The sequence below is a fragment of the Homarus americanus genome, unplaced genomic scaffold (assembly GCF_018991925.1).
Source record: "Homarus americanus isolate GMGI-L3 unplaced genomic scaffold, GMGI_Hamer_2.0 scaffold52806, whole genome shotgun sequence".
NCBI lineage: Eukaryota > Metazoa > Arthropoda > Malacostraca > Decapoda > Nephropidae > Homarus > Homarus americanus.
In genome coordinates, this window is record NW_024720773.1 from 5,971,343 (window position 1) to 6,115,521 (window position 144,179).

Sequence of the window (144,179 nt, forward strand, 5' to 3'; positions counted from 1 at the left end):
TCATCCAAGGAATCTTAGAAACTTAACTATGGAATCAGTAGTTTAGACAATTCTAGGACACCTTTCTTCGGGTTTTCTGTCGGGAAATAAGTATTTTTCAAGTATTTTAACCGTTAAAATTATCAATAATATTTCTTAGTGGGCAGGGCTATGAAGTAAAGGGAAAATGTCTGGTAAAACATTGAAAATAACACCAAACAAACTAATATTGTGGGTAATTGTATCGGTTAAAATACTCGAAAAATTTAATTTTCGGACGGAAACAAAATAAATTATTTTTTTTTCTCCCTATATAAGACTCTACATAAGCAAGTCTTGGCAACTAATATATGTTAGCCATATAGTTTTTTGTGTGTGTGCTTTGAGGTGTGTTTTAGTGAAATTTAACTCATTTTGGGGGCAATTTAGCGAAAAAAAAATTTTTGCAGTAGTTCACACAACTCTTAAAAAGTCAAAACTATGCTCATCTAGTGTATTTTTGTGTGTGTTGATTGATTTTGACCTTGATTTCCGTCAGAAATTGCCTATTTTTTTTTAGTTATCACGGGTTTTGGGTGGGGCGTTTTCTGAGTCATGGTCAAGCGAATGCAAAATACACCAAAACACTCTAGAAAAACATAAAAACCGAACCTTTTTGGGGGATGACCTAACTTGGCCTAACCTACCCTACACTCGTTCTTACACTTAGGACACTTTACTGAGGTCGGGAGAACACCATGAGAACTAAAAATTGCTATAGCTTGTTCGGTTCTTTAACCCAAAATGCACAATCAACTCCATTTAATTGAAGTGACACCCATTGCAGACTTCCATGGTTGGAAATGAATTTGAATTTCAAAATATGAGACCCAAGATCACATTCGAATCTGATTGGGCAAAAAATACCGTGAATTAAACCACAATTCATTTTAATTGGTGGCAAAAAAAATGCTTTTGATTGGCTGCGTGATGTATACGGGAACATATGTGCATGATGATTTATGAAGGAAACACGCAGAGTGGGAGGGCGGGTAGGGGGATAATGGCAGAAGATTAATGGAAGAAAATAGAGAAAGATTTAGCATGTGCTATCTCTGTTATTATACGTTTGTGACGGTTATGTAATGGAAGAAAATTATCTTAAAATTAGATGTCTTTTTCGAATATGATAATACATTTGGGGTAGGAAAGTTGTGTGAACTACTGCAAAAATGCCGAAACGAAGGTCAGATTTGAATAAAATGCCTAAATACTGTACTGTATATAAAAAAAACCCAGCCTATTCTCATCACGATTACAACTTCCAAATCATTGTTGAAACCTAACCTAACCTAAGTTAACCAAATCAAACCTAACCTAACCATACCAGACCTGACCTAACCTAAAAAAATATTGCCACAGCCATTAAACAAATATTGATGTGGGATAAACACCAAACAAACTTTCAAAAACCTTACCTAACCTTTCCTACCTTGTAAAAAATGTTAAGAATCACTTTAGGCTTTATGGATCCCACTTTATCTGAACACCGAAAACACCAACACACAGAAAACCAAAAATAGCACCATCTCTACTAAACATGAAAACTAAGTAAACTTTAATAGTTTGAGGATTTTTAAAAGTTAGGACATGTTAGGTCAGGTTTTCAAAATTTAGTTTTCTGTATTTTTTAGTATTAAAATACAGGAAAAATATAAATTTCACGTGAAAATACTAAAGTAGAAAATTGTCTAGGAATTGTCTAAACTGCTAATTCCAATGGTTAAATTCCTAAAATTCCAGGGATGATCAAAACTAAACATTTACCGGCGTTTATATTACTTTTATGTACTTTTACTTATATCCTCTTAGCCACTGATCAGCTCATTAGCCACTTGGGCGATCGATCACATCTCTGTTGCATGCTGTTGGCAAGTACTGGGCATGCACTGGCTCCTGCATATATCTGAACCTGATCCATTGCTGGTCAAGTCTGCTCTTGAAAGAGCTCACACACAGTACCGTCACAATACTCTGACAGATTGTTCCAAGAGTTCACAATTCTCACTCCAAAAAAGTTTGCCCTCACAGTTTTCTGGACTGGTGGCTTCTTCATATTTAACCACATTTGTTGTTTGGATGATAGTAACTTTAAAAGCGATACAACAACTTTTCTTTTATCTTCTTTTTTCCTCTGTGTACTGTACAATCATAAATCACATATAGTGGGCAGAGCATGGAAGTTGACAGGTATTATAGAGTAAAAAAGGGCGAAAAAATGATCATATGGCATTAATTTCATGTCAACGTGCATTGTATGCAAAGAAATGTTAATGGTGGAGCAGACGGTTAGCACCAAAAGGACTATGGAGTTGCACCAAATTTTCAGATGTTGTTTGGATGATACTGTAAAGATTTCTTTTACTTTTAACCTCTTCACCACTGATCGGCTCGTTAGCTGCTTGGGCGATCGGTCATGTCTCTGTGACACACTGTTGGCAATTACTGGCCATGCACCGGCTCCTGAATGTACCTGAACCTGCTCCAGTGTTGGTCAAGTCTGGTCTTGAAAGAGCTCACACTCGTTGTCGTCACAACACTCTCTGGCAGATTGTTCCAAGAGTTCACAACTCTCACTCCGAAAAAGTTTGCCCTCACAGTTTTCTGGACCTGCGGCTTCTTCAATCTTGAGCTGTGACCCCTTGTGGGGCAAGTGTCCGCCAGCTCCAAGTAAGGACACTCGACTGAGTAGTGCCCCTTGAGATGCTTATATATCTCAGTTAGGTCGCCCCTTGCCCGTCTATAGTATAAGGTAGACAAGTTCAGGCGCTCCAATCTCTCAGGGTAGTTGAGGTGCCGAAGTGCAGGCACCAGTCTGGTGGCCCTCCTTTGAACATTTTCAACCAGCTGACAGTCCCTAGCATATCTCGGGGACCAGATGGGGTGACAGATGGGGGGGCACCCCCTTACATCCTTGTGTAAGGTGAAGCTCAGAAGCATTTACAGTGCCCAACAGGGAAGCATGCAATGTTCATGCTTGCCTTTATGTCTCAGGAGTTAAGGGCGTAGAAGCCTGAAGAGTCAATGGTTTATGTCTAAGCAAGTAATTGGAATCTCCAACAACTTGTCCCTGAATATGGATTCGCAACTTTCGATTTACAGCAGGTACCTATTTTGCTGCTAGGTGAACAGGGACCAAGGGAGGCTGGGAAGTGTCTGAACAACTTTCCACCGGCCCGAGAATTGAACCCGTGACATGTCGCTTGCGAGGCAAGAGCGGTATGGTTCTACCCACTGGCCCCCCCCTAAAGCACAATTAATTATTTAATAATATTTATTTACTGAGCCAATAAGCCGAGAAGGTTGGACAACTACAGCTGGCTGCCTCCCACTGGGAAGCTTGCCCCCAACCAGTGACGTCACAACCAATCACAGAGCTTTTTGCAGTCATGTGACTTTTTAGCAACCTTAACCCTTATATTTGACACTTTTTGGCCCAATTTATTTAAAAATATCATTACCATAGTGAATTTAAGCGTTTTCTTTACCCATTGACCTGCCGTCTTACGAAAAAAATCCGACCGTCAACTCGTCCATTCTCCAGGCTTGGTTAACTTTAAAATAAACATTGGCTCAATTATCTTTTGTTTTAAATTTTATAGGCTTCATATTCCTGGGTTTTGTGTTTATAGCCAGAGCAAATTCCTTTTTTTCGGTTTTCATGCATTTGGTTCTTGAACCTATTCTATATATAAAGGATGAAATTCATGTACTGTACAGTGCTACTTAATCTGATTGAAGGTGAAAAAATTTCCTATGTGGAAAATGTTCAAAGGAGGGTCACCAGACTGGTGCCTGTTCTACGGAACCTCAGCTACTCGGAGATTAGAGCGTCTGCAACTGCCTACTACAGGTGGGCAAGGGGGCGACCTAATCCAAGTGGATAAACATCGCAGAGGGCACTACTCGGTCGAATGTACATACCTGGAGTTGGCGGACTCCCATCCCACAAGGGGTCACAGCTCAAGGATGAAGAAGCGACATGTCCAGTAAACAGTGGGGACAAACTTTTTCGGAGTGAGAGTTATGAACTCTTGGAACGATATGTTAGGGAGTGTTGTGACGGCACCGAGTGTGAGCTCTTTCAAGGCCAGATTTGGCCAACACTGGAGCAGGTTCCGATATATTCAGGAGCCAGTTCATGCCCAGTACATGCCAACAGTGAGTAATAGAGACATGACCGTCCGCCTAAGCGGCTAACGAGCCGATCAGTGGTGAAGAGGATAAAGGTGAAAGTAAAAAGTAATACCTCCACAAGTGCTAGATTTAGCATGAAAATACTAAACATGGTCACCCTGATTGCTCTCTTGTGCAGATAAATTACCTACCTGGTTTTGTACAAACACATACAAAAAGAAGAGAATCTATAAATGCTCCTGTAGGGGTATCGAGATATTAATGTTGTCTAGCACTCAGGATGGATGGAAACTCTAATGTGGTTTTCTTGTATATTATAAGTTATATGATAGACAGTCTGGTGCTGGAGGTGTTGCTTGTTCAGGAAGATGGGCAGAATGAGAGTTGGTTGGTGAGGAAGCTCAGAGAAGGACAGCTGGTGGGTCGCCATGCTCGCTGGCGGGAGCGAGGACCGCCAGGCAGGCGAGGAGAAGCGAAGGCAGCCAGGCAGCGGCGGAGGAGGAGGTGTTGCTTGTTCAAGAAGAATGGAGGTGTTGCTTGTTCAGGAAGATGGGCAGAATGAGAGTTGGTTGGTGAGGAAGCTCAGAGAAGGACAGCTGGTGGGTCGCCATGCTCGCTGGCGGGAGCGAGGACCGCCAGGCAGGCGAGGAGAAGCGAAGGCAGCCAGGCAGCGGCGGAGGAGGAGGTGTTGCTTGTTCAAGAAGAATGGTCAGAATCAATCTCAATGGAGAGACAGAGCTTATATACCCATCAGCAGCCGCCAGTCCTCTATGAATCATGTTGGGAAAACCCAGAAAGTCGCCGGTGACTAGTTCCGTTGCTAAGATACGGTAACATCTGGTTGGTTGCTAGGGAAGGCGGTAGCAGGTGGTGGCTGTGGCTACGCAGTTGTAGGGGAGACGTCCACTACACTCCTCTATCAGTTAAATAAGGTAAGCTACTTTATAATAAGGTCCAATTTAACTTAAGAAAGGTTTGGTCAGGTTACCAAAGGTTTGACTTTTTGTGTGTGTATGTGTATGCAGTACTGTATGTACATTTTTACCCCACAATTTCACTCGTCTTCAAACCCCAGCCCACTATGTGCAACCATCGTCATTGCTAGTGGGTCATGTATCCATAAAAATACATTGGTGTAAAAAACTAAGTTCATATTCTTTTAAATCACCATCAAAAATATGAGAAAAAACATTTGTTTTTCTCTGATTACATCCTCTCCCAAATCTTTACTGAATCTGACCTTCATTTCTGGCAGAAATAAATAGTTATGGAGAGATGACCCACCCAAACTACCTACGATTTTGATTGCACAATACAGTACGCTGGTACAGTACATTACGTATAGTATATGATTTAGGATTGATTGCTGGTGTTTTCAGAGTACTGTATTAGCTCTTGGACTATCTGAAACTGATGGATCAATAAAACAATACAGTATACGTACTTAGAGTACAGTAAAGTACAACTTTCTGTGGTTAATAATATAGAAACTCGCTCTCTTCTCTTACTGTACCTTCATGTATTTTGTTATTGTTTTAGCTTTAAATTGTTTGGTAACATTACTGGTGTACTGACATCTGGTAACTTGTTTCAATCCATAAGTGCCCTCTTGGCTGTGAAGTTGATTAAGCTTACCTTAATTGTAAAATGGAATTTCAGGACTAATCTGTTCTATATTTTATGAAACCACTAGGAACTTTGGCAAAGATGGCAAGTGGCAGTAAGGTGGTGGAGGAAACTGACTCGGGAGATATTTTTCTGGTGGAGAAAGTCGTGGATATTAAATGGATAGAAGATGTAAGTATAGTACCTGTTTATCCCAACAGTACCGACATGGTACAGTATGTACAGTACAGTTAAATAGTATTGTACTTTTGTGTTTATGCTCATTCCATAGAAAGTTGTTTGGTAACTTGAGTTTTATAAGTGCAAAATAAACTTTTTCAGTGTCATGGCCAAAAAAATAAGGGAGGTGGGTTGAATTTTTTCACGTGAATGGGATCATATTTGTGTGTCTGTGTGATGATTCAGGTTTTTGTGGCAGTATATAGTACTACTGTAATAAGAAAAATTAAGAGTATGATTGTAAATGTTCATGGATAAGTGTGGTGTTCTGTAGTTGTAGTTTGTTTCTTTATCTTGTTTTCTGAGAGGTTGTATGTGTTTACATCAACAGAGTGGATATGAAATTGTTAATTATTTGAGTTTACAGTATTCAAATGTGGTGGCTGAAACTGGTTTAGGTAATGACAGTAGTTTGAAGTTAGTCCTGTTCACGTGGAGTGAAGTCTGGTGGAATCGCAATAAACCCTCAATATACTGGACTACAGTATAGTCTTCATTTACGCGGTCAATTAAACCTGTGGAGGTCCGCGTAAAACGAGAAACGCGTAAACGAAATAATAGAACATATGGGATTAATTGAAATAGAGACTGGGCCGACCCTCAAACTCCACTTTTTCCGACACATTACATACGTTGTAGTAAAAATAGTATCTTAATTTTATGATGGTATGCACACACAAACATAATAAAGAGAAATATCATTAAGAGAATAATATACTGTACCAGGTAAAAGAAAAATCAAGGTTTAACACTTACGTTAGTAGAAGAGATGGGTCAGCATACAGGTAGTTCTGCTATAACGCGATAATTGTGTTCTTGTAAAATATCGTGTTATAGAAAATCGCGTAATAGAAATAACAGGGCTTATGGAGAAAATAGGGTTAGGTGCAGATTACTCGAAATCGAAAAAATTTAGGAGTTAGCCTAACACAAAGGATAGCACAGTCTAAATAAATGTTACATTCATATCTAATAATGAAATCATACAGTAAATGTAACACTTTACCTTGAAAAAATATGAATGTAACGTGATGGGGGAGAAGGGTGATTTTGAGGTTGATAACATCGAGCTTCTTTTCAAGTGTTATATCCTTTCTTTTACGATAATCACCAGGAATTCTATCACAAGAACGCTTCTTGGAGATGTTCTTCTTTACCATAATCACAGTTAATACCACAAAATTGGAGAAATAGTAAGCAAAAATCGCGTTATAGCAAACAGGCGTTCGCGTTATACAAATATTGTTCCGAATTCATAAATCGTGTTAGAGCAAATTCGCGTTATCAAAACACTTGTTATAGCAGAACTCACTGTACGGGGATGGGGGCTGGTTCCGAGGCAGAGGGCAGATTAGTGGCCCTTAGGTGAATCACTATCAGTATCCACCACAGATATCAAGGCCTCCCTGACAAACCCCTCAAAGTCACTATCACTGACTTGGGCTGGCTGTGGTGGGTTGCGGGCGAAGAAGTCGGTGATGTTACGCTGATGGCTAGCGTTGATGTGTTCGTGATACATCTTGATGTACTGCTCCATACTTTGGTTTAGATGGTTATTGAAGACTTCATATCGGTGATTGAGAGGGTCTTTGGAAAGGATGAGCTTGAGTTTCTCGACAAACTCGATGGCATCCTTTACATCACCATGTGTTAACTTATGTTCTCTTGCTGCTGCACCACCTGCCTCCTCACTGACGTCATCGTCTTCCAACATCTCGTCGACAGTCACCTCAGGATCCCTGATTACCTCCATGATGTCGTCATTGGTGGTCTCGGAGAAGCCTGCAGCTGTAACAATCTGTGCAGCTTCTCTTGCAAGGTCCACTGCCACTGCAACAGACTGAACCTCACCAGTCACAGGTTGCCTCTGCCTCCCACCTGGTATACCTTGCATACACATGCCGCCATGCGTGACGAATCATTGCCACAGACAGCTGCTCCCCATGCCTCCACCAAGAAATCAACAGCTTTCTTGACATTAAACTTTTCCAAAACTGTTTAACTTGCACTTCATGCTCCGCCAACTCTTGTTCTGGATCCTCGACGCTCTCGCTATCTGTGCCACTCGGAAGGTTACGCAACTCATCCTTGGTGTTGGTGTAGTCGTTCAGGAGCTTAAACTTCTTTGCAGAGAATGCAGCCTTGACGTTGCATATCAACTCCTGGTCCATGGGCTGGATTAATGACGTAGTGTTGGGAGGAAGGAAGACCACTTTTACACTGGGGTGATGATCCAACAGTAGGGGCGAGTGTCCTGGTGCGTTGTCAAGGAGCAACAAAATGTTAAATGGAACATTATGTTGCTCGCAGAATTTCTTAACGTCGGGAACGAAACAGTCGTCAAACCAGGAGAGGGACAGACCAGTGAACATCCACGCCTTACGTGCAGTTAGCCAGTGGACCACCCCTGAGAAGCCCTGAACTACCTAACCCAAGCTGCCCCAAGCCCAAGAAGGTGCGATGTGCCTTAAGCTATGAGGTAAAGTACAAGATCGTCCACGAGTTAGAAAAAGGCACGAGACAGGTGGATCTGACCAGACAATATGAACGAGATGTTGGAAGATGATGACTTCAGTGAACAGTGAGGTGGAACAGAACAACAAGAGCAGAAACTAACACATGCTGATGTGAAGGAGGTCATCGAGTTAGCTGAGAAAATGAAGCTCATCCTTGCCAAAGACCCAGTCAATCATCTCTTCAAAGTGTCTAATAACCTTCTGTTGCAATCCCTGGAGCTCTATGTTCGGCTGTATCGCGACCACATCAATGCTAGCCGTCAACAAAACATCACCGAATTCTTCACCCGCCAACCACCACAGCCAGCCCAAGTCAGTGATAGTGAGGATGTGGACTTTGAGGGGTTTGACGAGGAGGCCCTGCTAGCCTCTGTGGTGGATAGAGAGACAGGTGAGGGCCAATAATCTACCCTCTGCCTCGGAACCAGCCCCCCATCCCCGTGTGCCCAGCCATCTCTTCTACTAACGTAAGTGTTAAAAAACCTAATATTATTGATATTTCTCATATATATTGTGTGTGCATACCATCATAAAATTAAGATATTATTTTTACTACAATGTACAGTATTGTGTCGGCGATAGCCCAAAAAATGGGTAGTTTGGCAGTCGGCCCAGTCTTTATTTCAATTAATCCCATAGGTTCTGTTATTTTATTTACGTGTTTCGCTTTATACGCAAACCTCCATGGGTTTAATTAACCGCGTAAAACCAGACTATACTGTGTATATAATAACAGAAAAAAGACATAGAAAAAAAAAAAATATATATATATATTCCTCTTACACATATGTATGTATATTTATTAATCCGTTAAAGACAAAGAAAAATAATACAAATCTAATGGATTCCCCCCCCCCTTCTCCTTACATCACCACCAACATTCACCACCACACAGCTTCAAACTCACCACAGTATTATGCACAACATATGTAAGCAAGTACTGTATTTTTCATGCAAAGGGTGGTAGACTTCTGGAACAATCTACCAGCCGAAACCATGGAGATTAGAACAATAAAGTACGCCCACCTCTCGTTTTACGCGGGTGTTACTTTCTTGAAAACCAGCGCTTAATTTAAAAATGCGTAAATTAATTTAATTTTCCCATAAGAATACATGTAATTGGTACAGGTTAGGGGAACCATCATATACCACACAGGGTACGAACAATGCTCTCGCTTAAACCAAGCACACGGCCAACCTCCGACACGCTCTCCTCTCTGAAGGCGGGTGATCACATTTAATTTCACATCCATTGCGATTGATTTTCGTGCCTTTTTAGCTTTAGGCGCCCCAGAGGAGGCAGGTGGATGTTTTCCAGACATGCTCAATGGGGAAAACAGCGTTTAACACTAAAAAGATACGTGATAAACAAACAATGCAAATGAGAGCACAGAGAAGTAGTGTTGGTGTGAACCGAGAAAGCGATACGTGGGAAGCTTGCTGGACGTCCTCTCAGTTGTTGTACAGAATACTTAATTTTCTTCATCATTATTAGTGACAATCTTTATTATTACATTATTTTAATTAATATTTTTTTAACAACGATATTTAATAGTAATAACTTACAAGCACCTCACCAGGCATCACACGCGACTCCACTGCCAGGCTGACCAGGCAAATACGCGCAGCAAATTTAAAATGTCTTGAGTGTTATTTAAAAAATAGGTGCGCATAAATTAGCTTTTGGTATTAATTGAACAATCGTGTTATTCCAAAAACGCTTAAATCAAACCCGCGTGAAACGCTTGTTACCTGTACTGGACTTCACCATTGAGCTTGCATACTCTCAGTCCAGTATTGTAAATTTGGTGTTAATTTAATTGATTTAGAATAGCTCCTCCCCGACTTACGACCTACTCAACTTACGACCACTCGCACTTACGACCTGCCTCAGTTGTACCAAAATTTTGTCAAATTACGTATTTTTGAGTCCCAACCTCGGTACACAGAGAAAATTTTTGTTTGTAATTCACTTTAAAATGGCTGGCAAGCTTAAAAGTGAGTTTTGTGGTGTTGAGAAGAAAAAGAGACTCCCATTTTAGATTTTCTATGTATTATATAAGCATTTTCGACTAACGACCTGGATTTGGCTCCCTAACCCCGTCATAAGTCGGGGAGGAGCTGTACTGGCATTCTGATTGTGCAGATGTCCAGTAATTTGACCTACTGTACTGTTGTAGAGCATCCAGATTAAACATTTTAAAAATAATAGTTACCCAGTAAGGTGATTAGCCTATTGAAATTGGGCTGCACATAGAGTACAGTCTTATAATTTGCAGAGATGACCATTCTATAGAGAAAATACCTGACAACAATTTAAAACAAAGTGCCTTGTCCTGGCAACAACCTTTGCTGGATACTGCTTGGATAAGGGAACAGTGTTGGAAAGTTTTGGGACTGAGATTTATAACTTTTAGCCACCAACCCTCTGAGGTACAGCTGCTCAGCAACATAGAAGTTTTATTTTGTTTCCACCTCCTTTTACCTAAGTAACATTAAATATACAAGTGAGTGAGAGACCCATGATGGAAATTGACCTTGTACTGTCTGTAAGAAAGGTGTCTCCAGCAACTCCATAATGTGCAATGAGTGTGGAAGGTAAGTAGACAAGAGGTGTAATAGGGTAGATGGCAGACTGTGAGATGCTGCTAACATGAAGTGTTCTGTATGTGCAGGTAACCATGTGCGCACACAAGGCTGGAGAAACTCAACATTGGTGATATGTCCTTCGACTGTCAATGAATTCTGTTATCTGAGTGACATGTTGCAGTGCTAGTGGTTGTGCTTAAGCCTGCTCAGTGTTAGAGTCAAAAGTGGCTGGAGGAAGTTTAGGGAGCTGCTGCCTTTATTGACAGCAAGAGGACCTTCCCTCCCTGTGAAAGGAAGAATGTATGCAGCGTGTGATGTTGTATGGCAATGATACATGGGCAGTTTAAGAGGTTGACAAGCAGGTTTGAGCAAACTGAAATGAGATGAGGTGGATACATAATGTGACACTGAAAGGCAGGAGGCCTTATTAGCTGGGTATTGAGAGTAGTACAGTATTGCTGAAGTTCTGTCAAGAGGCAGGTCGAGATAATTTGGGCATGTGGTGAGAATTAATGAAACCAGTTGGGTTAAGAGGTACACGAGCCTAAATGTAGAGGGGAGGAGAGCTAGGTTTAGGCCAAGAATGACATGGGGGAGAAGTTATAGGAAAGGACATTAGAGTTAAGGACCTAACAAGAGAGACTGCAAGAAACCATGGAGAGCTGCTATCAGGTAATTGTTGCCAGCCCACACGAACATGGAAAATGGCTATAAAGCATTGATGACAGTGATAATGGAGTGTCCTTGGACTGTTGGCAGGCCATAATAAATTGGGAATTGATTCTTGGGTTCTATCGTAATGTTTAGTTGGTTTAAGGTTTGGTAATGGAAATCCATTCTAGTCAGAGGGGTGAGGGAAGGCTTATCAAGATGCTGTAGGACTAAGCTCTAAGCCTTTTGTGGTAATATTTTGTTTCAATGACTTCTCTGAGACATATGTTAATTTTCATTATTCTGCCAATCATCTAGGTCATGGGTTAGCTGGGTTGTGCTCTGTAGATTCAGTGGGTAAATACACAAATCTCCTTGCTCTGATTGTACTATGAAATGAAATACAACACAGGAGCTGCTTTTGTTAATCTAAGGATAGATATTATATTTTTAGTTTTTCCTATGTCATTACAATGACAGCTGTATTCTTTATTTTCTCTGCAAAATATACTTTTTGTGCTTACAGGACACAGGCCGCGAAGTGGAGTATTACAGAGTACGATGGAAGAATTATAACCCTGCTGATGATACCTGGGAACCTCGGGCCAATTTCCTTCATGAAAGCATAAATGTTGTACATCGGTTTAATGACAAGTTTCGCAAGTTGCAGAAAGAGGTAATTTATATTTTTTATTATGAACCTGATCATGGGACCCTACAGCCCATCAGTGGGTCTCATGTCTGGACTGCTTAAGATACAGTAGGGTTATGTTTATATAGACCTCGCATTTTTACCTCTGGTTAATATGGCGTTACATTTTCATAAACATTTAATAAACTTAAAATTCACTTCCTGTGTAAACCCAAAAATAGTTACACAGGTATTTCACTTGATATGTTGAATACACATTCTTCATAAATAGTACAGTATATAGTACAATAATAATGAGTAACCCTGGAATGTTATAATATATGGTGCAGGGGGTCCCTGAGTTAGACAGTTATGTTCCAGGACCCTGTTCATAGTCACTTTGTTTGTAACTTGAAATTAAAATAATTTTACAATACGATATTAATATAACCTATCTCTACTTGTAAAATAATAACAAATAACATAAATAATGCATGTAAAGAATATATCCTGTAATGTATTTTTTTTTATTACGTTGACTTCTGAAGCTACCCGAGATGAAAGTTCCCTATAATCCCAGAGAGGATGACCAAAGATGGGTGCAGTAGGAGAGCAGATCACCAGTAGCTCTCGTCTGCTGAAAGCTTTACTGGTGAACTGACCAAAGGTGATGGAGAAATTGAGAGTTTAAGATAGTTTAAAAAATCTTGAAGAGGGATGAAGTAAAGGCAATGGTGCGATAGAGGGATTAGAATGGTCACCCTTCTTTGGGATGGACTGAACTGAGGCATGGTTCCAAGAATTAGGAAAAGTTTGGGTTTTGAGGCAAAGGCAAAAGAGGCAAACAAGCACAAGGGCCAGAATTTTAGCACATTCCCTCAGTACACGAGGGGGTATTCTGTCCAGTCCATGCGCCTTACTCACATCCAAATTGGATAACACCAGCAACCCTACGAGTGGAGATTATAGTTAAGTAGGTTCAGTAGGAGGAGGGATAGAGTTGGAATTGTCTAAGGTGGAGAATAAGGAGAGTTGGCCATAGAGTTATCAGATCAGAAGAGGAGTCAAATAGGGAGTGCACAAGTTATCAAAGATATTTTTGGTTAAGGACCAGAAGGATTTACTAGAAGAAGAGTTAGTCAGGTCAGCGGTCTTTCTTTTTATAAAATTCCGTTAGCTTAAAAAACTGACTAGACTGTAGTTACTTGTGTTTCATGCACATGTATGTTAGGGAGGGTGGGTTGATTTGAACACTATACCAAACAAAGTTTGCAGATCAACCTTAGCATGTATAAAGGTAATGGAAAGTAGATCTTAGTCTCCCGTTAAGGGCGATAATTTTATAGTACTGTACAGTACTTATTTAGTGGTTGACTTGTGTTTCATGGAGAATAATCTGATCATCTTTAACCAGTGCTTAGAACCAACTCATATTAAGATTACTTGTCTGTTCTATTTCTAATGCTCTTGCCATATTTCAGAGGAGGGAACGTACACGCTTTACCTTCCTTTTATGTGGAACCTAGATAAATTTTATGACAGTACATCAAACTCTTGTTCTTTTGCAGTATACTGCTATGTGTCATCAAACAGGAAAGAGGGTCGTCAAATCAAATCTCCGTAAAGTAAACATACTCAGTGAAGAAATTGAAAATATTTTAAAGAAGAAAACGACTAAGATTAAAGGCAATGTATGTTAATTAATGATGTGATTATTTTAGGATTCATATTACAGTATACATTATATAATTATGCTGTTAATAATGGTAGTGGTTTAATTTTGGCAATGAACTGAAATTGTTGAACCATTGTGAGAAGGTGAACCAAGCAACTAAATTATTGTGCCTTATAATAAGGTCGTTCAGATATCTAGACGGTCTGTCCCTCGTAACAATCTTCAAACGCGAGGTGCTTCCCCCGCCTGAAATACTGTTACCCCATCTCGTCCCCGAGATATACTCGGGACTGTCAGTTGATTGAAAATGTCCAAAGGAGGGCCACCAGACTGGTGCCTGCACTTCGGCACCTCAACTACCCTGAGAGATTACAGCGCCTGCAATTGCCTGGCTTGTACTTCAGGAGCCAGTGCATGTCCAGTACTTGCCAACAGTGCGTAACAGAACGTAACCGATCGCCCAAGCAGCTAATGATCCGTTCAGTGGTGAAGAGGATAAAAGTAAAAGTAACATACTTAACTCGTTTCTCACTAATGATTTTTTTTAAATTTTTGTATTTCTTTATAGTTCTTTATTATTATTATTATTATTACAGTATTAGTGTTGTTATTATTATCATTATTATTTTATTTTTAATTTTGTATTTTATTATAAATTCTATGTACTATTAATTATTATTTTTATTATTGTATTACTATTACATTTTTGCCCCCAGGCCTCGATGTGGGTCAGTGACCTGTGCCCAGGTGGGTTAATCCAAGTAAAAAAGAAAAAGAAAAAAGATGGATTGCTCAACGACAATGTATGTAAGTGCGTATATGTGAAAACGTATCGGCATTTCTCTACATAAAAATATGAAAGCAACACTTATTACTGATCATATATATGTTAAATAATACTTACAAATGTAAAAATAAAATTCTACTCACCAATAGTGGTAAAGTCAAAACCTAAGGACAGCCAATGAATGTTGTTGTGCTAGTTTTTACTGAAATGACGAAGTCATCAGGTTCAACTCTGGCTGAAGCTGTAGCTTTCCATAAAGATGTCATAGCCGTTGCTGGAACTGTTACTGAACCTGTAGTTGTTGTTGAAGCTGCTGCTGATGCTGAATTTGATGGTGTAGCTGTACCTGAAGTTGATGGTGTAGCTGTACCTGAAGTTGGTGGTTTAGGCCTTCGATTAATTAAGCTGTCGAGAGAACCTTGCACAGCCGCTTTCTTTTCTCATTATACATCTTTATGTAGAGGTCATATGCATTTTTCATGTCCCTGTTAATTTTAATGCTCCGTTCTGTTAATGGACCCACTTTAGAAAATTTGCTCGTTGCTTGCTCCATGTAATATCCACTGACCCTCTCGTCTTTTTCATATAGTTTTAACACATCTAGTGTCTCGGCTAAGCTTATTCACTCTCTTTTAGCTTTTGAACCAGCACTACCATCACTTTGCTGTCTTGCTCATGTTGAATAAGGCTGCAGAAATGCCATACGAAACCAGAGGAAGTTTTTCTCCTTTTCCTTTTCGGATGAGTGAAAACAAAAGGCCCGCCAAGCTGCGACTGCTTATACTAGTGATGCTGGTGTCACCACTCACAAGCTCAGCAGCCTCCGCACACAAGGCGTGTTCTTTTTTTATTTGTATAATACATATTGGGATTTAGTTTTTATATGAAAATGTAATTGTACTTTATTTTTTATTCTAGTTTTGTCATAAATATGAAGAAATTAACGGTGTAAATTGAATTGGGTCCTAAATTAACCAGGGTCTCAAATATAAATCGTCGTTATCGGAGGCTTTCCTGTACCATGATGCCAGATATACAGTCTGGATATATATACAGTGCTGGATAAATAGTCCCATACATTGTACATCTAAAACTCTAGTTCAGTGATGTATTTGAGACCACAAACAAGATCATTCACAATTTTATCCTTTATTAATGACCTGAAGAGTTGCCCCAGAAAGTTTCAGGTTGGTTAAATGGGGGGGGGGTCAAATCTTGAGGTGATCCACAAATAAAATTGCAAAGGATCTTCTTCACGGTCACGACTACATAACTACTCAAGATATACACATTTAAAATACTGAAAAATTTTGGGGCTGATTTTCTCCCATTAAATGGCACCTTCTTACCATATGGTGATCTGTCCTTCAGAGGCCCAGGGTGAAGGTGAAGGAGACCTAAGCCCGTATAATTAAACATCATCTTCCCTTGAAGAGGGTTGTCGTGTTCCAACCCGAATTTTTAACTAAATGAATCCTGAGGGACACCGCAGTACAGTACTTAATAGGGTGGTGTGGCTGGAAAATTATTTTATAATATTGGAATTAGTTAATTTTACCACCGCACCACCCCCGTTAAGTACTGTACAGTGGTGACCTTCAGGAATCGTGTACTGTAGTTTAAAACTCGGGTTGAAACAAGACAACCCTCTTCAAGGGAAGATGTTGTTTAATAATACAGGCGTAAATCTTTTTATATAAAGTTTAGATTTTGTCCTTTTATAATCTAAAATTTTCTTTCTTTTTACTGATATTTATTTGATGTATCATATTTCTTATTACAGACTTGTACGTCATATTTTGTGAAATGGGTAGGATTTAAGCAACCCTCTTGGGAAAGTGAATTTAAATTGATTCATGCCTCAGACAAGGTTGAATCCTTTTTACACAAGGGTCATGTGCAGAATTCAAGGCAGCAGTCAGAGTGCGCTGGTGCGGGTACGTCAGCATCATCAGTTCCTGACCCTGAGAGGTAAATGGAGATCTAAAATTAGATGTTTTGGTGTAAGGGGGAGGGGACAAGTTTGGTTGTAGTAATTTTTTCTTTCCTTCTTATTGTTGTTAGATCTTTTTTCTATATTTATTAATAGCTGTTTAAGACAGGTTTTTCTAGTTATCTTTTCTTGTGTATGTATATATTAATAATTTTATTTTCAAAGTCTTTCTGTCTAAGTATCCATCTTATATTTTCTAATTTAATATTTTTCAATACTTTATTTTGTCTGTCATATATACTATTGTATTTTCTAGATTTAATATCTTTTCTTTCTCTCAATTTATTATCGTGCCTTAGTTATATTCTATACCATGGATTAGTCTGGGAAAACCATGTCATTCTTCCATAACACTTTTTATACTTACAACGGTAGCCTGCCACCACCCAGACTATTATTAAAATATAACACGCCTCATTTAACTGTGAGGTAGCGTGATAGACTCGAGCTCATAGGCACGTGAATTACAATACTGTACAGTAGTTATTTTCTGAGAACCAAATAAGGAGTGATCAAGATGTTAATTAAATACACTCAGACAATACTGGACCACTTAGGTCTTACCTTACAATTCATAAAATAGATCTTCAATTACTTATTCCATCATTAAACAACTGTTATATTATTTCTTTGACAAATAAGATGATTATTTTACACGCTCAGATAGGACTGGACCCTTAGGTCTTACTTTTATAAGTAGCAAAATAGATCTTCAATTCTTGGTTACAACATTAAACACTCGTTATATTATTTCATTGTCAATATAGATGGTTATGACACACTTGACACTATCCCAAATTAACATATTATTTATAACATGTTATTTTGGAATGAACAACATGGCACTTTTACTAGAACTCAGTTGGTAGTACGTATAAATGATGTACTCACAACCCACATAAGTGTTATTACTGGTAATATCAATATTTATGGGTCAATACTCAACATGAAATAACTATATTTCTGCTAGTTATCCCCAATCAGGTACAACAATAATAGGTAGGACTCAGTTGGTAGTACATGCGAATGATGTACTGTACTCAACCCACATAACAAACGTTATTACTGGTAATATCAATATTTATGGGTTTCACTACTCATCATGGGACAACTACAGTATATTTCTGCTAGTTATTCCCAAACATGTACAACAATAATACTTTGGCCCATATAACTGTGAGGAGTGCACTAGGGACTCAATAAAGAAGGCATAGCTACATATGTTGTGGGCTATTTAGTGTTGTATGAATCGTCTGATTTTATGTTAATTAACATGTACAATCGTGGTCATTACATTGGTATAATCATGACAGCCTTGATTACTACAGTATTTGAGTGGCAGTTTAAAAAAAAAAGTGGCAGGTTCTGCAAGTCGGAATGTAACATAATGCCCATTTAACATTGATTCTTAAATTTGTTGTTTCATCATTATAATAATATAAAATAAACCCCAAGTACAGGTATATGTAATTATTAAGGACTAAAATGGAGGACCACCTGTCTGAAAATGCTGATTGTCTGTATCTTCCAGCAAATGTACTAAATGAAAAAAAAAATACAAATAAAAAATAAAAAATAAATAATTATACAGACACCAAAAATACAGTATCATATTTTATGGCATGTAAGATGCATCCCCCATTTTAGCAGGGAGTATTTAGGAAAAAACGTTTGTATGTAGTTTCCTCCTGTAGCCATAGTTTTCTTAAAATAATATATACAGCTACTCCCCGACTTAGGACGGGGTTAGGGACCCAAATCCAGGTCGTAAGTCGGAAATGCAAAAAATAATATAGAAAATTTAAAATGAAATACAGTACAGTAAAAGAAATCAATACTGTAGTGAAGAATGGATACAGTGTTACTTTGCACTTACCTTTAATGTAGTCAGCTGAATGCACAAGGGGCCCCCATAATTTTCTATTTACAGGTATACATGGAGACTATATTAATGGATGAAGCAGAGGAGGAGACAGGGCTGGGTGGGTCATCAATGTCACTTTCTTCAGACAGATTTATGTACAGGGGAAACTTGCTAGTTGTAGGTATTGGATTATCTTTAGGGAGTAAAGAGGCAGCACTGGTGGGGCGTGAGGAGATAGCAATGGGGGAACTTCTTAAAATAGATGTCCAATTTAGACTGCACAGTTTGCATCTCTTGGTGACCTGTGCATCAAATAATGTACAGTATATTCACAAATGTCTCAGAATTTGAAGTTTTACCAATTATGAAAATTTTAATATAGTACTGTATACTGTGGTCCCTCGGTTAACGAACGGTTCGATTAACGAAATTTCGGTTAACGAATTACTTCCCATAAGGATCTTCAATTCGGTTAATGAACAAAACTTCGATTAACGAAATCCTTACGAACATCACGTTTTGTGTGGGGATCAGCTGATAGGCTAGTCTGCCAATTCTGTAATCTGTTTTATGTTTACATTTGTTTCCAGTGATTAAATATCAAGAAAGTTGTGCTTTAATATATTTGCATTTTTTTATTAAAATTATTAGTCATTTTAAAATTTAGTTAACATATTGATAATATATGCAGTACAGGGAACTAGTTTTTTGTGCACCCATCAGACGCTTGACTCGGCCAACAGGCGTCAGTTGGGCTCTGTTGACAGTGGAGTGAACATCTGTTTTGTTGGTGCCTTGAATATTTTGCATTTTTCATTGAAATTATTGGTCATTCTGAAATTTAGTTAACCTATTGACAATATATAGTGCAGTGCAATGCGTGCGTGACAGAGACGTGACCGATCGCCCGGGCGGCTAGCGAGCCGATCTTTTGGTGAAGAATATGAATGAAAAGAGACGTGACCGATCGCCCAAGCGGCTAACAAGCCGATCAGTGGCGAAGAGGATAAAAAAAGTAAATAAAATAATCTTGACTTACACCTAGTGAACTTAAAATTTTATGGGTGAAATGACTGCATTAAGCATGGGTCCCCTGAAAGGTGATTTCTCCTCCATCCCCACTTCCTTCTCTTCTCCTTTCTCCTCCACCCCCACTTCTAATCATCAACAACCAGGAACCTTCTACATACACGCCTCAAAGTAAGTGTACTTTAATGTTTTTTTTTTTTTTTACTATGTATGTACTTTTCGGTGAGTTGGAACCATTTACCCAATATCCCATTGAAACAATGGATTCTGTTTACAAAATTTTTGGTTAACAAACGGCCCTCTGGAACGAATTATGTTTGTTCACCGAGGGACCACTGTATTGTATCGTAATATTTAAGTGTCGTATTTCAAAATTTTACCGAATACTGCATTACAAATTTTTTTATAAATAATTTATAACCACAAAACATGAATTATGAACAATTTCGAATTAGAGTGGTACAAATTAAGGGGCTTGATTGATTATGAAGTGTTTCAAATGAAGGCCAAGGTAAGAGGAAAGTCCAAATTGGATTGACATTTCCTTAAATCTTGTTTCCTACCATAAAAATAAGGAAATTATTAAAAAAAAATTCTGTACGTTATTAGCCATTATGTGGTTTTAAATTTTGGTTTTTTTATTAAGGAAATAGGAAAATAAGAATATGCGGGTACAGATATGAACTGTGGTTATTTGCATCATTTATTTTAATGTTTCTAGTTTCACAGTGAAAATTAAAATCTTGGGCTTATCATCCACTTGATACACTTATACTATTCATTGCTTAGCTTAAATAATTTAAGTTTTAGAACACTTGCATTAGTGTTCATTAGTCGTCACTGATTAAGCCTCGATCAGTAGTTGTAGATTTTTTCTCTTGTAACCTAATATTATGGTTATTTTGAATAATGTAGTGAAGTGGCTAGCTTTCAGTTTATGCTTGCCTCCTGAATCTGGTTGTGGGCATTTGGGGAGCCCTTACAACACATTTTAAGCATGGGGGATACAAAGTACTTTAGTTGATATTTAAGAACTATTATGTCTTGAAATTTATTCAGTTAGTGGAATTAATTCTTGAAAGAATATTTAACTTTCATTTGAATAATTTTAAACCCAAGCCATCAGAAGAAACAAAAAGCTAACCAAGATGTGGAGGAAGACAAGAGCACGATGATGCGTACAGATCCGTGCTCAAGAGTCAGATCAAGGAGAGCTAACACTGAGGTAAGTAATATAATTGTATTATACAGGTGTCCCCCATGTTATGGAAACTCGGGTTGCGAAAATTCACCCATACAGAATTTTTAAATTACGACCACTAAATTTGGGATACGGCCCATAAATTCGACCTTATGGGAATGGAGTAAATTTTCAAAATTTTCAATACAAAATTTTTTATATTGTACTGTATAAAAACAAAAAAAAAGAAGATATTTGGTGTGGGTTTCTTGGTGTTCGCCACCACCAATCGTGGGTACATGGCATCAACACCTTTGGACTGAGTTTGCTTATATCTCCCAGCTCTGGAATTTAACACTTACAGTATGTTCGTATCGTATTATATACTGTACGTATCTTATTTAAGACTGTCCAGTGTATTACCCTTATTCAAGATGAGTGGAAAGAGGCCATCTGATGCAAGTGAAGGCGGTGGTGCTAAAATACCCCATAAAGAAATTACACTGTAGGCAAACCCCGTTATTCATAGCCTCGGTATTCGTAACCCTGTTTATCCGCAATCAATTTATTGCTACCCATTTCCACTATTTGCAATGGTTGCCCCGTTTATTCGCAAATTCTTAGGAGCAAAAATTTTTGAACCGTTCGCCTGAACTGTAGCATAGGACAGCGTGTGTACATATTCCTTCGCCATATGCTCCCGCTCTCCTCAGTCTCACACGTGCTGGCGTGTGTTTTGTGTTATCTTGCAGTTGTGTTTTGTGTGATCTCACAATGCCTAAGCGACCAGCTACTGAAACTCCCAGCAATGTTGCTAAGAGATCACTTGTGGCAGTTATGTTGGATGTGAAATTGGATATCACAAAAAGACATGAACATGGAGAAGGAACGTCGGTGATTGGGCGCGTGCACGGCTTGACTCACTCTACGGTGCATTCTATAGTTAAAAGCGCCGACAAGGTCAAGGAGATGGCCGGGTCTGCAACGCCACTGACGGCTACGAAGGTGACAAGGTTCCGTGATGCTGAGATGGAGAGTATGGAGCGGATGTTGAGCATGTGGATTGACAACCAGACCCAGCGCCTTAAAACACCTTTATCGTAACGCACGATTCAACAGAAGGCAGTGGAGAACAACAGCTTTCAGTGCAAATTGACAGTGATAATGAGAGTGAGGTGGCTGACGACCCTGGCAGTGATGATGAGAATGAGGTGGCTGACGACCCTGGCAGTGAGGAGAGTGAGGTGGCTGATGACCCCAGTAAACCTTCACCCTCTCCCCTAATGCCAACTTCAGCAAGCAAGCAACACCGCACATCAGAGGTAAATTAACAGTCTACGTTTAAAACTTACCTCGCACACCTACACATAAACATTCAAACATTCACACACTCAAACATGTAAAGTACCCCTGTATACTGTACAGTACAGTGAGTTCTGCTATAACGCGTGTTTTGATAACGCGAATTTGCTCTAACGCGATTTATGAATTCGGAACAATATTTGTATAACGCGATCGCTTGTTTGCTATAACGCGATTTTTGCTTACTATTTCTCCAATTTTGTGGTATTAACTGTGAATATGGTAAAGAAGAATATCTCCAAAAAGCATTCTGATGATAGAATTCCCGGCGATTATCGTAAAAGAAAGGATATAACACTTGAAGAGAAGCTTGATGTTATCAACCTCAAAATCACCCTTCTCCCCCATCAAGTTACATTCATATTTTTTCAAGGTAAAGTGTTAAATTTACTGTATGATTTCATTATTAGATATGAATGTAACATTTATTTAGACTGTGCTATCCTTTGTGTTAGGCTAACTACTAAATTTTTTCGATTTCGAGTAATCTGCACCTAACCCTATTTTCTCCATAAGCCCTGTTATTTCTATTACGCGATTTTCTATAACACGATATTTTACAAGAACACAATTATCGCGTTATAGCAGAACTACCTGTATGCCTAATAAACTCGGTGTTTGTTATTAATGTTTTATTTGATAATATGCCCGTTTCTTTATTTATTTCATGTTTGTCATGGTTTTGGGGTGGTTCCGTGGTAGTAGGAGTGGATTATATTATATAAAGATAATAATATGTAGTATTTCTTATTTCTTACCGTAGAGTCCGATACCTTCACACTGATTACTTACAGGAGATTATGGCGTATCTACGTAGAAGTTCACTCCACCACTCGACATTCCATGATTTATACTTGATAAATGATGATTTAATGAATTTATTTAATTTTCAACATCCATCTAAGTTATTGGTTATACTATGTCATAACCAATCAGTCATTACCTTTAGTAATAATAAGATAGGATCACAGATACGGGCAGATAATTGCACTTACATTTATTTGTCAAGCTTCCATACAATGATTTACAATTTGCATGGATATATGATTTACTCACGTTCACGTTGTAATAAAATTAATCTTCTAAAACGGAATTTTCAACTTGGGGACACATGTGGTTACTCTACTATGGGTGTGACTTAACAGAGCCTTAATTCTTCAAGTGATACATTTACTGCCAGCCTGGATTGCTTTTGTTGCAACCAGGCTTCATCACAAGAACTTCTTCCCACGGCCATAACAACAAAAAGGTACTCTTGGGTTACCACACATAGTCTCGCGTCACTGACAGTCACTGTGGACGGTTGTCGCGGCAAGTAGAACTGGTAAGCGTGACTTGAATTAACCATTAGGTGCAATAGACCAGCCTGGATTGCTTTTGTCGCAACCAGGCATCCACACGTGATATTTCCACGGGGATAACAAACCTATGGTTAACACGCTTAGTCTCGTGTCGACGACGGTTCACAGGACGGAGTGCGGTGGAGGACTCGGTGTGGTGTCCCGCCCCCCCTTCAGGAGGGAGAGAATGGAGACGACGTCCTAACTAACCCATGGCTCAGGGGATACGACTTAAAATGAGGTTTTTGGGTGTGAAGCGATGAACAGTACAACACTGTTTCACTGCCCACCCCCCTAAAGGCTGGCTAACATACTAATGGAAAAATACATGTCCCAGTTATGCCTCGCCGGGCGTCTTATCTCTGGTAAAATAAACTTGAGTTGGTTGCGTGGGTAAGCCTAACGCAACCCATGACAATGTTCTATATGTATCGAGTAAAACAAGTGTTAAAATCTGACGGCCGTGACCACCGCGATGCCTGTATTCCCCCATTTACATTATTTCTTATGGGAGAAATTGTTCCGCTATTCGCAACGAGTTTCATGCCCGTAACTTTTGCGATAAGTGAGGCAGCCCTGTACTGTACATTGAATAAAACACTTGATGTTTTATGGTGTTTGATCCCAATAATTCCCATTGCACCACCTCACCTCACGCAGCACTCAGCATTGTTTATGGAGAGTCCGATTCAAGCGTTTTATGGATTGTATATACAGGAATTATCATGTCATAAAATAATCAATGTACTGTATTTGTTTAAAAAGTTTTATTTTCATTCATAAGTGTGCTTATATTATTGTACAGTACTTCTTTTTGGTGAAAATTTTCTTCAGGAACGCATCTCCAATTATATAATGGAAGTCAATTGGAAAATGAGGTTCACTCTACAGTCAATTTTTCAAGGATGCATCCCTTCCATAACCTGGGGGATTTCTATATACTGTATTGGTACTGTACATAATTTTACAAGTTGGGTAAGTGAAGACAGTCAAATAATAAGTGCAACAGTGTCAGCTAAGCTTTTTCCTTGCATACTGATGACTTAGCATACAGTGTGCTGTATCCAGTGACTCAACTTCATATTTTTTCAGTTTGGTTCACTTCATGTTATCACTAAAGTAAGATGCCAGTTTGTCTTATTTCTGTCTTTTACAGGATTTATTTGTACCCAACTAGTTATTTGGGGACCACATCAGTGCATTTGCAAGTAAATTGGTCTTAGCATAAGGGACCTATGATATCAGCTACAGAGGAGGCATCACCTTAGGTCAATTTTATTTAGTTATGTTGTGTGGAGTGTGAGTGTGGTTTTTTTTAGTGAGGTCCAGGACTTGTCTTATGATGGTTGTGGAGAGCAGAATCATAATTTGAGGAAAACCATGTCTATCCTTGAACTTAAAGCATGATCCTCCATAGTGTCAACAGTTTTATAATTATGATATACCATTCTTGTATGTGATTTTCATGGTTAGATCATATATAGACTTTAAAATCTTTATTTCCTCAAACTGAGGTATCCCATTTGTGTATGAGAGGACCTCCAAGGTCCCCTAGGGGCCTTTTGAAACAAGGTGACAAGAAAATTGTGTTTGGAAGTATTCACCTCTTACTTCAACTTTCAGTTCCTGTATGTCCAGCTGTTGGGCATATTGGGAGCCTTTCAAAGATCGGACTACTTGTTAACCGTGGTTGGGTTGTTCACTAGAGGCAGTTGGGTTGTTGTAGATGTACTTCAGGAAAAACTTGTTTAGTCTATTAACACCTGGTTCACCAGTGTTTATTTCACTTATTGTTAGCTCCATGCCATTTCCTTAGGTAACACATCCATGTGAGGGATTCACAAGAGAATTCATTCCCAACTTCTTTTTTGCTCCCATTTTGTCACTAATTTTGTTTTCTTGAACTCGGAAATAGTTTGGGGGACTTCTCCCTATGGTATAGTGTCTTAGTGTGGCATATTACCTTCTGCAGATGATTTCCAGAGAAGGATAATTTTACTCCAGCTGTGAGTTTGGGTTGTGATCCAGCCTATACTGTACCATGTATAATCTAGTCGTGATGACTGTTGCTTGAACCCTTAGTTGTGTAGGAATGCAAATTGTTATGCAATGAGTTGGTGTCTGCCAGTCTCAATCACTACATTCATCAAACATACCATACATGGACTTAATTGTATTAAATTAGCTAATCCCAGGATAGGATTAAACTTCCTGTTTTTTCCAATTTCCTTGGTACTAGAGTGAGAAGTGATGCTCTGTCCATGGTCAAGGAATGAATTCTGCTTTCTTCTGATTTTTTTTCCCTCTCCTGGTCCAGTGGCCATTGCGTTATTGTGTGATTCTCCCCCACCCCCCCAACTGAACATCTCTGAAACGATGGATGTGTTATCTCAAGCAGTGTTATAATTTGTTACGAAGAATTGTTTTGTTGATGCTATTTTGGGACCAGCTCACAGTGGTTACAAAGTGAGTTAACTTATAGTATGAATTATTTATTCAGTGAATAAAAATTTAATTAGTGGTTTGTTAAGAGTATCACCTTGAAGAGATGTCACTGGTGACCACCATTTACCACTCCATACAACCTTGGCAAGACTGGCTGAAAGACCTGTTATGCATTCACCTCTCATTGCTTGGTGTTTCTACTTTAGACATATTAAGCTATAGTCCTTCATTGATTCACTTGAAACAAAGATGGCATAGTAGTACATGGGACATAGCTTGTTTAAGTAAAAGGACAACAAGACAACAAGTTGTACAGTATTTGATGTGTTATAATAAGAATTTTTTGATCAGTTGCAGTTTGCCCGTGTGTCTTCTTAGAAGAATGAAAATCCTGTAAGCAATTACTCGACCCAAAAACTAACAAAAAATTTAATGTATTTCAGAATAAATTACCCATAGTTGACAGTCTTCCGAAGTACGATGCAAGTAGAATGGAAGTGGAGTTTAAGAAGCAAATAAATTTGTCTCTAAAGTTATCAAAGGAAGAATTTTGCACGGCAGTAAATAACGGTATGTTGGTAATTAATTCTCCATATACTAACTGCTCTATGTATTAATGTCCTGAAACAAATTGACAGTGGAAAAACCTTGAAAGATAATCGTCTATAAATCATGAGACGGTAACTTATTTGCCAATTTGATTTAGTTTACCTGATCATTTTCAATACAATAGATCCTTGATATTCTTTAGGGTTGACCTATAAAATAGGGACAAATACTGAAATGACTTTCAGTGCAGAATTTGCCCTCTTAAAAATGATTGGAATAAGGTGGGGTTACATAACTATTTGTTTGTAATATGGTCTGTGTGATGAAAGGGGGGAATATTCTATCATAAGAAATAATGTATTAAGGGGGTTAACATCCCAGATTGTTCCCACTTAATCCAACGACATCCAAACAAAGAATAAACAAGTCAGTACCTTTAAATTACTGTACAAATTTTAATGCACACTGAACATTATCTGACCCTCTGCCTCATTATTTTTTCACTGAAAGTTAAGTAGCCAATTTAGCTCTTTGTTTGACTTTGCCCTATTTCTTAATTGTGGAAGGAACAGTGGTAGGAGGCTGTCTTAGCCTGCGGGTGATGTTAGCTGAATATTCACCGCTAATCTCTCGAAACTTTGTAACTTTAACTCAAATGCTCTACTTTTTCTATCCCTTTTACACTTATGTTCACTTGTTCACTCTTTGCATTTAACACATGCTATTGTAGGATAAAATGCACACAAATCACGAATAAAGTGTTTACAGAACAAAGACCAAACTAAACACTGATGTTGGTGTGTAACTATACACAGGAGGTTCACATTTTATAAAAAACTATTAATGTACAGCTATATCATAAAACTTATTTTCAGTGCAAATCCACCAGATAGTAATATAAATTCTTACACCCCATATTGGGTAATATGGGTGTTTATTCATCTTGGACACGTAATGTGCAGACATAACGAGCTTAGATAAGCTTCACTGTAATTTTCCTTCCTTGCATATTTTATTTAAAAAAAAAAAAAAACCCTCACAAGCCGGAGGCGTAGTGCAAATCTCACCCCATCTAGGCCGATGATGCTACATGCATTATCCAATTGTATTTTTTTATTTCTTAGTTGAGTATTTTGAATTTGATGCTGCATCACTCCTCCCACTCTGTGAGACACTGCAGCCAATGGACAAACAACAGTGGCCGGAACCTAATCACTCCTGGGAGACGCATTCTCCCCGTACCTGTCTTAAACTCGCCGCCCCCCCCAACTTGGCCCTCTGAGACAGACATGTCTGATGCATTGTCAGCATTTTAGGGTATTTCTCAGATTCTTTGTGATTTCCTGTTGCATGTATATTAGTGATGGAAGGTGGACACACTGTTGCAGGATTACAGTGGTAGTGACAGTGATGTAGTTGACTCACCTGCTGTTGAAAATTTTGAAAGTGACAATGGTAATAGCAGCAAAACAGATTGGCCACTTGGACAATGTGTTTGTAAACAATTCCATCACCACCACCGTGAAAGTACTGTATCCCAAACCATACCCCATCACAAGTGGATGGTGGGAAATCTGAATTGGAACTCGGTTGTCTTTGAATGAGTACAATACAGTTAGTCAACCCTCACTTTACGCAGTTAATGTAACCCACAGGGTACCGCGGAAAGTGAGAAACGCGTAAAGTGAATAACATAACATATGGGATTAAATGAAATAGAGACCAGCTGACCCCCAAACTCCACTTTTTCCAACACAATACCTATGTTCTAGTAAAAATAACATCTTAATTTTATGATGGTACATGCACACAATTAATACTTAAGAGAAATAGAGAAATACAGTCGCCAAGTTAATGTCCATTCAAATAATGGACTCAACTCCCTCCCCCTCTTCTCACACTACACTCGCTGGCTCTTCCCTCTGAGAAATTTTGGGGGAAAACCAGGTATAGTAATAAATAATACCTCAAACTAAAGTTAGGATAATATAATTGACATTGCTGGATTCCTTGTAAGACCAGGAATATTTTGAATACAAATGTCATATATTTTGCACAAAAGATAACATATTTACTCAGAGTAAACATTATATCTAAAATTTGTATGTCTAATGCAAAATCTATGATGTTTATATTCAAAATGATCATCAAATTGTAAGAATTCCAGCAATGTAAATTATATTCTGGCCGGGTAATTTGTATGAATTTTATGAGCTAAAACAAATATCTTCAGTTAATAAAAAAAAAATATTCTTCACACCATGGTGCCAGGTGGTCGGTCGCCGGTCCCTCCCTCCTTCCCACCCCCCACCAAGCCTCCCTACCAGATGAATGTGTGGGAATACCAGACTGTTTACCTTTTTAGTAATAAATAATAAGTCAGACTAAAGTTAGGATAATATAATTGACATTGCTGGATTCCTTGTAAGACCAGGAATATTTTGAATATAAATGTCATATATTTTGCACAAAAGATACCATATTTACTCAGAGTAAACATTATATCTAAAATTTGTATGTCTAATGCAAAATCTATGATGTTTATATTCAAAATGATCATCAAATTGTAAGAATTCCAGCAATGTAAATTATATTCTGGCCGGATAATTTGTATGAATTTTATGAGCTAAATAAAAAAATTTTACTTCACCCGTGTAAAGACCCCGCGGAATGTGAGCATCCTGGGTTCTGGCAGGGCACCGTGTAAACGTGGAAACGCAGAATGTGGGACCGCGTAAAGTGAGGGTTGACTGTATTTGAAAATGATTTGTAATGGGTTTTTTCAAAAATTTTGGTTGAACGAATTACAGATAAACGAGGTTCTCCTGTATTCAGTATATAATTTTATATAATACTTTCATGAATGTATATACAGTACATACTTCACTTTAACGAGTTCCACAATAACGACAGTTATGAAATGCGACTTCTCAACACATTAACGATATATAGTGGTCCCTCGATTAACGAAATTTCGGTTAACGAATTACCTCCCATAAGGATCTTCAATTCGGTTAACGAACAAAACTTCAAGTAACTAAATCCTTACGAACAACACGTTTTGTTGTAAGCATTGGCTAATGGGCTTAGTCTGCCAATTCAGTAATCTGTTCTATGTTTACATTTGTTTCCAGTGGGGTAAATATCAAGAAAGTTATGCTTTAATATTTTTTCATTTTTTATATTAAAATTATTAGTCATTTTAAAATTTCGTTAACATATTGATAATATATGCAGTACAGGGAACTAGTTTTTTGTGCGCCCATCAGCAGTTTGACTCGGCCAACAGGCGTCAGTCTGGCTTTGTTGACAGTGGAGTGAACATCTATTTTGTTGGTGTCTTGAATATTTTTACATTTAAATTATTGGTCATTCTGAAATTTAGTTAACATATTGATAATATATAGCGCAGTGCAGTGTTGCTTTAAATAAAATAATCTTGAACTACACCTAGTGAACTTTAAATTTTATGGGTGAAATGATGGCATCAAGCATGGGTCCCCTGAAAGGTGATTTCTCCTCCATCCCCACTTCCTTCTCTCCCACTTCTAATTCCCATCATCATCATCATCAACCACCAGGAACCTTCTACATACACACCTCAAAGTAAGTGTACTTTACTGCATTTTTTTTTACTTTGTATGTACTTTTCGGTAAGCTGGAACCAATTACCCAATATCCCATTGAAACAATGGATTCTGTTAACGAAATTTTTGGTTAACGAATGACCCTGTGGAACAAATTGTGTTCGTTAACCGAGGGACCACTGTATTTCAACACAATAACGACAGTCATGAAATGCGACATCTCAACACATTAACGATACATTTCAACACAATAACGATTAGTAGTGCAAGTTGATAGTAATTCTGGGCGGCCATCTTGATGACGTCAGCGAGCAGGGCGGTTTGTTTTGATCATTGTGTGTCAACAGGCATGGTGTAACCTACTAACTTACCTGTGAGTCGACATTCAAGAGGGAGATGACGGCACTATTGATGATAATGTTCAAGATTTACCTGTGTGTGTGTGTGTGTGATGTTAGATGATTCATCACTAGACTTCACAGGCTTTGAGACTGAAGGATCAGTTGGTGGTGGTGCTGGGGAAGCAACGCAGTGTAAGAGTGTGGGGACGGGGGCAGGGGGCCACTTAACACCACTCACCTGCCTCGAATGGCAGCAAACAGTCTCATTAAGCAGTTTAGTGAGTGTCTAAAGGTTAGTTATTAACTCTACATGTGGTATTAATGTGTGTGTGAATAAGTGGTTGTAATTTTTTGTGGGGTTTATAGGAGGTGAAAGTGTCTGAGGGCTGGTACCAATTGACCCATTTAGCATGTAAACTATACTCGACAGATTAACAGTTTTCACTGTAACAACCGTTTTCGTGGTACCAATTAGTCGTTGAAGTGAAGTACAGACTATTTATTGTACCTGTTGGTGACTTGTTGCTCCGTAGCTCTGTTGGGATGTGCCCCCAACTACATGCTCCTCTAAGTCACTCCATTCCTTCATTTTTATTATTTTATCAACGTGCATATTATGCAGTGTGGAGTGTGTCTGTCTGCAACTCATGTACAATATTTTTATACAGATGACTACGGGAGGGTAATGGCTTGTTTGAGTAGTGGTGATCTTCCTGATGTGGATTTCCAGTTACTCTTCCTTGCAGCTGCCAGACGTGGTCAGAGAGATATAGCTTTACTGTTGGCAACATGTGTTCCTGATCTCTCGGTTCAAGATGAATGGGGAGAAACTGCACTGACCATGGCAGCAAGACGTGTAAGTTCATTCAGATATTGTAATGTACAGTATTAGGTCAGGAATACTTTTTATGGTTCAGTCTTCTCAGCGCTCCTTATTTTAATTTTGCTTGATCACCTAAACAGTCTTCTTATGCTTTCAGGGTGATATCTGGTTTGCATATCATCTTCTAGTTCTGGGTGTTCCAGTGCATGAACAAAACAATGAGAAACAATCTGCAAGGGATGTTGCAGCTAAATATCATCAAAAGCACTTCCTTGTATTTTGGGAGATGTATAAACAAAAGGGTGACCCATATTTACAAATAAAGTACGGAGATAAATAATACTGTATGTATTAGTCACGAGCATTGATAAATTGCACTTTTTGCTTATAATGTATCAGCGGTTTATTTTGAAAATACATTTTCATTTAAATTACACGTCTCCACACATCGTATATTAATAATAATGATTACAGTAAACCATCTCAATAACAGACTTATCAATACTGTACTAGATATTCCCAATAATGAGCATCTTTTTCATCCATATATTTAGTAACTTTATCTACTATTGACCAGACTCGGCACTTCAAATTATACAATATTTACAAGACCATGTGTCAAATAATGCGCTGGTCTTACATAGTGTTAAACATTTTAATATTACCTTCAAGCACTATTAATATATTTTATAATTTATCATTTTCAATACAAACCCATAATATAATAGATTTATGCATATTATGGGTCTGTACATTTTGATAAAAATAATTCATAAAATATATTAGTAGTTTTGTACATTAATAAAATGTTATTCTAGGAAATATTGTGTTTAACCTATGATCAGTGTGTTATTTGCTATCATTCTGTAAACATTATCTCAAAATTTTTTGTGCATTTTATCCCAATATCTCTGTTACTCTGTCAGCTTTATGCCATTCTAGCAAAAGGAAAGTACAAGTACTGAACCCCCATAAAGGAAAGTCAGATTTCTAAATACATGTACTTTAAAATATTCAATACCAATTATAAGATGTGCATTTTGATGGTAGGGAAAAAGTAACTTTCCCAATAAAAGAATCCTCTAAATTATGGAGAGGGCTTATACAAATAAGTTTAGTAATGAGAGGGTTTACTGTAGTAGTTTACTTTTTGGTAATTTCATTACTGCTTTGTGATACAGTAGTCTTATAACTGTGTAGAGAATTGGTTGTTATGGTATGCAACAATCAGCCCAGGTCAACTTTACACATTTTTTTAAGTTGTATATCACAAAAGTATGAATCGGGTAAAAAAAAAATTAGCAGTGAAAAAATGGTTTTAGAACTTAAATACCCTCTCATACATTAAAAATAGATACAAATTGTAGTAGTCACAAATTGTATATAAAACATGAGATATTCAAGGAGAGAGGAAAAATACTGAGAAATATAAACTGTTTATTGGACTCCGCTACATAAGACATCTGTAGGCACCCCCAGTGCCTACAGATTAGCCATCATACTGAGAATCAGGAAAGACATTGCATTAACATAGAGTACGTAATAGCGTGTATGCCGAGTTTTAATTGGCTGTGACTTAGTGTTTATCTTTAATTATGGTTTAATTTTCTATTCATTAAATCTTGTATATTGTAACATAGTTTGTTGTTCTTTATTATTACAACTTTGCAGGTGTATTGTAGAACATTCCATGTGCAAATTAAAATGTACTGTTCAAAAAGATGAAACTGTATGCCAAAGTTAGTCGCAAACATTTCTACACATTTGCTTCTTTCTCTTTTATCATTGCTTGTGTACAGTACAGTACTTTATATTAACTCAAATGGGTTAAGAAAACTACTTTATTTAGAAAATTTTGTCACTTCTCTTTAAAGAAACACTTTCAAAGTTTAAGTGGTCAACGTGTGAGTATGAAGATAGGGTTTGGTAATAATTTAACTTCTTTGAAGTTGTTAATTGTAATTCTTGCCTGTGTGATGTTGATAAATTTTACTGAGATAGTTTTAATGGTAGAAAACTGTAAGGAGATAATGGCTTAAGACCATTTTTAAGAGTTTTATAAAAAAGAAAGAAAAAAGGGTAATTTGTTTTGGGTATTACAGTATTAATTTTTTCGTTGTTACCGACTCGGAATTAAGCATCCATTACTATACTTTATTTTATTGTCCTTGCCACTGATCGGCCTGTTAGCCACTTAGGAGGTCAGTCAGTCACACCTCTGTTATACACTGTTGGGAAGTACTGGGCATGCACTGACTCCAGAACAAACTAAATATTTTGACAAGTACAATACTCACATCTTTCACTAATTTTTATGAAGAAATAAATTTTGGAGTTGTCAATATGTTCTTTATTTACTTTGAATATGATTCATTTGGACAGCCGGTTTCTATGGCAGTAAAAGAAACACAGACTCAAGAGAGAAATTTATTGCAAAGAACTTTGTCAAAGGAATGAACAAAGTGTGTATACCATGCACTTGTAAAGATCCTGCATTCAAGTTCATTCTACCATTAGTCAGTTCTAACTCGTCACCACAATGTGAGCCCAGACCATGCTTCCTGCCTTGGTGTTAATGTTTGGGTTTAAAGTGATTTATGCTGCTTTTATTGTCTTGTTTTCCTGTCTGTCTTTGGGAAGTATGCTGGCCTCCTTCCACCTCGGCAGATGTCCTGTGATGTTTGACGTCAGCCATATGCTCCCTTCTAGTAACCAGTCCCCCTACCCATCTCACCATAGTAAGACTTCCCACATGAGCCACATAGTATTCTGTAAACCATGTTGTCCTCCTTTGGTGCACAGGATACCATGTGGCTCATGTGAGAAGTCTTGTTATGGCGAGATTAATGCATGGTATACACATCCTATGCAATAATATTCTGAGTGTTTCCTTTGTTACCATATACAGTGACCTTAAATTTATTTTTATTTTTTTCCAACACAACCTAACAGTTGTATGTACTGGATTATTTTATTCATAAAACAATTTTACGATACAGTATCGGGTTACTGCAGGCTTTCAAAGTTAGTAAAAAACATCTGTATAAATTCTGCTTTTATTCATGATAATTGTGTACCAGTCATAGCATGTAGCCTACATTACATAGAAAATAATAAAAATTAAACTTAAGAAATCCTGACTAATCCTAACTGAGAAGGCTGAACGATTTTAGTAACTAACACTGGAAAAAAATCGATTGAATTTAGTATATCATTTAGAGGGTAATGACATTGGGGTTATCATAAATGTGCTTCAGGAGCCCATCCCAGGTAGTATGACAAGTGTGGCACGGCATTGCCATGACGAAGCCGACACGGACGCTACAACAAATGTTACAAATATACAGTGACCCATTACTACGGTGTCCGCACCAACGATCGGAGGTTCGGCAGCGACATTTCCGGGATACGTGAGCGCTTAGTACGGCCGACGGTCAGATGGGGTGTAACTGCAGCAATAAGGAGGGGGAGGGAATTAGTTCTAACTTGTTCCCTCCTGCAGAATGTAAGTTCCAAGAAAATAAACAAATATAAAAACTGCTTGACATGCCTATGAAAACTAGAAATACGTACCCTCATGAATGTGAGAACTGACAATATTATTAGATTCCTAAACAAAAAAAATAATTAAAATGGACTGTTATCTACATTGTACTCACCTCCGCATTGATGGAGGTGGAAATGGAGGTCTGCAACAGAAATTATACATATAATAGATTGCAAATGTCTTATTATGGTTAGTAAATCACCCTACCTATAATTCTACCTAGCATACACTATTTAACAAATTTAATCGGTCAATTAAATCTAAAACATTATTTCTATAATGTGTACAGTAACTGGAGAAAGTAAAATAATTTAAGAAACTCGGAGGCAGCATGATGGGAAACAAATATTAAGAAGACTATGAAAATCGGTAACTAAACACTGTAGCTTTACATTTTGGAGTGTCCAGCACCCCTGGGTTAAAATTCATGGGCAATCATACTGCATGCTGAAGTAACACCAAGAGTCCAGAAAAAAAAAAATGTATATATATCGCTTTTAACACTGTCAGGTGTGGCCCAGACATCCAAGGCTGCAAAAAAAAAAAACAAAGAAATGGCATGGAATCAGGAGCTGAAGCGGGCCTACTTTAAAATTTCCAGCATCAAACCAGAGCCGAGTTAAATAAATAAATTTTCCACACCATACTAATGTCTTATTAATTTTTGGATAAAAAAAATACTTTTCTCTCGGAATTTGAATTTCATGGATTTGTTTAACCGAGTACTTCCAGGTTAACGCACAAAAAATCAACTCGGAAAATCATAGCTGGCGAGAAATTATCATTGAAAATTTTCATAAAATTTTCCAAGGGTCACTAGGACCACTAATTACTCCGCTATCAAATTCTGGACCATATATTCTTTATCAGCACCTTCAGGAACACTACTTATGCTGAGATTTTTAACAATTCCAGTGATCAAGATTTTTGGCAGAAAGGGCAATCTGAAATAATACGCGCAGAGATTTCCGGGTGTGGAGACAAATTTCCCCTCCCTGCAATTTTTCCAGATACTGTAGAGTAAACCCTTGATTTAATGGACTAGTTGGGGGATGGCCGGTCCGTTAATGCTGAAAGTCCATTATATCCGGATCTGGAATAATAACGGACTTGGTCCATTATGTACCATCATAGTGCAAAGTGACTACGATTCGTTTACCAAGCTCGAGGGGCAGTTCACTTGCATGGTTAAGCACAGTTGTGTTCCCTCCCCTTTCCAGGAGAAAAAATTTATATAAGGAGCATCTAACACAACTACAGTAAACCTTCAATTTGAAATTTCATATAACTGCATGGATATGGTCTCGGAATTTATTATAAAATGACTCGAAAATGCCGAGTTATATAAATTGATCTGGGAAAATCTTGGCATATTTGGCCGTGTGGGTAATGACCGCTGCACTCCACGTTTGGTCAGTCTGATGTTTATTATTGTTGTGGTTGGGTGCACGCTGACTCACTCCACCCAGTACATAGATGCAGAAAGGGCGGGTGCTGGAGCACCCCAATATTTTAGGTATAATGTACTACACATTGCATCGCAGAGTATCTACTAGAATTAATATTTAGCACTCCTTGGAAAAATTTGGTTCCTGCGGTACTAACTCATTAACAACCAACAACCTCCCCCATTCATGTCAAGTCACTGTATGCAGAACATCTCCACTATTAAGGCAACTTCAATGTTATAGACTATTTAATTTACAGTTCAATTAGTTTTTATTCAAATTCCAACTATCTGAATCTTCCAGGTATCCCAACTTTGTCCCCTTTGGTAAAAATTCTAATTTAGTCCAACAATCCAAATGCAACTGAAGTCATTTAATCATGTGTCTGACACCGGTAGTGCTATAACCACTTAAAAAAAAAACTGATGTGATAAACACTAAAATTGATATATAGCATATCATAAAATACAATAACACGTATTTTACGTACAAAAAATAGCTCATTCTGCAATGAAACCAGTCGAGTTAACCAGCTGAATACAAGTAAGATGTGACTGGCTTGGGTGATTCAGTCACGCAATTCAGCACATTGAGTTGCCTTCACATACATTCACCTCAAACACACACACACACACACACACACACCCCCTACCTATCTATGCTCTTATTTTTCTTATTTTATAGTTTTATATTATATTTTCTTTAGAATAGCTACTTTAGAATATTTTAATATTTACTCTTTTGCTCTGTATTACAGAAAATGGTTTTACTAGGTGTGTACTATAATATCCTGAGTGATATAATTTACATGTTTATTTACATCCTCAGACTTTAATTATACACAGAGAAAACAATTATTTTTGCTAAAATTTATTCTTTATTTTGTATGTGACCAAATTACAATAGCGTACATAAGTGTCGCACTGTTTATGTAATATTTCCCCTCCATCACCTACCATGACCCTAAGTTAACTACCATGCCTCTAGCCTACTACAATGCTTCATTCTTCACCTGCAGTGCTGGTAAGTGTTACTTTTTTTACATTTAATAATTACATGTACAATCAAAGACAAAAGTCGTGTCGTGGTTTTGTCCGAAGATTAAATATAACTCGTGAAACATTATGAGAGCCCTACCACAAGACAGAGCGCACCAAAAGTTTAGCCCTTCGGCATATGTTTTCACCAAATTTCACGACACGACTTTTGTCTTTCATTGTACACATATATGGGTTGATAATTTTTTATTGTTGTATTTTTGTAGGAAGGGGAAGTGGCCTGATAGGTTGGAATTTGGGATAACTCGGCAAGGCCAGAGCCCCATATGTGCCGAGTTATCGAGGGTTTACTGTACTGTATATGCAAGGGTTGTTCATCAATACCACTATCATTCTATTCCTGGTTGTTTAATGGCTAACTATAACACCTTTCAGGCATATAACTCAATAAATGTCTCTGTCAAGGGTGTGAAGTGGTGGTGTTAATGTCTTGGCTGGTTGGGTTGCATGTCCCCAATTTCCCTGCTTACAAATATTTATGGCACTCGATACACTTGGGAATTTGGGTATTTATTTTAAATACAAGCATATACAGTCAATCCTCGACTATGACGGGGTTAGGGACCAACGACCAGGTCGTAAGTCGAAAAGGTGAAAATAATACAGTGGTCCCTCGGTTAACGAGATTTCGGTTATGGAGTTACCTTCCATAAGATTCTTAACTTCGGTTAACGAGCAACGAGTTTCTTACGAGCCGACAACATGTTTTCGCTTGCATTTGGCGGTCCACCAGCTGTAGTATTAATCCGCCAATACAGTAATCGGTTCTAGGGCTCATATTCCTTACCATTTTAGTAAATATCAAGAAGTTTATACTATTCAATAATTTTAAAAGTTTAATATTAAATTTTTTAGTCATTTTAACAATTATTGAACATAATTGAAGGTAAGGAAACTAGTTTTATGCTCGCCATCCAGCCTGTCAACACACCAAACAGGCGCCAGTCTCTGTCTTTTCAGTGGAGGTAACATCTTGCTTGAGACTCTCTTCAACTAAATGCTTTTTTCTGTGTTTGCAAGCAAATTATTGGTCATTTTGAAATTTATTTTACATATTGACAATATATAATGCAGTGCAGTGTTGATTTAAAGAAAATAATCTTGAATTACACCAACAGAACTAAAATTTTATGGGTGAAATGGCGCCATGGGGTGACTTCTCTTCCACCTCAATGCCTTCTCCTCTCCCTTCTTCTCCACCCCCATTCTAATTCCCGTCATCATCATCATCCAGGAGCCTTCTACATACACACCTCAAAGTAGGTGTACTTTTCTACCTTTTTTGTTGAATTTAGGTAATTTTCGGTGAGCTGGAACCAATTACCCAAAAAACCCATTAAAACAATGGTTTCGGTTAACGAGTTTTTCGGTTAACGATCAACTTTCTGGAACGGATTGTGCTCGTTAACCGAGGGACCACTGTACATAGAAAATCTAAAATGGGTGTCTCTTTTTCTTCTCAGCACCACGAGAACTCCCATTTTACGCTTGCCAGCCATTTTAAAGGGAATTACAAACGAAAACTTTTTTAGCACACAGCGCGATCACTAACGTCGGGACTCGAAAATACGTAATTTTAAAAATATTTTATACGACTGCGGTGGTCGTATGTCCGGGTGGTCGAAAGTCAAGGAGTACCTGTATTGTTTTCATGCTTGTATGTTTTAAAATACCAAAATTCAGTAGCTGCATCAAGTGCCATAAATATTTATGTAGTATGAGCAAAATAATTTTTTGTATACAAAGTTGCAGCATTTTTTTATTTTGCATCAGTGGGGTCTCATTTTAACCGGCCGATTGGTTGAAATGTATAGTTAAAGCATACACGGAAAGCCATGGGTAGTGATCTTTCGCTTATTTAGGCTAATTCGACAAAAAGGGAGCTCTGAGTCACTCAAATTACTGAAAAATCCGGTGCTTGAGAGATGATGAGTGCTGGCAACGTTGATTCAACAAGTTTTGTTTAATATTAAATGTACTAGAGGGAATATTTTCTTAAGAACATGACAAATTTATCGAGTCAAATCATACATACACAATAGTACACTACAAGATGAAAGTAGAGTAGCCTAGACCCACATACGACACTGGACAGTGAAACATTGAGTGCGGCTGCTAACATCGCTTCCACCCCTCGCCCGCCAATTCCTGCGTGTACGGTGGGGGGAAATTTTAATATTAATTATCTTCCAAACGCAGTTAATGGGTGTCTGATGTGGTTAAATAGTACAGCAGTGTCAGTTTGAATTAATAAAGCACTGTAAAACCCTGGCTTGGATAAATGATCGGGAGTAAAATTATCACCTACTTTACTGTATATTGTACTCGCCAACAGATGTTGTCATCATGAGAGTGTAGGCAGGCCAAATGGTGGTATGATGATACAGGATGGCCTGCTTTGTCCTGTACCATCTACTGTGGCAACTTGGTGTCCGGGGTTTTTTCTGTATGCAAACGCAGTCTACTCTGCTATGCATGGTACCGTACATATGGAATTCACACTGACAAAAGAATGTTAATTTACAGTAAAAGTACACTGTAATCACTGTTTATGTCTTAACACTACTTTAACATAGTATTCTTGGCTGGCTTATGTCTTGGTATAGTAATGGACAGTACAGTACTGCACAACACAGATTGTATACAAATAGAGCAGTGAGCAAGGGAACAACCATGTAAAATTGCGGCAGACTAAAAATTAAGCACATTATGATACTATGGCTAGAGGGCATTAGCTGGGAGATGCATCAGCCATTCACAGGCATCCTATGAAGTCACATGACAGTCCAGTATTAGCCAATCACAGCGCGTGAGCCTGCAGCCAAAGTTACCCAAGCAGCTAGCCCACCTACGTGATATAGTGATTTTAATGTGTTAAATAGCATTGCTTGTGTGGATTTCTGATGCACAGACGTGTACCAGCACGATATTCCTGCGTAAACTGGGACCCCACTCTATATATACATACATCAATTTCCCCATTAACACCATTTCATTATAACGTTGTTGAAAAAAAAAATTATGAAAATGATAAATGTACCAAAATTTAAAAAATTCAGTATGAAGACACTCAGCACCTGATTGTGATAACAGCTAGCTGTGTAAGCAACCAGCGTGGGCGCCATATTTGTTTGTTATTGTTAGGTGGTTGGTTGATGCTATTCCAACATTTACTTAAAATCCAGTTATAAATTTATTTGAGCCCTAGAACAATGAGTGCCTAATATGCAATGTGCACCACTTCAGTTTGTAGTCACAGAAAGAGGAAAAGTGTTACATTAGAAGTTAAATTAGATGTGGTAAAGAGATTTGAAGGACAATGAGCTGTGGGCGTAGCAAGTGCTGTCGGTTTGCAGCCTACAACTGTAGATATGAACAAATTGTGGAAATACAGAAAATATCGAATCGTACTAAAAGTTTTACTTCATTATCTGCTACAAAGTTAACTTGTAACAGAAGTGGCATTATGGAAAATATGGAAAGAATGCTGAACATGTGGATTGAGAATCAACATCAACAAAACTTTCCATGTTTGTTGCTCTCCATACATGCGAAAGCTTAAGTTTATTTGAAACTTTAAAACAAGAAGGTGATAGTGCTGAAAGTGAAACATTTGTGGCAAGTCGTGGTTTTCAGGAACCTTACAATGAAGTTAATGACGAAATTGGTGTACTGTATATACTGTACAGTAGTTACTAACCCAACTAAGCTACTAGGTATGGTTTGTATGAAGCCCTATAAAATTGAAGTAGGTTAAAATAATCAATATTTATGAAATTAATGTCTATGCCTTACTCACCCACGCAAAGATGGAGGGGGTGGCGGGAAGCTGCAATACAAAACAAGACTGTGATAATTATGATAAAATAACCCCATTTTGAAACTCACACCAAGTCTTGTACTGGCAAAGTGGTTAGCCCTGGTGACATTAATATCTCATCTAGAAAGTATTTAGACAAAAGTTGTTATATAGCAATAGCTCAAATTTCCATCATCATCGTCACTGTCTTATGGCAAGACAGTGTCATTTAAAATTAGTTGGTTCCCTAGTGGTTATTACCATGGACTGGCATCTTGCTAATGTTAACCCCCTGTGTATTGGTCCCCCCTCTCACCTGAATAAAATCATCTGGCCTCAGCCAATTAATATATCAAAAGTGGCATCCCTGTAGTGAAGAAGTTTGACCTCACAAAGGCACAACAGCTGGTGTGCCGAGTATTATGGCTAAAACGTTTTCTTGTATTTTTTTGAGGATCCCATTTTTAAGCACTAATTTAGACCTCTAAAAATCAGCAAAGATTACTTTGTTGCCTTGTATACATAAGATATTATACAAAATATATAGCTTTTCCTACATAAGCAAATAAAATATATTGAACACAGAATTACACTCACCAGAAATTGTAGATCTGTAAGGAACTGTAGGTTGATCAGATAGACAGGTCAGTGCACTATTTATAGCATGAGACATGAGCTCTCTCTCTCTCTCTCTCTCTCTCTCTCTCTCTCTCTCTCTCCATGTTACATGCAAAATAAAGCAAGTCTAGTCTATTTTTTTAGGTTTCTGAATATGTTTCAGGAGGGTGAATATGCACGCATACTATGTGGCCCAATTACAATATAGTACAGTAGTTACAGCATAGTTAATAAGCACTCCAATTACAATGCAGTTTAAATTTAACTGTACAGTATAAATTATATGATGCCATTAAAAGTTTTGGCTGTATAAATTCCAATGTGCCAAATTCTGTATGCAATATAGCATAACTAACCAAAGTTTATATCCTTTGGCATAATTTTCATGAGCAGTGAGTACGTAATCACAAAAAAAACAGATGCCTGACAGTGACTGAAGGTTAGTTTAGGTTAGGTTTATAAAAATTAGATGCCCATTACAGTGACTGATGGTTTGATTAGGAAAGAGATGTTAGGTTAGGTTGATGTTAATTTTGGTGGGCAAACTATAAAAGGTCTTACAATGGCTTATTCTAATCAATGTGTCTGCTCTTCAAAAAGCTTAATTTTTTAAAATATCGTTCACAGACTCTTGAGAAATCCACACGTCTTTTAACTTGACAATTGCCCAAAATTAATTCAATAATGTTCTTTGGGACAATATGAGGCTTAGATCATGGTCTCAGCTGTTATATCTTCATAAAAAATCAAATGCAATAAAAAACAAGAGAACCACAAATGGCAGACTGTAATCCTGAAATCATTAAGAATCAATTTATACACCATCATGTACACTCGCAACAAAACGTATCGGTGCATACTGTAGTGTGAACAATTTGAGACCAGTGACGATAGGTATTGGGAAAGGCGAGTTGTTCCAGCCGTATGTTGGCAGCCCTGGTCAAGTGAAACAAACCGTTATAAATAAGGTCGGGAAGTGATAAATGGACAGTATGAAATATGAGGAGCTCCCTGTTAACAAAATTATTTGTGATACTTGTGAATATTGTCACATTCATTTATGCTACCAAATAAACCACTCAACCTGGTCGTCCTGAGGGGTGGTGCAGCGTGGACGGCCGCTCCGAGACCTGTCGTCTGTAGCGCCAGTTTCGAGGTATTGCCGAATCCATCGTGCAGCGGTGTTCCTGCAGACGCCGACCCGCCGGCTAATATCTGTGATGTCGAACCCTTCGTTATGAAGGGCAATAATAGCTCCTCGTGTTCCCTCTGAGGTTTCCGTATCGTCTGGCATGTGTAGATCTCTACTGCTTCATATTGCCTCTGTTTTATACCCACGTTCACCGAGACCGAATCCTCGCTCATTATTCAGTTGACACAAAGCAACAATCCGAAAAGGGGAAACAAACACACTGATTGTCAGCCATATGGCAACACCTAGTGGAGGGGGTTATGAGAATACACTTACCAACCTTCCCGACATATCACAGTGTATACGTATCATTTCGGAAGTCGTCTATCTCACCCTGCACCGATACTTTTTGGTACGAGTGTACATTGTGCATGGATACTTAAGATATGATTCAGCGACCAGAGCTCTAGTTCCAGCAACTATGACCTTCACCTTTGATCCAGTACAGGTATACCCCGAAAACCAATTGCCTGTTAACTCACTGCTTCACATAACCAACACTTACATTTAGGGAAAATACCCCGGCCAGTTTCATTGATGCCCCAGAGATCCGATGATTAGGAGAAGGGCAGCAGAACTGTTTTGATTTTGCCACCAGAGGGCTGTGTGCACTGCCCTGACTCAGAGTCGTAGATGAGAGAGTTCAGCCAACCAGACACCATGTTTTTATGGAGATGATGAAGAAATTTGCTCTTGTACTGTAGAGGATGATGATGATGAAGTTGTTTATTCAGTAAAATTGTCATTCACGTTTACAATTATGTAAGCATCTTTCCAAACTCAGTGGTAGAGAACCCGAGAAGACTTCCCACCTGCTGAGTAACAATATGGCGCCCAGTTGGCCGAACTCTATCTATGGCTCTGCCCGGACTTATTCCCACCATCTTTGCTCTTGTTTACACTTAATATGTGTCTCTGACTTCAGGTTTTTTGTCATTTCCAACTTCATGTGTTACGCAATCATGCCTAAATGCCCAAGTGTTAGTTCCTTTTGTGCTGGGCAGCTTAATGTAATGTGATAAGGCATAATAAAAGTGGTGATGGACCAGCAAAGATTTGTAGAGACTTGTAATTGCCACCCTAGACCATCTTTACCATTCTCAACACAGGTAAATAATATTCTAGATTTATGCTCTACATTGCTTATTTATGGCTTATTATACTTGCTTTATATGTCTGCTTTATTTTCTTGCTTGACAGTGAGCAGTTCAGAGATACATCTTGGGCAGATGGGAGTTTTTGGAAGGTGACTGGTCCCTAAACCCCTGAATTTTTCTGTTCTTATAGGGTTAATTGCTTCAATAACTGTCGATTCATTAAACAACGACTTTTCCCACTCCCTATATGCGTCGGTTATCAGGATACACCTGTAATCCTAAAAATAATAGGGGCCTCCAGCCTCCCTCTCCTTAGGTACAACAGGTACCTGTGCATATCAGGTTCGTCAGTGCATGAAACCCAGGGTTACAAATGTTGAAACAATCAACTTGACTTCTCAGTAACCCCAAATTCAATACATCATGGCTAATTGTATGGATAAGTTCATCATGCTGCCTCTCACGACGTCTGATAAACTGCGTTCATCACATTGTTTCTCACTTGATGTTAGGTTTCTCAAGAACCATCCAATTACAGTGGGGTATGCTATAACGAATGGATTCTACTACGAATATTCCTATAACGAACGGTTTTACCTATAAAATTGAGAATGCTATAACGAACAAAACTCCTACAACGAATTTTTTTTTTTTTTTTACTAATTTATTGTTTTTTTATGACAAGTATTAATGATATTCTTTATTTCAGGGGTTTAGATGCATATTTATGCACTTTTTTACACTTTTTACAATTTTATATTATATTTTTCAGTGTTAAGTGGTTGTATTCGGGGGCCTGAAACGGATTAATCCTATAACGAACAAGGTTCTAGAACCAATTAGATTCGTTATAGCATACCCCACTCTACATTTTTGGCCAATGTGAGAAACACTGCAACGAGATGTGTCCATACGACCCCTTGGTCAATTTAATAAAGACCTTGTTCTACATAAAGTAAAACACCTGTGTAATACAGGGGTATTGTGTTCACTGGTATGTGAAGGATATATGAGCAATAGGGGTTGGGTGTAAACGGGACGGCCTAGTATGGGCCAATAGGCCCGTTGCAGTTTCCTCCATTCTTATGTGGAAACTGTTTTTAGTTTAAATATCAAATGTCAACTCATATGCTACACCATACCATTATATATTACAGTATGCTTTATGCTGTAGTATAAAAACAAAAGAACAACTACAGGGAGAACTAACCGAGATGGTTGTGGATATCGTCCATGTTGCGGGTAATCGGGATAAGGAAGTACAGGTGGTAAGCGTGGTTCATACATGTCCTGAAAAAATAATAATAATAATAATTACTGGCAAATTAAAAACTGAAAATTTTAGTAATTTTTATACTTTGTTATTATGATGAAAAGATCATTCACCAAATATTTGCTGCAATATCATTAAACATGACTTACCATTTTGAAGCCATGGGCATGAAGAAAGTTATCTGGAAGACTCTACCAAGCGGAAAACCCACTGGCAAAGCCTGGTTGTCCAAGGCACTTGAATAGTTTAGTGACAAGTTGTAAAGGTCAAAGGTCAGTGAAGATTATTGCTAAGCCATCCCCCCAGTCACTGAACAAAGAATGAATTCATGCTTTGAATGCTTTGCCCAAAGGCTAATTCAAAAGCCTATAATATAAGGCTTCAGGTTCACCAGTATGGAACCTACTTTGAGAGTTCATCTATGTCTTCATATCCTACACAATTGTTTCAACCCTGATTTTTTTCCTTTGATAATGAAAACCATTATATCTTCTTTAAAATTTGAGATTTTGTGCTCCATTCCTCCATTTTCAGCCTATGGGGTATCGCTTCAAACAAAGTGGTAAACCTCTATTTGCGATGGGATTAGGTTCCTGAAAACCCCATCACAGGTCGAAATATCATAAATCAAGTTCATTATAACATGAGGTTCAATGGGTATAGGTTCCTGGCCAGTCGGCCACCCATATGTATCACCGTGAAAAAATCTTAGAATACTACTAGCACTACAACACCCACCACATCATTAAGAACAAGTCTGGTAATCATCACATGTCTCCTTCAAGGCTAAGGAGACTCTTAAGGTGGAGTGGAGACACGAACCCGAGTCCCACACAGACACCAGGGAGTGTGAAGAGTGGGAACTGGTGATGTAGCCTTTGTTCTAGCCTTAAAGATGGTGAGCAAAACACTTGCCAGACATTTTCAAAATTACACTTTTCACTTCACTTCAGTCACAAAACATGATAATAATCATGAGGCAATGTAATATTTTTTCTTTTAATTATTATTTTTGTTTATTCCTCACATTCACTGGTACAGTACACGCGTGACACAGTTCATCCGGCCAGTCACCAAGCTGACTCAAGGACATGTCTGGTCGCTGCCTGTATGCCATGATGTCACATAGGGGGTAGGGAGAGTGAGGCTGGCCACAGTCAATGCCTCAATACAGACTGTCACTTCCCACACACACACCAAAGCTCTTCATTTTATAATTTTACAGAATACTGTATACGTACAGTACTATAAAACTCTAAAATGTTATATTGTACAGTGAGTTCTGCTATAACGCGTGTTTTGATAACGCGAATTTGCTCTAACGCGATTTATGAATTCGGAACAATATTTGTATAACGCGAACGCTTGTTTGCTATAACGCTATTTTTGCTTACTATTTCTCCAATTTTGTGGTATTAACTGTGATTATGGTAAAGAAGAATATCTCCAAAAAGCGTTCTGATGATAGAATTCCCGGTGATTATCGTAAAAGAAAGGATATAACACTTGAAGAGAAGCTCGATGTTATCAACCTCAAAATCACCCTTCTCCCCCATCAAGTTACATTCTTATTTTTTCAAGGTAAAGTGTTACATTTACTGTATGATTTCATTATTTGATATGAATGTAACATTTATTTAGACTGTGCTATCCTTTGTGTTAGGCTAACTACTAAATTTTTTCGATTTCGAGTAATCTGCACCTAACCCTATTTTCTCCATAAGCCCTGTTATTTCTATTACGCGATTTTCTATAACACGATATTTTACAAGAACACAATTATCGCGTTATAGCAGAACTACCTGTACTGTACTGTATACAGTACAATATTTCCTTTATTTATACGCCACATTATAATATTGTAATAATGCACACTTGAAGCACACAATCCCCAGTTTTTCCCACTTCCCTCCCGAATTTTTCCCAGGAAGTCGAAGGAAGCTAAATCCAAAATTGCAGATTGTTAAACAACAACAAGTGTTAAAAATTTTAATTCGCCCAGTAAAAATCGCTAAACAATGATACCTCTATAATGGCCTTTTTTCACACTGATTTAGTTAGTGCTCTCTTCTCCAAGAAGGCGTTTGGAGCACTAAGCGAGGTGTTACTGTACTGTATAACTAATACAAAAAATTATTATATATTCTCATCATCTATCTTATACAATAAACAGACAAATAATACTGACCCTGTCTCGTATCATGCGGTCTCTGACATATCTGTGAGGAGGTGGTGGTGGATAAGGTTCATATCGAACAGGTCCAAAGCTGAAGCCCTGGTCTGAGTATCCACCTCCAGCCTGTCTGCCACGTGAAGTTGACTTTTGCACTGTCAGACGCATACCATGCAGCTCATGCCCATCCAATTCTCGAATTGCTTTCTGGGCCTGAGCATCATCATCCATATGCTACAAATTTAAAAATTATTAAATAACTTGAGTCAATACCAGTAAGGCAAATACATTCAGTGAAACAAAGAGGCTAATGCTTACTGACTAGTTCCTCTAGTTTTTAAACTATCAATTATTTGCTGTAAGAATAAACTGGAGCATTTTAATTTTACATCATCAATTAAGAGCTTAACAAAATTTGATATTTATTACCAATAACATATGTCTCCCACTCCCCATGCCATCGACAAAGATCATTCAATACTGGCAGATAGTAGTACACTGGCTAAATTATGACCCACAAATCCTAGTCACATGGCCTTTGAGAAAAGGCCACTCTGGCATCTCTAAATTTTCTATATTAAAAAAAAAAAAAATGAAATAATGAAAGACCCTTCAGCCACTGTGGGCCAAAAAATTATGTAAGGTATGGGGGACCATACACGAAGACCGGGACATTTAACCATGAGTGGGCGTCACCATCACCCGTGTGCCGTATGCACACATACAAAACCAGATCACCCTGAGCTTGTGTGTCACATTTTCATGTTGCTATAAAATTATACATCATTGATCATATAGAATTTATTGTGTGTGTGTGTGTGCATGCATGTGTACACATTAAGAACGTCAAGGCAAAGATATCAAGGTAATAATTATCAGCTCACTCATGTGGATATGCTACCCCCACTCGCCCCGGGCTTTTAGTTAGCCGCGTTGCCAACAGATGGCGTTGATCAGATCTCAGTGGCTCACGTTTTTTTTATCGATAATGGTAGGCGCTTTCCTGTCTTTCTTATATAGTCTTTGGTTTGGGTGGAATCAAGCAAATAAAAATGCTTTAGTCATCCAGATTGACAGACAAAGGCAACATGGCTCATGGCAATAACTCTTCAGCCCCAGAAGCTGACAGGTACTAAGCTACATATGAGATTTCTATTCTGTAAAAGGCACACCCAGGGGCTGTTGGGATCTAGAAAATATACATGGCACCAGTTAAAATATACTACAACATGGTAGTGAAGGAAACACGACTAGGAGATGGAGCTTTATTCCTGACGTTTCTTCACAAGCATTTTTCCTTTGAAAAAGTCTTGTGAAGAACATCAGGAATGAAGCTCCATCTCTTAGTCGTGTTTCCTTCACTACCATCTGTCCACAATGATCAACGTTCATTCAATATCAGTTAAAATCACGACAAGATGGCAATTACATATACTGTAATTAAATCACAAAAATATGATAATGACCAAGAATATGTGGTATTCCAAGATACTTACAACAAATGCATAGTTGGTAAGAATGCCGACCTCTACCACCTTGCCATACTTTTCAAAGAGACTCTTCAGCTCCTCACGTCCACAATTCCTGTGAACGTTGCCAATAAAAATTTTCGGTGTTTGGTTGCCACCTTTCCTAGTACCAGTGGAGGCCTCGGCAACAATTGGCTGGAATGAATGTCAAGCAATAATTTCTAAAAAAAAAAAAAAAATAGCTTTTAAAAGATACCTGGATAATTATAACTTGTTTAGTTTGTTAAATAGTTTTAATTACCTCAATAACATAGTCATAACAAAGTTATTATCTTCAACTAATGCAGAAGAGGAATCTGTTAGTTCATTGTAGCAAATCACACTCCCATGACAGGCAAAAACATTGTACACATTAGTTTGGCAGTGTTGTAGGCACAGAGGGGAGGTAAATATGTGAATGCTGTATCAAAATTTCTCCAGTGATGAAAAGATGTCATCAGTTAGATTTTCAAAATAGGTAGCTACCCTTTGTGTCTGTAATCAACCAAAACCTTTGTAGAGATGTTAAATTTAAAGTAGGCTAGATAATCTTATTTGGCTACAGGATGAGGGATAGAGTTGCTTGCACTGGAAGGTTATTCTTCAGATTACAGTATTGCTTCAGCTGCTGTTAGATTAAGGCCTCCCAGGTACTTTGGTAGTCACTTGTTGTTCTAAATAGGTTTAAGTCACAAAAATAGAGTGAAGTAAACATAAAGGAAGACAAATTGATGATGAAAGATAATATGAAAAAGAATGAATTCGTACCTTTCCACGAAGCATATGACAATTTACTGCTTTGATTGCTGCAAGGCCCTCTTCTTTCTTTTCCATGTGGACAAAACCATAGTTTTTCACAACATCTGCCTCCACCACAGTACCATAAACTTCAAAAACTTCTCGGAGGTCTAAGCTTGTAGTGTGGTCACTGAGGTTCCCAACAAATATCTTGAAGGAATCTCCCTTTGTGGAAGTCTTGATTTCAATGTAGAAAAGTATATTTTTAGTAACATACAGGATAAAATGTCACATACAGTAAAACTTGGCACCATATTTACAGTACAGAGTACTGTACACAAATAATGTTTTAAATATCCGAGTCTCCATCCACTGAGAAATATAGTTACTTTTATCAACCAGCCTAATAGAATAAAAGGAAACACTAATAAGGGTTCAGTGTATAAGAATGAAATCCCAGGTCAAGTAAGAAGTACACAAATGAGTCTGCACCAATAAGGTTGATGGAACCCCAAAAAGAGGTTTAGGTGTTTTAAGAAAGTAAGGATGCACAATGACGCATGAGAAGATGGCTTGTATCAGACATCAACCCACTCAACCATAGGGTTATGCATACAGTACTGTAGTAGTCTAATTTGAATAAAAATGAAAATTCTCTCCCCTTATTTTAAGAGATTGAGATCAATACAGTAAGCATAGTTGGCATTCTAGCCCACAAAAGATGACTTGGTGTCACAATATCGTACATTATCAAGTACCGAGATTAGACTACTGTATGTGATGCTAATTGGATAAAAGGTAACTGAAAACTCAAAAGTTATCTCATGCAGGGGTGTGATAAAAATTAAAATCGGAAGCACATGGAGTCTGCGTTATTCACATACAGGTCCCTGACTTATGAACGTCCACCGATACGAATGGGGTTAAACTTGAAATTTACAGTGTTTTACTTACCTGATGACTTACTTTTTACTTTCATTTACTGTATTTTGTCATATTTCTAATTTTTGTTTTAAATTAAGTGATTTTAGATGCATACAAGGACTTAAGCAATGATATAGTAGGATTTTAAACATTGTTTTGTAAGTACTGTATGCACATAGCATGTGTTCCGACTTACGTACAAATTTGACTTACGAACGTCCTGAGGAACATAACCCGGGGACCCCCTGTACCCATTACTTGCTTATAAGTATAGCAGTTTTTACCACCCAAAAATTTTAATTCGTATGCCAAAATCCGACCTTTGACATTTTGATAAAAAAGCCTGATTTTCTCGTATATCTCTTGTATAATACAACCCTGGCTTTTGAGAAATACTAGGTATAATCCTAGACATATTTTGTAACAAGTTATGAAATTCTCACCAACACATTTTGACCTTCATCACCATAAAAATCTTTTTCTATAACTATAATACACTTGGTAGGTTTGTGAGAAAAGATGTCAGTTGTGTCGCATCTTACGTGTGGGTCACATTCCGAAAAGGGTACATACAGTAAAGCCAAGGATGCGTACGGTCAAAATTACCCTTGAAAATTCCTTAAACACCCATGAAGTACATGGTTATAAATACCTGGCAATAGCGAGTCTGGCGACTCGGCTGGTTGGGCCTATTTCAGTTTAAATGCGCACCACCAAAATGTGCCAAAAAAAAAAAAAATTATCAGTCAAAAACATAAAAGGAATTAATCAAAATGTGTGTAGAAGCAAGTACTGAGGGTGGGAGGAAGAGAGCTTCAGCTGGCGTTTCCTCACTCTGCTACGCTCTCACCGCCTCCTACTAAATGACAACGCAGGATTTTTTGTATTTATTTATTTTTTTTAATCATTCCTCATTTACTGGTACAGTATATATTGTTGTATCCAGCTCTCGACACAGTTCAGGCAGTCACCCAGCTCAGCCGACTCACAGACGTGTGGGGGCCACCGTGGTGTGGGTGTATGCCATGATGTCAAATGACGTATTTAAAGCCCAGTGACCCACTGTTTCATAACACACTTACGTCTCACATATTCTCTTTATTTATATTATTCTCTAGTTTTATATTATATTTTACATATTTCTTAGCCACATTAGAATATTGTAATGATTTTTTCACAACTTTTACAGTTTCATTACAAGGAGCAATATACGAGGCGGCTGGGCTGGCAAGTCGGTCACATACTGTAGTTTATAGTCAAGGCCTTGGCTAGAACCACCTCCATACACGTTCACTTCTCACACAGTATAAACCCTTGTTAACTCGGCATTCGATATCTCGTAATTTCATATAATTCGTCACAGACATGATCTCGGAATATAATATAAAATAATTCTGGAAATGCCGAGTTATATAAATTGATCTGGGAAAATCTTGGCATATTTGGCCGTGTGGGTGACGCCCGCCGCACTCCAAGTTTGGTCAGTCTGATGTTTATTATTGTTGTGGTTGGGTGCACGCTGACTCACTCCACCCAGTACATAGATGCAGAAAGGGCGGGTGCTGGAGCACCCTAATATTTTAGGTATAATGTACTACACATTGCACCACAGAGTATCTACTAGAATTAATATTTAGCACTCCTTGGTAAAATTTGGTTCCTGCGGTCTAACTCATTAACAACCAACAACCTCCCCCATTCATGTCAAGTCACTGTATGCAGAACATCTCCACTATTAAGGTAACTCCAATGTTATAGACTATTTAATTTACAGTTCAATTAATTTTTATTCAAATTCCAACTATCTGAATCTTCCAGGTATCCCAACTTTGTCCCCTTTGGTAAAAATTCTAATTTAGTCCAACAATCCAAATGCAACTGAAGTCATTTAATCATGTGTCTGACACCGGTAGTGCTATAACCACTTTTTAAACAAAAATTGCTGTGATAACCACTAAAATTATTACACAGCATACCATTAAATATAAGAGCACATATTTTATGTACAAAAAATAACTCTTTCCACACTCAAACCTTATCTAAGCGATGCCACAGTATGTGTGTGTGTGTGTCTGCTGTGATGCCACATGGGAGGGAGGGAAGCAGGTGAATCAGCCACGCAGTACAGTGCACTGCCTTCACATACATTCACCTTATGCAGCACACACACACCTACCTATCTATGCTCTTATTTTTCTTATTTTATAGTTTTATATTATATTTTCTTTAGAATAGCAACTTTAGAATATTTTAATATTTACTCTTTTGCTCTCTATTACAGGTGTGTACTATAATATCCTGAGTGATATAAGTTACATGTTTATTTACATCCTCAGACTTTAATTATACATAGAGAAAGCAATTATTTTTGCTAAAATTTATTCTTTATTTTGTATGTGACCAAATTATTGTAGTACTACATATGGGCCACAGTGTTTAATGTTTACGTTTCATTCTCTCCATCACCTCCTCCGCCACCTGTGTTACATACCATTCACCTGCGTCACCTTCCATGCGTCTGTGTCGCCTACTACAATGATTCATTCTTCGCCTGCAGTGCTGGTAAGTGTAAATCTTTGATAATTAGTAATTACATGTACACGTATATGGGCCAATAATTTTTTAGTTATATTTTTTGTAGGGAGGGGGAAGTGCCTTGATATTTTCTTTATTTCTAAGCCACATAAGAGTTTTGTAATGATTTTTTGACAACTTTTATAATTTCATTAAAAGCAACAATAGACATGGCGAGTAGGCTGGTGAGTCAAAGACGTAGTTATAGCCCATCACCTACTCACACACGTTCACGTCTCACATATACACATCCATACTCTTCATTTTTCTTATTTTACAGTTTTATATTTTCTTTATTTCTAAGCCACATCGTTTATATAGAGTAGAATAATTGTAAAATAAATACATTTTTCTGAGGCGCATGGCGGGAGTAAGCTGGCTGACATGCCAGTCGGCTGTGGCCTGCGAGATGGTAAAGCATGTTGCCGTTGTTACATATAATTAAACTATAAAAGTTGTGGAAAAATAATTTCAATAATCTAATGTGACTTAGAAATAAAGAAAATATAATTTAAAACTATAAAATGAGAATTATGAAGAGCATGGGTGTGTACTCTGTGTGGGAGGTGATTGTAAGTGTGGAAGCAGTGGACAGTTTGTTAATAGGGCATCTGGCAACTAGGCTGGTTAGGCTTATTTCAGTTTAAATGTGCACCACACAACCACCTCTGCTGTAAATTTACTTTATCCTGTTTACCACTGATTGTTAAGTTGATTTCAGCCAAGGATATTTAGGAAAAATAATGAAAGCCTAAAAATGGAAAAATTATACAAGATAGTGCACACATTGCATCGCAGCTCAGCTGGGATGTGCTGCCTCTGCCGACTGACCCTTAGCAACTGTTGCAAAAGGTCAGTCGGCAGAGGCACAAAACCTAAACCCCCTCCCCTGCTCAGTACACATGGTAACTGAGGAGAGAGGCGCGGGTGGAAGTATCTCACTGCATCGTACTTTTTTCCCTAAGCCAAGCACCTAAAGTTGAATTCATGTAAGTTATATACGCATACGATGTGACACGACTGCATTGGTCAACATATACACCTATCCTATATTATGGTGCATAACTTTGTACCAGAGGACATTTTGCTTCACCAATTGGGTAGGGAGGAAAACCATATTTAAGAAAAATTGGGAGGAAAAGATAAATTAGGAAGCTGAGCTCTCTTACTTGGATGGGGACTAGAATCATAGCATGAACCATGAAAAATAATATATCAAATAATTAACAGCACTAAAATTTTCAAGCTTTTGGTAGAGTTTTACAAACAACATCATAATACTGTATAACAACTACTGAACATTACAACAACTGTCAACAAAATAGTAGACATTACCACACTGCCACTCACTGCAGAAGAACTTGTGCTCTGTTGGTCACCATGACCCTTCCTCTCAGTAGTGGAAGCCTTTACATCCATTACCTGAAACCAACTGCGCATTAATCACTTCTAGAAATACACCAATTGAATGAAATGTTACTCATCGTGCAAATAGTAAATGTAAGTAAACATTATACACCTACAGGTAGTTCTGCTATAACGCGATAATTGTGTTCTTGTAAAATATCGTGTTATAGAAAATCGCGTAATAGAAATAACAGGGCTTATGGAGAAAATAGGGTTAGGTGCAGATTACTCGAAATCGAAAAAATTTAGTAGTTAGCCTAACACAAAGGATAGCACAGTCTAAATAAATGTTACATTCATATCTAATAATGAAATCATACAGTAAATGTAACACTTTACTTGATGGGGGAGAAGGGTGATTTTGAGGTTGATAAAATCGAGCTTCTCTTCAAGTGTTATATCCTTTCTTTTACGATCATCACCGGGAATTCTATCACCAGAACGCTTCTTGTTGATATTCTTCATTACTATATTCACAGTTAATACCACAAAATTGGAGAAGTAGTAAGCAAAAATCGCGTTATAGCAAACAAGCGTTCGCGTTATACAAATATCGTTCCTAATTCATAAATCGCGTTAGAGCAAATTCGCGTTATCAAAACACGCGTTATAGCAGAACTCACTGTACATACAATTTCGATTGAGTGAAAATTATCTAACAGTAAAAAAAAAAGAAAACAGTAACAAGAATATACAATAAGATCAAGAAAAGTTTAGAAAGGATCAGGTGATCCATCCCCTACCATGATACGATTATACAGTGATATCTCCGTTAGCCGGAACAATTGGTGCAGAGCACTTCCGGGAATGAGAGATTCCGGGAAATGAGACGACTCTCTCAAAGCTGGAAAAAATCTCTCATCCCGGAATTTTCCGGGTAACGGAAAAATGTTCTCGGAAGTTCCAGAAATTGCCCATTACATCATCTCTCGAACACAGAAAAATATCCCTCATTCCCGGAATTTTTCGAGTAACGGAAAAATTTTCTCACAATTTCCAGAAAATGTGCCTGATTTTCATCTCTCAAACCCGGAAAAAACTCCCCCATCCCCGGAATTTTCTGGGTACCAGGAAAATTTTCTCAGAATTTTCCGGAAAATGTGCCCCCGGAAAATCATTTCCAAAGCCATAATTTTCCGGCTTTGGGAACGATTTTCCGAGAAAATTTCAATTCCGACTATCAGAGAGTTCCGAGATTGAGGGATTCCGGCTAACGAGATATTACTGTAGTGGCGCTGAGATAATTCGTGGATTAGGTACTGTACCAGAAGACATCGTGAATTATCAAATTGAGAATTATAGTTAAAAGATTTAAATGGAAATAATTAACCTAGTAAAACCAAGAAATACTGATAGTAAATTTGATTGATAACATTTTGGAACTGCTCCCCTTATATGCTATCAAACAGCTTTACACTAGAGTTCACAGAACTGTTTGCACATATAGAAAGCATGCCACCATCAACTGAGTCAACCAGTAGCATAATACCAAGACACTGTTCGTGTCACACAATATAAAACCCAAAGGCTTACCTTTCCATGAAGCATGTAGCCATCCAAGGCATCAATGGCAGACCGGCATTCCTCTTCTGTCTCCATGTGCACAAACCCATAGTTTTTCACTATGTCTGCCTCAACTACAGTTCCATGAGCTTCAAAGAGTTGTCGAATTTCTGAGCGAGTTGTATAGTCACTCAGATTTCCCACAAATATTTTATGAGTATTTCTCTGTACAGGTGTACTTGTTGCAGTCTAAAAATAAAGAGAAAAGATATACGACTAGTGTGAGATTTGTTATACGAAATAATTTGACTGCCCTTTGACTTTGATCTTAGATTTATTTTGTCCAATTTCATCGGTTCTTCCTTGACCAACACTCAATCTACCAGCCAAATTTTATTTACCATAAATTAATATGGATACTCATTTTTAGATTATATTTTTCATAAATTAAAAACATACCCTAATGTCCAAATCAGATTTTCCCAATACAAACTCTTCTTTACACTAAGCCAACACAATTATTCAGTGTTTGTGTACTACACTTCCATCTCACTGTGAAGTTTTAACATAACACATACAATCCATGGCTACAAAGTATTTAACATCAACAGTTTGGAATATGGAATAGCGCAGATATAAAAAGCATTTGTGAAAATGAAAGATGCATCTGGCAGTGATAATCAGGGTTTGCTCATGTGGTTTGGGAATATATTAAAAGAATGGGAAGTGAAAGATGGTTAAAGATCAATGGCGTGTACAGTAATCTCCATCAGCCAGAATAATTGGTGCAGAGTGGTTCTAGGTTTGAGAAATTTCTAGATACAGTGACCCCTCTGTTAACGAACTCAATCCGTTCCAGAAGGTCGTTAATTAACCGAAAAGTTCGTTAACCGAAACCATTGTTTCAATGGGTTTTTGGGTAATTGGTTCCAGCTCACCGAAAATTTCCTAACTTCAACAAAAATGGTAGAAAAGTTCACTTACTTTGAGGTGTGTATGTAGAAGGCTCCTGGATGATGATGATGATGATGATGATGGGATTTAGAATGGGGGTGGAGGAGAAGGAAGAAGAGAAGGCATTGGGGTGGAAGAGAAGTCACCCCATGGTGCCATTTCACCCATAAAATTTTAGCTCTCTTGGTGTAATTCAAGATTATTTTCTTTAAATCAACACTGCACTGCATTATATATTGTCAATATGTATATATTTCAAAATGACCAATACTTTGCTTGGAAACACAGAAAAAAAGCATTTAGTTGAAGAGAGTCTCAAGCAAGATGTTACCTCCAGTGAAAACAGAGAGAGACTAACTCCTGTTTGCTGTGTTAAGAGGCTGGATGCCGCGCATTAAACTAGTCACTTTACCTTCAATTATGTTCAATAATTGTTAAAATGACTAAAAAATTGAATATTAAACTTTTAAAATTATTGAATAGTATAAATTTCTTGATATTTACTAAAATAGTAAGGAATTTAAGCCCTAGAACCGATTAATGTATTGGCGGACTGATACTAAAGCTGGTTGCCCGGTCAGTGCAAGCGAAAACATGTTGAGGCCGGTTCGTAAGAACTTCGTTAACCAAATTTTTTTTCATTAACCGAATTGAAGATCCTTATGGAAGGCAGTTCGTTAATCGAAATTACGTTAACCGAGGTGTTCGTTAAACGAGGGGTCACTGTATAGAGATGAATTTTCTCATCTCCGGAATTTTCCAGGTACCGGCACAATAAATGTTTCCGCGTTGGACTGCAGTCGGACAGACTAAAAAAATTTTGTATTTATGCAAACACTACTGTACACATACAATATTTTGTAAATAAAAAAATATACCACTGTATACACTAAAGTGACTAGACTGTACAGTACTCGTCAGCAGATGCTGTTGTCTTGAGCTTGTGATGCAAGCAGGACAAATGGTGTTATGATGATACAGGAAGGCCTGCCTTTGTCCTGCACCATTTACTGTAACCGGTGTTACTAACTGTCACTCTCCTCTACCTCCACGAAAGAGGGAGTGTATACACAATGTTTACTATACATACACTTGCCTACAGGAGGCATACACTGTCCACTCTGCTATGTAAAGTACTTTCACACTTACTGACTGTACAGTACAGTACAGTATATGTAACAGTAATCACTTTTAATGTCTTAATACTGTTTTAATGGTAATCTTGGCTGATTATATGCTGGTACAGTAATGTACAACATAGATCATATGCAAAACTGCAGTGAGCGAGCAAACAAGCTTGTACAATGGCAGCAGACAATGAACTAAGAGTATCATGATGCTACAGTTTGGGAAAAAAGGCTGTAAGATACATCAGCCAATCATAGGCATCCCATGCAGTCACATGACAGTACAGAAAACCCTTGCACTTCCGGACCTCTCAGATACGGATTTAGGTTCGTCCAGGTGAGGTCTGGATGTGGCAAATTCATATCCGGTCTCTCTTTCTCAGTCTGTATGCCACGTTTACTCCCCCGCTGCTAAAATGGATCCTGTTTAAAAAGTAATACACAAATAAAAATTATTAATGTTGTTATTATTACTGTGTTATCATTACTGTAATATTATTTAATACAATTACAGTAAGTCCTTGCTCAACATCGTCCCGCTTAACGATGTTTTGGTACTACGTCGCTGAACTTTAGAGACCATAAATTTGTTTAACGTCCCGGTGATCCGATACTACAGTACATCGTTTTGCTTTGTCACATCCTATTTTCTACTGTGCATCACCCGCTCTTGTCTGGCCGCGCTACGCTCTCTTGGCTCGGTGCGCTGCCCTCACTCGCGGAACGTCACAGCGTCTCCAAGCGACGCCAAGCCAGTCTCTGTTACGACTTCACATCATTCGTGTGTGCTTAAGTGTTTTTGCTCTAAAACTGTACTCTAACTATTCGAAATAGCTTCCAAGCACCCAAGCTACTGATGCTAGTGTAGTGAAGAGGCAACATAAGACCATTACCGGATACCCTTGCTAAGAAAATGGATGTATTGACCCGATTTGAAAAAGGGGAACGTGCTGTGGACATAGCCGCTGTGCTTGGTCTAACCCCGACAACAGTGCGTACTATACGGACCAATGCTGACGAGATTAAGGTTGGTGCTGGAAGTGGTTCTTCTCTGAATGCTACTAAGGTGACTCGTACTAAAAGCAATGTGATAGAGAAGGTGGAAAAGATGTTGGCAATGTGGATGGAGGACCAGAATCAACGCAATGCCCCTGTGAACCTTATGGTTATCCAGCATAAGGCCAGATCCCTGTAAGGCAGAAGAGGGTGAAGGATCGAAGGAAGAGACCTTGACTGTCAGCCAAGGATGGTTTCAATGATTTAAGCATCGTTATAACTTCCACAATATTAAGATGACTGGTGAAGCTGCCAGTTCAGATACGGTTGTTGCCGAGACATTCCCGCCAGAATTCAAACGGATTATCCAGCAAGGAGGTTACTCACCGAAGCAAGTCTTCAATGTGGATGAGACTGGTCTCTTTTGGAAGAGGATGCCTGAGAGGACCTATATCTCCAAGGAGGAGAAAAGAGTTCCAGGTTTTAAAGCGGCAAAAGACCGCTTGATGCTGCTGCTTAGCGCGAACGCTGCCGGTGACTTCAAGCTGAAGCCTATGCTGATTTCTCGCGCTGCCAACCCACGGGCCCTGAAAGGTTACTCTAAGGATCACCTTCTTGTCATTTACAAGGCAAACAAAAAGGCATGGATAACCGGCGCTATATTTAGCCAGTGGTTAAACGTGTACGCCGTCCCTGCACTGAAGGAATACTGCGCCAACGAGAACCTTAACTTCAAAATTCTTCTGATCCTTGGCAATGCTTCAGCTCATCCTCCCAATCTCGACGATTTGCATGACAGTGTAAAAGTCGTATTCATGCCTCCCAACACGACAGCACTGATGCAGCCTATGGACCAAGGCGTCATCGCCGCATTTAAGGCGTATTATTTACGCTGTACCATGGCCCAGCTGCTCAAGGCTACAGACGGAGAAATAAACCAACTATCCGAGAATATTGGCGCGGCTTCAACATTCTTCATGCAATTGACAACATTGGCAAGGCATGGGAAAAGGTTTCAGAAAGTTGCCTGAATGGTGTGTGGCATAAACTGTGGCCCGAGTGCGTCAGCAGTTTTACGGGATTCACAGACTTAGTCCCAGCTGTGAATAGGGATATCCTCAGCTTGGCTAGACAGGCAGGCTTTGATGAGCTGGAATCAGAGGATATTGAGGACGTCCTGGCATCCCATACAGAAGAACTCGCCAACGAAGATCTGCAACAATTAACAGAACACAGTCCCGTTGAAGACGACGACGAAGAAGAACCTCAACGAACGCTAACTTCAAAGAGGTTGGCAGAATCGTTGAACATGTTCCAGCAAACAATGCAAATGCTTCTAGATGACAACCCAAACAGAGAACGTAGCTCAAAGGTTCAACGCAGCATTGAGGACAGTCTTGGTTGCTACACCAAGATCTATAAGGAGAAGAAGATGAGTAGCACCAAGCAGTCAACACTGGATTTTTTCGTCGCGGGACGGCAGGAGCTTCTTCACAACGGCCTGCAGCCGAGGAAAAGCAAACAACAACGTAGGAGGAGCAACCAGCGGCGGAGGAACCCCAGTCAGAGCAGGAAGCAGCTGCAGAGTCTCAGTGACTCACCACCCTCCTCCTCCTTCGCTCCACTACCCACCACACACTCGCTCTACCACCTCCTCCCATCGGTGAGTACCAATACAAACTCAGTACTGTAGTTCTATATACTATTCTCTATAGAAATGGCAATAATTTTCCGTATATGTAACTTTTTTCATGGGGCAAAGGGAGGCTCAGGAACGTAACTCCCGTATTTTATCTATGTCTTATAGGGAAAATTTATCTGCCAAATGTTGTTTTGCTTAACGTCGCATTTTCAGGAACGTAACCCCATCGTTAAGTGAAGACTTACTGTACTGTATATACTGTATTATTATCAACAATTATAATTGTTAATGTTATTAGCAATACAGTCCATGTTCAAAATTATGATTATCGTTAAAACGCCTTCATCACCCAGTTTATCCAGATATTTGCCACATCCGGACGCCCTCCCCCCCCTTAATTATCCAGAAGTGCGAGGATTTATTGTAGTAGCCAATTGTAGTTCACATACACACTTAGCCTACCCACCTACGTGCCTGGAAAGGAGAGATTTTCTCGAAATTTTCTGGAAATGCAGTGATGCAATCTCGGAAATTCATTCGAATACCCAGAATTTATCGGATACTATTGGAGAGTTCCAGAAATCGAAGATTCCAGCTAACAGAGAGATTACTTGGTAGACATTCTGAAAATAATTATAATTTTCTCTTTAGTAAATAAAAACCAATCCATATTTTCATAATTTCAGTAAATTTGGTTTAAATTTGTTGTGATAATTTTCTAGAGAATGTTTGTAATTGGTAGTTACGCAATGGAAGGCATAGTGTCCATTTCCTCAGATTTTGCTATAATGTATCTCCTCTACTTACAAACTTACGTACATACGAACAAACCTGTACATATGTCCAAATTTCCATTCGGTGCGAAAGCAAGTCATTAGTTCTACCAACACGCAATAGATGGCATTCGTGTGCTACTCCCAGCATTACCAACCAAGCGACAGCCATTTTAGTTGTTGTTGTCTCATTCTTAGCATTATAGTGGTGACAGACATTTAATGAGTTATATGCCTGAAAGGTATTATAGTTTGCCACTAAGCAAGCAGGAATAGAATGATAGTCGTGGTAATACACAACTCTCACATATACAGTAGTTGTGTTAGAAGCTCATTATCTCAATATTTTTTCTCCCCGGGGGGGGGGGGGGACCCCAACCATGCAAGGGAGCCTCCCCTCAAGCACGGTAAAATGATCGTCTACTGTATTTACTTAAAGAAGAAAAGATAAACACAAACCTGTTTTGAATCATGTTCTGCTGTGCCTTGACTTTGCAATCGAGATATACAAGTTTCCTTTGTCTCTACACCCTCAGCTGTGGCATCATGCTGAGCTGACCGTACCTTGGCAAGTTCCTTTGAGAAAAAACAAACAAAAGCAAAAAACAATATTACACATAAATCACAAAATTTTACTCATAAACATGATTCTTTGTACACCATAATAACAATAATAATAATAATAATTATAATAATAAAAAAATAGTGACAATAATAATTACAATACAGTTTGACCCCTCTTATCTGACAACTTTGGGACCAGATGAAAGACAAACAATACAGTACAGTATAAACTTATGTTAAATAGATTGTCTTTGTGCTATATACTGTAATGGTACATTAGCATTTGCCACACTTTGCCTAATTCCCCATAATAATTAGAATTTTTTTGTATGCAAATTTGATACACATCATAGTGAGTAAATTGAATAAGTAAACAGGCAATATAACAGTAATGTTTAATACTGTAAATATGTAATTCAATATTGGTAAATGTGTCATAAAATTATAAATGAAAAAACATCTAAAATCCTCACATCCCAAGCCACACTCAAGTCTTAGTTGAGCAATTGTATTCATAACACTCATGATGTGTTGTCATCAACAATTATGTGTACATTTTCCATACAAAAACACTTAAAAATTCATGAAAGCTTATGAAATACCAACAAACTAAACATAAAAAGTCCTGTACAGTATATCCTCTATTTACAATAATAATAATAATTAACAGTGTAGTGTAATGGAAATAAAGTTGCCAGATGCTGAAAACATACAGAAGACATACCACAAGGTACTGTACAGGCTTTGAGGAGCTCTGGACCATAATTTGCTAAGTGCCAAAATAGAAAATCGAGTTAAATGCTCAGGTAGGCATGTAAGACATTACAATAGTCTTTTCAGAGGACTCTCACCCACATGTACATGTTTCCAATTGACTCTCTTGACTTACCCAGGGGACAGAAGAGAGGTTGGAGAGTACAATGCAATACTGTACATAACACGTTTCAGCAATGTATGGCTCTTAGCAGGTAATGGTCCAGAGCTCCCCATGTGTTATGTACGGTACTGCATATAACATACAGCAAAAGGGGAAAGGGGTGGTTGAACAAAGGTTTCTATGTAAATTTAGTACAATAAAAAGAAAATGGAGTAATATATAAGATTTCTCCAAATTACTTATAAAAGATATCTACAAAGGTTGGTATGCAGCTGTTCTTGTCTGTGCAAGACCTTTGGGTTTGATATAGTAGTGATGTCAAACAAAAATTCATGTACAAGGACCTTTAGATGGCAGAAGGGTGCAGTGGTGAGAGTGGTAAGAAAGGAGAGAGAGGGTGACTGGCTCATAAGTTCATGACAAACTTGTAGTCATGGGCAGGTCTTTATTGTATTATTTACCATGCTCTACTTTGTACCTGTTTCACTTTTTATTAACCTGAAATATATTTCTAATTCATGTATCAGAAGTTGAATTTTTTCACCAAACTTTAGCAGACTTTCTGTGGTTTGGGGATTTTTTTGGTCTGGCACCGTTCTGGTCCCAAGGGCGCCAAATTAGAGGGAGTCAACCTGTATATGCACCAGTGATAACAATAAATATCTAGAGAAAAATGATTCAATACTATTTGTTTTTATGAATTTGACTGAAAAATGCAATTACCATCACCACCACCATCTTATGTCCATTATTATGTTTACAGGGGTTAACCATAATTATCTGATAGCAGCTCTCCAAGCTATAGTCTCATTCAGCCTCTCACATTAGGTTCTTATCTCCAAAGTCATTTCTTACTAAGTCTCCCCAATCATTATTGGCCTACCCCTTCACATTCAAAATCTTACATCTCTTCATTTAATTGAACTGCACGTGTGAACCTCTGAGCAAAATCTCATTACAGTACTTGTATTGCTTTCAATATTCATTTACTCTCGTAGCTGTGAACAGGTTCTCCTATCGCTTAACATCATAAATAAAATGAATGTAAACAAATCCATTTTATGAGGCATCCGCTAGTGAACTTAAAGAGGTTTATATTAAACTGATGTCAAAATTAAATCAATGGGTGCTAAGAGTGAAGGGTGTGATTATTAACATATGCTTTTCCTACAAAACAGGTTGCCAAGCCTCCCTGAATCCACAACATGATATCGTCTTACCTCTCTTGTGGAATCCAGTTCACGTTTTGTAGCCTCATAGAGTGCTTCAAGTTTCTCTAATCTTCTTTGTAAACTCTCATTTTCTTCGAGCACTAAGCCATTTTGGGCTATCTGGTTTTCCATACTATTTATCTGATCTATCTCATGCTCCATACTGTCTGTAGTAGTTTTACTAAATTTTAAATACTTAGAACAGTTTCCACTACAAATAAGCCAACAGGGAATGGTTCATGATTCCTCATTCTCTGCTGCACATCTTCTCTGTAAGTCCCAAGATTTTATAGAAATCTTGTTGTACTTCAACCTGTAAGAAAAAGTAAGTCAATAAGAAAAGAACGGTGCAATTTTTGTTCCACATTTAGTAACAAGCAATTACCTTACAGACACAGGGTCCAGTGATTTAATATTTTGTAGGCTACCTGGTGAACTATCTTCAACAGAGGAAGGAAGGAAGGAGCTTAAAAATTTGCAGGAAGTTGCAGCTGTGGCTTTTAAAAAATACCGCTTTAATTCAGAATGCATTTTATCAAAATAATTACAGTTAGTGAGTATGAAACAGTCAGTGCTGTTAATGTCTTTGAAACATTTGAACTGCTCACATGAACAGATTACTGAAGCGCAACAAACAATATGACATCCTCTTCGGGTAGGTGGCACAGAGCATCTTTATTTAGCTATTAGAAAACTAGGGATAAAAGCAGAATATATACCAATACTATAAGTGCAATTCCTCCAACTATTGTGCTTATTATAGAACTAAGAAATTTGTTCTTCTATAGAGATGTTTTGTAAGGTAGCTGGTTAACTCTGCTGTTGTCCTTAACTATTAATGAACAGTATAACACAGTACCTGTACCATAATAGTTTACAATGACATGTGTTACTATGTCCCACTCTTGGAACAAATTCTATAGAAGAAAATTTGTTTCTTACATTTCATGTCAATAAAATAATGCACTTCTATCCTAGGACAGGTATATTAGGTTAGATAGGTTTGGTTAGTTTATTTTATACTGTATTGTATACGATAATTCAACATTTGCTAGCTAACTTTTATGGGTGTGACGAAACACTGTACAAGCAGTGCCCGGGTTACGACCGTCCCACTTACGAACAGGATATCACTACATTCATCGCAAAATTTTTTAATTAAAATCCCATTTTTTTACATTATTTTCATTACAGTGACCCCTCGTTTAACGAACTGCCTTCCATAAGGATCTTCAATTCGGTTAACGAACAAAAATTCGGTTAACGAATTTCTTACAAACCGACCTCAACATGTTTTCGCTTGCACTGACCGGGCAACCAGCTTTAGTATCAGTCCGCCAATACATTAATCGGTTCTAGGGCTTAAATTCCTTACTATTTTAGTAAATATCAAGAAGTTTATACATTTCAATAATTTTAAAAGTTTAATATTAACTTTTTTAGTCATTTTAACAATTATTGAACATAATTGAAGGTAAAGAAACTAGTTTCTGGAGTGCCATCCAGCCTGTTAACACACCAGACAGGCATTAGTCTCTCTCTGTTTTCAGTGGAGGTAACATCTTGCTTGAGACTCTCTTCAACTAAATGCTTTTTTCTGTGTTTCCAAGCAAATTATTGGTCATTTTGAAATATATTTTACATATTGACAATATATAATGCCGTGCAGTGTTGATTTAAAGAAAATAATCTTGAAATACACCAAGAGAACTAAAATTTTATGGATGAAATGGTGCCATGGGGTGACTTCTCTTCCACCCCAATGCCTTTTCTTCTTCCTTCTCCTCCACCCCCATTCTAATTCCCATCATCATCATCCAGGAGCCTTCTACATACACACCTCAAAGTAAGTGAACTTTTCTACCATTTTTGTTGAATTTAGGAAATTTTCGGTGAGCTGGAACCAATTACCCAAAAACCCATTGAAACAATGGTTTCGGTTAACGAACGACCTTCTGGAACGGATTGAGTTCGTTAACCGAGGGGTCACTGTACTCTATATTGTTTAACATCACTTTGTTTACAGTGTTTACATTATTTGTTATGTATGGGATATTATTGTTGTTTTGTATGGGCTGGGGTGTGCTTTAACCTAACTTATGGAATTCAAATTGTTCTGACTTACAAACAAACCAATTTATGATCAGGGTCCAGGAACGTATCCCTGTCATAAGTCAGTACTGTACAGGTATGAAATGCTGGCTAGGACAAAATTACCAAACTAATAATACAAAATTTTTTGTAAACATTTTTATTCATTGTTACATTATCAAATTAAAGATTCTAAAATTATCTATACAAAAATTTTCAAAAGTTGCTGCCAGTTTTTGTGTATGGAAGGAATGCATTAATGTTTACGAAACACTGTCTGGTACCCCTCACATAACAGTTGATAATGGCAGTGCACGAAGGCTGACGCATCCACATAGATTTGTGTTCAAGACGAAGAAATCTGTAAAGTAAAAGTAAGAAAATTTTAATTCTTCCAACAAGATTACCAGTCAAATTTTTATTACATGCACTACAGTAAATGACAAATGTTTATTTATGACTGTTGTTCTTGCCAATACAGTATATTATTGCATATGTCATAAATTCCTAATAAAAGCATCCACATAACATCCACATATATGTACTGTACATTATTACAGTTCTTGTAGGCGATTTTAATGAGATATTTATATCTCATTTGGGGAAATTTTGTTTTTCCATGTGAAATTTCAGACCGAGAATTGGTACATTATGCGGGTGAGGCAATGAGTTTCTGGTAAATACTCTTTGTCAGAAGTTGGTGGTAAATATTCGGAAAAGGACAATCACGCAACTCTACATTATAGTATATTGATTTGTTTACAGAGATAGAGCCAAAAAACCATACGGTTCACTTATTCACCAATGTTACCTGTAAGGTATTGGATTAATGAATCAAAACCCAAAATATTTATAAACAGAATAAGTTTAAGAACCTATTGCATGAAAAGAAAAAAAAGTGGGATTTGGGCAGGTCAAAAAATTAAGACAGTGAAGGCTAAAAAAAAAAAAGGCATTCAAGCCTATAATTAAGGTACTAAAACCCACAATATGAGGCTCCATCATTTATTGATAATTTAGGCAAAATCAGATTCAAAACTTATTAGTATATGACCAGACACATGTTACAACAAGCCAGAATTATCAGGGGAATAATTATGATAAATAATAAAATTACGGTATTTTTGCGTTTACACACCACACATTCCTACCACTAATCTATTATCATATTCTAATAAGACGTCTAATTATAAGATAATTTTCATCTATTACATTACCAGCGGAAATGTATAATAACGGAGATAGCATATCCAAAATTTTCTCTATTTTCTTCCATTAATCTTCCGCCATTGTCGCCTGCCTCACCTCCAACACTGCGTGTCTCCTGCGTCTCCTTCATAAATCATCACGCGCATGCATTCCCGTACACGTCACTCGGCCAATCAAAAGCGTTTTTGTTTTTGCAACCAATTAAAATTATTTGGGGTTTAATTTGTGATATATTTGGCCCAATCAAATTCGAGTTTTATTTTGGGTCTCATATTTCAAAATTCAAGTTCAGTTCCGATCATGGAAGTCTGCAATGGGCGTCACTTAAATTATATGGAGCTGATTGCGAGTTTTTGGGAAAAAAAAACGAAGAAACTATAGCATTTTTTCGATCGCATGGTGTTCTTCCAACCTCAGTAAAGTGTACTAAGAGCAAGACTGAATGGAAATATCGCAAAGACCAACATATGTGGCATTGTGTAAGAATCTCAGAATCCAACGACGAACAAGAACCAGGCCAATAAGGTAAGAAATAGGTGATTCCATCATATGGTGAGAGTCAGTTAGGTTAGGTTAGGTTTTTGTTTTTCTAGTGTTTTTTGGTGTATTTTGCCATTATTTTTTTTGGAAAACGTCCAACGAAAAAAAATCGAAAAAAATGGCTAATTTCCGCCAGAAATGAAGGTCATATTCGGTTTAAACACACAAATACACTAGAAAAATATATTTTAGTCTTTCTAACAGAGTGCGGTGAGACAGTGCAAATTAACCAAAATTTCTTTGCATACAAAGCACATAGAGATTTGATTTATATGTCATATCAGTTACTCACTGTTTTAAACCCACAATTTGCCTAATCATTCACGCCCTGTCCACTATAGGTAATTTATGATCATAGACTATCTCACACTGAGAGCACCCCTCCCTAACCTAAACTTAAATCCACTGCATAACCAAAACAATAATAATACCTACCGGGTACTTCCCATGGCCACTATAAGAGCATATTAAATTTGATTACTGTAACAGTAAAAAAAAATTCTAGCATCACCCACCTGTTCCTGCAATAAGAGACAGTGTTTAGTACTTGTGTAAAACCTGTGTTATAAACACCTAGGGTTAACTCCTGGCTATAACAACCTCAAAACTTGTCACTTTCTAGCCAGACCATCAGCCCAAGACATACAGTGTGTCAGTGAGCAAAAATACCTGTAAGTTGTTCTAGTGTCGATGATTTATGACTTTCAAAGGAGATTTTACACTTGAGTTGGGCAAATTAAGGAAAGTGTTGAAGGCTGACCCTCACCCATAACATACTACATAACCTGGATCTGTCTCCCTCCTTTACTCTCTTCTCACAAACTGTCATGAAAGCTTGACTGAATATGGTACAAATTTTGATATATTATATCTTTATTGTGAAAGTACTACACAAATATTTACTCACATGACTATGGTAAAATGTCATTCCTGGCAGTTCATCTTTGTTATCGTTTTCATGACACGTAATTAAATATATCTGATTCCTGTGCCCATGATTTTTTTCCAAATTTTTTTAATAATTTATGTCTAACAGAAGAATATTTGCATGTTAATCTCTGATAATATGACGAAGTTTATGTCGCAAAACTGCCAGGTCAATTTATAGTGGATGACAATATGTCGAATTTGTTTGGTTATTTGTAACTTTAACTGGCGAATTGCCTATTAAAATACATCCCCTTTAAATCCAAATAAAACTATTCTATGTCGTTTCGGACAATAAATCTTGTTTCTACTGAGAACTATGAAAATCAAATAAAATTCTTCGAGAAATTCATGAAATTGAAAAAAGGTGCCACTCTCTGGAATAAATCCTGACCTCAGAGGAGACTTGTGGTGGATTCAACAAGGATTAATGAACACTTGAATCCAGACTGAGCCTGTGTGCTGCTCCCCGGACACAACAACAACAACCACAGCTGGAGACTTGGGATGATTGGTGGGAGGAGGAGTAATATTTAGGTCGCCATCTTGGTGAATATGTGAATATATCCCTGGTCACCGCCTACCACAAGGGAATAACAAGAACAAATGAAAAAATGGATTCTCTGGTGGAGAGTAGCACAAGTTTAGGGGAGTATCTTGACGTATGACTGACGGTGCTGGCTGTAATTTATTGACAGGTAAATTTATGAACCGTTCGTCATATTTGCTTATTTTTTAAATAATTGCATAATTTGGTTTTGCTGTGGAAAAAATGAACGAAATCGAACAACTCTTTCTGTTGTTAACTGTCTGGTCCACCATTATCAAATGAAACACTTGATGAGAGTGACCTGACTTTTGCAGCAACCTGACAAAATTGTCCTTTGAAAGATTAAAGCTTTCTTACCTGGAAGGTATGTTATGGGTTGGTTGGCAATCACATTTTCTGTAGCTAGTCAAACTAATGATGGATGACGGTCATCAGATTGCTGTTGTTTTGTGATCTCTCTGGCCTTTAAATAATGGTCGCATACATCTTATTATAGGACTTTTTATGCCTTAGGGGATGAGGTAAGTGACAGGTGTTCCCCGTTTTCTCTTTAAAGTACAGTAGTGGTATTTAAATAGAAACTGAATTGGAGTTGGAGTGTGAAATCTTCTTTTGACTGGTGGTTCAAGGCACTTGAGTTTGCTTGAATTTTGACTGTTGGCCAGCAGCTTCTGTGGTTGTACACAACAACCACTAAATCAGTGAGAAGGGTGCCTGCTTAGTAAGCATTGTCCACATAGAAAAAGTGTCCAGTTACTAAGCATACAAGCTCTTTGGTAGTGGTGTGTTCTGTCTGGGATAGCTAGTGATGGTACATCTTACAGGCCACTCGTCTCATCCGCTCTCTTACAAAAGGGGATTTTCTACATCAGTCCTTCATTTTAATCTGTCTTAAAATGGTTGCTGTATATTATATATTTTTTTTACATGACTCCAAAATTCTTATAGATGAGCTACATAAAAAAGCAAAGTACCGTGTATCATTTATTGTTGACTGTCATGTTGCAGAAACTGTGTGTTTGGTTGTTTAGCCTGATAAGAATACTAAAGAAACCATGGAGTCTGATGAAACTTTAAAGGAAGAACTGGATAGAGTTCACCAGGAGATAGACCAGATGAGCAATGAGGAAAACCAAGCAGCTCAAAACGGTGTAGTATTAGACGAAAAAGAAAGGTTGCAAATAAGATTAGCGGAACTGGAAATATTGTACAAGAATGCTCAACAGGAACTGGAAGCCACACGAGAGGTAAGAGGAATTATTATTAAAGTTTATGGGAGTAGCTACATGTTACCTGGTGTGACAGCCTACCTGTGATTTTCATCTGATAGTTGTTTAAATGAGGGAAAAGTAGATAGAACAACCCATTCTCCCAATCACTCCTCTGACTCCCACCAATTAATACATTCATAAAACCAGCACCATCCACTTTTTTGTTTAGTTTCTTCTTAAAAGGTCATTTTGGGATATTACTGTTTGCCATGTCATAGGACTATGGTTGTTTTGCTGATGTTTAAGAGTGTTCAATTTAAACATTTGACCTCTGTGTTCCACAACTTTCCTTTGTTATGTCACCAAAATTTCATTGTTCTAAATATTTATAACCTGATGCCTTCTGTTAGGTGACTTGTATAATGCCACCAAGCTAGTGAATTGTAGACCCTGGAGACTCTTGACCTAGTGGCTTGGAACTAATCTTATCAATGGTTTACCTTCCTGTTGCAAAAATTGCTCATAAATGGAGATTAACAACATTTTCTCTTTAAAGTAGCAATATGTGATTCTAGTAGAGTGTACATAACTTACCTGTAAGCTGTCACTCCCAATCATGTTAGCTGTATTGACTTTCAGGCACTAATCTTCATCCCTCAGCCACTGCCTGCCTAGGAAATGCCTTGCCAGTATCATCTGTTTTTGGATCCAAGTTCCATTACCTCTTTCCTGTTAGCATTTGGGAAGTTTATAGTTTGGATCACACAATTCTTAGTGCCAAATTGATGGAAAGGCTAGATAATGTTGCTTTATATCCATTAATCCAACCTTCTTGTCTTTAAGGTGTTTGAGGTTTGGATATTTTTTATCCAGTTTGATCTTAACAACGTATTGGGTGTACAGTATAGGATTAATTTTGGCTTATTTTGGTCTCCTCGCCAAATTTTATCTGGATTCTCTTCTTCCTTTCTGGTTTTGAACTTGAAGTTCAGTAAAAGAAAATTTCCTATCCTTTTAGTCTAGTTTTTTTCCTAGTTAAGGGTTTAATATAGGAAAGGTCATCAGGTAGGGGAAGATTGGTGATTAGGATTAATCTTAGGTGTCCCATTTTTTCATAGGTATGTAATAGTTCATACTTTTATGTATAGTTTGTGTGGTACAGTATGCACATGTTTCACTTGCCAGAGGTAATTTTATGAATCTGCTTTGGTAGAATGTAGTCCTACTTTGACTGGGATCCAAGACTTCAATGGACCAGTATCAAGATGAGTCCAGGATTACACTTGACCTGTTTGGAAAGAGAGTCGAGGAGTATACCTGATGTATACAATGGGTCAACTCTTGTATGAGATGGCTGTCTGTCCATTCCTGGAACTTTCATATCACCTAGCAGAAAGACAATAGCCAGAAATGGAGAATTGATCTTGATACAATGTTTGCTGGCAGAGCCTGAAGCCAAGGGACTCATAAACCCTTCCACTTCCCATAGATTTGCATTTGCATATGGTTGGCAAAAACTGAATTATGTGGTTGATTGTCTTTGTCTGGATTCATTTAGATTTTCTTGGAGATTTATAGAGTGCAGTATCATTATTTTGGTGTTGTGGGTGCTGATTGGACAGTCACACATTTATTAAAACCTTCAGATCCCCAAAATCCTGAAGGAGGGTAACTACAGCCTGTTCCCATCATCTGAGGCTGGTGGTCCATACTAACACTGGAGGTCCTGTCTGAGAACTTATGGACCTCTAGTAAGTTACCTTTATTATGAGCCTCCTGGCTTTTGGACTTTTCCGGAAATAGGGATTTGGGGATCAATCCTCCATTTTTGTCTAAAGATAAGCATGTATAATACACATCTTGGCTGTTCATATACCTTTCAAAGCATTTCAAGCAAAAATCTCAATTCCCTATAACTTTGTGTGTGACACACACACACACACACACACACACACACACACACACCTAAGAGACTCTAAAATATTTAAGCAAATTCTCTTCATTTCCTTTCATCTCCCTCAAATATTTCAAGTTGCTCTCTTGCTCAAAATATGTACTGTATTACGTAAAGTTCAAACACTGTGCCTAAGTGCAAGACCACATTTACTTTTTACATAGACAATTTTTGCAGAAGTGAAGTCCCCAGTCTCTTAGTTGCCATTTACAGTGTGCAGAGGATATTTTTCTAGATGGCCCAATTCCCAGTATTGTACAGTACAAGTACAGCATAATATACATTGTCGTAAATGAGTAGCCATGATATACTGTACTGTACTGTACTGTACTGTACTGTAGTATTTCACTGAGACATCAGAATCAGTCTGTATATTATTTTTGTTTCTTTTATAAAGGCTCTGGCCAAGTTGCAGACAAATGAGTGTATGAGCACAGCTACTGGTACTGAGACAGAGAATAACCATCCTCTTGAATCTGCTGCCTCAGAAACATCAGTCAAATCACAAAATACCAAGGTTGATTTTGACATAAAGCAGGTTTGTATGTACTATATTCTACTCTGTGTCATCAAGAGCGGACTGAGCCTGTGAAGCCATACATTGGCAGGAAATTGGTGAAAGTTTGAACCATATGGTTATAATTTACTCCAATAAATAATGTCTGTAAGAACTTCTAACAATTGTGTTAGAGTAATACCCGATATTTTCAGTCAACCGCACTAATTCAGGTTAAAGGGACTGTTGTTCACATTAACTGCACTGCGGATCCAGCACAGTAACAGGTTTTTGTGAGGAAAACTCTACTTTGTAAACTCATCTCATGCCTCAAATCTTCTCAAACACGAGTGCAGAGTTACTAGCTTCATTCACTATCCACATTCCTTACACCAAGCAGAGAATTCATGGAGACAAACATTTATATCATATCTTTATCCCTTCCCAGCCATAATTGAACTTCACAAGCTCACTCTAATTGTGCATGATTGTGACAAATAGAAGCTTGACTCCACCTCTGCACAGCAACACATAAGCTGAGTCCTGTTTGTAATGTAGTGGCAGCCCAACTGTTTTATTGTTTATTATGACAATCAACATGAATCTGCCTCGTCTGAAAATCTGATGACCAGTGCCCGTCAGATACTATCATCGTTCTGACGAGTGATGCTGCAGCCACCTTCCTGATGATGACTCTGGGCTGACGTTTTACGTGTGTCAGATCATTCATCTAATCGCATTGCTGTTTGTATGTTCAATGTTAAAATTTTCAGTTTTGGAATAATTAGAGTTGATTACTACTTTTTAGTATACATCTTCAGTTCTTGTAAGTATATGCATTACTATGTTGTAATAAACATCAGCTTCAGTAGCTTGACAGCAACACCTGAGCAGTGCAACAAGACTGAGTCTGAGATGGGATTTGGCTTTTGAACATGTTTTCCAGCTTCTGTTGATTTGTTTATGATAGAATGATGTCACAATAGTACCCTTTTTGTTGAAGATGCTAAAACAAAGGTGCCCAATGCCTCTGTAGTTCTTAATATCTTGGTTCAGTATATCGTATCATTAACAAGCACTGATCAAATGACTGCCTCACATTCAGAATTTTTATCTCAAAATTATTCTTATCAAAATGGTTACAATATTTCAGCTTTTAGTGTTTATAATTATTTTAGTACATAAAACTTCAACAGAGGCATCCTTTTTTCCAGCAATTCATAGCACTTCTGTCTGATGACCGAGTTAGTTAGTCTGTGTGTGACTGGAGCCGTTGATTTTTTTTTATTCAAGGCAAAGAAGGGGGGAGGGAGGGCATAGCCATGTACAGTATTTACTGAACATACATAACTGGTACATTATGCTATACAGTGCAATACATATATTTTGACTATGCATACTTCCAGAATTTAATGCATTGTGCCTATTATATAATAATGATTTGAATTTATATGAATGCCTAATACTTAATTATAAATAAAAACAAAGTGAGTGATTGGTGAATAATTAATGTTACTGATAATGTCATAAGTGGCCCTGTGATGGATTATGTACAGTGATGTATTATGGGTGGTTGAGGCTGTGTGTACTGGGAAGGTCACAGTCCCCTGATCTGAAGCCTGTTGCATTATCCACTGGTTCAATGGGCATTTTCCGTCTGGGTAGTGTTCCAGCTGTTAAGCAAGTTGAGACATATGATATTGGTGGGCTCTGTAGGAGGGTGTTTAGTGTTCAGATCTTACAGTCCCTTCTTCCTTTTCCGTGGCCATAAAATGGTTTTTCCGACATCAGTCATTTATTTTTCACTTGATCTTTCTGCTTTTCTTTTTCTTTTTCAACTTCCTTCTTCTCTTTCTATTTTGCTTTCTTCCTATCCCCTGTTTGCTTTGCTCTGCATACTCCTAATTTTTGTCTACCACCTACTCATCATCATTTTCTCTTCTCATTATTTTCCATCTTTTATCTCTTCAGCCATCATAATGTCCTTCCTCGCCTTCCTAATCTTCATACTGGATAATTCATTGTCAATCCTCCCACCTCCTCTGCCTCTCACACTCTGACTTCTAGTTATTTATACTTCATGAGTTGTACTCCATATTAAGTCTTGAAGTATTGGATGGGCATATCCACAGGGGTAAAAGCAGTTTGAGTTCACACATAGGGGGGTACTGTAAATTATTGTGAAAATATTTAAATGGTTCTCTCATGGTGCACCTTTGGAGGCTGTTGCAAGGTGCTGGGAGGAATTTTTTTATTCTCATTCATAAATTGAAACATATCTGTGCAAGTGTTCTTCCACATCTGTAAACAATATCTGTAGTGAAATTAAATAGAAGACCTGAACTACAAACATTAAAAGTTAAAAAAATATGTGATTTATGTAAATGCTTATTTGCGTCATAAATCTTCATTAAATGTATTGGTTATAGGTCATATCCACCTCTCTGAGAATGTGAATACATTTAAAGTACCTTGAACGTCTCTTCTAGGTTTCGACACAGACGCCCGAGTGGGAAAATACTTACAAGATATTTGTGGGGAACCTCAGTAACCGTGCTTCAGGCTCAGACATCCGAAAACTCTTTGAAGCTCATGGTACAGTGGTTGAGGCAGATGTTGTCAGAAACTATGGCTTTGTGCACATGGAAAATGAAGAAGAGGGCCGGGTAGCTATTGAAGCACTAAATGGCTGTTCACTTCACGGAAAAGTAAGAATAGATACCGTGTATAGTTTTAGTCCAAATCATGCCACCTTTAACATGGAATTTTAGGATAACTTAAAAGTTAACAGTCGGTGGTACAGATGGATCTTGTTAATCCGAATTAACGCCATGCCAACCCCCACTTGAATTTTCAGAACACTTCGACTGAGAGGTGTATGGGCATCTTACATAGTAGGCAAGAAGGATTAACAGAAGAATGGAATGGAAATGGTGCAGTAAAGCCAGTGTCCATATATTAAAAGTATCTATTAATTATACTTTGTTCGTATATCCAATGTTGTGTCATATTTAGAAGTTACATAAACATTTGTGCTCTTGTACTGTACCAGATTTCTCGCTTAAAGATTTCAGTAAATAAAGCTCATTTAATAACCAAATGCAGGGAATCCCTTCATAATGTACATCCAATTGACAAACACCTGGACATATGAACAGGTTGTGAACACAGCATCATCCACTTTGTGACTAGATACTGAATTACTAAAAGTGCCTTTAATGATAATGATTTGTCACTTTGGCAACACCACAAGTTGGTAATGAAGTTAACACTTGACCACCTACCCACACCTCCTCCTCCTCCTCCTCCCTCCCCTTCCCTCTCCTTCCCTCTCCTCCTCTCTCTTTTTGTAAGGTAGTCTTGTTATTTATTTATTCTTTGGAAGTAACAACATACTCACTTGTAGGGACAAGTGTGGAAAAAGTGTGGCCATTATCCTCATTTAACATAGATTATTTTTCTGTCTTCTACTGTATAATTAGTTTATAAACAATTTTGAGAGAAAATATTTAATAGGTTTTTAAAGAGAGTAAAACCTTACAGTATGTCAATTATAATTAAACTTAAAAGAACTTGAAGCTGACTCTAAGCTATGTTCAGGCATGTACAGTATAGGTTTGGCTGCCACAAAAATGTTTCAACCCCACTTTACTGTAATGTGCTAAAATAGAAAATCTAACAGCTGAAATTCTGTTAATATGATTTATGTTTTTGACTGCTACCCATTTGGGTACAGTATTTGTTAGCCTTTTTGACATTGGTACAAAGGCAGAAATCATATATTCATAATGTAAATTAAAATAAACACCAGAACATGGATGTGGGCCAGGCAAGTCTTGTGTGTTTAGCTTAAAATAGTTTACTTGACAGCATAACTATCAATAGGTATGGTTTTCTCACATGCCCAGTTTCCTCGCAACCAGATTTTTCAAGTTGAACCTGCATTACTGGTAATCACTGCAAATGCACAATATTTTTCTAGATTTTGAGTTAAATAAGTTTTTGATGGCCACCATTTATAACATTGTGTATATGAGAATTGACTTCCAGGTTCTGAATGAACGACTTATGAAAAAAATTTGGAATGCAACGTGTTTATAACTTAGTGACTTCCTGTATTCTTGTTATTAAATCATAGCAAAAAATATAATATGGTATACAGAACAGTAATTGAAACAGATTGCATGTAAAATTAATAACTATATTTTTAAAAGGTTTGCCTACTGTTTTTTATATTGAAGTTTGCAAAGTATTGGTTCATGAACTTGCTTTCATGTAAAATTCAGAATTAAATTATTGATCTACCACCTGAAAAATGCTGAACAGAGCACAGCTAAAAGTGAAGTAACTTATCTTATTACACAACTGTTAAGTTATATTGATAATAAAATGCAGTAAGTTAGGGCCAGCAAATGGAAGGAAACAGTAAAACTGCCCAGGGTATGAGGAAATTGAAAAAAATTAATACAGTAATTTTTAGTTTAGTGAAAGTTTACCCCTTTGAGCCTGTTTAAATGCATAAATTTTGGTGGATCTGATTCAGTGATACATAAACAAATGAAGTTCATCTGTTTTGTTTAACCTCTGACTTCCTTGGAGCTGCTACCTGTGTTTTCATTTTAAACACTTTGTGCTTGAGTCGTTCAAATTTTGTTTTAAAGCCGTGTGAGTTCAATAATGTGTGTTTGGTTTCAGCCAATGGTTGTTAAGGCCTCCACTGGTGCTAGGAAGGATGATAACCAAACAACAAATATCTTAATTGGGAACCTTCCCAAGGATTCTAAACTTGAGGAGTTGAAAAGCTTATTTGGAGTAAACAGCAATATCGTAGAGTCTGACACTCTTACCAACTGTGCCTTTGTTGTAAGTACATGGTTGTCTTGATATTTGTAATTATTTTTATAAATTATGGGTCATTCATCAAGTGACTTGTGAGATTCCCACAAGCAGAACACTTCCTGTAAGTGCCTGCCATTTCTAGAGGCTGACTGAATTTTGAAACAGGAATGCTGTCATACCTGGGTCAGTGCTAAGGTTGCATAAACAGTTACTCAGCTGGTGAGTTGGTGGTTAGGGAGAGTGGAACCTCAACCATGATCTGGTAGTGCTTTGTAAAGTATATGAGTCATTGGGTCATGGCTTTAAACCCATGGTTATAGAATGTGGTCTTTGATATTCACTACCCACATTTTTTCTTGCCTCCAAGCGGTAATCTGTTTCCAGCATTCTCTGATATTCTTTATGGAACTTTAATGGTAAAGTGGGAATGGATCTCGGGTTACATAAATATACTTATTTGTCTGAGAACATTATTAAGTCAGTTGTTTTTATGGCAATTCAGTCATTTTAATTGGCTATGGAAGTGTATATAGCATTTTGGTGACTGTAGTGGATGCCCGATGACATGCTCGTTGTGGAACTGAATTTTGTGTCCTCTTAATGTTCTTCTAGCACTGTGGTATTACACACTATTTTGGACTTTCAATGTTTTAATGCTCCATTCAGGTGAGAGGTGTTCTACAGTATTTCTAATCAGGTAACCTGCTTTTCTGTTCCTTATAGAAATTCACATTTCCCCCTCCTCTCTTATCATCTCTCTTCAGCTTTCCTGGTTATATATAATGTCTTTAAATCTCAAAAGTGATGGGAAACCCTGCTGCTATACAAGGTCTAAGATTGCTTCTTATATTTATGAAACAGTCTGTTTTGTGTATGTTTGCTTATTTGGATATTAACTATGCAATATGCACAGCTACAGTTTTGTAGATAAAGAACTGAAATTTGGGGTAAATACCATATACAGGTACAGTATACATACACCCCAGAAATGTTGCAAAGGTGGAGTTTTAGAGGGTTGGCCCTAGTAGTCCTCCTCCCCCCCCTTCCCTGCCCTGTCCTGCCCCGCCCCGCCCCCAAAGGTGGAATCTTCTCATTAAAACATCTATTTTTCTGTTTCTTATGCACGGCCAAAGTTATTAAGATAAAGAACTGAAATTAGGTATGCTTAAGTACTGTATATAGCTCCAAGAAGGCTTATGGTTATCTAACTGGGGAGGTCTACCTAAACCTAAAAGTGGGCCCTCCCTTGCATGACCACAGTTTTTAGCAGAACTGAAAGTTGGTATGGCTATTTTTTTAATGTGCACTTAATTTTGGCCAAGGTCAAGCATACGTCCATTTATTAGGGATGCATCCTTTGCAATAACCGGGGTATTCCTGTATAATATATTGGTGAATTGAAAATAGCGTTACACCTATTTATCACAAACAAAAGTTCAACACTTACCATACTTGAAGCTACAAGAGGAATGAAATGCTTGATAAATTTTGAGAAGTGTGATGGGTGAGACAAGAGTCATGAGAGGTCTTCAGGGTTGAAGGTAAACATCACTTGGGTACAAGGCAGCAAGGACTAAAAAGGTCTACCTAAACCTAAAAGTGGGCCCTCCCTTGCATGACCACAGTTTTTAGCAGAACTGAAAGTTGGTATGGCTATTTTTTTAATGTGCACTTAATTTTGGCCAAGGTCAAGCATACGTCCATTTATTAGGGATGCATCCTTTGCAATAACCGGGGTATTCCTGTATAATATATTGGTGAATTGAAAATAGCGTTACACCTATTTATCACAAACAAAAGTTCAACACTTACCATACTTGAAGCTACAAGAGGAATGAAATGCTTGATAAATTTTGAGAAGTGTGATGGGTGAGACAAGAGTCATGAGAGGTCTTCAGGGTTGAAGGTAAACATCACTTGGGTACAAGGCAGCAAGGACTAAAAACAGTAAGTACACACTGCTGTAACGTCATAAACTTTAGCTCCGCCCCATCCAATGACGTCACACTACCCCTGGTGACCAGATGGTGCCCAAGGACTACGGCCTTGCCATGGTTGACTTTGATTGCTTAATTTTTTTAGAATACTTGTAAAGCTAAGGCCTTTCTGTGGCCAGGTATAACAAAATGAATGCCTTATGTTCTCATAGTCCTCCAAAAAATAAGTGATATACCAAAAAAAAAAAAGCAAAATATTACAAGGAAACACCCGGGGGGTGTCGGGCATTTCGCTGATGACATGGACGAAGCAACTAAAACTATCAGCTTATTATTAATGCAAAGATTTTCCTTTTGCCAAACATGGTAAGGTGAATGTCTGAGGGTACTCTGGACAACTGGATATTGTATACTTAAGAAAGTAGAGCAAGTTTCTCTGGGCTTCTAGGCATTAAGCTTCAGAACCATTGCCAGTGAATTAAGTGATGTAACTCTGGATTTTCTTATATTTGGGACAATATTATTGTTTTCTTTTGTCAGACGTGGCAAGAAAAATGTCTCACGGTCTTCTGGATGACCTGATATTGACTGACATTGCAGAATTAAGAAACTACAAGAAATCTTCCCTCGCGTCTTGAAACAAGCACGGTATTGACACCTGAAACCCACGTATCAATGTACAGTAAACCCCCGCTTTACGCGGTTTCATTTTACGCGTTTCCACGTTTACGCAGTACCCTGCTGAAACCGGAATGCTCAATTTCCGCGGTGTGTGTACCCTTTTACGCGGAGAGCGGCGCGAGCAGGGTGCGCACAAGGTCGCCCACTCATCAAAACATTACCGAGTTCTTCACCCGCCACCCACCACAGCAGGCCCAAGTCAGTGATAGTGATAATGATAGTGAGGATATGGACTTATATGGACTTTGAGGGGTTTGACAAAGAGGCCCTGCAAGCCTCTGTGGTGGATAGTGATGCAATTGATACAAGTGATACAGGTGAGGGCTAATAATCTGCCCTCTGCCTCGGAACCAACGCCCCCCATCCCTGTGTGCCCAGCCATCTTTTCTACTAGTGTAAGTGTTAAAAAACCTAATATTATTGATATTTCTCTTAATTATTAATTGTGTGTGCATACCATCATAAAATTAAGAAGTTATTTTTACTACAACGTAGGTATTGTCTGAAAAAGTGGAGTTTGGGGGTCGGCCCAGTCTCTATTTCAATTAATCCCATATGTTATGTTGTTCACTTACGCGGGCCGCCGTGGGTTCAATTGACCGTGTAAAGTGAGGGTTCACTGTACTTAACTTTAATTTTTTTCAAGATTATTAAATATGTTCAGAGTTCTTTTTGGCCACATATAGCAAGATGAATATCTCACCTTCTTGTAGATGCAGTACTTGGATATCGACAAACATTCCAGAATTATGGAGATACAAAAGAATTATGAACTCTTCAAACACGTTTTCGGTTAGCCTAATGTGTTTATTTTGTCTGAATGCTTGTGGGCATTTATCCATTTATCACAGGTTTTCTTTTCTCTGGGATATCTGTAATACTTGATGTGCTCTCTGCTTGGGATTTGAGCTTTGCTGGTGCACCCATATATTGCATAAATACCCATAATTGTTGACACACTGGTCCCGTGAACAGACGCGGGCACACATGGAGGTCACCAGATGATGTGTGTTTACAATAGTGTCGTCTCTGAGCTGTGCATTGTGGGTAAAACAAGTGCTTGGTGAACTATCCTTACTTCTAATGTATTTTATCTTTACAAGGCAGTCTCTTAAGAATACTGTATGCACATTCCCTTTGGAAATGCCACTTAGGATTGAAAAAAAAAACATAATTTTTAAATTTTAATTGACATGCATGGTATTTCAGAGAATTTTTTATTCATATACAGTCTCTCCTCGACTTACGACCGGCTTCTGTCCCGACGACGAGGTTGTAAGTCGAATTGGTCGTAAGTCGAAAAGGCAAAAATAATACATTGAAATTCTAAAATGAATTACAGTACAGTAAAAGTTATCAATAATGAAAAATGAATAAAGTGTTTCTGTGCACTTAGCTTTAATGTAGTCAGCTGAATGCACACGGGGCCTCAATAATTTTTTAATTAAGCATGGAGACTTCATTAATTGGATGAAGCAGAGGAGGAGACAGGGCCGTCGTATGTCCGGGTTGTCGTAAGTCGAGGAGAGACTGTACTGTTAACTAGTTGAAAAATCATTCAGGTAGGGGTAGGCACCCAAAGACTTCACCCAAGTGTTCTAATGACAATCGTCTGATTACTTAAAAGTATCCCGAGTGTTTGATTTAAAAAAATAATGGATTATGGTTCGAAGGGTCGCTTTAGGGGTACAGTACAGTATCCCCAATGTTTAAAAAAATGGTCAATAGGCAATGAGTTAACCCTCTAATTCTAATGAATGGGCCCCTGTGCAGACCCCTCTTTTTATAGTGCTTTTATTTTTTGTTTGTGTATTTTTAGTCTCACTCATATTTAACATAACGAGTTGAAATTTGGTTTGGTTATGTTATTGATGATGTCAAAAACAAACATTGGCAATGCCAGGGACCCAAGCTAGTTTAATCTACTGTAATTTCTATCTTCTCTCCCCACTTTGACTTTTTCTTTTACAAACTCTCATCTCTCAGTGGTGTCAAATGCATCTGCTGTTCTCCTAATGCACCCTTGGTGCCCAGTCTGTTTGACACTCTTACTGACAGTTAAAATAACAGAAAATTGATGCGAATGTGAAATGGTTTTAGATTATTTTACACAATTTTATATCATTTGATGTGACATACCTCACAACCCGGCAATGTGACAACACTGGAGAGCGGGTGGCCATATCCTACAAAACACAATGGATGGTGTTTGTTACTTCAAAATGTTAAACAACTATGTGTAGCTAGCTGTCTCGGAGCGGGCAAAATGCACAAAACATCAATTTACTGGCATTCTTTATTTGTGGCTAAGCCAGTGAACACAGTTGTCATCCACCTCCTATGGTCTTCTTAACCCAGTAGTAATGATGGCAACTCCATCTAAAGAATTCTCCTTATTTGTATGAATTACCCTGTACAGTACAGCCACTCCTCGACTTACGACCTACCCAACTTACGACCACCTGGACGTATGACCGCCCCAGTTGTACCAAAAAATTTTCAAATTACGTATTTTCGAGTCCCGACGTTAGTGATTGCGCTGTGTACTAACAAAATTTTCGTTTGTAATTCCATTTAAACTGGCATGCTTAAAAGTGAGAGTTTTGTGGTGCTGAGAAGAAAAAGAGACACCCATTTTAGATTTTCTATGTATTATTTTCGCATTTTCGACTTACGACCTGGAATTGGGTCCCTAACCCCGTCGTAAGTCGGGGAGAGACTGTACACTGTATATACAGTATCCGTGATTTGGGTGCCTATTGCTTTACTAAAATAGAAGGTTTGAAAACAAATAAAATGCCTCATTAGGTATATACGAGGACGTTAAACCGAAGAATGCTGTACAGTATATTGAAAATCAGGTAGGTAGAAGCTAGAGTAAAAGAGAAAGAGCAAATAACAGAGGTGTTGGATCATAGTTAAAGATTTACTGCTCTCATGATGATGTGTTTGTGGGTGACTGAGGGACATCTTTTGTATCTGGCAGCCTCCTGTTTCTTAATGCTAATGTTTTTATCTTTTGTTGCTTAGATATCAACCAAGAAGCCTGTACAGAGGAAGACCTTCAAGATATTTTTAGGGAACCTCAGTCATCGTGCCACAACCGCAGAAATCCGGCAACTTTTTGAAGCTCATGGTACAGTGGTTGAGGTGGATGTCTTGAAAAGCTTTGGTTTTGTGCACATGGCAAAAGAAGAGGAAGGGAAAGCAGCTATTATAGCACTGAATGGTTACATACTGGATGAAAGGGTAAGATTGAGTGAAATTGATTATACTGTACTCTTAATACTTTAAGGGATGAATTATTTGAAGTTAGAAGTGTATTGATTTTAATGGCTTATGGGTTCTAAGTGAGTGACTTGCAAGATCTACCACCACTAAGCTCTCATGTGATGATGATGATAATGATGACAGGACCTGCCATTGCCAGTGGGATTGTTTGTTTAAAGGCAAGAGACATGCATTATCCATGTGGACTGTTGGTACTGCGTCACAACTCCTCACCCAGTCACAACAGAATTCTGTATTTAATTTAGTGGTTGTCTCATTCTAAATGTGCTGGCAGTCAAGTAAGGAGTTAGAAAGTCTCAATCAAGTTTGTGTATCTTGAACCACAACACTGTATCTTCTGGTTTCGCACAAACTAAGAAGGCGCAATACCCTTTCCCTGTTCTAAACTCCAAAGAAAAAAAAAATCTATATTTTTAATAAAGCTTTTTAACAGAATATTTGTTCCTGCAATAATTAAAGTTAATCACTACAGTCTCTCCTTGACTTACGACATATTCAACTTACAACAACCCAGACATACGACGGCCCTGTCTCCTCCTCTGCTTCATCCAATTAATGTAGTCTCCATGCTTAATTAAAAAATTATTGAGGCCCCGTGTGCATTCAGCTGACTACATTAAAGGTAAGTGCACAGTAACACTTCATTCATTATTGATTACTTTTACTGTACTGTATTTCATTTTAGAATTTCTACGTATAGTACTATTTTCGCCTTTTCGACTTACGACCAATTCAACTTACGACCTGGTCGTCGGTACGGAACCCCGTCGTAAGTCGAGGAGAGACTGTACTCTGTAATATAACCTGCTAAAGTAAATTTGCTAAGGTAAGGGGTAGAGCTGAAAGAAAATTTGCACACATCTGAAAACTGATTACAGTAAATGCTTAACCTAAATTAATATGGTAATACAGTATGGTGTTGTTAAAAAAAAAACTGCCTAGTTTCATAAAAAAAAGATTTGGGGCTGTGAAAATTGTGATACCTGTACATCTGTTGAACATTTATTTTTTCTTTTATTTTTTTTTCTTAAGGCCATAGGATGACCAACTGTGCCTAAGTAAGTGGACACAGAATGGTGATTAATATGATAACAAGTGATGTCCAGGAAAAATAATTAATCTACTTATCTGAAAAGGTCATCACATATTTTCTTACTTATAGGGATGGTACAAATAATTTGTCACCATTGAAGTTTTGCCTCCTCAAATGGTACAGTACCAACATCTGGTCTATGGATGGCCTATTAGTTATTTCCTTTGGCCTTATAATGGAATTTCTTATTTTATTGCTTCATTTTCAGAAATATTTAAGAGATTTCATTAAACTTGGAATTTCATATGAAATAATTAAACAGATTACAATTTAAAATTGAATAATGTATGCATAGGTTATGATTTTTGGCTGTTTTAATGAGCTTTATACCTTTGATTTCAGCCAATGGTAGTTAAAGCTTCAACTGGTGCTAAGAAGGGTGGTAACCAAAGGACAAAAATCTATGTTGGCAATCTACACAAAAATACCAAACTTCTGGAACTAAAACGACTTTTTGAAATGTATGGCAATGTGGTAGAAGCTGATATCATTACCAACTATGCATTTGTTGTAAGTATAGTGCCTTGTATCTCAACACATTATAGTATGTTGTAGAATTATTTCATGCAGGTACTGTAGTGGATCATTTGGCTTTATTTGTCCATGCAAGTACCATAGTTGAAATCAAGGTACTCTTATTTCCCAATGACTGTTCATCTCACTGGCCCCATTCACACTGCAGCACCACTTGTTCCTCGTCTAGATGTTCATTAACTTCACATTGTACCGTCCATGATTGTTTTTGTGTTTTTCGATGTCTTTTCCTGTTTACCACCTCCTTTATTCCTACTTATAAATGCTCACTTAGATGACCATAATCTTTTCACAGGTATTTGTTTGTTTCTCAGTGCCAGCAGCTGATTTATTTATGATGCCTTAACCTGCACGTTAGGGCATGTTGGCTGAATGGATACAGTGCTTGCCTACAGTCTTAAGGGTTGTTGGTTTGATGCTGGGGCACTCCCAGTTCATCCAGCTGTAAATGGGTACCTAACTTTACTGTTGGGGAAGTTAAGGTAGTCTGTCCACCACAAAGCTTGACTTCTTACTAAAAGAAGAGTGTGAAGGAAATACCGATTGTCATTCGTGACAAAATGATCACTGGACTATGATGGTTATCCCCAGAATTATACTTCTGCTCATTGCCCAGATACAGTAATATCTCCGTTAGCCGGAACCCCTCTTAACCGGAAGTCTCCGATAGCCTGAATTGAAATTTTTCTCGGAAAATCGTTCCCAAAACCGGAATTTTCCAGAAAATTCCAAGAAAATTTTTCTGGTACAGTACTCAGAAAATTCCGGGGATGGGGGATTTTTTCCGGCTTTGAGAGAGTCGTCGCGTTACCAGGAAATCTCTCATTCCCGAAAGTGCTCTGCACCAATTAATCTGGCTAACAGAAATATCTCTTCTAGTACTGTATACAATATTCATGTACAGTGCTAGTTTTTATTACCAAATCTTTTTGTGGAAAAGTAGGGGGTTGATTTAAATGCAGGTGATACTTTCAAGAGGTTGAAATCCATGCAACTTGGGAGCAAAACTACAGTGTCTTGAAATTGTAAAATCATCAACTACCATAGCCTATAATTCTTTTCTGGTGCATGTCACTTAGCTTTTTGTTCCAGCAGTAATAATAATATCTTGTGTGCCTGAGACATAAACAATATTTACCATAACTCCTAGCAACCGTATCCTCTCCTTGTCCAAACATAAACATGTCATCATCGACAAAACAAACACGTGAATAACATGCAGCGCTATCACTTAGAACCTAACTTAGGAAATATCATAATTCACAAAATATAATTTATAAGATTCAGTAATAAGTTTGAGTATCAGGAATCCAAAATGCTTGGGACCAAGAGGCTTTCAGAAAATAAGTAGATTATTTAGGAAATTTTTAATATTTACTTCAGGAACCAATACACTTGTATGTATATTTAATAAATGTCCTCAATACAGTATTTGTTTTGACAAAGATCAGCCTGTGATCGGTCAGTGGTGTGGGATGTGTACACAGTTGCCTCTACAGATGGAAATAAATTTATAGTGAAATGGGAAAATGAGTTACTTAACAAAATTATGAACAAAGAAAGTGTATTGATGTTTATATACCATGACACAGCAATGGAAGTATAAGAGATTATGATGTTACCTGTATCATCTGCTTGGGTAAGCAGTCGGAGTTGCCAGCTGTACAATGTTTTCAGCCACATATTTCATGATTGGTTTCGTAATTTCACTTGTTTGAGCATAGGAGTAGTGTTAACCACAGCTTGTTCCCCTTTTTCAAATTGCCTTAACACATCTACATTCACATCTAAACTAACACTTCCTTTGTTTTTTCTGTACCTGACCACATAATGATTACTTATTCTTTGTTTTAAGTTTCTGTGCTCATATTTCATATTCTGTCATTATTTAAGGTGTGAGAGTAAGCTGCGTAGATATGTGGCGTGGTGTGGACTTGGCCTAGCATTGAGGTGGTCTGGTGGCGGGTCTGGTCGACTGAAATAAATGTCCTAAAGGAATTTTTTTGGGCTGTAGTTCCATACCCTGTATTTCACATTGAAATACTGTACATAGAACCGTATAACATGATTTGATATTTTTAGTAACATCTCTCAATAGTGGAACAATTGATGCATACCTAGAATAATACTGTTGCACTTTGTTTTCCTTATAAAATTTGAGAACAAATAAGGAAAAATCGGGCTATCTGAGTGCTTACTGGCCTGGCTGGCAAGGTGTGGGTTAATGGGTGATCAACTATTTATATCGGCTACAGCTCATCAGATGATTGTAATTACAGCACATGATGAGTACAGGTATTTAGAAAGGAAATATTTCTAGAAATTAATTTAATTTAATTAACTTTAAACAGCTATAGTTTTCATATTATGATACAGTAATCAGTAAACTGCTGATCTTAAATTTTTGTTCATGTTTTCTGTAATCGGATATCACACCCTCACTGCAGCAGATACCTGTGACTGTAAGACACGGCTTTCTCACCAATAAATATTAAATTTATTGTAAGGAATGCATTGATAAACACATTTTTTTCAGTAATCACAGTACTTTACAGTGGCCTCATGAGTTTTGCAGTTGCTTTGTTTTGGGGACCCGGCACAGAACTACTGAATCGCGGAGCTTGTGATATATGTTTGCGTGTTAAAGGTGCTTGTTGATTCTGGTGGTTGTGCCAAAGTTCCACTTTTTTGCCCTTTCCGTCCCCCAATTTCAACCATAAAACAATGCTCTAATGTGGCCTAAAAATGTATGTGTAGAGAAGTACAGTAGTTAGGTGTGGTGGCTGAGGGTGGAATGATTCAGCAAAAGTTCCCCCCTATTCAGTTCCTAGTGATACGTTTACAGAGACGAACAGCTGACCAACCAGCCAGCCAGGGAAGGAGCTGTTTATGTACTATAGAAATATTTTTTGTACAATATCTATGTGTTACTGTATGATTTATGTATTATGTACAATGTTTAATGCTTGTTACAGTCTCGTGTTACCAAACTATATTTTATATAACTGAAAACAGTCTAATGTATCACACAATAATATTTAACTTATAATTTCAGGCAGAAGGTACAAAACACATTTTATTAGTACGGGGAGCGTGAGACTTGGGAGGAAGGTGCACAGATGTTGCAAGACGGGGAATTTAGGGGTCAGCGTGAAACTCATGAGTTGCAGAACTTGAGCCGAGTGAAACTCGTGATGCCACTGTACAGTACATGGTTTGTGATGGATACTTTTTATTGAGGCTTCCTAGCACCACAGGTGATATATTCCTATTGGTTGTGGCATTCATGCCTAAGTGCCACACCAACGACTGATCACGTGCCACTTTTTATCAAAATAAAAATTGACGAATTTTATTAAGTATACTGTACTGTGTACAGGTATATGGGTTCCTGGAGTACATAACATTTCTGAAATTACTGACTGCTTGGATTCCTGATAGTCATGTGTACACTACAGGGTACTAGAATTTGGGAATTGCAAGTTTGAGATACAACTTAATGTCTTGAGGCAGATTCATCCTGCTACTGTACAGTACTGTACCATTCTATTGGCACAAGTAGGATAAAAAACCAGATATGAGATATCTGGCTTTATGATAGGCTGGATATCCATCATTCAGTTACAGTAATATCTTCATTAGCCGGAATCCCTCAAACCCGGAACTCTCCGATAGCCGGAATTTAAATTTTCTCAGAAAATCGTTCCCAAAGCTGGAATTTCCCGGAAAATTCCGGCTTTGGGAAAGATTTTTCAAGGGGCAAATTTTCCGGAAATTTCCGAGAAAATTTTCCCAATACCCGGAAAATTCCGTACAATTCCGGGGATGGGGGAGTTTATTTCCAGGTTTGAGAGATGAAAATCAGGCGCATTTTTTTTAAATTGAATTGAAATTTTTCTGTTACCTGGAAAATTACAGAGATGAGGGATATTTTTCCGGGTTCGAGAGATGATCTAAAGCAGGGGTGGGCAAAGTACGGCCCGCGGGCCACATTTGGCCCGCCAAATTATTTCTGTGGCCCGCCACTGCATTTGGCAATCATAAAAAAAAATTCTTATTAATTACAGAAAGGACAATTTTGGAAGTTGGGTGGACATAGCAGCAATACTGGTTCGTCGCTGTTAACCTGTGGCCCGCGAAGTGTGCCACCATTCATGAAGTGGCCCGCCATCGAAAATAATTGCCCACCCCTGATCTAAAGGGTAATTTTTGGAACTTCCGAGAAAATTTTTCCATTACCCGGAAAATTCCGGAAAATTCCAGGGATGGGGGATTTTTTTCCGGCTTTGAGAGAGTCGTCTCGTTACCCAGAAATCTCTCATTCCTGGAAGTGCTCTGCACCAATTGTTCCGGTTAATGGAGATATCACTGTACAGGGTATTGGTAAATTTGCCGCATGGCGCATTCCTCATAGACTCTGGTTCAAACATTCCCAGCCTTCTATACTCTTAACTCCTTCCAGTGGGGGCTTACACATACCCACCCCTCACCTCCTTACTAGAGGTAGGCTACAACTTCTTAACTTAAAGTATATCCAAACAATAAAGGAATTATGATACTACCCTTTATAGAAGAGGAGAGAGGGAGGGAGTTGTTAAGTTCATGATCAAATTTTGGTGCTGCCAGGATCACAACACTTATGCCTGGAGTTTTAAACACCCTCTTCAACGGAAAAGGGTGTTTATAACTCCGGGTGTTAATCTAGTCACAGGGTAGAAGATGCTGTGCCTACCATAGGTGTTTGAAAGTTAGGTGTTTATAACTTTGGGGAGTTCTTGCATGTAAATTTTAATGTACAGTACTATATACAGTATAACAATGGCACACTGCTGTATTTGTAGAATCATCCCCTTCAGTACACAGGGCTAGTTATGACCTTTTGACATGAAAGAACGGTTTAGTATCTTTTTTCTTCTGATAAATTTGTTTAAAACCAGTCTTTTTTTTTTCTTTTCTTTTTTCATATGAAACCGTCTACAGTCTATGTAAATTTGGTTGCTCTTTCACATGAAACCAGAAAAATTAAGAAACGATGTTGATGATGTGAACTCATGCATTACAGTGTTCAATACAGTACTGTACTGGACTATACAATCAACTTGTATTTTAACCAACAAATAACCAAATAAGAACAATAACCGTTAGATATAAAAAAGGTGGATATTTTTACACTTTGTATTGGTGAAATACAGTACAGGGTACTGTAAGAAAATTGATAAGTAATAACAAGGCTTATAGTTTGAAAGAAATGGAGTATCAAAAAAAAAATCCCAAATTGTTCACTCCTTATTTACATGTCAATATTTTTTACTTTTTTTTATTCTAATGGTTATGGTGGTTTTAGAATTATGCTAGCAGAAAAAATTTGGCTGTAAACTATTTTATAAAACAAAATTCTGTCCCCACGTTTTGTACTGTTCAGTTGAACAACATCCTGGAGTGTAATATACTATACAATAATACTGCACTGTACATTCTTTATACAGTACTGTAATATTATATCAATATAATAAAACTATTTTAAAATAATCTTACCTTTTTATGTGATAGTAGATGTTTGTGGGAGTTGCAATTGGGGGAAAGGTATGATATATGAGAAAGCAGTCTCCATACTTTTAAAAATTTAAACACATACAGTTGTACCCCACTTAACGCGGTCAATTGAACCCAGAGGGTCCCGCGTTAAGTGAACAACAGAACATATGGGATTAATTCCAATAGAAACCGGCCCGACCCCCACTCCAAAGGCACATACCTAAGTACATCTTAATTTTATGATGGTACATGCACACAATTAATACTTAAGGGAAATAGAGAAATACAGTCGCCAAGTTAATGTCCATTCAAATAATGGACTCAACTCCCTCCCCCTCTCACACTACACAGCCGGCTAACAGATGGTCGGTCGGTCCCTCCCTCCCCCCCCCCACCCCCCACCAACCGTCCCAAGGAGATGTGTGGGATAACCTCAAACTAAAGTTAGGAAAATATAATTGACATTGCTGGATTCCTTGTAAGACCAGGAATATTTTGAATATAAATGTCATATATTTTGCACAAAAGATAACATAGTTACCTTTATATTCAAAATGATCACCAAATTATAAGAATTCCAGCAATGTAAATTATATTCTGACCGGGTAATTTGTATGAATTTTATGAGCTAAAACAAATATCTTCAGTTAATAAAAAAAAAATAATCTTCACGACACTATCTGTCAATAGTACCCCACCTTGGCGGTCAGGAGTTTTTAACATTTAGTATTAAATAATACCTCAGATTAAAGTTAGGATAATATAATTGACATTGCTGGAAAGACCAGGAATATTTTGAATATAAATGTCATATATCCAAAAGATACCATAGTTACCTAGCTAAAAATTGCAAAATATATGATGTTTATATTCAAAATGATCACCAAATTATAAGAATTCCAGCAATGTAAATTATATTCTGTAATTTGTATGAATTTTATGAGCTAAAACAGGGGTAACAGATGGTCATCCCAAGGAGATGTGTGGGATAACCAGTTAGGATGACATTGCTGGATTCCTTGTAAGACCAGGAATATTTTGAATATAAATGTCATATATTTTGCACAAAAGATACCATAGTTACCTAGAGCTAAAAATTGTAAGTTTAAAGCAAAATATATGATGTTTATATTCAAAATGATCACCAAATTATAAGAATTCCAGCAATGTAAATTATATTCTGGCCTGGTAATTTGTATGAATTTTATGAGCTAAAACAGGCAGTCAGGCAGGGTGGCGGGTGGGGCAAATCTAAAAATAGCGTCTCGGACACTCACCGCGTATATGTGGAAAAAATCCGCGTTAAGTGAAAGTTCAGCTTTGGCAAGGCACCGCGTATATGCGAAAACGCGTTAAGTGAAACCGCGTTAGGCGGGGTAAAACTGTATATCAAAAATAAACATACAGTATAAACACTTGTAAATACACTCTGAAACACTTTTCATCACTTTAACACATTACCAAGACATTTATCTTATTCACATAGGGGATTTATTGTGCAAGTTACACACATGATGGTTACAAGCTTAAACAGGTGATATACCCTGTACTGTATTTATATAATCACTTATAAAAACATGACACAACACTTTGCATCACTTCCAAATGGATTAGACGTGTTTATCGTATGGACAAAGGGGCAGTATTGTGTACTTTAAATATGACCGTTGCAAGTTGGAAAATGTGAAATATCATAAAAAAATAAACACTTTACAGGTGTATATTACTGCATTATGGAGGGCATGAGATGGATGGCACAGAGTACCTTCTAGCTTGCCTGCTGACAAAAAACTTGTCTCCATAACACTGCTCTATGGACAGTTGCTATGTAACTACGTAATTGGAAATGGAGTACCATAAGAGAAGAGGCCTACAGGAATGACATACCAAAATCTCACACATCAATTAATCAGAATTACTAAGTTTATGGTGAATTATTAGGTCTTATCTGATACAAATACGAGTCAGTGCCAATTGGACTGAATTATGATTGACTCACTCGTATCATGGTGTGTGAGAGTGTTAATCTAACAGTAATAATAGTAACCAAAACTCAATTGGCTTAAGTCAGGATTTATATCAGCTTCAGACTGTCATCTGATATTTTGGACAACATCTGATATCTTCAGTAGAAGGTCCAGTATTGGGTATATCAGAAGAATACCCCCCCAATTAGTTTGATATACTGTACAATACTGAAGTTAATTTATAATTGTGGAGGATATTTTGATTTTTTAACAAATTCACAAGTTTGTGTCGCTGGGAATCTAGATTTAACTCTGTCACCACTTGCTGAGTGTACAGCGTTGCTTGGTTGGAAAATAAGATTTTAGGATGAAACCTTCATTTTTTCCCATAATTTGAGAAATTGTTTAACTAGCATAAATCATTACTTCCTGCCAGAGATGGATTATTTTTACATGTGTCAGCTTTTTCCTCATAACATGAAGATGTAATAATGTTTGCTAAACATGAATCAGAAGTAGTGACTAGAGTTAATAATCCCTTGCAATGACTTGAAACTGTTTATTAAAAATGTTATTAACACTTACTATCTGCATAATATTTTGGGCCTTGCAAATACTAAATACAGTATGCACTATGATGGTATGTTTTTATTTGCATTCTTCAGTTTTTGTCAAAATCATACTGCAGAATCATAACATAAGTCACTTTGCTTTCAGTATGTCACATTTTTGTGTATCAATGACCACCTGCAGTAATCTCATAATTTTAATCTGAATTGGCAGTCATTCCACAGGTACATTATTATATACTGTACCGAATAAAAATATATCTGAACAATGCATACAGAAAAGCTTTTGTCTCTTATGAAACCAAATTGGTGCCTCCTGTAATTAATTTGATGAGAAAAAAGTTGAGACGTGAGCTGGGAGAATTAACTTCTATTCCTTAAATTCTTGTATTTTGAATGTCATTCCTCTTTTTCTTGGGGTATTTTAGCACATGGATGATGAAGCTCAAGCCCAGCGAGCAATTCGTGAGCTAGATGGGCATGAGTTCCATGGTTTGCGCCTGAAGGTCCGAAAATCCACTTCTCATGCGAGACAGGAGGCTGGGATCAGAAACCCTGATATGTACTTTCCTAGTGGATCCAGTGGTAATTGGTTTCGGCAGTATCCCAGTGATGAACGAATTGAAGCCTCTCGATATCCTGATTGTGAACGAGGAGGACAGAGCTTTGGAAGAAAAAATGATCTGTATCCACCACTTCTTCCGCCCAGCTATGCCAGGGAGCATATGATGCATTACAGGGTCAGTTCCTAGTGATTATTTAAAAAATCAAGGTTCAGGGTAGTTAGTTGTTTCTACAGAAAAAACTGTCACTAGTCTCCTATATTACTTGAAATGGTAATGGAATTAGATTCAATTTAGAGTACTGTACAGTATAATGCTAATGAACTACCCACATCCAGTAACCTGCCTAATAGTGTATTTAAATTCTATCATAATATATATTAATGTGTTCATAAAAGTTCAATTTCATTATATTAGACTGATATTCGTATATGTACCACATTCTATTATATAATGTTTAATTTTATAATGGAATGTTATACAGTGCTGTGCATTTAATTTTGAGTGCCAGATTGTGCACACTTTCAGGGTTGGAAGCTGCAAGTGTTGACACTGTTATACAGAACTACATTAACTGTTAAGATATATACACTTCTGTACTGTATATCTTTTCTGTATATGTTGCTCAAACACAAATTTGATGAACATATTTTCACTATTGTCATTATTCTTAGTGAAGAAATAGTGATGGTATACAGTACACAAGGAGTTGATGACAAGTCTGACAAAGATGGCAGTAGAAGTACTGTTGGTGCTGGGGGTGAGGAAAAGTCCTTTAGGTTATCACCAGCCTAGGAAGGTGTTGGGTGATGGTGGTGGCAAAGAAAGGACCTTTAGGTCATCACTATCCTAGGAAGGTGTTGGGTGATGGTGGTGGCAAAGAAAGGTCCTTTAGGTCATCACTATCCTAGGAAGGTGTTGGGTGATGATGGTGGCAAAGAAAGGTCCTTTAGGTCATCACTATCCTAGGAAGGTGTTGGGTGATGGTGGTGGCAAAGAAAGGTCCTTTAGGTCATCACTATCCTAGGAAGGTGTTGGGTGATGATGGTGGCAAAGAAAGGTCCTTTAGGTCATCACTATCCTAGGAAGGTGTTGGGTGATGATGGTGGCAAAGAAAGGTCCTTTAGGTCATCACTATCCTAGGAAGGTGTTGGGTGATGATGGTGGCAAAGAAAGGTCCTTTAGGTCATCACTATCCTAGGAAGGTGTTGGGTGATGATGGTGGCAAAGAAAGGCCCTTTAGGTCATCACTATCCTAGGAAGGTGTTGGGTGATGATGGTGGCAAAGAAAGATCCTTTAGGTCATCACTATCCTAGGAAGGTGATGATGATGGCCAGGAAAGGTTCGTTGGATCATCACTAGCCACACTGTTATTATTATGGTGTTGCTTTTGTTGGAATTTAATTACAAGAGAATCCTCAGTCTGTTCTGACGGTGTTCTGGAAGTATAGATGTCCAATAATTCAACATAGAGTACTCCTGTATTAGCCATTATTGGGAGGATGAATTATGTAATATCTGCTACAGTATCTGAATTCATCCGTTATCTGTAACACCCTACCAATATGATTATTCCTGTACACTCTACTGAAATAAATAGTAATTACATAAGATACTCTACATTATCTTCATCATTATAACGGTCTCAATTGACAATTGATACATTAATTAAAAATATCATCTTTAAATTATTTTTGTTCCATCTTTATTTTGTTTTTCTTACTCAAATTTTTGTCACATAACTTTGGGCTGACAACAGAGGGTACAAAGTGATGTTAAAAAAAAAGCATTTATATGCACAAATGTCAGATTCCTAAAGACTACAGAAATTACCATATCCAGTATTGTGACTTCTCTTTGTAATCAAATGCCCCCCTTTCAGGATGACTTTGATCAGTATTATGATGAGGGTCTATATGAACGTCATTATGGTGATCATCCTACACCTCCACCACCAGTCCTAGACAATCTGTATAATCGCCGCCTTCCCCCACTTCCTCCTCATCCCGATTTCCTAAGATATGGTCGAGGCTTACCTCCACCAAGGTTGGTGTTTAATTGTTGTAGATTCTCTGATTGACAAGGGTGCAGGTCCAATGGACCTTAGGTATGTGGCAATAACCATCAGATACCCAAAGAGACCTTTTAAGGGAATTGTGTGAAGATTATCTATCAATCATGAGTGAATGAATGGGTTAAAGTGTGTGAACAGTTGATATTGTGCAAGTTCTATTTTGTGTTCATACTGGTTTAGGAAAGGGTTGCAATTACAATATAATCTGTAAAAATGGAGGCTACTCACTTTTCCCTGAAGAAAGTGATGTAATGAGGTGTGAATATTTAGTAAAAGCGTATTCAGTATACAGTACTGTACTGTTTGGTTGAGAGTTTTGGGAGGAGGTTGGTAAGTTTTTATGTTTGCATTTGTGGATGGTTGTGTTTGGATCTGTAGATGTAATTGAGTATGTGGGATTAGTGTTCTGCTATGGTGCATATTTTGTTATGGAAAGTGGGCATGTTTCACCCTGAAATTGTTGGGGTAAGTGAGATGTTGTGATGAACTGTCTTACTAGTGTAGAGGTGGTGTTATATTTCGTGAATTCTTAATTTAAAATGTTGATGGTTAATACAGGAGTATTTTTTGTTTTAGTGCAAGCTGTTACTGTTCTAAAGACTTTGTGTTACAGTAAGTCTTTTCGAGTACGTACTGTACATTGTTTCCTGCCATATTAGAAGCAACTCTTTTGTTTGTTTCATTTTCTTCTTATACAGTGGCCCCTCGGTTAACGAACTCAATCCGTTCCAGAAGGTCGTTCGTTAACCGAAACGTTCGTTAACCGAAACCATTGTTTCAATGGGTTTTTGGGTAATTGGTTCCAGCTCACCGAAAATTTCCTAAATTCAACAAAAATGGTAGAAAAGTTCACTTACTTTGAGGTGTGTATGTAGAAGGCTCCTGGATGATGATGATGATGATGGGATTTAGAATGGGGGTGGAGGAGAAGGAAGAAGAGAAGGCATTGGGGTGGAAGAGAAGTCACCCCATGGTGCCATTTCACCCATAAAATTTTAGCTCTCTGGTTTAATTCAAGATTATTTTCTTTAAATCAACGCTGCACTGCATTATATATTGTCAATATATAAAATATATTTCAAAATGACCAATAATTTGCTTGGAAACACAGAAAAAAAGCGTTTAGTTGAAGAGAGTCTCAAGCAAGATGTTACCTCCAGTGAAAACAGAGAGAGACTGACGCCTGTTTGCTGTGTTAAGAGGCTGGATGCCGCGCATTAAACTAGTCACTTTACCTTCAATTTTGTTCAATAATTGTTAAAATGACTAAAAAATTGAATATTAAACTTTTAAAATTATTGAATAGTATAAACTTCTTGATATTTACAAAAATAGTAAGGAATTTAAGCCCTAGAACCGATTAATGTATTGGCGGACTGATACTAAAGCTGGTTGCCCGGTCAGTGCAAGCGAAAACATGTTGAGGTCGGTTCGTAAGAAGTTCGTTAAGCGAATTTTTTTTCGTTAACCGAATTGAAGATCCTTATGGAAGGCAGTTCGTTAATCGAAATTACGTTAACCGAGGTGTTCGTTAAACGAGGGGTCACTGTATAGGATAGCAGCACTCTTTCCTTTATTCTTTGTTCAATATTTTATGTAAGGAAGTTCATGTGACTACATTTACAGTCCCCTTCACTAATGCATTTACAGAGGCTCGTCATATAAACATTCCACAAATCATTACATTGAGGTACAGTAATATCTCCATTAGCCGGAATCCCTCAAGCCCAGAACTCTCTGATAGCCGGAATTGAAATTTTCTAAAAAGTCGTTCCCAAAGCTGGAATTTTCTGGAAAATTTAGGCTTTGGGAATGATTTTCCAAGGGGCACATTTTCCAGAAAATTCCCAGAAAATTTTCCCGATACACAGAAAATTTCGGGGATGAGGGATTTTTTTCCAGCTTTGAGAGTCGTCTCATCACCCGGAAATCTCTCATTCCTGGAAGTGCTCTGCACCAATTGTTCCGGCTAATGGGGATATCACTGTAATTGTTTCAATATTGTTTTACTTTGATTCCATAGTAGTGTGGGGTTAACATGATGTTGGATCACACTAGGATGGAGGTGAGAAGGGAAACTCAGCTATGGTGTTTTCTATATATATATTATATATAGTGCAGTGCCAGGGAGTTGCTGTGTGGTGAGGAGCTTGTTGAGAGGAGGTCTTGTTGGTTTGAGTGCGCTCAGTAGAATGCCTTTCACAGCGAGGCTGTGAGCTAATATACACATCCACCGGAAGTAAGCGTCGCTGTTGGACCCCGCGCAGTCCAGACGGCTAGGCTTGTCAGAGAAACTCGTCGCGAGATCGGCTATCAGCGACTAACGGCAGTGGCAGTTGTAGGGGAGAGTATCCACTACAATACTCCCCCTCCCCTTCGAGCACTGCAGGAAACTTGTCAGCAGGGTTGTATTGGACATGTGAGACATAACGGGCGGGAGTGTGAACCACTCAGCCGCTACGGGTGACGACTCTGTCTAGTGACACGAGATCTGTGGGAGAAGCAGAGGGAGAAGAAGGGTTGTGGATAAGAGAAGGTTGAACAGGCGAGGAATGTGGTGCTTCTCTCGCGGCAGGTGCAAAGTCCTCAGGGGCGCCGGGTGGGGTGTCTGGGTCCATAGGTCCGGATGCAGGATCCTCATCAGGAGCAGGGTCCACGTCAGGAGAAGTACGTACCTGAGGATGAAAAGAGGGTACCCAAAAATGTTGTGGGCGAGGTGGTGCTGCAAGAGGCAATTGTGGACAGACAGGCGAAGGAGGTGCGAGATGAATGTGTTCAGGGCGATGGGAAGGCTGGCGTGGGGCAGTTGCCTTGAATGCAGAAACTGCCTGTCGTAGTGTTTGCAGTAGGTCGTGACGGACGGCAGGAGTGAAGTGGTCGAGGACAGGAGTAGGCGAGAAGTCCCCGGGGAGGTGAAGGGGTTCGCCTAGGGTGAGATCCGCTGGGCTGCAGTCCATGTCTTCTTTGTGTGATGCGCGGATGCCAAGGAGCACTAAGGGTAGAGCATCCGTTCAGCTGTAGGGGTCGTGCTGTGCCTTGATGGCGTCCTTCATCTGACGATGAAACCGCTCTACCATGCCGTTGGATTGAGGGTGGTAAGAAGTAGTGAGGTGTCTGGAAGTGCCGAGGAACTGTAGGAGACTATGCCAGAGGTGAGACTCAAACTAGACTCCTCGATCAGTGATGACAGTCATGGGAGGACCGAAACGGGAGACCCAACCAGACAGGAAGGCACGGACGGCCGACTCTGCTGTAGCATTAGGCATGGGAATGGCTTCTGTCCACCTGGTGAAACGGTCAATGCATGTAAAGATGTAGGTGTTGCCGCAGGATGATGGAAGAGGTCCCACGCTGTCAAGGTGCACTACCTAGAAGCGTCCTTTGGGTAAAGGGAAGGTTTCTCAGGGATCCCATGTGGGTCGATGTATCTTAGAGGACTGGTAGGCCAGGCACTGGGTAGCCTGTACACATGGGTGACTGAGTCCACGGATGTGGTCAGTGACATGCAGCGATGAGACGCCTGAAGTGACGGAGGTAGTGGGGTTTACCAACCCCCGTTGACGTCGCTTCCTTGTGTAGTTGCAAGGAGCCTCACAGTGTCTAGCTTTCGCACCAAAACGTTGATGGTACCAACAGAAGGCAAGTACATTGTGCTGGGGGCTGGCGGCGGCGTCTAAGGCAGGACAGGGCTGTCGGGGTTGGTAGGACACAGTGTGTGGGGCAGGAACAGGAGCAGCAGCAGGCATGGAGGAGCAGAGCTGGTCGAGGGTGTCCATTCTGCGGTGTAGAGGCAGTAGCAGGACCATCATGTCTTGTTTGTCTGGTGGAATGCTACTTCTCTGAGGAGCGTTGATCTGGTTGACAAAACCGGGGCTAAGTGAAGGTGTGACTGCTGAGTTGCCCGCGGCAACATGGCCCACAGCAGTGTATTCATGGAATATTCTGTCTGTCGTGGTTGCGTAGGTCGCCGGGGATGTAGAATAGTCCATTGCGGACAGGGCAAGACGAACTTCTGCAGGGAGCTTCTGAGTGTGAAGCTGCTAGCGCAGGATAGTGTCAGGAAGCCTGTCTGTGTGGCGAGAGTTTGGTGCAGGCGTTGATTTGCCGAGGGAGAGACCGGAGAGGTCTTGCAGGAAACTGGTGTCAGGCCGCTGGTATAACCTCTTGAGAGCATCTCGTAGAGCTGCAAACTTGTTGTCATCTGGGGGCTTAGTGATGACTTCTGCATCTTGTGTGGTGACTTCTGTGGGCAGGGAACAGACCAGGGTGATGTACTTCTGTTCGTCTGTAGCTGTAGAGCCGATGAGAGCTACCTCCGTGTGGATTAGCCAGTCTTCAATGTTGTGATTGAAGACTGGAAGAGTGATCCGCTTCTAATAATAATAAATAATAATAATTAACGGTTTATTGAAAAAGTTCTGCAGCCCGAAGGCTGAAAATATACATTGGACATAAATGGCTTATTACATACATTGGTGGTTTAACAAAAGCCTTCATTAGAGATAGGTAAAGGAACATACAGTGAACATACAGATTAATGAAGGTGTTGAACAGCAAACACGTAGTGTAGTAACTCTCTCCCAGATGGTGTTAGGAGGGACCTCGTGTGGTGTAGTGGTTCCCTCATCCATCCTGTGTGAGTGCGTTACTCCGGGGGTCACCATTGTGGGGTTAACGTGATGTTGGATCGCACTAGGATGGAGGTGAGAAGAGAAACTCAGCTATGGCGTTTTCTATATATATATATATTATATACAGTGCAGTGCCAGGGAGTTGCTGTGTGGTGAGGAGCTTGTTGAGAGGAGGTCTTGTTGGTTTGTGTGTGCTCAGTAGAATGCCTTTCACAGCGAGGCTGTGAGCTTATATACACGTCCACCGGAAGTAAGCATTGCTGTTGGCCGGCCCCACCCCCCCCGGTGCAGTCCAGACGGCTAGGCTTGTCAGAGAAACTCGTCGCGGGATAGGCTATCAGCGACTAACGGCAGTGGCAGTTGTAGGGGAGAGTATCCACTACATTAGGTTTACTATTGCGAGTTTCCTTCTGTCAAATGTAAACAAACACAGGACTGCCACATTGCACAAAACTTGACAAACCCCTGTGAATGCACTAGTGAAGGGGAGTGTACAACCTGTTTACTCCCAGTTAACTGCGAGTCAACAGAATCGAACAGAACTTACCCAGTAGTCAAACTGTTTTAGTGATTACTACTTGTGGGGGACAGATACAGCATGAAGGGTTGCGATTATCCTCATTTAGGTACTGTAGATTTTTTCTGTCTTTTATAGTTACTTAAGTATGTACAGAATTTTGAGAGAAAATAGTTCATATTTTTTTGAAGAGAGTAAATGTTTAAATATGGCATGAAAATTTTAATTAGAATAAAAAGCAACCCCAAAGTCCCAGCAGCACTGTTTGGGACTTTGTAGTGTATTTCATTATGGGGTCGTCTGGGAACCAATGTGTCAAATGGGGGAGACTGCAAAAGACTGTGCAGCATGTAAAGCTGCTATCAAGTAATTGCAGCTAATATTTGCTTTCATGGAAAAAGGCTGTAAAGCATTGATGATGATAAAGGGTAGAATAATATAAGGGTACTCTATTAAAAAAATATCTAAAATGGTATACTGTATATAATTAATATACTGTATGTACTATATTATACAGTGGTCCCTCGATTAACGAATGGTCCAATTAACGAAATTTTGGTTAACAAATTAGCTCCCATAAGGATTTTCAATTCCAGTAACAAACAAAACTTTGATTAACGAAAGCCTTACGAGAAACACTCTTTGTTGTGCGCATCAGCTGATCGGCTAGTCCGCCAATACAGTAATTGGTTCTATGTTTACATTCGTTTCCAGTGGAGTAAATATCAAGAAAGTTGTGCTCTTGAATATTTTTGCATTTTTTATATTAAAATTATTGGTCATTCTGAAATTTAGTTCATATATTGATAATATACAGTGCAGAAATTATTATGAAACATGAAGAAGGCATTAGAACCAATGCACTCTGTAAAGAATATGGCATGTCATCATCGACTGCCTCTACAATCAGCCGTTTGATATGTAAACAAAGCTGCCGGGAATACGACATACACACCTCAAATAAGTTAAAATGCAGTACTGTATTCTATTTTTTTTTTATTGTACAGTATACTGTACAGTACAGTACAGTACTTGTACTGTACCAGTATTTAGTTTATATTTAATGTTTTGTTAATTCTATTACCAGTATACAGTGCTTTGTATGTATACTTTTTCTGTGAGTTGGAACCAATTACCCAATATCCCATTGAAATAATATTCAGTTAACGAAATTTTCATTTAACGAACGACTCTGTGGAACCAATTGTGTTCGTTAATCGAGGGACAACTGTACTTGTACTGTTCACTATATTGAAGTCCGTGTATGTATGGACTACCTGTACAGTATAGAAATTTATTGATAGCCTTGCACTTTCTAGCTGGATTCTGCAAAATGCTACTACGACCACATAGTTGACATGGGCTAACCCCAGTGGTGGCTCCCATTGCTAAGAATAAGACAAAGGATCAGGCTTATAATTGTCCCTGTGGTGCCATGGTAACACTCCCTGTTCCCATGCAGAGGTTCCGGGTTCAATACCTGACTAGTGAAGTATTGTTTGTATATTGAGGTTTGTGTGTGTATAGATTATTGAGTTACATGAATGTATGTGTGATGCTCAGCAGTCCATGTACTGTAGTTAGGTGGCTCAGGATAAAAGGGGTTAAATGTCTCAGGAGAAGAAAGGGTAGGTGGCTTAGGAGACAAGAGAGAAGAGCAATAGATACCATCAGTGACATAAGTGTGGGGTAAACAAGATATACGGTAAATCAAGTACCTGTACTGTACTGTAGTAGTGGCATAATCAAGTGATGACATATTTGCAAAATAACAAAAGAGGTGACATAAACAATTAAACAGGGTATTACTGTATGTGTTTACTCAGAACAAGGGACAAATATGATGAACTTAAGTTGTAGATGACATGAGATAAAATTGATGTTTTAACATAAATTATTGTGTGTGTTTTTTCTTTTATTTATAAAGCATTTAGAATTTTAGGTAATGGGAATTACTGAATGACATTGATTGTTTTCCTTTTACAAAACAGCAGTCCTGTATATTTGAACCTTCACATTTTGCAGGAATCCACATCCTCGTCCTCCAATGCATGGGTGAGTGTGAAATAGAAAGTAACATTTTCCAAATAAGTTGCGTCTCAAAATCTTTTGTAGCTGTAGCTTTCATTCCATAATACTGATGTATGTGGTAAATTGATATATATATATTTTTGGGGTAGATCATCTGGCTTTTTTGTACTCTTATTTAATAGTTGATCCAGGAAAAAATTGTACAGATAAGAATTATATAATTCCCTTTCATTCCATATTGCTGCAGTAACGGCCCACCAAACCATCGACTATTTTGAGCCTGTGACATGATGACGCAGTAATTTGATGCCAGCAGACATTCATATCTTCTCATGTAGCATCCTTATGGCTACATCTGGACCCATACTGCCACTACTGTTTAGCTCTACGTGCCATACTACTCAAGCAATTTGCAGGGGGGTACATGAATCACATTCACGAGACCCTGATACCCCTAAAGGACATTATCATGTAACAGAAATGTCCCCATTACAACAACCAAATCTTGTAGTTTGAATTAATGATTATATTCAAGCCTTTTTGGTTACCAGCGTGTAATTGTTCCTTAATTTATGTACTGTGCATCATTTTTTTATAATTTATAATTTTGTTGACTACTTTGTGCTGTTAATGTCATAATTATAAGTAAATTATGAAAATTTGCCCATTTGTATTACTGGTCATGGAACCTTTCAGTAGCTGTGTATTTCTTTAATTACTTAATGGCCAATGAATGACCTGTAAGACCCATGCCACTATAGTGCAATTCCTTCTATCTGAACTCATTGTTACAAGAGCATGCAATAATTAATGTTAGGTCAAAATTCAATGTAGTGACAGCTTGACTCATTGGGAAGGGGAAAACTGGGGATGAGGTGGCCTGTAAGATGGCATTTTGCCATTATTTCATGTAATGAAACTATAAAAGTTGTGTAATAATGATTACAATACTCTAATATGACTTAGAAATAAAGAATAAATAAAACTATAAAATAAGAAAAATGAAGAGCATGAGTGTGTATGTGTGGGAAGTGAAAATATGAGTGAACTCCTGGAGGCAGTGCGCTTCTACCCCGATTTGACATCACAGCATTCACAAAGAGATAAGTCCTCGATTCCGATAATGATTAAACCAAGAAATAAATGCTAGTTTTAAGTGTAACTGTACAGATGAATATAAGTAAAACTACAGTAAAGTAAGTGTAAGAGGCCCCCCTTTGTCCTTGAACTCAAGATTCATCAAGATTCGTCTGTTACAATAATCTAAAAATTCACCTGATACAATTTAAGTACACTGTAAGTATAATTAAATTTAATTTTGTTTATGGATGTAATATTTTGGCAAAATGGTGATTGAAATTACTAGGGGGAGGGGGGGTATTATTGGTGTTGGAAGGGAGGGTATTATTGGTGTTGGAAGGGAGGGTATTGGTGGTGTTGAAAGGGAGGGTATTGTTGGTGTTGGAAGGGAGGGTATGGTTGGTGTTGGAAGGGAGGGTATTGTTGGTGTTGGAAGGAGGGTGGTGGTGTTGGAAGGAGAGGTATTGTTGGTGTTGGAAGGAGGGTATGGTTGGTGTTGGAAGGGAGGGTATGGTTGGTGTTGGAAGAGGTATTGTTGGTATTGGAAGGGAGGTATTATTGGTGTTGGAAGGGAGGAGGGGTATGTTGGTGTTGGAAGGAGGGTGTTGGTGGTGTTGGGAAGGAGGTGTGTTGGTGTTGGAAGGGAGGGTATTGGTGGTGTTGGAAGGGAGGGTATTGGAAGGAGGGGTGTTGGAAGGAGGTAAGGAGGGTGTTGGTGTTGGAAGGAGATGAAAGGAGGTTGTTGGTGTTGGAAGGAGGGTATTGTTGTTGGTGTTGGAAGGGAGGGTATTGGTAAGGGAGAATTGTTGGTGTTGGTATGGTTGGTGTTGGAAGGGAGGGTATGGTTGGTGTTGGAAGAGTTGTTGGTATTGGTATTGAAAGGGAGGGTATTATTGGTGTTGGAAGGAGGTATTATTGGTGTTGGAAGGGAGGGTATTGGTGAAGGTGTTGGTGTTGGAAGGAGGGTATGGTTGGTGTTGGAAGGAGGTTGGTGGTGTTGGAAGGAGGTATGGTTGGTGTTGGAAGGAGGGTATTGTTGGAAGGAGGGTATTGGTGTGTTGGAAGGGAGGAATTGTTGGTGTTGGAAGGAGGTGTATTGGTGTTGGAAGGAGGGTATGGAGAATTGGAAGGGAGGGTATTGTTGGCGTTGGAAGGGAGGATTGGTTGGAAGGAAGATGGTGTTGCAAGATTGTTGGTGGGAATTGGGTGTTGGAAGGGAGGTATTGTTGGTGCTGGTGGGAAGGGAGGTATTGTTGGTGTGGAAGGGAGAGTTGGATATTAAGGAAGAGGAATATGGTTGGTGTTGGATTTGTTGGTGCTGGAAGGAGGGAAGGGTTGGTGTTGGATATGGTTGAGCTAAGGAGGGTATGGTTGGTGTTGGAAGGTTCTAGGGAGGGAGGAGGTGTTGAGCTAGGGAGGAGGTGTCGAACTAGGGAGGATGGAGGTGTCTAGGGAGGGAGGTGTTGAGCCAGGGAGGGAGGGTTGAGGGGAGGAGGGAGGTGTTTATCTAGGCATGGAGGTGGGTGTTGACCTAGGGAGGAAGGGAGGTGTTTAGCTAGGGAGGGATGGGGATTCGAGCTAGGGAGGGAGGTGTCGACTAGGGAGGAGGAGGTGCCTAGGGAGGGAGGTGTTGAACTAGGGCAGGAGGTGGGAGGTTTGAGCTACGGAGGAGGAGAGGAAGGAGGAGGTGTTGAGCTAGGAGGAAGGAGGAGGTGTTGAGCTAGGGAGGAGGAGGTGTTGAACTAGGGAGGGAAGGAGGGAGTGTTGAACTAGGAAGGAGGGAGGTGCTGAGCTAGGGAGGGAGGAGGTGTTGTGCTAGGGAAGGAGGGAGGTGTTGAGCTATGGAGGGAAGGAGTGTTGAACTAGGAGAGGGAGGGAAGGAGTGTTGAACTAGGGGAAGGAGGAAGTGTTGAGCTAGGGAGGGAGGAGGTGTTGTGCTAGGGAGGGAGGAGGTGTTGAACTAGGAAGGAGGGAGGTGTTGAGCTAGGGAAGGAGGAGGGAGGAGGTGTTGAGCTAGGGAGGAAAGGAGGAGGTGTTGAACTAGGGATGGAGGAGAGTGCTGGCTAGGAGGAGGGAGGTGTTGAGCTAGGGAGGAAAGGAGAGTGTTGAACTAGGGAAGGAGAAAGTTTGAGCAAGGAGGGAGGAGGTGTGAGCTGGAGGAGGGAGGTGTTGAGCTACAGAGGAAGGAGGGAGGTGTTGAATTAGGGAAGGAGGAGGAGCAGGGAAGGAGGAAAGTTTTGAGCAAGGGAGGGAGGAGGTGTTTGAGCAAGGGAGGGAGGGAGGTGTTGAGCAAGGGAGGGAGGGAGGAGTTGAGCTAGGGAAGGAGGAAAGTTTTGAGCAAGGGAGGTAGGGCGATGCTGAGCTAGGGAGGGAGGGAGGTAGGGAGGGGTGCGTTTACCTAGGGTCTTATCAGACACTTACGATTTTTTTTTCTCTTAAGTGATTACACGTGATGATAAACCCATGAAGGGGAGGAGATGGCGCAGCTGCTAGGACAATTTAATTATGTGTTGATACGGCAAAATAAGACATCACAATGGCCAATAAGATAATGGATATTTAATCTAAAAAAAAATATATATGTAATATTATATTTGTACGTCTGGCTAGCCCACAGTGTTGATAGTGTTGTCAGCTGAGGAGGGCGTTGAGGCCACTGATAAACTTTCTCACAATGGTTTTGTCAGCGTGGCACTAATCTATACAAGTTCATATTACTTATCTCATCCTGCAGTAAGTATTGTGTGTCTCACTTTATATTTTACAGACTAAGTTCCCTAAGTTTCACTGAATACCAGTGTACATGTATAGAGTCATGGCTGTGTACCTGCACCGTCTTCTATGACAATGTACCTGCATTGTCCATATAGTATTCTTAATGAACCAATTATATAACGATTGTACTGTACTGAATATCTAGCTATTTCCAACACTTCACCTGGGCTCGGTCCTACTAATTACCCAAATGTACCCAAATGTAGCCGCAATGAAGTCAAATAATGGTCCTACATGAATAAATCGGACTGCCAATCACTTCTCGACTAGTATTTGGTGTCAGAAAGTAAAAAAAAATTGGAAAACTTAATTTAATCTGAGTTGTGTTAGGTTAGGTTAGGTTAGGTTAGGTTAGGTACATGCACTCGATCTATTAACTCAGATTAAATTAAGTTTACCAATTTTTTTTTACTTTCTGACACCAAATACCAGTCGAGAAGTGATTGGCAGTCCGATTTATTCATGTAGGACCATTATTTGACTTCATTGCGGCTACATTTGGGTAATTAGTCGGACCCACTGGGCTGGCACAGAATGGTCTGATGAAATTATTTCCAAATTTATCCATTTTTGGTTTTAAGGTAAGGAACACACCTAGCATGTACTGAATATGAAGTGTCCTATTAATACAAACGTATTTGCTAAGAACCAAGTTGTACTCCACAATATTAGAAAATTCAAATCTAGAATTATAACTTTACCTTATCAGTTGTCTCTTCAGGAGAGATATTGTACAATTATCAAAAGGTTCTACCATGTCAAAATTATTGATGTTGTACAATTATATCTTTAAAATAAAATTAAATAAAATTTTAGATTCAATATTACTGAGACCACAGAGTAAGTAGTACAGTATACATGTACTGTACTGTACTGTATTGTGCTTGGCACTGTTAGTTTAAGCTTAAGGGTACATCTTATATCTATGGAAAAGGAATGACGTTTTACTACAATAATGTATGTGTGTTTCAGAAATGGCCTCTAAGATACCTGAAGTATCATCACTGGTGTGCGAAGCTCAGTTGGCCTTTAAGGCAACATATGGAGGTAATGCGGACACAGCAGTCTCAGCACCAGGGCGGGTCAATATTATTGGAGAACACACCGACTACAATGATGGATTTGTTTTTCCTATGGTCAGTACCTGTTACCTTATCCTCTTGTTGTATCTACAGTATCTGTGTATGATCTTTACTCGTCACCTCCCTGTGTGTGTGAGGTAAAGTACTTGTATGAGGTAAATTTGTTTGTGGCAGTTCTCTGGAAGGTACAGTACTTCTAGATGAGGTTAATCAAAAGATACAGCTTCTTTTACCCCTAAAATTAACCACTCTAATGTTAACCTAACCTAATCCAAAGAAGGGGACAAAGAATAATGAGTACAGTATTGGAAGACGATTACTGCATAGGTAGTACAGTATATGGAAACAAAGGGATATGACAGTGTTTCTCAAACTGGGGGCCATAGCCCCCAAGGGGGTCACGGCCCCCAAGGGGGTCACCGCAAGATTTTAGGGGGCACCATGGCAGGCTAGTGTAAGTAGTATATGTTTGGAGAAAATGTGGAAACTCTGATTCAACTTTTTTTTTTGTTACTTTGCCTTGTTAGAGGAGAAACCTTTTTTTTTTTTTTTTTTTTGGTCATTGTGTGTAATCATAATACCCATAAGGTACGGTTTTGTTATTTACACAGTATGGTGCAGCAACTAGTTTTTCATTTCCAACGGATTCGCTCAGATTGCACGATTCTAGTTTCTGTTCAAACGAATTCCTTGATCTCAGGAACGATTCTGCTACCAGAGACCTCTATAAAGAAAACTCTCTGACTGTATTCTGGTGCTCAATGTATCAGTCATATCCAAAAGTTAGTGAGATCGCACTTCGAGTCCTCTTGCCATATTCTACTATGTACTTATTTATGTGAATCTGGTTTCTCCACCTTTCTTCAAATAGATAACAAAAGCCGAAACCGATTACATGTGGACCCAGACATGATATGTGCTTTATCAGTGACTCAACCTTGAATCAGTCGACTGACTGAAAGGAAACAATGTCATCCATCCCATTGAACTGTAACAAAATATGCATTCTGTTTGATGATTGAAAACCTTAAAATAAAGGAAGAGTACCAAAACAGTTTATTTTCATCATTATTTGTGAGGGGCTTGGGAGAGAACTGAAGGGGGGCCACGAGGATGTTGAGAGTTCCTCATGGGGGGAATGAAGTGAAAAAGTTTGAGAAACACTGAATTAAGACAAACTTTAGAAATGTCCAACACACTACAGTATACATAATATATAACATCAAGTATGTCGTCTCAGATGAAATAAAATAGTGAATAAGTCATGTTTACCAATACTTTAGAGGAATCTCCTCATCTAAATGTTTTGGGATGACTTCTTAAAGAGATCTAACGCTGATACTGATTGTTGAGCTCAACCTTAGGTGATATCCATCCCTTGGCCACATCAGTTCTTGTTACCACATTGTTTAGTGTAAAGAAACTCCTGTGTATCATGGAGGAGTTGATGGAGCTGAGTAACACATGGAAGTAGCAGATGGAGAGGAAGAACACCAACACCAGTGTGAATTTAATTAGTCTCAAAGTCATGCCTCGCCTTTATTCTATTCTTTTTTCTAATTTTATTTTACTTCGTGGTGAGCTCATTTTTGTTGTCTTGTTAAACACTAGGCCACTGGAATATCTCCCTTAAAGTTTTAAGTTTTAACATATCATTGGCTCTCAACTTTTATTTCACATTACCAACATATTCTTATAATAAAGGCAACATGAAAATATTTGCTTCTTGTATTGTTAATGCCTTGCTAATGTCAATCAATATTTATGCATTGAAACATAACTCCCCACATATCACAGTTGTGGAGGTTAACAATACAGTGATATCCCCGTTAGCCGGAACAATTGGTGCAGAGCACTTCCGAGAATGAGAGATCTCCGGGTAACGAGACGACTCTCAAAGCGGGAAAAAATCCCTCATCCCCGGAATTTTCCGGGTAACGGAAAAATTTTCTCTGAATTTCCGGAAAATGCACCTGAGTTTCATCTCTCAAACCCGGAAAAAACTCCCCCATCCCTAGAATTTTCAGGGTATTGGGAAAAATTTCTCGGAATTTTCTGGAAAATGTTCCCCTTGGAAAATTGTTCCCAAAGCCAGAATTTTTAAGAAAAATTACGGCTTTGGGAATGATTTTCCGAGAAAATTTCAATTCCGGTTATCGGAGAGTTCCGGGTTTAAGGGATTCCGGCTAACGGAGATATAACTGTAATACTTTAATAAAGAACAGTTCTGAATGGTCTTAAGAACAGTTCTCTTAAGATGATCTACTGTACTGTGTTTACCAACCCATATACTGTATAGTATTTGAAATTTTTGACAGAATAACAAAATTAACCTCAAATTATTTCAGAGGATTGTATCATGATTTAAGTATACTACTGTAGTTATTTTCATTAAGGTGTGTACAATACAGTACAGCATTCTAAGTAGACTGTACTGTACAGTACAGAGCTCTAAGTAGACTGTACAGTAGTTACAGAGCTCTAAGTAGACTTTACAGTACAGCAATGCCATGAGTCACCTTGTTTCAGTATTTAGTATTTCCTTACAAGTGTACTGTATTATGAAGTGGAGTTGTAACACTATCCAGAATATCCATAAGTGCAGTAATAAATTAGTTTATCTTGTAAATTCTCTTCCACATGTGACAGTTCTTCTCTTACAGTCTCTTCCACTTGTGACAGTTTTTCTCTTAGTCACTTCCACATGTGGCAGTTCTTCTTTTACATTCTCTTCCACATGTGGCGGTTCTTCTTTTACAGTCTCTTCCACATGTGGCAGTTCTTCTCTTACAGTCTCTTCCACTTGTGACAGTTCTTCTCTTACAGGCTCTTCCACTTGTGACAGTTATAATTGGGCGGAAGACACAGTCAGGGTTGTGCCGTATACAGACCCTCTCAGAGTTTGCAGATAAACCTCTACAAGTGGCATTCAAGACTCCCTCTTCATCAGCTCCTCTCACACGTGGCGCTCCCAACTGGGCAAACTACATTAAAGGAGTCGTTGCCAATTTTCCAGGTAATGCAGTCATAATAATAGCTGGTCTTTTACTTCTCAAAAGCGTCAGCTCTTCTAAATAATTCACTAGTGTTCGAAACACTACAAATTTAAAGACTTGAGAATAAAAAGAAATAATGTACTACAATAAAAGATCACAAAAAATTTCAGTTCGACCTCTGTTTGACTTCTAATAAATTATCCCAAATCAACCATTTTTAAAAATAAGAATTGAAAAAATAATAACGATAACGAAATAAATAAAAATAAGAAAAAACAGTAATACACAGAAAAATATTAATTGTCTCTTATTTCAATAATTCCTCAGTAAGTTTAGTTCGAAGTTCGCCCCACCCCGCCCCCCCCTGGCATATTTCTGTGTACAATACACCACTGCTTTTATCATTCATATACCTTTAAGTTGTAATATTTCCTAAACCCTGTAACTCCCCATCACCATACCCTGTTTAGGATCATAAGCTTTCAGAAGAGAAAGGTCTTAAGTTGTTTCTTAAAAGCCTCCACAGAAGTCAGCTGCTTCATGGATGCAGGCAACCCATTGTACAATCTGGGTGTTGTATTGTATAGGAAAAGGATTGAGAAGCAAAAGAACATTCCTGTACTGCTCTAGGTTAATAGCGACCAGAAAAAAGCAACTGATAATGAAATCACTTATAAAGGGGAATTAATTCCAATAAGAATTAATAGGAATAGGGTCTAATCGGGACCACCACATTGTAAGTGACACTCAAAAAGTTTAATTTGTTATCATGTAACATTTATTTATATATACCTTAGAAACATTTGTTTAACATTTTATTACACAATATTTTATGAAATTATTTAACTTTACAATTTATTTAATGTACTTAAAGTTGTTTGGGGTCAATGTGTTAATGGAGTACAAGCTACCTAACCACACACTTGCATACTCATTTCAATGAAAGTGGTTCATTGAGACAAGCTCACCACTTTTCTTACAACATGAAACTTCTAATTTCCTGTCCATCCCATTGCTACTATACCACCTTGTTTTGGTTTGGAACTGATGAATATAAAAATAGTCCACCAAAGACACAACAAAGTTGATAATTATACTTCTTGGAGCACTTGAAAATAATGCCTGTGGACATAGATGATTGGTACTGGGCATGAATAGTACAGGTGAAAAGGATGACCTTTAAGATAATGGAAAGTGGGCGAGAATTTCAATCGCTCAAATACTTAAGCTCCCAAAGATGGACGAATTTCAGCCTTAGAACTCTCTTGGCTGTGAGGACTTTTTACGTGTAGGTCCACAATTATTTGACCACTTACGTGCAAAACCACTTACAATGAAGACACTTATAACGAGGATCCCCTGTGTGTATATATACTGTATATAGGGGGTAACTGTCATAGGTGTTTTGTGTGTGCAGTGTGGCCTTACTCACCCTTAATACTAACCTCCCCTTCAGGAGATGTTAGTGGTTTTGATGCTGTAGTGACATCATCAGTGCCTCTTGGTGGTGGACTGTCTAGTAGTGCTTCACTCGAAGTAGCCACTTACACTTTCCTTGAAAGTATTACTGGGACAAAAGCCACAAGGTACAGTATGCATAATTATGTACACTTATCACGAATTTACATCACCCATTGAATTCTTCCACAGACTTACAGATCTCCAAGAATTTTTTCTATTCATCAGTTCACCCCCAAGTTGTGTAAATTAACAGTCAACAAAAAGATTGAGGGGTAAGAGTCATTAGAACTGGTTAGCTTTTCAGAGGTTAAGATGTGTGACAGCAAAACCCACCAGTTATTTTGACTGTCATGAAATAAGTCTGGTAGTTACAGAAATTATTGATTGAAAGAATAAAGACAGATATTAGAATTAAAATACATATATAGAAAGTACAATGACCTGGTAAGTGAAAGTTGTCACTACCAAGAGTTTGAATCCCAGGTTTTGACTAAGGTTGTTGAAGAACACTTGTGAGATAAGTTTAAAAAAAATATATATATATATTGTACTACATTAAAATGTTCCCTAAAGTATAGCAAGAAATGGTAACATCAATCTCTTCAGTTCAGTAATTACCATTTTAGGAACTGGCCACTGAAGATACATTGGCTTAATGCTACAGTCATGGGGATTATGTTAATATACAGTGTATACCATGCATGTATGTATGTAAGCATGTGAGAGTGTCTTAATGAAGGGGGCTGAGTTCTTGGTTCTACATTAGATAGGTTTAATGTATATTTTATGAAACGTACAGTAGTTTAGTAAAGTACAGGAGATTTAAAACCATGATGATGAAGTACAGTAATCAAATGTAATGCTCATAAAACAATACAGTATCATTTACCACTTATATATATATATATATATATATATATATATATATATATATATATATATATATATATATACTATATATATATATATATATATATATACCACATATATATCTCTCTCTCTCTCTCTCTCTCTCTCTCTCTCTCTCTCTCTCTCTCTCTCTCTCTCTCTCTCTCTCTCTCTCTCTCTCTCTCTCTCTCTCTCTCTCTCTCTCTCTCTCTCTCTCTCTCTCCTCTCTCTCTCTCTCTCTCTCTCTCTCTCTCTCTCTCTCTCTCTCTCTCTCTCTCTCTCTCTCTCTCTCTCTCTCTCTCTCTCTCTCTCTCTCTCTCTCTCTCTCTCTCTCTCTCTCTCTCTCTCTCTCTCTCTCTCTCTCTCTCTCTCTCTCTCTCTCTCTCTCTCTCTCTCTCTCTCTCTCTCTCTCTCTCTCTCTCTCTCTCTCTCTCTCTCTCTCTCTCTCTCTCTCTCTCTCTCTCTCTCTCTCTCTCTCTCTCTCTCTCTCTCTCTCTCTCTCTCTCTCTCTCTCTCTCTCTCTCTCTCTCTCTCTCTCTCTCTCTCTCTCTCTCTCTCTCTCTCTCTCTCTCTCTCTCTCTCTCTCTCTCTCTCTCTCTCTCTCTCTCTCTCTCTCTCTCTCTCTCTCTCTCTCTCTCTCTCTCTCTCTCTCTCTCTCTCTCTCTCTCTCTCTCTCTCTCTCTCTCTCTCTCTCTCTCTCTCTCTCTCTCTCTCTCTCTCTCTCTCTCTCTCTCTCTCTCTCTCTCTCTCTCTCTCTCTCTCTCTCTCTCTCTCTCTCTCTCTCTCTCTCTCTCTCTCTCTCTCTCTCTCTCTCTCTCTCTCTCTCTCTCTCTCTCTCTCTCTCTCTCTCTCTCTCTCTCTCTCTCTCTCTCTCTCTCTCTCTCTCTCTCTCTCTCTCTCTCTCTCTCTCTCTCTCTCTCTCTCTCTCTCTCTCTCTCTCTCTCTCTCTCTCTCTCTCTCTCTCTCTCTCTCTCTCTCTCTCTCTCTCTCTCTCTCTCTCTCTCTCTCTCTCTCTCTCTCTCTCTCCTCTCTCTCTCTCTCTCTCTCTCTCTCTCTCTCTCTCTCTCTCTCTCTCTCTCTCTCTCTCTCTCTCTCTCTCTCTCTCTCTCTCTCTCTCTCTCTCTCTCTCTCTCTCTCTCTCTCTCTCTCTCTCTCTCTCTCTCCTGCCTCTCCTCTCTCTCTCTCTCTCTCTCTCTCCTCTCTCTCTCTCTAAACCAATATACTATCTGATATAATCATACTTTAATAGAATGCCCACAAAGTAAATAAGATGGATTTAATTTAAAAAAATTTACGTTTTTAAACATTTTGAAATTTGTTTTTAAATGTGGTAATATTTCAGTTTGAGGGAGAAAGCTCTGGCATGTCAAAAAGCCGAGCATGAGTTTGCCAACATGCCGTGTGGGATCATGGACCAGTTTATCTCCACCATGGGAAAGCGAGGAAATGCACTGCTTATTGACTGCCGGTAAATATGTAAATACAGTACCTGCACTATGTAAAGTCACAATCAAAAGTTTCTTTATCCACACTGGCTGGAGGGAAGGCAAAGCTAAGTTTGATGAGAGGCCAGGCAAATGGATATACTACAATTGTTCATTAGTTTAGTGATGAGGCACAATGACGATGGGCATCACACACAGCACCTCAACACAGTCACTCGGGCAAAACACATGAGCACTTTATGAAATATTCAAAACATTGACATATGGTATTTTGGAATGGCTCTAATTATTTTATGAATATTAACATATAACAACAGGACAAAACATAGTGTATGGCCATTCACCTGACATTTTTCAACCTTGGCTTTGTTCATCCCTCCAGCCAGGGGGATAAAGGCACTTTGGATTGTGACAGCACTAACTATATACTGTAGGTATATGGTGAATCAGTGTGAACTTGTATGACGATTTTACTGAATATTATCAATCTATCTACCTATTATGGTAATAAAAGGATTGAAATATGAAAAAAAGGATGATCATACCTGTAGCATTGAAATTAAGGGTAAATTCATTAGAATGTACTGCAAGAGGAGAATTAGTTATATGTGTGATAGGGATTACTGTATATTCTATTCTCACTCAAATTTACACGCTGAGTCAACTTGGAACGAAATCTATGAATTTAGAAATACAGTACTGTACAGTAATTTAACCCTTAATCAAGCAATTATGAGAAGAAGGATGCAAGGTATTTTAATTTACTGTATGTGTCCATTCTTGACAGATCACTGGAGTCAACCTTAGTGCCTCTGACTGATCCCTCTATTGCCTTTGTCATCACCAATTCAAATGTTCGTCACACTCTCTCCGGAACGGAATATCCCACACGTCGTCGACAGTGTCAGGAAGCTGCCACTGTCATGGGAAAAAAGTGTTTACGTGATGCAACGCTTCAAGATTTAGAGAGTAAGCAAACATTGCCATTTTCTGTTCAGGATTTTTTTTCTATTGCCAGGTAAATTATGCTGTAGTCTATCATAATTAAGTCTAACTACCAGGTATGTACAGTAATATAATAATATATACTGTGGACTGTGTATAGTATAGTACTGTGCTGTGCTGTGCTGTGCTGTGCAGGGTACATGTACAGTATTTATTAATGTTTATGTAGAAAACAAGGGATTACCAGTAAGGAGTTGAAACATATGTATTGTAAATAATTAAACATCGGGGACAGTACAGTACAGTAGCTATGGGAGATGAATACAAACTGAGGTAGAGATTATCTAAGGTTGACTACAATATAATGTAGTTATAATGTAGTATGTAACTGAACAGTTTTAACAACCAACCTAGACCTCATTTGAAATGGAGAGTTAGGCCAGCAGCAAGATGAAAATGTGCAGTACGGTGTTTCCCCTCCCCACACTAATACTCCAAGGCTGATCTACCTTCTTTATTTATCTAAACTGGCAAAAAAATTATACTTTTCATTATCATACCAGTTGAAGACTTTATAATATAATTTACCGTATTATTAGTTGATTAAGGAAATTGTAATACAGTAGTTTAGTATGTTTCAGAGCACAGGTCATCTCTAAGTGAGGAAGTGTACAAAAGAGCTCAACATGCCATCTCTGAGATTCAGCGCACTGAGGAGGCCGTCTCTGTACTGAGGAACTCAGATTATACACTGTTTGGTAAAATGATGACTGAATCCCATAATTCCCTCAAGTGAGTGTATTATGTTGTAAATACAGTACTGTATACTGTAATGAGTTTCACCTGAAAGATTCTGAACTTTTGTAAATTATTACAGTGCTGTTTTTCCTTCAAGTCATGATGTATTACTGTATTATTATCTTTTGCCTTACTTAGTTAAAAGTTAACATTATCAGGCCAGAGTATCTTAAATTTATAGTGAAAAAAAATAAAATTAAGGAACATTGATTGTTGATCACAGAATTCAGCCTCTTCATGTATGGTTGTTGATCACAGAATTCAGCCTCTGCATGTTCAAGATGATAACAAATAATTTTTATTCTTCAGTGTGTTAGGAACATGAAATTTATGACCATATTCTTGTTCTCTTTAGAAATTGTACAGTACTGGCACAGTATAATAATTTACAGGGATGACTATGAAGTGTCCTGCTCTGAACTTGATGAGCTGGTGGCAGGTGCCTTGGAAGTGCCAGGTGTGTTTGGGTCAAGAATGACTGGTGGAGGCTTTGGTGGCTGTACTGTAACACTGGTAGGTGGATGAGAAAGTATTTTTAGGATTATTACATCTGGTAATATTACAGAAGACATATTTGTACTGTTTTAGTAATAAAATGAGAAACACTGGCAGATTTTTTTTTTCTCTATGGAATACGTATTAAATTTAATATTAATGACACATTGTCTTCAGTACAGTGTTAGGGTACGTCATATAAACCCAAAACTTAATCAGACTAATATAAAAAGTTTGTTTTCAGGTGAAACAAGAATGTGTTGACAGCCTCATCTCACACACACTAGAGAAGTACAGCGGTAAACCCACTTTCTATGTTTGTCTGCCCTCTGAAGGGACTCAGCAATTAGCTATCTAATATATAAATTTGCCACAATTACACTAAGTTACTTAAATTCTCAGTACAATGATTAAAACTAGTTGGTGCCATAATGACTAGGCTCTTGGATATTCAACATGTCTTCAGAGTTCTGTAATCATACGAGACCCCTCCCCTGATCTGCCCAGTCTTATATAATAGGTGTAAGCCTGTTTCAGTACACTGTATATTGGTTAACACATCCATGAATAACTTTATATACGATGTTATCTACTCTATGATGACTTTTGCTGGATTTCTGGTGAGATTATTAAACTGAATAAGCTATGTTTTTAAGAAAGTGATATCTTTGGCCAAATCTCTTTAGTCTCAATGTTAAAAATTTAATATGTACTGTGTTTATGAAGTTTGAAATACTTGAGTCAGTCTAAAGGACATAAATACAGTAATATGTTGATGTTCATAAAGTGAATTTATTCATAAGACAAAGGTGTCAGGAAAGTCTCGCTAAGATGTTAACTGTACTAAACAAATTTGCTTAAAACACTGTAATTTGCATTTTATTGTGAAACCTTTATATATAAAGTTATTCATACTATAGATTATTTAATCCTCTGTCACTTGTTACCTTATTAGTGGTTCAAGCAGAACTTTTGAATCTTGTAGAAATGTTAAATTGGTACAGTAAATAGGTTAGGGACTGAAGGCCCAGTTTGTAAGGGGTTGTTTGGAACCTGAAAGCTAATAGAAACAAAGTACAAGCACTACACTGTGATTATAGGGGTTAGTTTCTAAACCCCTTAAACAAACAATTTTTGCTCGAATTTAGCCTACAATAAAAATATGCACATACCTGTGACTTTCATTGCCATATACAGTAGTACTCTGATTTACGCGGTCAATTGAACCCACGGGGTACCACGGAAAGTGAAAACCGCGTAAAGTGAACAACAGAACATTTGGGATTAATTCCAATAAAGACTGGCCCGACCCCCAAACTCCACTTTTTCCGACACAATACCTATGTTGTAGTAAAAATAACATCTTAATTTTATGATGGTATGCACACACAATTAATATTTAAGAGAAATACAGTCGCCAGGTTAATGTCCATTCAAATAATGGACTCAAATCCACCCCCCCCCTCTTCCCAGCTCACTAGCTACTACCTCTCTGAGAAATGTTTGGGTGAAAACACTCGATTTTAACGTTTAGTAATAAATAATACCTCAGACTAAAGTTAGGATAATATAAATGACATTTCTGGATTCCTTGCAGGTCAGGGAATATTTTGCACAAAAGATAAAATATTTGCTTTGTGTAAACCAAATTATTACATTAGATCTAAAATTTGTATGTCTAATGCAAAATCCATGATGTTTATATTCAAAATGATCATCTTATTGTAAGAATTCCAGCAATGTAAATTATATTCTGGCCGGGTAATTTGTATGAATTTTATGAGCTAAAACAAATATCTTCAGTAAATAAACAAAGAAATATTCTTCAAGGACACTATCTGTCAATCAAAGTACCCCACCTGCCTCCCCCCCTCCTCACACTCAGCCAGCTGGGTTGGTGGGTCCCAACCCTCCCCTCCACCCCCCACCTTCCCTCCCTACCAGAGAAATGATTGGGTGAAAACACTAGATTTTAACATTTAGTAATAAATAATACCTCAGACTAAAGTTAGGATAATATAATTGACATTTCTGGATTCCTTGCAGGTCAGGGAATATTTTGAATGTAAACTTCATATATTTTGCACAAATGATAAAATATTTGCTTTGTGTATACCAAATTATTACATTAGATCTAAAATTTGTATGTCTAATACAAAATCCATGATGTTTATATTCAAAATGATCATCATATTGTAAGAATTCCAGCAATGTAAATTATATTTTGGCCGGGTAATTTGTATGAATTTTATGAGCTAAATAAAAAATAAAAAAAATTATACTTCACCGTGTATATGAGTAGATGCACCGCGGAAAGTGAAAGTTTGGTTCTGGCAAGGTACCGCGTAAATGAGAAATCGCGGAAAGTGAAACCGTGTAAAGCGGGGTAATACTGTACTGGTAGTTACTAAATAAAACATTGTGTTTATCAGCAGATTCCCTTAAACGCTGCTTCATTTTACCTTCCAACTAAAAAAAAGAAGGTAATTATAACAAACCATAAATGTAAATTAATTTCTATCTCTAGTCATGCCACACCTGTATATTACCAGTCAAAATATTATCAATAAACTTACCGGTGCTTATCCTCATTGCCACAGCTTGGACCTGAAAATATTTTGGTTCTGTCACATCCCTTTGGTTAACACTGAGTGCTGTATGCCTTCACTAGTCACTACTGAATACCATACAACAGTTGAGTCATAATTCAGTATAATGTAGTCTGAAATTTATTACCAGTACAGTACAGTATTCAATCATGTCACTCCTTCAGAACTTCACTGCTGTTCTAAGTTATTCCCTTACGCTTGTATAGCTTTGGAACAAAATTAAATTATTTACTCCTCCAGAGCTTCAAAACAAGATTGAATCCTTCCGTCAATCTTTTGTAACTTCAGGGGCGCATCCAGAGGGGGTTTCCTGGTTGCTCGGAACATCTGTGTGAGGCTATAGGTGTGAAACCTTCCATGCCCAGACAACACGTCAGCTGATGGACCAGCTGAATACTACAAGAGAACGGTCACCATTCCACTCCCTGACCATCTCCTGACAGAGCTGGAGATGAGGTTTACCCCCTGCACCAAAAGGCCTTCCAAGGACTTAGCATCACCCCGTCCATCTTAGTAACTCTGACAGTAGCAGATGGCAGCAGAAGAATACAAGAGCTGGTTGACCTCTACTGGGAGGACCTGCCATCCCCTGGTAGCATCAAGAGTGAAGTACACACCTGGCGTGTCAGGTGGGAGAAAAAAGCCAAAGAACAGGGTCTCACCAATCTTCCAACAACGTACACTGGCCTCTACTCTCTCTCAGACACAAGGTTCCTCGTTCCCCAATATGAGGTCCCTGCTCATTATTATGTACTATCATGCACCAAAGTCGTGTCCACTACCCAGCCACAGTGAGGGTTCGAATTGCCTTGAGTCTGAAGTTTCGAAACAGCTGGGGCAAATGCTATGGTCGGCCAACAGATGTCGCCCGCTGTAGTGTGTGGGGGGGGGGTGGAATAGAGGAGGTGGGGGTTAGTCTAGTAACAGGCTGTGTGTAGGTGGAGCATAACATCGTGAATTCCGCAATCACTGATAACAATAAGAATGTCATGAAGATAGTTAATATTATTAAGCATGGTGAGAGATGTGTAACGGGTAAATAAAAGCACTACAATGACCATATCTCTGCCGTTCATGGCTACGGCGGTGCGAATGATGGGCACACCAGTGATTAATTCTCCGTGACTACCATTACTGGTAGTCACGGAGAATACACAAGTTGTTACCAAGGTTGGCGCCACCCACACCAGGGGAAGGAGGTGATGTCGAACACTGAAACATGCGGTCCTACTCGTTGTCCAACAATTGAAGTCACAGTAATTTGTCGCATAGCCCATATGTCATATATACTGGGTGTCCATGGTGACATCAAATATTTGTAGAGGTGGAAGTAATGGGTTGAAAATGTTCTACACATAAGCATTTTGGTTTTACTTTAGGCGTGGGGTGAGTTATAAAAATTACATAGGGCAAAATTTTCCCTGTTATATTTATTTTCTTACCAATGCAGCCATACTATATTGCTGTTGTAATCATAATTGGATTACATAAGGCCTATTAATAGTGTGAAAACCAGTTACAAGATACTGAAATGTTCCTAGCATTGCATTCTCATCCAGGTTCCAACTCAGCAGCCTAGCCTCCCCCCCGCCTCTACCCACCCAACAAAACCTTAATTTGAGCATCGTGGGTTACCACACCTGAACACTACTAATCGACTACTTATTCTCTCCCCACTCCCCCTCCACCATCCCCCTCCCTCTTCCTCCTCTTCCATCATCCTCCCCAAGACTACAAATCAATCGAACATCCCATCACATTACCTTCTGCATTCTAACCCCTCCCCCTATTCTCCCATGGCAATGATTTGGACTACTGTAATGAACACTCACAGAACTGACATGGCTCTCTATGTATTTTAGGTTAAAACCTTTACAACAAAGGTCAATCGTTACTTGAACCGGATTAAGATATGTGGAAAAAAAAAAAGCAACTCCCATAGCCACCCCTACCAACCTAAAATCATAACCACCATGTCTCTATCTCCATCCGTTTCCCTCTATCTATAATAAAAGTGTAACCCTACTCAGAAAAAAATAATGAATGGTCCTCCAAACAAATTAAGATGGGGTGCCCCACCCAAATAGGGATGGGCCCTCCATTTCCTTTCCTTCTTTTCTCCATCCTTTCCTCCTCCCATCGCCCAGCCACCTACCCAATGCCATACAGTGGACAGAAAGGCCACACACTTTCTCTCTCTCATCCTAAAGTCTGTTCCGTTTAACCCACATTCTTTCCACTACTAAACCTTCTTCCCCTTTCTATATTTACTCGGTGTCGGTATCTACTTTCTCGACTCCGCCATTTGTAATAGTTTGCCTTGATAATTTGTAAATCCACCTCACATTCGTAAATGAAAAAAATCCATATGAATAAGTTTTATACTCAGAATCATATTCTTTCACCTCTACAAATATCTGCTGTAATTAGTGGGACTCCCTATTATAATTATATGACCAGTTGTTATATATGGGCTCTTAGTTAACTTCACCATAAAATATGGTGTTTGATGTCTATATCGTTTGGTGGTCGCATATTCGCCGTTATACTCGGTTATTGCAACGTGGGTTGGTATTTTGAATGGAATTCGAACGACTCAATGAACATGAAAAACGTTTTATTGAACCCTAACTGTGATTATATATAACTGGGATGAACATGTAACTGAAAATTGTCAAAAAAAATATAAAGTAGTGGAAAACCATATATTTTGATTATCGGAGGGCTAACTATATAAACAATTAATATTTGTTGGCGATTAAAAGTCCTGGGAAAATGAACCAACAAGTCAATAAGCTAAAATGATCAAATCAGTTTATCCTTGGTCATCATCAACATTCCTCTCAACATCACGAAACTATTCTAGATAGTCTAAGAATGGGCATACTCTGATTAGCGGACAGCCAACTCGTGTATTCCCTAATGGGCCCATCTTATGCTCCAACTGCGAACACAAACAGCAGTCAACATATTCTCATTGAATGCCCTGTTATAATAGATTATCATTACAATGTGCTTCACAATATTCTAATATATGAATATTTTGTAGAGACCCCAAAAATTTCCCTAAGTTTCAGTTTCTCTTTTTTGAAATACTGTAATCTCTATAAATATACAGTAACACTAAATTAAAACACAAATATATGTTAACTAATCCCCTGGCCAGCCCTAGGAGGGCCAAATGGGTGTCAGTGGTCTGGTTAAACTAAAAAATGATGATGATGATTATCAGCGAATGTTCACTCTGATGGAGGTTTGGGGGTTGGGAAGATCCATTTGCAATTCACTATGAATACATAGGAGGAAGGGTTCTTGGTAGTTGATCCAAAAATATACCAAAACGTTATGTCAGAGTAATAATACTTATAGGTGTTACTAATACCATTAATTTACTCTAGTATATAAAAGCCTGCATCAGTTACCACAACATAATATTACTCTGCCATTTCAGATATGACTGGAAGGACAAATTCGTCAGCAGTGGTGGTTGCTGAAACCCAGCCAAATCATCAAGATGAGCCAGAACCTGTGCAACGACATTGATCTCTCAGTGGGGCACAAAACGATTAGGAGGTGGATCCGCGTTGGAAGGAAGAAGCTCAGTGAGCGATACCTCCAAAGCAGGAGCCCACGGTAACACCGAGGATGGACCCGTGATCGCTGGCGGCTTGCGCCAGCAATCTGCAACTATCAGTAGAACATACACAAGAAATCTAGACCTCAACTGCCATCACCGACAGAACACACGACTTCCATGAAGCGGGATCCGACTGCCCATATTCCAGCAAAAAGAATTGCCTAACACCTACTCTGAGATCGACTACACTTTGTATTGAACACACCTTCCCACATAGAGAAGAAACTGGAGAACCATTAAATTACCATTAAACAATTGTCGATGCGAAGCAAGGCAGTGCTGGCGGCCTTCAACATCGCAGCAATTGGTAGAGATCAGTGTCTCTGGGGTGGATGTCGAAGGCCATAGGCCAAGGTGAACTGGTCAAGACAATGGCCGTTCACTGTTGAGCATTAACATCCTGGAGCAAATTAATTCCTATAGCAGTTCCAGCCCCCACCAATATCAAGCTGGTTGAAATGACAACAGTCCCATTCATACACCAACATAGCCTGAAGGACTACACCTCCAGGATCACCCCTACAAATTGAAGATCATCGACTACCAACACTAGGATGTGATAATCCGATTAACAACATTTGGGCCACGATGAAACGTGATTGGGATATTGAAGCAGCGAACCTGTACACAATAACAAAAATTCAGCTTTGGAGTATCGTTGACGACAATGAATGTGCCAAACTGAACAAACCTCCCTATCGCCTTGATAGGTCCTGAATGCAATGGATGGATGGACCAATACTAAGATGTGTGTGAATGGATGTATTGACTACGGTTTTAGTATTGTTTATAAATACAATTAATATATATTAACTCACCCAGTGTTATCTTAAATCCAATGTCATAATGATGTCTCACAAACTATAACATGAAAATTCACAAAAAAGTAACAGCCACAATTATGTATTATTGGTATACAATGATCTATATTGACCTTACGTGGAATGTTGTCTTATAACACAATATAATTACATAGTTACAATTCCTACTGTGGGTTCAAGATTGTTTGGTTCACACTCAGGATGGGATGGAGAAAGGAAACTCACAATGTGCTCTCTATATACATGTTGTATTGGATGTACAATGCAGCTTGGTGCTGGGAAGGCAGCATGGTTACAAGCGTGATGTAGAGAGAGCTGGTTGGTGAGGACGCTCAGAGAAGGACAGCTTGTGGGTCGCCATGCTCGCCAGCGGGAGAGAGGACCGCCAGGCAGGCGGAGGAGGAGGAGGTGTTGCTGGCTGCGGCTGTAGGTAGAAAGAGAGACAGATCACCACGAGGTCAGGTCTTAAATAGCGGGGGTAGGCGTGGCTTAGCAGTTGACCCCCGCTCCGTGGTGTATGGCGGCGCTGGTTGACCTAGACCACGAGGCATACACTGGGGAATTGGTGGGGTCGGCTAGGCAGCGACAAACAGCGTTTGTAGGGGAGAATTCCACTACAATACTCCCCCTTCCCTCCAGGCTGTGTAGGAGACTTGTTGTCTGCAGAGTTGCTTAGCACATGCGAGGCAGAACGGGCGGTGCGTGCCTCATGTGAGACAACGGCGATGGCGTGATGAGCCGGTCGCTGGATACAACTGTCTAGATACACAATATCTGTGGGAGTAGAGAGGGAGAATAAGGGTGTGTGGAGGCGATGAATGTTGTGCTTCCCTCACGGCAGGTACAGAGTCGACAGATGCGCCTGCTGGGGTGTGTGGGCCTGGGTCAGGAGCAGGGGCTGCGTCAGCAGAAGCGGATGAGGGCTCGTGACAGCAGCTGGGTCCACGACAGCAGCAGGGTGCAGGACATTAGCAGGGAGTACCTGAGGGAGAAAAGAGGGGTGTGTGGGTCCGCACTCAGGAACAGAGGCCGCATCAGGGGCGGCAGGGGTTACTGCTGGGCCGGGGTCGGCGTCTGAGGCAGGACGGGTGTGCTGGGGTCGGTAGGACGTGGTGCTTGGGGCAGGAAGAGGAGCTGGTCTCTGCTTAGAGTAGCAGAGCTGCTCTAGGGTGTCTAACCTGCGGTGTAGAGACAGTAGCTGTAGAGCCGATGATAGCTGCTTCTGGGTGGATAAGCCAGTCTTCCATGTTGCTTGAAGACTGGGAGCGTGATCAGTTTCTCCTCCATCCTGTGTGAGTGCGTCACTCCGGGAGTCACCATTTGTGGGGTATGGGATTTTTTGGTTCCACTCAGGATGGGATGGAGAAAGGAAACTCACAATGTGCTCTCTATATACATGTTGTATTGGATGTACAATGCAGCTTGGTGCTGGGAAGGCAGCATGGTTACAAGCGTGATGTAGAGAGAGCTGGTTGGTGAGGACGCTCAGAGAAGGACAGCTTGTGGGTCGCCATGCTCGCCAGTGGGAGAGGAGACCACCAGGCAGGCGGACGAGGAGCGAAGGCCGCCAGGCAGCGGCGGAGGAGGAGGTGTTGCTGGCTGCGGCTGTAGGTAGAAAGAGAGACAGATCACCACGAGGTCAGGTCTTAAATAGCGGGGGTAGGCGTGGCTTAGCAGTTGACCCCCGCTCCGTGGTGTATGGCGGCGCTGGTTAACCTAGACCACGAGGCATATGTACTGCGCACATCATTGTCATCCCTAAAAATCCCATCTAATTCATATTACGCTACATAACATTCAAATGCACAGCGCTTGTAGAACCCCAGAAAACGGGAAACATTGAGAAAGGACAACTCCCCTACTCAAGGTTCCTAGACCATGTGTGGTATTGTACCCAGGTATAATTATATCATATCAAGTGTATGTATTCATAGCATTAAGGATCACTCAGGGTAGGCATAAGATGAATGTTAAAGTCCAGTTGAGCCGGACTAGGGTACTGTAAGACTAAGTGTGGAGCAGGGTTTGAAGGTCCTACTATTTACGTCTGTGAGCGTGTAGCGAACCTAACTCCAACAGATATCATATGAAAATACATGAGAACAATGATCGGGAAAAAGGGATAAATGTATCAGAACTATGTGAGGTGTTGACAGTGATCTAGAAACTATACTGGAAAGGAAATATCGTGTATGCGTCGGTATGAATTTAATACACCTCGTAGCCTCACGTGACATATACCCACGACAGGTACAGTGATCAGAGAATCTGAGGTCTGTGTTCAAATAGTGCACTGTGTGAGAGGAGGATCCCTCATTACAGTTTTTAAGTGAAGTTGATACACCCCCGCCATGATCATTCGGCTTTTGTTTCAAGGCGCGTCATGTACCCGCCTCAGATGCCCGTTGATATTAAAATCCCAGGCATTTAACCAAGCACTAGCAAACCAAGACCTGACCTTAGTGTATAAGTTAGGATTAATATATGTGTTTATAAGAAATGAGTGACAATATACCGTAAAGTGTTCAGGGGAGAACCATAAGAAACGAAAATGTAAATTGAGGATTGGAAACTGTAGGCCTATGTGACGAGAAGCGGCGGGAAGCCGGCCTTAGTCTTTCCCGTTCTGCCGTCAACACAGGTCAGTGTCCTAGCGGGCTATATCCCGCCCTACAATTAAGGTTGATAAATAACAGTTACTACAGTTTAAAGCTTTGCCGGATATATAAGTGTGATAGGGATGTGTTAAGGGATGGGATAACCGCCCGTCAGGCATTATTGCTTAGTCTTTCCCGTTCTGCCGTCAACACAGGTGCCACGTGGTTGGGGTATCTTGCCGCCCGGCCGCCATTGTCTCCTGGAGCGCCACACCAGGTGGGGAATTACTCCCCACTATACCAGTCCACTATGAACCGGTGGATTCCCAGCGCACCACTCCACATGAATAGTCACAACTAAGGAGACCGTGAGAAACTGCGGTCGTCACTTGGAGCGACCTATAATACCAGGCGTAGAAATAGTGCTGGTATGTCTCTAGGTCAAGCCCTCGTCCTTACCCACCGAGGGCGGTGTGCGAACGAGGGGCCCGTTGTGTAGACCTAAAAGTCACAAGGAGTCACATACTTGCAGGTATGGAGTGTAACAGGTGTGTTGCGATGGTGCTACTATGTATGATAACCGACGGTGCTACAAGCCACACCAGTGGAACAGTCTGATGTGTTAAGGGATATTGTAAGAAGGAACGACCGAGATACGGCGTTCACCGATTGTTGTGCAATAAGTGGGTGGATGACCCGCCAGTAATGTAGGAGTCTGGGGCCCAGTTGGGTAACCAAAATTCCGTTGTTCTTCTGAGGAAGGCCAGTTCATGTATGTTTTTTTTACCAGTGTGTTTTATAAGAAATAAATCAATGAAGACATGTTATGGTTTCACCCTTCTTTACCCTTATCGATCTGATCAATGGAAAACCTAACCCAATGCCTAGTTCACTCTGCCCGCTACCTAACGAGCTACATGCTGTCCAGAGGGGGTCTGGTGGCAGCGACCCTTAGAAATTAAGATTAGAGTTAAGTTATCCCCTTAGATTTAGTGACCCCAGATCTGGCAGTATACATACACTGGGGAATTGGTGGGGTCGGCTAGGCAGCGACAAACAGCGTTTGTAGGGGAGAATTCCACTACAAGCTCTAGATCTAGCTACAAAGTCGCTAAGTTGGCAACTCTGATCTTTGCTTGGTTTCTGGCTCTTGCATACATCCTCCTGTCTTGCTCATCGTTTGACCCAACCCAAGTCTTGAATTTCTGGGTTTTCTTCTTAATTTTGTCGACCGCAGCATGGTTCATGTTACATATTCATACATGAGCCACGTCATCGAAGAATAAAATTTTATATATTAAAATAATTGTATATTTGTCATAGCATTCACTTATGTGCATCAGAATCAGTAAAATATCTACCACGACATTGTGCCGACCTAATCAGAAATATTTATACACACTTCTCCTATAGTGGCAAAAGTAAATATAAACTTAAACTTGCCTAAACTTCTCTGGACCTTAAGCCACACAAAAAACTTACATGCGTGTGCCACTCGATGGCTGTCGTTGCACGCAGCAGTTAAGTGCGTGCTTGAACAGTGGGATGCTTTAATATTATAAAGTAGTCCTACCGTCTTCTACGGGTGTAATTAAACGAAAGAAAGAAAACGTTCCCCACCTTCTGTGTATCATTCTCTGTGTTTGTTCTCTAAACGCTCCTTCCACTGTCAAACTGTCAGTGTGGTTTATGGTGGCATTGTTGGCTGGTTGTTATGAGGCCGTGAGAAAGCTCCGGGTGGTGGCTCTACAATCTACACTTAGTGAGACGAGGAATTAAAGTGTGAGGTGAGACACGGGCTTTATAAGCACCCAGGACGTCATTTGTTGTGAATTAACTACACAATCAAGGACGTAATTTTCTGCAATGTTTATGTATCTGCACTATGTATACTATATTCCTGCACTGTGTATATTTTATTCCTGCGCAGTGTATATTGTATCCCTGCACTATGTATACTGTATTCATGTACCTCTATGTATACTGTAATCCTACGCCTCTATGTATACTGTATTCCTGCACCTCTCTAAAGAGGGAAAACGCATATAGAAGGTAAAGTAAGCGGGTATTATTTTCTTTCGGACATAGCGCGCCTCACAGTTATAAACTACTGAAACATTTAGGTCTCCCCATTCTGAGCATTTTGAACTCCATGTATACCTGATTGAAATGAATAATAGCGACACAATTTAATTTAATTAACATTACGTACTTTTCAGTCTTCGTCTGTGGGTCATATTCAAGAACAGTTATGGGGTGTAAGCCAAGGTACGGATTTGAAGGATTTAAATTTCAATGACCAGTGTGACAATGGCCGTGGTAGAGGTTGGGTGTGAATCGTGCTCCTACGATTATTTTAAGTTTATTGCCGAGTTTTACGAGAACGACGGTCAAGCTATCCAATTCCTACTTAATCTCGGTGTTCTCCCTAGCCCGCACTGTAAATTGGGTAAATTTTTCTTGTAGCACCGTTCACTTGTAGCAAGTTAAAAATATATTTGTCTAGTGTATTTGTGTGTGCTGAGACCGAATATGACCTTCCTTTTTGGCGGAAATTAGCCGTTTTTTTGTTTGTTTGACGTTTTCCGAGAAAGAAAAGTGCCTAAGTGACTAACAAATACACAATAAAACACTAGAAAAACAATAACCAAACCTAACCTAACTTAACTGACTCACCTTATGATGGAATCTCATATTTCTTACCTTATTGGTCTGGTTCTTGTTCGTCGTTGCATTCTGGGATTCTTACACAACTCCACTTATGTTGGTCTTTGCGATATTTACATGCGATCGAAAAAATGCTATAGTTTCTACGTTTTTTTTTCTCCAAAAACTCACAATCCGCTCCATATACTTTAAGTGACATCCATCGCAGACTTCCATGGTCGGAACTGAACTTGAATTTCAAAATATGAGAGACCCAAAATAAAACTCGATTTTGATTGGGCTAAATATACTCTGAATTAGCAAAAACGCTTTTGATTGGCCGCGTGACGTGTACGGGTACGCATGCGCGTCATGATTTACGAAGGAGACGCGAGAGACACACAGTGTTAGGTGAGAGGCAGACGATAATGGTGGGAAATAATGGAAGAAAATATAAATTTATTTGGAAAAGCTATCTCCGTTATTATAAATTTATTTGGAAAAGCTATCTCCGTTATTATACATTTCCGCCGGTAATGTAATAGATGAAAATTATCTTATAATTAGACTTCTTATTCGAATATGATAATAGATTAGTGGTAGGAATGAACGGTGCTGCAAGAAAATAATGCCGTACATTGCCATGTAAATTTAGAAAGAACAAGCATCAGAGGTTGACCCTGAACCTATCCCTGGTCCTTTCACTTCTAACTAAAGTATATTGTACCTTCGGACATGGCGCGCCCTTAAGTTTAAGACTACTGAAACATTTAGGTCTCATTATTTTGAATCTTTTGAACCCCATTTATATTAGTTGGAAATGAATAAGATAGGTTAGGTTAGTCTAAGGTAAGCCTACCGGGGGTCCGAGGGCAGGGCCCCCGGCTCGGGGTTTGGTTAGGTGAGGTTAGACGACTCCTCCTTGTTTTCCGCCACCCAAAACGCCGATTTCCCAGGTTCTCCCCCTAGTATCGATGGGGCGTGGGGGCAAAAACGAGCAATTTCCGCCAAAAATGAAGGTCAGATTTTTTTAAAATAAACTGGAAAAACGTATTGGTCAATCCCTAGGGAATCTTGTCCTAAATAAAAATTTACCAGTAAGAGTTGCAGTTGGAGGATTGTATGGCGAGGAAAGTTTGGTAGCATGGCCGATTAGTTATTTAACTTGGTATTATATTCTTAGGGGAAATCTTCCAGACACCATTTCTAACGTCAGCTATGTATTAGTTAACTGATTGATGTGGACACATTAATAAATCATTATATCGAGGTTACTAGACAGTGACTCCTGGACCCAAACATGAAATGGATACACTTCCCACCGTAAGTAACTCCTCCTATGTATCGCTCGGACAATCAGCCATTTTTTTAAACTCTCGGGTTACTTATTAGTATCCTGAAAGGAGCCGGTGCATGCCCAGTACTTGCCAACAGTGCGTAACAGAGACGTGACCGATCGCCCAAGTGACTGACGAGCCGAGCTTTTGGTGAAGAGGATAAAAGAAAAGGAAAAATAATCAGAGACGTGACCGATCGTCCAAGCAGCTAACGAGCCGATCAGTGGTGAAGAGGATAAAAGTGTATAACAAGTGTCGCATGTGATCCACGCTGATAATTACCTTGGAAAAAAAATTTCCTTCTATATTTCACTGTTTGTGTTCTTGTTCCTTTTGTGTTTAGGTACTACCAATGTTTGTAAGTTTAGGTTAGGTTACATAAAATATTTTTTTGAGAAAATGTTTGTACTCAGGGTTGGAAAAACGTGCCATAATTGATTAATGATGTTTTCAATCACTATTTAAATCATGTAAGTCCTATCTTAACTGGAACAACGATAAAAAAAAGTTAAATTTCTTAATTAAATTCTCCATAATAGCAAAGCAACAAGCTTGTAAACTGTTATCAAAAGTAATTTACCTAATATACAATAGTTACTGCATTATACTGTATAGATAATAGATATTAGACTTTGTTTTATTTTTTCAGGCTGGCATTATAGCATTCTAGAAGGCAGAGCTTATCTCTCTGAGGAGGAGTTCATCAATAGAGGTATAGGCTGTCCAAGGAATGCATCCATGAACTTGTTGAGCCACATATGTCGAGAGTTCAAGATGGACGAGGCAAGAAATTCTGGTGGTTGCAATAGTGTGCGGTTTACAAGCTAATTGGTTTAAGTTAGCTTAGGTTAGATAAGTTCAGGTTAGGTTAGGTTAAGTAAGGTTAGGTTAGACTAAAGATATCTTTGTAGACTGAAATTCTAAACCTTGGATTTTGATCTTTGTTAAGAAGTGTATTGGGTATTTGTTGAATGTTATGCAGTGGTGCCAAAAAGGGGGGGGGGCATCACTGTTCAGCACTCAGCACCCATGAAAACCCCTAAGCCCACCTCCCATGTACAATAACACCACCAGGCCTTAATTACAGTGCAGTAATGTCTTCATTACCCAGAATTCTCCAATATGTACAGTCAGTAAGTCCTTGCTTAACGTCGGGGTTACTGTCCTGAAAAGTGACGTTATACAAAACAACATTAAGTGGATCAATTTTCCCCATAAGAAATAGATAAAATACAGGAGGTACGTTCCTGAGCCTCCCTTTGCCCCATGAAATTCATTACATATTCAGAAAATCATTGCCATTTCTATAGAAAACAGTGCATGCATATACTGTACAACTACTAATTTGGTATTGGTACTCACTAATGGGCGGAGGTGGTAGAGCGAGTGTGTGGTGGGTACTGAAGCGGTGGAGGCGGATGGCGGGAGGGGAGGAGTATGGCGAGAGTCAGGAGGGTGGCGATTCACCGAGACCCAGCGGGTAGCTCCTCTTCCCTCTCAAAATGGTTTAATATATCCATTTTCGTAGCAAGGCAAATGGTCTTACATTGCTTCTTCACAACACTAGCATCAGTAGCACTTGATGGGTGCTTGGAAGCCATTTTGAATGGTTACAGTACAGTAGTAAGAGCAAAAACACTTAAACACTCACACGAACACTGTGGAAGCCTAACAAAGACTGGCGTCGCTTGGGGACGCCGTGACGTTCCGCAGCCAGACGAGAGAGGGTGATGCGCCAGAAAAAGTAGTCTATAACGACACAAAACAACATTGTACCGAGTCACCGGTACGTTAAACGAAATTTTGGTCTCTAAAAGTTTAACAGCGTAGTACCGAAACAACGTGAAGCAGGTCGACGTTAAGCGAGGACTAACGGCCATATTATTAAACCACATCTTCCCTTGAAGAATATCTTCATGTTGAAAGCCGTATTTTTAAATGCGAAGAACCTTTTAGTGCATCGCACGAAAGAGTGTGGTGGCATGAAAACGAACTAATTGCACCTAACTTTGAAGAGGTAGCTATGAGCTGCTTTTCGTCACCCTCCTCATAAATATTTTGTTAGTTTTATTGAATATTTATTGTCAATACGATTAACTTACAAAGAAACACGAATTGGTAATTTTACAAATGTATTTTTTTTTACATTATTGGTTTTACGGCCCATATTATGACAGTGCAAAAGCTGTGTCCCCTGTCATATTACGACTTTCGTAAAAGCTGTGCTGCCTGTCAATTTGTTATTGCCAAAGGCAAGCTGGAGTCATCCCATCTTACTAACGCTAGTACTAATCTGGTAAGCACATTTACGGTAATTTATTAAACTTTTTAGCAGTTTTGTAAGTGAGTTTCTGTCAGGAAAATATAAACTAGTGGCGTTCTTGCCTAGAAATATTCCAATGGATAGAGGCAAATTTCACTGGGAGAAAATCATCTCAAAACTTTATGTTGCATATATTAATAAAGTAAGTCCATTTAAGTTACTTAATGCAACTTTTTAGCAGTTTTATAAGTGAGTTTCTATCTTGAAAATATAAACTGACGTCGTTCTTGCCTGTAAATATTAATATGGATAGAGGCAAATTTCACTGGGAGAAAATCATCTCAAAACTTTGTTGCATATATTAATAAATTAAGTCCATTTAAGTTACTTAATGCAGTTTTATAAGTGAGTTTCTATCTGGAAAATATAAACAGGGGAGGTTTATGCCTAATAATATCAAAATGGGTAGAGGCAAATTTCACTGGGAGGGCATTATCACAAGGATGGTATAATATTACATTAAAAAAAACCTTTTATACAGTGGATCATGATATAATATGTGAAATACTGCAGGCTCTAATTTTTCATCACCAATTACATTATTTCGTTTTGGCAAACTTCCATTTGGCTGAATTAGGTGCATAATAAAACAAGTTCACTGGAAGCTGGAGTTTGATTATTTCATGAAAATGTGCCTTAAGCATATATGATACAATATTTTGGCTAATATAGAGGACTTCACAGCAGCTTCCCCCGTCTCAGTAACAGTAAGTTTGCCCACGGCAAGTGATAATTTATGCTAGGTTAGGTTAACTTAACTTAACTTTACTTTAACTTATAAATACTCTAACACCTTTTCCAACATTTGCCATAAATACGACCGTCTCACTATAAAACATATTGAAATTGCGGCGTTTATAAATTTGTTTTCTCTGAAAACAACAATTTTTAACCTAAGACAATATAATAAAGGCATACCAGCCCCTAAAGGCCATTTCCTATTATTTTATGCATTACTGTACATTATTATTATTTTTTAATTACATTGGAAACATGTGAAAATTTATATTTCTCCGGTGTTTTTAACTAACAGGTTGAATTGGCAAATGAAATTTTTAGAGGTGTTATGTGAAGAAAGAAGACAGGAGTAGTGCTATGCTGACATTAGAAGAAAGTCGACGACGAAGAGGTGGATTAGAAGAAGGACCAACCCACCACAGCTGCTGTACTGCCGACATCCCCTATTTTTCAGATACCAGCTGGATGGAAGACGTGAGCTGTGCTGGACCCCACTAATGTACTGATGTGGTTGATGTTGTTGATGTACAATAAAAAGATATAATACCCTAACATGTGAAGCAGGAACATTGTTTGTGTATTTTGAAGTATTTTCTCAGATTTTTGTTGATGTTTACTACAAAGAATGCAAAAGTATGACACTAACTTCGGTTTCCTGTATGACTTGGAGAAACTTCGAGATATGAAAGAAGACTACATCATGAAAGAGCGATGTATAGCTTGGGATAATTCATTGAGTGTTGGAAATTCTCACGATATTGATTGTGCAGACCTGTTCTCTGAGCCTCGAGTACTCCAAGAACTTATTCCTCAAGAAACTAACAGTTCACTTCAAGTCCTTCAGATTCTCAAGTCTCTAAATGGTTCCTTCCCTAAGGCAGAAATAGCATATCGGATTTTATTGACAGTTCCAGTCACAGTGGCATCAGGGGAGCGGAGTTTTTCCAAGCTGAAATTAATAAAAAAAATATCTAAGAACAACTATGTCTCAAGAGAGATTGAATGCATTGGCTATGCTCTCCATCGAAAAGGAACTAGCAGAAAGTTTGGAATATCAAGATTTAATAGCAATGAACATAATGTGTAGTACCCCAATATAATAATGATATTAATGTGTCCATGTCATTGGGTGAATTAATAAATAGTTGTATCGAAGAGGTGTTTAACACGTTGTCTCTTTAAGAATGTAATATATGTGTATTGACATACGAGATAAGATAAGCGTATTGACGCTGAGTAAATAACATCCTCCTACTATAAATATTCTACCTATATGCAATATCCTCTTCTGGTGAGTTTTGTCTCATTATACTGGTCCATATCCCTCAGCATTTAAACATGTTGCAATTCGTAACCATGCTTGTTTCTTTAATGTAACAAGCTTCCCACAAGTACTTTTATTTTGCAAAATTTTCTCCTCTCAAATCAAATAAACTAAGAAATCCCGGGAAACTTTGGAGGAAAAAATATCCATGACGAGGGCTGCTACAATACTAAATTTGGCGCCAACGAAGGTAAACAAACACACACAGGACCCATAATGCATCAGCGAAAAGACGACTATAATGCATCAGCGAAGAGGACAGTATTACCAGACCTAAAAAAATCATCCCGCACGAAGTGGAAGAGGTTCGAGCATTTAAAAATACCGCTTGAAGGAACAATACCTTCGAAAAGATTCTTCGTCGGAAGGGGTAGATGTCGTTTAATAATATGGCCGTTACTGTACTCAGAATTGAAATTGGCTCGGAGTTTTTCCAGGAAAATTGTCTCCATTCCAGGTCTGTGAACGAGTTTACGAGGTTGAAAATCAGGTTGATTTTCTGAGAAAATAATGAAATATCTCTTAAACAATTTGTTTCCAGGCCTTGGAGAAAATTCTGAGGTTAAATATCAGGCACATCTGGAAATTTTTATGAAAACTTCCTGAAACTCTCCAAGTTTTTTCCCAGGTCTGCGACGATGAAAGAATGTTAAACTCGGAAACTTTTACCAGTAACCGGAAAAATTCTGGGGATGTGGGATTTTTCAGGGTTTGAAAGTCTTGTTATCTGGAAATCTCTCATCCCCGAAAGAGCTCTGCACCAATTATTTAGACTAACGGGAATAATACCTGTATGTTGCACTTTATAGAGGGTGATTCTCTCAAGAACTTAAAATGTAATACAGTAATGTATATCATTATAGGAGCCCTGTTGTTTACCATACTCAGGATAAGCAATGTTAGACAAAACGGTAAATAAAAAAATTATCCTACAGGATGCAGTTTACCTGCAACTCCTAACTGCATTGAGGTACTTAAGCATTGCCAGCTTCCAAATTAGTATGGCAGCTGCTTGAAGATTTCTGTCTTGTCAGTTTGTCAGATGTTTTGCAACTATTGTCACCGTTATTGCAAAAGATTACATCCACTTTCCAGAATCTGGCAATATACCAAACCTTGCAGATGAATTTCACACCATTGCAGGGATGTCTGGTGTATTTGGCTGCATTGATGGGTCTCATATCCCAATTAGAATCCCTGAGGTAGAAAGGAGTGTAATTGATACATGGTTTTGATTTGCAAACTGTTGTTTCTTTGAAAGTAGAGTAAGTGTAAACATTATTGTTTTGGTAAAAACAAAATTATTTGCTTGGCGAATCAGCTGTAAAGACACACAAAGAAGGCTGAAATACTACCGGTATGTGCCACGAGGATTTTATATACGGTATTTATACATCTTAGCACAGTAAGAAAATCGAGTGACTTTCGGCTTTTTGCTCAATCCAGAATGCGACGCCTAGCTTGAATACCTGAGCAGGAGGTGGAGAGGGAGGTGACGTTGCATACAAGGCTCCGCTAGTTTAGGTCCAGATTACGATTATAAACCGTTTTACCAGAAGGTAAAATGTTAATTTACATATCTCAATTAGGATACTCACTTTATTCTGATGAGGAAAAAGGTCCTGGTTGTGGAGATTGACTAGGTCGCACTCATCTCCTGCCTGCTCCTTCAGGCTTTCGAAAAGGTTTCTCGCCTTAGCCTGTAGGGTTAGAAGGCTTGAGGGTACACGCTTTTGTATCTAGTCTTCCATCCATATCACAAGTAATTTTTCCATCTCATGAAGAGGACCTTGTCTTTTCTTCGTTATTATAGTTCCCTTTATAGGTGCTGATCCTTTCACTACCTCACGAATACGTTCCTTGTCCTTCAAAATAGTAGATATGGTCAAGTGCGAAAAGCCTAGGTCGCGTGAAATTGTTGCTACAGTTTTTCCATTTTCATACTGCATTATTATCTTCATTTTCGTCTCAAAAGTAATTGACTGTTTTCTTTTCTTCTGAGCACCACCAGCACTCTCACTTCTACGCTCAGTCATTCTAAAGTGAATTAGATCCGAAAATAATGTCAGTACACAGCGCGATCAGTTGCTGATACATCGACAGCCAAACACCAACTAAGCGCTCTACGGCGTGGGTGCTGTAGCCACGAAGCGACCCAAGCCACGCGACGCTCTCTTATGGGACGGAAACGTTTTGGTCTAGAAAATGCGCTTGTCATTTGAGAAAAAAAATTGGTACCGACTGCGGTGGTCGTAAGTGCGGGTGGTCGTATTGACTGAGGCAGGTCGTAAGTCGGGGAGTTGCTGTATATCATTACTTCAGGACGAAATCGGACAGATTTTCAACAGCCAATCAGCTGCAACTCTTGATGAGGGGGCAGGGCATCTCTTCTCAGCTGGGAAAAAATGCACTATACCAGTTTGCCGTTTTTTACCTCATCATCTTGTATAATAGGTAATACTTTAAAATACTTGTGAATCTGAACTACCTATTTTCGAAGGAAAAAATCTTACATTTTTTTCCTTATTTTGAGAAATCATAAATATTGACGAGGAATTTCAATTTTCGTGTTTGTCTTTATATGTAATTTTTCTAATAAATAATAAAACTTGAAACTGTCATGTTCACCCAATGATGCCATTTTTGATCTGGTGTTTACTAAAATACAGTAGCTACTATACCACAGCACTTAGGGTGACTGATTGAGAGAGAAGTTGGTTTTAGGGTAAAGTGAACCATAAAGAGGAACTTTCCATCATACTCAGTTGATATGAAGGGAGACATTTTGGTATGTCAGTGGTACAGTGGTAACTTGCATAGATATCACTACTGTGTCCTGGATTTGATTCCCAGTCTGGGACAGATGTGAGATGGGTGTTATTCAGTGTGACAACCAAACTTGGCAGATTTTCTCTGGGTACTCTGGTTTCCTCTTGTGCTGTACAACACTGGACAATGAAGGACAAATTTATGAGGAACAGGGAGAGGGGGGGTGTAAACAAGCTGCTGGCTAACTTTTCCCCTTCAAAATAATAATTTTTTTCTTTTAATTCCAGCAACTCCTTATTTACCCACAATTTTATCCCCGTCACCCTCCCTTGCATCTAAATCTCTTATTGGGATTAGATAATTCATATAGAATTAAGGAAATTTAACTCCACTCATCAAATATCAAAATGTAAAAATGCTTTCACTGTAGTATACAAAAATCATTTTCCAGGTTTGTGTATACAAACACCTGGTATGTGTACTGAATGTGTGTGTGTTTGTAGTGGTACCTCAGCGTGCCAGTGTTGATCAACTTGTTTAAGACTTGTTACAGTACAGTACTGTACTGTCTCAGTGGGAGAGTACAGTAGAGTATTAAGCAAGTGATGTATAGTAGATTCTTTAAAAAGTGTTTGTTAGGTACATTCTTGTTCTTTTCAATGAGACCCATTTTCCCATACAGACCCATGTTGAAAGCTGAGATGTGTCCCCAAAACCCCCAATGTATAAACTTAAGATTTACTTCAGCTCAAAGAATTGTTATCCTAAACCCTAATCAAACCAAATTAAACAGTACAGTACTGGGGCACTGATGATTGTTACTGGTGTTGGTCAAGCATTGTTGGTTGAAGGGGTAGATGGTTAGTGGGTGGACGTGACAAAGGCGTCTTTCTTTGAGTCAACAAAGGCGAAGCAGAGATGATGATAAACACACACCACCAAGTTGTCAAGCCTCACTAGCTAGCCAGGCTGAGTCATCCTGCAACTGCACCCAGACCCCACTTACATGTTACTGTACTGTACTAAGTAAGCCTGAAGGGTGCTCCACAGTACAGTAGACCATAGGGTACAGTAAGTGGGTACTGCACCCAATAAAAGCATGACACTTGTTGCAAAAGGTGACATTTAGTTAGGGGGAGGCTATGTTTTGATGACAAGGAAGACATCCCCTTTTTCTCATATATACTGTTCAGTTATTTCCAGTTTTACACGTCTAACTGTCTCCAGTTACATACTGTATTTTTTACATTTACTGTACTCTTAGATAGGACGTGTGTATTTACCCCAGTGAGAAGGCTGGGGTAAATACTGTACACACGTCTTGTACACGACAGACTCAGGACAAACGCACAGTCTCCCTCTCTTAAACTATAAAGTTGTATCGTTATAACATATTTTCATAAATTTCACTCTTACAAGGAATCCCAAATATTTCACTATTTTCTAATAAACCATTGTGGGCTCCATAATATGGTTCCACGGGCTCCGGACAACAGGTTGGGGACCACTGTGTTAGACTGTAAGGATTGTGTAAGTTGAAAGTTACTGCACTCTCTTATGCTTCATGTGATCCTCCACAATTTACCTTAATGTGAGTTCAAGTCTTTCTAAATTCAGGATTCCAAATTAGGTAGATTATTGTGAATATTTTGAAAAATTTCAAAATATTCCAAACTACAGTAAATATTGTATTCTGTACAGGTGTTTCATTTGGAAAAATCAATTCTGTACAATACAGTACTGTACTGTACTTATGCAGTTTGCAGTGTTTCCAAATTGTAATTTGTAATACAGGTACTGTAAGTCTCATGCACCATTCTTTATTAATTAATAAATACAAATTAACGATAAAGATGAACAATACAGTCTCTCCTCGACATACGACGGGGTTCCGTCTCGACGAAAAAGGTCGTAAGTCGAAAAAGTTAAAATAATACATAGAAATTCTAAAATGAAATAAAATACAGTAAAAGTAATCAATAATGAAAAATGAAATAAAGTGTTACTGTGAATTTTTTAATTAAACATGGGAACTACATTAATTGGATGAAGCAGAGGAGGAATTTTTATTTTGCCGCTTATAGCGGCTACTTTATTGTGCACCCCACACTCATCCTGTGAGCGGTAGCGCAAAGGATTACAGAGTAGAGTTTACAACGGGTCATAATAATTAACCCCCGTTGTCAGGATATTATGGCACTGAATGTTACACAGTATTTCAATTACATTATTTGTTTAGTTCTATACATAAAGGGTAACTTTTTCACAAAAGCGTGAGTACAGGCGTGTGAGGCAGTATGTCTGGCCTCACAATTTGTTATTCACATCTACGTGAGAAGTATTCAAGCACATTGCGTATTTGGTTCTGTACATGAGAACTGATATAGTTACTAAGTGCAAAAAAGTGGATACAATCTTAATATGTCGGCTATCTTGCCATTAGAGATGAAGTGTTGTGCCATTTCACACACAGTGTGCTTGGACCTATCCCTAAAAGGTTCTATCTTCACACAGTCGAAGACGTAGTGTTCAAGTGTGTGGCCATATGTCTGGCCACACACTCTACATTTACTTTTGTTTACATCTGCTTGAGGAACATACTGCCAAAGGTATTTATATCCTAACCTTAATCAAGCGGTTACAACATCTTGTAATCTAGTGATCTTGTTACTTGCTCCATATACATGTTTCACTTGATACATCTCATCATGGTAACCTATGGATCGACTAGTGCCTGTTTGCACTAGTCTACTTGCGTCAAACTCATCAATAAGTTCTTTCCTAATTACAGACAGGGCTGGGTGGGTCATCAATTTCGCTTTCTTCAGACAGGCTAACGTACTTGCTTGTTGAAGGTATTGGATCATCTTTAGGGAGTGAAAAGGCAGCAATGGTGGGGCGTGAGGAGACAGCAGTGGGGGGACTTCTTAAAAAAATATGTCCAATTTAGACTGCACAGTTTGCCTTTTCTTTTCATTGTAAATCTCCCTGAAGCAAGCAAGTGCATGTTGGATCAGTCTGTCAGCTTTTGCAAAACGCTCAACATTTTGAACCATTTCTTCAAAAATTTGCATCCCCTATTAATAGTAGCAAATGCCTTTGCCATTTGTTTCACTGAAAACTTTTTGGGGGTGCAGGTTCTTCTTCTACATTTTGTCTCTCTTCTTTCTCTGCAATTTTCTGTGCAACCAGTTCAATAAGATCCTCATTACTTAGCTCTTCTGCTACACTTTCCACCAACTGCTCAACATCTTCATTATCAATTTCTAACTCCATCTGTTGACCCATCTGCACTATCTTGTTACTAATCTCAGAAATTGCTTCATCTTCATTAAATCCTTTGAAATTGTTCACATATCTTTTCAGGACCTTCTTCCATATTCCATTCATGCACTGACCTGTAACCTCATCCCATGCTGCAGCTATGTTCTTTGTACATTGCAAAATGTTGTAGTCCTTCCAAAACTCTGAGCGTTTTCTCACCTTCAGTAGCAGCAACAGCATGAGCGAAGGTCGTACGTAAATAATACACTGTAAAAGCAGCAATAGCACCTTGATCCATGGGTTGAATGATAGAGGTAGTGTTAGGTGGAAGGTAGACTACCTTAACATCAGAGTGCAGGTCGTTCAGGTGTGGTGGGTGTCCCGGAGCATTATCAAAAATTAATAATTCTTGAACGCAACCTTTTGTTGCAGACAATACTCCTTGGCTCGTGGAATGAAACAACTCAAGAACCAATCCTCAAACAGTGCTAGGGTCATCCATGCTTTCTTATTATTGCGATAAAACACTGGCAGTGTGTGCTTGTTGACATTTTTAAAAGCCCTTCGGTTCTCTGAATGATATATCATGAAAGGTTTTACCTTGAATCCAGCTACATACCCCCCCCCCCCCAACAGAAGTGTGATTCGGTCCTTGAATGCCTTGAATCCCGGCATGGTTTTCGCCTCTTTGTGGATGTATGTCCGTTCTGGCATGCGCTTCCAGAATAAGTCAGTTTCATCCACATTAAATATTGCTCAAGCAAATAATTTCCCTCCACAATGATACGATCTAGCTCCTCCTTAAAAGCTTCGGCAACACCCACATCAGCACTTGCTGCCTCTCCACTCACCTTTACACTATGCAAACTGAATGGTTCTTAAACCTTCGAAACCACCCATGACTTGCTGTGAAGTTTTGGTCGCTCCCATCTCCTGCCTGCTCTTTCTGGCTTCCGAAAAGGCTTCTTGCCTTAGCCTGTATGGTTAGAAGGCTTAAGGGTACACACTTTTGCAGCTGATCTTCCATCAACATCACAAGTAATTTTTCCATCTCATGAAGAGGACATTGTCTTTTTTTCGTTATTATTGTTCCCTTTACACTGTATACCATAGGTACTGATCCTTTCACTATCTCACGAATTCGTTCCTTGTCCTTCCGAATTGTTGATATCGTCGAGTGAGAGAAACCAAGGTCGCGTGAAATGGTTGATATCGTTTTTCCATTTTCATCTTAAAAGTAATTGACTGTCTCTTTTTCTTCTCAGCACCACGAGAACTCTCACTTTTACGCTTGCCAGTCATTTTAAATAAATTAGAAACGAAAGTTTTGTCGGTACACAGTGCGATCGCTAACGACAACAACGACGGCCAAACACCAACTGAGTGGGTTACGGCGTGGATGCTGTACACCAGTACACCACGAGGTGACCCAGCCCACGCTGTCGTAAGGGACCGAAACGTTTCGGTACTAGAAAATATGTAGGTAATAGGTAGCAGGGAGCTATCAAACAGGGAGGCACTACCACCTGGGAAGATATTGGAAGCATAAGGTGTTGTGCTGCCATATGGCATCACAAAAATTGTGACCAAGTCCCAGGTTGCTGATCTGACTTTCTGCCTCATTTACTCACAATTGTAGGGTCTCAATTGTTTCTAGTATTATTGACAACACAACATACATATATCGTTGAAATGCACTGTAGTTTGAGCTTTTCCCCATCTCGTTATTATATATCTTATTTGTATCACTTATGTTACTTGTATATTATTTGTAATTCGAAACCCATTCCCCAAATATGTAACTGTATATTTTCAGCCTTCTGGCTGCCAAGCTCTTTCAATAAACCGTTAATTATTATTATTATTATTATTATATACTATTGATCTTTTTTCATTTTTCTATTTATTTATGGTTCTTTATTATTATTAGTGTTGTTATTGTTATTATTATTATTTTTTATTATAAATTTTATTTACTATGAACTAATTATTTTTAATAATAATAATTTATTATTATTATTATTATTATTATTATTATTATTATTATTATTATTATTATTATTATTATTATTATTATTACTACTACTATTACATTTTTGCCTCCCAGGCCCCGATGTGGGTCAGTGACCTATGCCCAGGTGGGCTAATCCCCTTAAAAAAAACAAAAAAAACGTAATTTCAAAAATATTTTATGCAACCGTTGGGGTCGTATATCTGGGTTGTCGTAAGTCAAATATGTTGTAAGTCGAGGAGTACCTGTATTTAAAAGACAGCACAGTACACTCACCATACAAGTCTCAGGATGATGCACTTCTCTTGTTTCATGAAGCAAATCAATCTTAGTGGGAAAATTACAGTCAGCTTGTAACCCCACTCCCCCCTTTTCTCTGGTTGGGATGCAGACAACTGTAGGTGAAGTCTTGCTGGTACAAAATTATCAAGAACAATGGAGGGATCCTACACAGGCCACTTGCCTCCTCCTTCAGCATGACCACCTCTAGTGGGTGGCTATTAGGTAAATAAGATAGGTTAAAAAGAGGTCA

At 38.6% G+C, this 144,179-nt stretch overlaps 4 protein-coding genes across 24 annotated transcripts in view; 3 read left to right on the top strand and 1 right to left on the bottom strand.

Moving 5' to 3' along the window:
• The window catches only part of LOC121861131 (chromodomain Y-like protein 2), a 17,199-nt gene extending 375 nt beyond the window's left edge, over positions 1-16,824 (top strand). Inside the window, exons 2-5 of the mRNA XM_042358696.1 lie at positions 5,849-5,952; positions 12,283-12,432; positions 13,956-14,078; positions 16,633-16,824. Of these exons, the coding sequence (XP_042214630.1) occupies positions 5,863-5,952; positions 12,283-12,432; positions 13,956-14,078; positions 16,633-16,824 (555 nt within the window). The 5' untranslated portion in view covers positions 5,849-5,862. The remainder of the gene's footprint in view (positions 1-5,848; positions 5,953-12,282; positions 12,433-13,955; positions 14,079-16,632) is intronic.
• Positions 16,825-34,404: 17,580 nt separating this feature from the next.
• Positions 34,405-69,615, bottom strand: LOC121860936 (RNA-binding protein lark-like). 13 transcript variants are annotated; one of them, XR_006087953.1, is made up of 14 exons: positions 69,527-69,615; positions 66,748-66,817; positions 64,375-64,678; positions 62,173-62,289; positions 56,252-56,470; positions 54,647-54,733; positions 49,844-50,050; positions 49,064-49,231; positions 47,583-47,801; positions 45,332-45,411; positions 41,215-41,244; positions 39,451-39,563; positions 35,022-35,051; positions 34,405-34,811 (listed from the first exon to the last, which is right to left on the bottom strand). XR_006087953.1 is itself a non-coding variant. In XM_042358328.1 (13 exons), the coding sequence occupies exons 3-13, from the start codon at positions 64,525-64,527 to the stop codon at positions 34,781-34,783; spliced, it is 1,341 nt and encodes a 446-aa protein (XP_042214262.1). In that variant the 5' UTR covers positions 64,528-64,678; positions 66,741-66,817; positions 68,875-69,027; the 3' UTR covers positions 34,405-34,780. The 13 variants fall into 13 exon arrangements, 2 of the variants coding, with proteins under 2 accessions (XP_042214262.1, XP_042214263.1); XR_006087955.1 differs by having other exon boundaries at positions 66,741-66,817; XR_006087956.1 differs by lacking the exon at positions 69,527-69,615 and adding an exon at positions 69,113-69,457.
• Positions 68,779-104,269, top strand: LOC121860935 (RNA-binding protein lark-like). 8 transcript variants are annotated; one of them, XM_042358320.1, is made up of 11 exons: positions 68,779-68,876; positions 70,691-70,929; positions 73,245-73,385; positions 75,833-76,051; positions 78,039-78,206; positions 83,831-84,049; positions 85,527-85,694; positions 94,218-94,529; positions 96,236-96,399; positions 103,567-103,630; positions 103,854-104,269. In XM_042358320.1, the coding sequence occupies exons 2-11, from the start codon at positions 70,738-70,740 to the stop codon at positions 103,854-103,856; spliced, it is 1,650 nt and encodes a 549-aa protein (XP_042214254.1). In that variant the 5' UTR covers positions 68,779-68,876; positions 70,691-70,737; the 3' UTR covers positions 103,857-104,269. The 8 variants fall into 8 exon arrangements, with proteins under 8 accessions (XP_042214254.1, XP_042214253.1, XP_042214255.1 ...); XM_042358319.1 differs by lacking the exon at positions 68,779-68,876 and adding an exon at positions 69,690-69,830; XM_042358321.1 differs by lacking the exon at positions 68,779-68,876 and adding an exon at positions 69,690-69,830 and having other exon boundaries at positions 103,601-103,630.
• Positions 104,270-107,141: 2,872 nt separating this feature from the next.
• On the top strand, positions 107,142-118,742 carry LOC121860938 (galactokinase-like). Of its 2 annotated transcripts, none has more exons than XM_042358330.1 (9): positions 107,142-107,419; positions 108,434-108,597; positions 111,370-111,559; positions 112,996-113,125; positions 115,231-115,356; positions 116,121-116,302; positions 116,920-117,070; positions 117,469-117,589; positions 117,816-118,742. In XM_042358330.1, the coding sequence occupies exons 2-9, from the start codon at positions 108,436-108,438 to the stop codon at positions 117,927-117,929; spliced, it is 1,176 nt and encodes a 391-aa protein (XP_042214264.1). In that variant the 5' UTR covers positions 107,142-107,419; positions 108,434-108,435; the 3' UTR covers positions 117,930-118,742. The 2 variants fall into 2 exon arrangements, with proteins under 2 accessions (XP_042214264.1, XP_042214265.1); XM_042358331.1 differs by lacking the exon at positions 107,142-107,419 and adding an exon at positions 108,024-108,042.
• The last annotated feature ends 25,437 nt before the right edge of the window (positions 118,743-144,179 follow it).

Bases quoted from the DNA above. Each gene is read 5' to 3' on its own strand.
- LOC121860936 (XM_042358328.1), bottom strand. From the start codon at position 64,527: ATGGAGCATGAGATAGATCAGATAAATAGTATGGAAAACCAGATAGCC. The intron at 62,290-64,374 runs GTAAGACGATAT...TTTTTCTCAAAG, and splicing joins AACTGGATTCCACAAGAGAG to GAACTTGCCAAGGTACGGTC. The intron at 54,734-56,251 runs GTAAGCCTTTGG...AGTTGGTTTCAG, and splicing joins GCTACATGCTTCATGGAAAG to GTAATGGATGTAAAGGCTTC.
- LOC121860935 (XM_042358320.1), top strand. From the start codon at position 70,738: ATGGAGTCTGATGAAACTTTAAAGGAAGAACTGGATAGAGTTCACCAG. The intron at 85,695-94,217 runs GTAAGTATAGTG...GGGGTATTTTAG, and splicing joins TTACCAACTATGCATTTGTT to CACATGGATGATGAAGCTCA. The intron at 96,400-103,566 runs GTTGGTGTTTAA...TTTACAAAACAG, and splicing joins CGAGGCTTACCTCCACCAAG to CAGTCCTGTATATTTGAACC.
- LOC121860938 (XM_042358330.1), top strand. From the start codon at position 108,436: ATGGCCTCTAAGATACCTGAAGTATCATCACTGGTGTGCGAAGCTCAG. The intron at 108,598-111,369 runs GTCAGTACCTGT...CTTCTCTTACAG, and splicing joins ATGGATTTGTTTTTCCTATG to GCTCTTCCACTTGTGACAGT. The intron at 111,560-112,995 runs GTAATGCAGTCA...CCTCCCCTTCAG, and splicing joins AGTCGTTGCCAATTTTCCAG to GAGATGTTAGTGGTTTTGAT.